The sequence below is a fragment of the Schistosoma haematobium genome, chromosome 2 (genome assembly GCF_000699445.3).
Source record: "Schistosoma haematobium chromosome 2, whole genome shotgun sequence".
Lineage (NCBI taxonomy): Eukaryota > Metazoa > Platyhelminthes > Trematoda > Strigeidida > Schistosomatidae > Schistosoma > Schistosoma haematobium.
The window spans coordinates 34,060,506-34,204,684 of record NC_067197.1 but is presented as its reverse complement, the minus strand read 5'-3'; the positions used below and the strand labels follow the sequence as shown (position 1 = coordinate 34,204,684).

The 144,179-nt window shown below is 36.6% G+C and overlaps 3 protein-coding genes across 4 annotated transcripts; 2 read left to right on the top strand and 1 right to left on the bottom strand.

Moving 5' to 3' along the window:
- Positions 1 to 41,921: 41,921 nt before the first annotated feature.
- MS3_00006786 (uncharacterized protein) lies at positions 41,922 to 82,937 on the top strand. Of its 2 annotated transcripts, XM_051215015.1 has the most exons (17): positions 41,922 to 42,154; positions 42,191 to 42,358; positions 42,434 to 42,492; positions 42,530 to 42,599; positions 42,633 to 42,715; positions 46,521 to 46,662; positions 46,792 to 46,926; positions 48,035 to 48,110; positions 51,464 to 51,595; positions 53,114 to 53,424; positions 55,715 to 55,915; positions 61,867 to 62,073; positions 65,669 to 65,785; positions 67,268 to 67,424; positions 75,756 to 75,995; positions 79,699 to 80,242; positions 81,510 to 82,937. In XM_051215015.1, the coding sequence occupies exons 1-17, from the start codon at positions 42,068 to 42,070 to the stop codon at positions 81,853 to 81,855; spliced, it is 3,075 nt and encodes a 1,024-aa protein (XP_051068198.1). In that variant the 5' UTR covers positions 41,922 to 42,067; the 3' UTR covers positions 81,856 to 82,937. The 2 variants fall into 2 exon arrangements, with proteins under 2 accessions (XP_051068198.1, XP_051068199.1); XM_051215016.1 differs by lacking the exons at positions 75,756 to 75,995; positions 79,699 to 80,242; positions 81,510 to 82,937 and having other exon boundaries at positions 42,191 to 42,492; positions 42,633 to 46,662; positions 46,792 to 51,595; positions 53,114 to 62,073; positions 67,268 to 68,776.
- Positions 82,938 to 83,037: 100 nt separating this feature from the next.
- On the top strand, positions 83,038 to 98,258 carry MS3_00006785 (uncharacterized protein). The gene is made up of 8 exons (XM_035734274.2): positions 83,038 to 83,318; positions 86,103 to 86,175; positions 91,975 to 92,125; positions 92,457 to 92,605; positions 93,877 to 93,965; positions 94,983 to 95,131; positions 95,667 to 96,057; positions 98,009 to 98,258. Exons 1-8 carry the CDS (start codon positions 83,082 to 83,084, stop codon positions 98,222 to 98,224), a joined length of 1,455 nt encoding a protein of 484 aa, XP_035589014.2. The 5' UTR covers positions 83,038 to 83,081; the 3' UTR covers positions 98,225 to 98,258.
- Positions 98,259 to 100,518: 2,260 nt separating this feature from the next.
- On the bottom strand, positions 100,519 to 107,183 carry HINT3 (Histidine triad nucleotide-binding protein 3). The gene is made up of 6 exons (XM_012944186.3): positions 106,326 to 107,183; positions 101,327 to 101,416; positions 101,156 to 101,273; positions 101,055 to 101,124; positions 100,901 to 101,021; positions 100,519 to 100,847 (listed from the first exon to the last, which is right to left on the bottom strand). Exons 1-6 carry the CDS (start codon positions 106,335 to 106,337, stop codon positions 100,794 to 100,796), a joined length of 465 nt encoding a protein of 154 aa, XP_012799640.3. The 5' UTR covers positions 106,338 to 107,183; the 3' UTR covers positions 100,519 to 100,793.
- Between the last annotated feature and the right edge of the window lie 36,996 nt (positions 107,184 to 144,179).

The following is a 144,179-nucleotide window of genomic DNA, read 5'->3' as shown; positions in this document are numbered from 1 at the left end:
AAGCAGTATTCATGCTTACCACAAACGTAAGTGAGCCTAACATCACAAAGGGAGGGAGGGTGGCGTTACTGACCAGCAAACATGATGGTGGAGAGATAAGTTCATTCCACTCATGTCTGTAGGGCAGAACATTTTGTTTAATTACGGCTCCTTATGGTCTCGTGGGATGTCACGAACTTAAGGTATCGACGCTGATTTGTCATACAAAATACCTCATTAAATCGTGTTCAGAACGTTGAATTGGTTTCATTTCCTACTCAGTAATCCTATTACAAGCAAACTAGACAATTCACTAAAATACGAAGCCTGCTCAAGACCCTATAAAATCTAGAAAAAATAAGATAAAAGATGAAAAGGCTCTAGTAGCTTCGACAGAAAAAGGGAGATAGCCAATTGTGGATCGTAATACTGTTTTTAGCACTATATTTTATAACTACACATAATCCCATACTCTCAGGTTCTTCCTGAACCACCTCCGTTTGTCAGCTGTTTATCCGCTCATACATTTTTCACAATTATTTTCTTTAACCTATAGAATGCTCTTGCTTAGTAAATACTCTAATAAAAGAAAATTAGACTGAGTAGTCATATCTTAAATAACCCTTCATGAACAATGGCTGCTCTCATCCCTTCTTTTACTTGCTCCCTTTTTCAGCCCCCTTGAGATATGGAACAAGTGACTCAATCCTGCGCCTTTACTACTGCGAGGAACTGTGTAAGACGTCCTCATAGAAGTCAGCATCTTCGTATCATAACCAGGTTTCGAGCCTTTTCCGTCAGAATGGCATTAGCTGGAATGAGGGTGATGTCATGGTCTTGATCTTAAGTACCTAATGTAACGAAAAAGAAACGATGGAAACCCTGTAGTGGCATTGGACAATAGCCACACAATCCACAAAGCTGTGAACACAAGACTACTCAGAAAATAGATATTCAATATTTAACTCGGGGAAATACCTAACAATGGGGAAGGCGCGGGGAATGAATTGGATGGACTGGAGTTGATCGAGTGGCATGGCTCGACCACGCAGGCGTGGTCCATCTGAATGTCACCTTATATCTTCTATTCATATTAAATATATTGTTCTTTCTCCAGCCTAACCTTGTTCTACATCATGTATTGGTAATTGATGCGATACAGTGAGTTGGTGTAGTCGATGGTGTGACTTCCACGTAAGATCTTATAGATTAGGCAGTTATATCATGACAAATCTACAAAATTTATTATTAGGTCTATTATTAGAGCAGTACTAATATCATAGTAGACCATAATTATACAAACCTCCTGACTCTTGATTTCATTGGGCGGAAACGATTCAATTACAGAAGACGTTGCTGATTAAAGTGTTTTCAAAATACAAATACTTGTGGTCTTTTCAATCTCCCAGCAATTCAAGATGTCTCAGAAATGGACATATAAACCATAATACAGATTCTTTAACTATCTGATTTGCTTGTGACATGGAACTAGTAGAGACAGTGTATTCCAACTATCGGCTTTGATTAAAGCAGTATTCATGCTTACCACAAACGTAAGTGAGCCTAACATCACAAAGGGAGGGAGGGTGGCGTTACTGACCAGCAAACATGATGGTGGAGAGATAAGTTCATTCCACTCATGTCTGTAGGGCAGAACATTTTGTTTAATTACGGCTCCTTATGGTCTCGTGGGATGTCACGAACTTAAGGTATCGACGCTGATTTGTCATACAAAATACCTCATTAAATCGTGTTCAGAACGTTGAATTGGTTTCATTTCCTACTCAGTAATCCTATTACAAGCAAACTAGACAATTCACTAAAATACGAAGCCTGCTCAAGACCCTATAAAATCTAGAAAAAATAAGATAAAAGATGAAAAGGCTCTAGTAGCTTCGACAGAAAAAGGGAGATAGCCAATTGTGGATCGTAATACTGTTTTTAGCACTATATTTTATAACTACACATAATCCCATACTCTCAGGTTCTTCCTGAACCACCTCCGTTTGTCAGCTGTTTATCCGCTCATACATTTTCACAATTATTTTCTTTAACCTATAGAATGCTCTTGCTTAGTAAATACTCTAATAAAAGAAAATTAGACTGAGTAGTCATATCTTAAATAACCCTTCATGAACAATGGCTGCTCTCATCCCTTCTTTTACTTGCTCCCTTTTTCAGCCCCCTTGAGATATGGAACAAGTGACTCAATCCTGCGCCTTTACTACTGCGAGGAACTGTGTAAGACGTCCTCATAGAAGTCAGCATCTTCGTATCATAACCAGGTTTCGAGCCTTTTCCGTCAGAATGGCATTAGCTGGAATGAGGGTGATGTCATGGTCTTGATCTTAAGTACCTAATGTAACGAAAAAGAAACGATGGAAACCCTGTAGTGGCATTGGACAATAGCCACACAATCCACAAAGCTGTGAACACAAGACTACTCAGAAAATAGATATTCAATATTTAACTCGGGGAAATACCTAACAATGGGGAAGGCGCGGGGAATGAATTGGATGGACTGGAGTTGATCGAGTGGCATGGCTCGACCACGCAGGCGTGGTCCATCTGAATGTCACCTTATATCTTCTATTCATATTAAATATATTGTTCTTTCTCCAGCCTAACCTTGTTCTACATCATGTATTGGTAATTGATGCGATACAGTGAGTTGGTGTAGTCGATGGTGTGACTTCCACGTAAGATCTTATAGATTAGGCAGTTATATCATGACAAATCTACAAAATTTATTATTAGGTCTATTATTAGAGCAGTACTAATATCATAGTAGACCATAATTATACAAACCTCCTGACTCTTGATTTCATTGGGCGGAAACGATTCAATTACAGAAGACGTTGCTGATTAAAGTGTTTTCAAAATACAAATACTTGTGGTCTTTTCAATCTCCCAGCAATTCAAGATGTCTCAGAAATGGACATATAAACCATAATACAGATTCTTTAACTATCTGATTTGCTTGTGACATGGAACTAGTAGAGACAGTGTATTCCAACTATCGGCTTTGATTAAAGCAGTATTCATGCTTACCACAAACGTAAGTGAGCCTAACATCACAAAGGGAGGGAGGGTGGCGTTACTGACCAGCAAACATGATGGTGGAGAGATAAGTTCATTCCACTCATGTCTGTAGGGCAGAACATTTTGTTTAATTACGGCTCCTTATGGTCTCGTGGGATGTCACGAACTTAAGGTATCGACGCTGATTTGTCATACAAAATACCTCATTAAATCGTGTTCAGAACGTTGAATTGGTTTCATTTCCTACTCAGTAATCCTATTACAAGCAAACTAGACAATTCACTAAAATACGAAGCCTGCTCAAGACCCTATAAAATCTAGAAAAAATAAGATAAAAGATGAAAAGGCTCTAGTAGCTTCGACAGAAAAAGGGAGATAGCCAATTGTGGATCGTAATACTGTTTTTAGCACTATATTTTATAACTACACATAATCCCATACTCTCAGGTTCTTCCTGAACCACCTCCGTTTGTCAGCTGTTTATCCGCTCATACATTTTCACAATTATTTTCTTTAACCTATAGAATGCTCTTGCTTAGTAAATACTCTAATAAAAGAAAATTAGACTGAGTAGTCATATCTTAAATAACCCTTCATGAACAATGGCTGCTCTCATCCCTTCTTTTACTTGCTCCCTTTTTCAGCCCCCTTGAGATATGGAACAAGTGACTCAATCCTGCGCCTTTACTACTGCGAGGAACTGTGTAAGACGTCCTCATAGAAGTCAGCATCTTCGTATCATAACCAGGTTTCGAGCCTTTTCCGTCAGAATGGCATTAGCTGGAATGAGGGTGATGTCATGGTCTTGATCTTAAGTACCTAATGTAACGAAAAAGAAACGATGGAAACCCTGTAGTGGCATTGGACAATAGCCACACAATCCACAAAGCTGTGAACACAAGACTACTCAGAAAATAGATATTCAATATTTAACTCGGGGAAATACCTAACAATGGGGAAGGCGCGGGGAATGAATTGGATGGACTGGAGTTGATCGAGTGGCATGGCTCGACCACGCAGGCGTGGTCCATCTGAATGTCACCTTATATCTTCTATTCATATTAAATATATTGTTCTTTCTCCAGCCTAACCTTGTTCTACATCATGTATTGGTAATTGATGCGATACAGTGAGTTGGTGTAGTCGATGGTGTGACTTCCACGTAAGATCTTATAGATTAGGCAGTTATATCATGACAAATCTACAAAATTTATTATTAGGTCTATTATTAGAGCAGTACTAATATCATAGTAGACCATAATTATACAAACCTCCTGACTCTTGATTTCATTGGGCGGAAACGATTCAATTACAGAAGACGTTGCTGATTAAAGTGTTTTCAAAATACAAATACTTGTGGTCTTTTCAATCTCCCAGCAATTCAAGATGTCTCAGAAATGGACATATAAACCATAATACAGATTCTTTAACTATCTGATTTGCTTGTGACATGGAACTAGTAGAGACAGTGTATTCCAACTATCGGCTTTGATTAAAGCAGTATTCATGCTTACCACAAACGTAAGTGAGCCTAACATCACAAAGGGAGGGAGGGTGGCGTTACTGACCAGCAAACATGATGGTGGAGAGATAAGTTCATTCCACTCATGTCTGTAGGGCAGAACATTTTGTTTAATTACGGCTCCTTATGGTCTCGTGGGATGTCACGAACTTAAGGTATCGACGCTGATTTGTCATACAAAATACCTCATTAAATCGTGTTCAGAACGTTGAATTGGTTTCATTTCCTACTCAGTAATCCTATTACAAGCAAACTAGACAATTCACTAAAATACGAAGCCTGCTCAAGACCCTATAAAATCTAGAAAAAATAAGATAAAAGATGAAAAGGCTCTAGTAGCTTCGACAGAAAAAGGGAGATAGCCAATTGTGGATCGTAATACTGTTTTTAGCACTATATTTTATAACTACACATAATCCCATACTCTCAGGTTCTTCCTGAACCACCTCCGTTTGTCAGCTGTTTATCCGCTCATACATTTTTCACAATTATTTTCTTTAACCTATAGAATGCTCTTGCTTAGTAAATACTCTAATAAAAGAAAATTAGACTGAGTAGTCATATCTTAAATAACCCTTCATGAACAATGGCTGCTCTCATCCCTTCTTTTACTTGCTCCCTTTTTCAGCCCCCTTGAGATATGGAACAAGTGACTCAATCCTGCGCCTTTACTACTGCGAGGAACTGTGTAAGACGTCCTCATAGAAGTCAGCATCTTCGTATCATAACCAGGTTTCGAGCCTTTTCCGTCAGAATGGCATTAGCTGGAATGAGGGTGATGTCATGGTCTTGATCTTAAGTACCTAATGTAACGAAAAAGAAACGATGGAAACCCTGTAGTGGCATTGGACAATAGCCACACAATCCACAAAGCTGTGAACACAAGACTACTCAGAAAATAGATATTCAATATTTAACTCGGGGAAATACCTAACAATGGGGAAGGCGCGGGGAATGAATTGGATGGACTGGAGTTGATCGAGTGGCATGGCTCGACCACGCAGGCGTGGTCCATCTGAATGTCACCTTATATCTTCTATTCATATTAAATATATTGTTCTTTCTCCAGCCTAACCTTGTTCTACATCATGTATTGGTAATTGATGCGATACAGTGAGTTGGTGTAGTCGATGGTGTGACTTCCACGTAAGATCTTATAGATTAGGCAGTTATATCATGACAAATCTACAAAATTTATTATTAGGTCTATTATTAGAGCAGTACTAATATCATAGTAGACCATAATTATACAAACCTCCTGACTCTTGATTTCATTGGGCGGAAACGATTCAATTACAGAAGACGTTGCTGATTAAAGTGTTTTCAAAATACAAATACTTGTGGTCTTTTCAATCTCCCAGCAATTCAAGATGTCTCAGAAATGGACATATAAACCATAATACAGATTCTTTAACTATCTGATTTGCTTGTGACATGGAACTAGTAGAGACAGTGTATTCCAACTATCGGCTTTGATTAAAGCAGTATTCATGCTTACCACAAACGTAAGTGAGCCTAACATCACAAAGGGAGGGAGGGTGGCGTTACTGACCAGCAAACATGATGGTGGAGAGATAAGTTCATTCCACTCATGTCTGTAGGGCAGAACATTTTGTTTAATTACGGCTCCTTATGGTCTCGTGGGATGTCACGAACTTAAGGTATCGACGCTGATTTGTCATACAAAATACCTCATTAAATCGTGTTCAGAACGTTGAATTGGTTTCATTTCCTACTCAGTAATCCTATTACAAGCAAACTAGACAATTCACTAAAATACGAAGCCTGCTCAAGACCCTATAAAATCTAGAAAAAATAAGATAAAAGATGAAAAGGCTCTAGTAGCTTCGACAGAAAAAGGGAGATAGCCAATTGTGGATCGTAATACTGTTTTTAGCACTATATTTTATAACTACACATAATCCCATACTCTCAGGTTCTTCCTGAACCACCTCCGTTTGTCAGCTGTTTATCCGCTCATACATTTTTCACAATTATTTTCTTTAACCTATAGAATGCTCTTGCTTAGTAAATACTCTAATAAAAGAAAATTAGACTGAGTAGTCATATCTTAAATAACCCTTCATGAACAATGGCTGCTCTCATCCCTTCTTTTACTTGCTCCCTTTTTCAGCCCCCTTGAGATATGGAACAAGTGACTCAATCCTGCGCCTTTACTACTGCGAGGAACTGTGTAAGACGTCCTCATAGAAGTCAGCATCTTCGTATCATAACCAGGTTTCGAGCCTTTTCCGTCAGAATGGCATTAGCTGGAATGAGGGTGATGTCATGGTCTTGATCTTAAGTACCTAATGTAACGAAAAAGAAACGATGGAAACCCTGTAGTGGCATTGGACAATAGCCACACAATCCACAAAGCTGTGAACACAAGACTACTCAGAAAATAGATATTCAATATTTAACTCGGGAAATACCTAACAATGGGGAAGGCGCGGGGAATGAATTGGATGGACTGGAGTTGATCGAGTGGCATGGCTCGACCACGCAGGCGTGGTCCATCTGAATGTCACCTTATATCTTCTATTCATATTAAATATATTGTTCTTTCTCCAGCCTAACCTTGTTCTACATCATGTATTGGTAATTGATGCGATACAGTGAGTTGGTGTAGTCGATGGTGTGACTTCCACGTAAGATCTTATAGATTAGGCAGTTATATCATGACAAATCTACAAAATTTATTATTAGGTCTATTATTAGAGCAGTACTAATATCATAGTAGACCATAATTATACAAACCTCCTGACTCTTGATTTCATTGGGCGGAAACGATTCAATTACAGAAGACGTTGCTGATTAAAGTGTTTTCAAAATACAAATACTTGTGGTCTTTTCAATCTCCCAGCAATTCAAGATGTCTCAGAAATGGACATATAAACCATAATACAGATTCTTTAACTATCTGATTTGCTTGTGACATGGAACTAGTAGAGACAGTGTATTCCAACTATCGGCTTTGATTAAAGCAGTATTCATGCTTACCACAAACGTAAGTGAGCCTAACATCACAAAGGGAGGGAGGGTGGCGTTACTGACCAGCAAACATGATGGTGGAGAGATAAGTTCATTCCACTCATGTCTGTAGGGCAGAACATTTTGTTTAATTACGGCTCCTTATGGTCTCGTGGGATGTCACGAACTTAAGGTATCGACGCTGATTTGTCATACAAAATACCTCATTAAATCGTGTTCAGAACGTTGAATTGGTTTCATTTCCTACTCAGTAATCCTATTACAAGCAAACTAGACAATTCACTAAAATACGAAGCCTGCTCAAGACCCTATAAAATCTAGAAAAAATAAGATAAAAGATGAAAAGGCTCTAGTAGCTTCGACAGAAAAAGGGAGATAGCCAATTGTGGATCGTAATACTGTTTTTAGTACTATATTTTATAACTACACATAATCCCATACTCTCAGGTTCTTCCTGAACCACCTCCGTTTGTCAGCTGTTTATCCGCTCATACATTTTTCACAATTATTTTCTTTAACCTATAGAATGCTCTTGCTTAGTAAATACTCTAATAAAAGAAAATTAGACTGAGTAGTCATATCTTAAATAACCCTTCATGAACAATGGCTGCTCTCATCCCTTCTTTTACTTGCTCCCTTTTTCAGCCCCCTTGAGATATGGAACAAGTGACTCAATCCTGCGCCTTTACTACTGCGAGGAACTGTGTAAGACGTCCTCATAGAAGTCAGCATCTTCGTATCATAACCAGGTTTCGAGCCTTTTCCGTCAGAATGGCATTAGCTGGAATGAGGGTGATGTCATGGTCTTGATCTTAAGTACCTAATGTAACGAAAAAGAAACGATGGAAACCCTGTAGTGGCATTGGACAATAGCCACACAATCCACAAAGCTGTGAACACAAGACTACTCAGAAAATAGATATTCAATATTTAACTCGGGGAAATACCTAACAATGGGGAAGGCGCGGGGAATGAATTGGATGGACTGGAGTTGATCGAGTGGCATGGCTCGACCACGCAGGCGTGGTCCATCTGAATGTCACCTTATATCTTCTATTCATATTAAATATATTGTTCTTTCTCCAGCCTAACCTTGTTCTACATCATGTATTGGTAATTGATGCGATACAGTGAGTTGGTGTAGTCGATGGTGTGACTTCCACGTAAGATCTTATAGATTAGGCAGTTATATCATGACAAATCTACAAAATTTATTATTAGGTCTATTATTAGAGCAGTACTAATATCATAGTAGACCATAATTATACAAACCTCCTGACTCTTGATTTCATTGGGCGGAAACGATTCAATTACAGAAGACGTTGCTGATTAAAGTGTTTTCAAAATACAAATACTTGTGGTCTTTTCAATCTCCCAGCAATTCAAGATGTCTCAGAAATGGACATATAAACCATAATACAGATTCTTTAACTATCTGATTTGCTTGTGACATGGAACTAGTAGAGACAGTGTATTCCAACTATCGGCTTTGATTAAAGCAGTATTCATGCTTACCACAAACGTAAGTGAGCCTAACATCACAAAGGGAGGGAGGGTGGCGTTACTGACCAGCAAACATGATGGTGGAGAGATAAGTTCATTCCACTCATGTCTGTAGGGCAGAACATTTTGTTTAATTACGGCTCCTTATGGTCTCGTGGGATGTCACGAACTTAAGGTATCGACGCTGATTTGTCATACAAAATACCTCATTAAATCGTGTTCAGAACGTTGAATTGGTTTCATTTCCTACTCAGTAATCCTATTACAAGCAAACTAGACAATTCACTAAAATACGAAGCCTGCTCAAGACCCTATAAAATCTAGAAAAAATAAGATAAAAGATGAAAAGGCTCTAGTAGCTTCGACAGAAAAAGGGAGATAGCCAATTGTGGATCGTAATACTGTTTTTAGCACTATATTTTATAACTACACATAATCCCATACTCTCAGGTTCTTCCTGAACCACCTCCGTTTGTCAGCTGTTTATCCGCTCATACATTTTTCACAATTATTTTCTTTAACCTATAGAATGCTCTTGCTTAGTAAATACTCTAATAAAAGAAAATTAGACTGAGTAGTCATATCTTAAATAACCCTTCATGAACAATGGCTGCTCTCATCCCTTCTTTTACTTGCTCCCTTTTTCAGCCCCCTTGAGATATGGAACAAGTGACTCAATCCTGCGCCTTTACTACTGCGAGGAACTGTGTAAGACGTCCTCATAGAAGTCAGCATCTTCGTATCATAACCAGGTTTCGAGCCTTTTCCGTCAGAATGGCATTAGCTGGAATGAGGGTGATGTCATGGTCTTGATCTTAAGTACCTAATGTAACGAAAAAGAAACGATGGAAACCCTGTAGTGGCATTGGACAATAGCCACACAATCCACAAAGCTGTGAACACAAGACTACTCAGAAAATAGATATTCAATATTTAACTCGGGGAAATACCTAACAATGGGGAAGGCGCGGGGAATGAATTGGATGGACTGGAGTTGATCGAGTGGCATGGCTCGACCACGCAGGCGTGGTCCATCTGAATGTCACCTTATATCTTCTATTCATATTAAATATATTGTTCTTTCTCCAGCCTAACCTTGTTCTACATCATGTATTGGTAATTGATGCGATACAGTGAGTTGGTGTAGTCGATGGTGTGACTTCCACGTAAGATCTTATAGATTAGGCAGTTATATCATGACAAATCTACAAAATTTATTATTAGGTCTATTATTAGAGCAGTACTAATATCATAGTAGACCATAATTATACAAACCTCCTGACTCTTGATTTCATTGGGCGGAAACGATTCAATTACAGAAGACGTTGCTGATTAAAGTGTTTTCAAAATACAAATACTTGTGGTCTTTTCAATCTCCCAGCAATTCAAGATGTCTCAGAAATGGACATATAAACCATAATACAGATTCTTTAACTATCTGATTTGCTTGTGACATGGAACTAGTAGAGACAGTGTATTCCAACTATCGGCTTTGATTAAAGCAGTATTCATGCTTACCACAAACGTAAGTGAGCCTAACATCACAAAGGGAGGGAGGGTGGCGTTACTGACCAGCAAACATGATGGTGGAGAGATAAGTTCATTCCACTCATGTCTGTAGGGCAGAACATTTTGTTTAATTACGGCTCCTTATGGTCTCGTGGGATGTCACGAACTTAAGGTATCGACGCTGATTTGTCATACAAAATACCTCATTAAATCGTGTTCAGAACGTTGAATTGGTTTCATTTCCTACTCAGTAATCCTATTACAAGCAAACTAGACAATTCACTAAAATACGAAGCCTGCTCAAGACCCTATAAAATCTAGAAAAAATAAGATAAAAGATGAAAAGGCTCTAGTAGCTTCGACAGAAAAAGGGAGATAGCCAATTGTGGATCGTAATACTGTTTTTAGCACTATATTTTATAACTACACATAATCCCATACTCTCAGGTTCTTCCTGAACCACCTCCGTTTGTCAGCTGTTTATCCGCTCATACATTTTTCACAATTATTTTCTTTAACCTATAGAATGCTCTTGCTTAGTAAATACTCTAATAAAAGAAAATTAGACTGAGTAGTCATATCTTAAATAACCCTTCATGAACAATGGCTGCTCTCATCCCTTCTTTTACTTGCTCCCTTTTTCAGCCCCCTTGAGATATGGAACAAGTGACTCAATCCTGCGCCTTTACTACTGCGAGGAACTGTGTAAGACGTCCTCATAGAAGTCAGCATCTTCGTATCATAACCAGGTTTCGAGCCTTTTCCGTCAGAATGGCATTAGCTGGAATGAGGGTGATGTCATGGTCTTGATCTTAAGTACCTAATGTAACGAAAAAGAAACGATGGAAACCCTGTAGTGGCATTGGACAATAGCCACACAATCCACAAAGCTGTGAACACAAGACTACTCAGAAAATAGATATTCAATATTTAACTCGGGAAATACCTAACAATGGGGAAGGCGCGGGGAATGAATTGGATGGACTGGAGTTGATCGAGTGGCATGGCTCGACCACGCAGGCGTGGTCCATCTGAATGTCACCTTATATCTTCTATTCATATTAAATATATTGTTCTTTCTCCAGCCTAACCTTGTTCTACATCATGTATTGGTAATTGATGCGATACAGTGAGTTGGTGTAGTCGATGGTGTGACTTCCACGTAAGATCTTATAGATTAGGCAGTTATATCATGACAAATCTACAAAATTTATTATTAGGTCTATTATTAGAGCAGTACTAATATCATAGTAGACCATAATTATACAAACCTCCTGACTCTTGATTTCATTGGGCGGAAACGATTCAATTACAGAAGACGTTGCTGATTAAAGTGTTTTCAAAATACAAATACTTGTGGTCTTTTCAATCTCCCAGCAATTCAAGATGTCTCAGAAATGGACATATAAACCATAATACAGATTCTTTAACTATCTGATTTGCTTGTGACATGGAACTAGTAGAGACAGTGTATTCCAACTATCGGCTTTGATTAAAGCAGTATTCATGCTTACCACAAACGTAAGTGAGCCTAACATCACAAAGGGAGGGAGGGTGGCGTTACTGACCAGCAAACATGATGGTGGAGAGATAAGTTCATTCCACTCATGTCTGTAGGGCAGAACATTTTGTTTAATTACGGCTCCTTATGGTCTCGTGGGATGTCACGAACTTAAGGTATCGACGCTGATTTGTCATACAAAATACCTCATTAAATCGTGTTCAGAACGTTGAATTGGTTTCATTTCCTACTCAGTAATCCTATTACAAGCAAACTAGACAATTCACTAAAATACGAAGCCTGCTCAAGACCCTATAAAATCTAGAAAAATAAGATAAAAGATGAAAAGGCTCTAGTAGCTTCGACAGAAAAAGGAGATAGCCAATTGTGGATCGTAATACTGTTTTTAGCACTATATTTTATAACTACACATAATCCCATACTCTCAGGTTCTTCCTGAACCACCTCCGTTTGTCAGCTGTTTATCCGCTCATACATTTTTCACAATTATTTTCTTTAACCTATAGAATGCTCTTGCTTAGTAAATACTCTAATAAAAGAAAATTAGACTGAGTAGTCATATCTTAAATAACCCTTCATGAACAATGGCTGCTCTCATCCCTTCTTTTACTTGCTCCCTTTTTCAGCCCCCTTGAGATATGGAACAAGTGACTCAATCCTGCGCCTTTACTACTGCGAGGAACTGTGTAAGACGTCCTCATAGAAGTCAGCATCTTCGTATCATAACCAGGTTTCGAGCCTTTTCCGTCAGAATGGCATTAGCTGGAATGAGGGTGATGTCATGGTCTTGATCTTAAGTACCTAATGTAACGAAAAAGAAACGATGGAAACCCTGTAGTGGCATTGGACAATAGCCACACAATCCACAAAGCTGTGAACACAAGACTACTCAGAAAATAGATATTCAATATTTAACTCGGGGAAATACCTAACAATGGGGAAGGCGCGGGGAATGAATTGGATGGACTGGAGTTGATCGAGTGGCATGGCTCGACCACGCAGGCGTGGTCCATCTGAATGTCACCTTATATCTTCTATTCATATTAAATATATTGTTCTTTCTCCAGCCTAACCTTGTTCTACATCATGTATTGGTAATTGATGCGATACAGTGAGTTGGTGTAGTCGATGGTGTGACTTCCACGTAAGATCTTATAGATTAGGCAGTTATATCATGACAAATCTACAAAATTTATTATTAGGTCTATTATTAGAGCAGTACTAATATCATAGTAGACCATAATTATACAAACCTCCTGACTCTTGATTTCATTGGGCGGAAACGATTCAATTACAGAAGACGTTGCTGATTAAAGTGTTTTCAAAATACAAATACTTGTGGTCTTTTCAATCTCCCAGCAATTCAAGATGTCTCAGAAATGGACATATAAACCATAATACAGATTCTTTAACTATCTGATTTGCTTGTGACATGGAACTAGTAGAGACAGTGTATTCCAACTATCGGCTTTGATTAAAGCAGTATTCATGCTTACCACAAACGTAAGTGAGCCTAACATCACAAAGGGAGGGAGGGTGGCGTTACTGACCAGCAAACATGATGGTGGAGAGATAAGTTCATTCCACTCATGTCTGTAGGGCAGAACATTTTGTTTAATTACGGCTCCTTATGGTCTCGTGGGATGTCACGAACTTAAGGTATCGACGCTGATTTGTCATACAAAATACCTCATTAAATCGTGTTCAGAACGTTGAATTGGTTTCATTTCCTACTCAGTAATCCTATTACAAGCAAACTAGACAATTCACTAAAATACGAAGCCTGCTCAAGACCCTATAAAATCTAGAAAAAATAAGATAAAAGATGAAAAGGCTCTAGTAGCTTCGACAGAAAAAGGGAGATAGCCAATTGTGGATCGTAATACTGTTTTTAGCACTATATTTTATAACTACACATAATCCCATACTCTCAGGTTCTTCCTGAACCACCTCCGTTTGTCAGCTGTTTATCCGCTCATACATTTTTCACAATTATTTTCTTTAACCTATAGAATGCTCTTGCTTAGTAAATACTCTAATAAAAGAAAATTAGACTGAGTAGTCATATCTTAAATAACCCTTCATGAACAATGGCTGCTCTCATCCCTTCTTTTACTTGCTCCCTTTTTCAGCCCCCTTGAGATATGGAACAAGTGACTCAATCCTGCGCCTTTACTACTGCGAGGAACTGTGTAAGACGTCCTCATAGAAGTCAGCATCTTCGTATCATAACCAGGTTTCGAGCCTTTTCCGTCAGAATGGCATTAGCTGGAATGAGGGTGATGTCATGGTCTTGATCTTAAGTACCTAATGTAACGAAAAAGAAACGATGGAAACCCTGTAGTGGCATTGGACAATAGCCACACAATCCACAAAGCTGTGAACACAAGACTACTCAGAAAATAGATATTCAATATTTAACTCGGGGAAATACCTAACAATGGGGAAGGCGCGGGGAATGAATTGGATGGACTGGAGTTGATCGAGTGGCATGGCTCGACCACGCAGGCGTGGTCCATCTGAATGTCACCTTATATCTTCTATTCATATTAAATATATTGTTCTTTCTCCAGCCTAACCTTGTTCTACATCATGTATTGGTAATTGATGCGATACAGTGAGTTGGTGTAGTCGATGGTGTGACTTCCACGTAAGATCTTATAGATTAGGCAGTTATATCATGACAAATCTACAAAATTTATTATTAGGTCTATTATTAGAGCAGTACTAATATCATAGTAGACCATAATTATACAAACCTCCTGACTCTTGATTTCATTGGGCGGAAACGATTCAATTACAGAAGACGTTGCTGATTAAAGTGTTTTCAAAATACAAATACTTGTGGTCTTTTCAATCTCCCAGCAATTCAAGATGTCTCAGAAATGGACATATAAACCATAATACAGATTCTTTAACTATCTGATTTGCTTGTGACATGGAACTAGTAGAGACAGTGTATTCCAACTATCGGCTTTGATTAAAGCAGTATTCATGCTTACCACAAACGTAAGTGAGCCTAACATCACAAAGGGAGGGAGGGTGGCGTTACTGACCAGCAAACATGATGGTGGAGAGATAAGTTCATTCCACTCATGTCTGTAGGGCAGAACATTTTGTTTAATTACGGCTCCTTATGGTCTCGTGGGATGTCACGAACTTAAGGTATCGACGCTGATTTGTCATACAAAATACCTCATTAAATCGTGTTCAGAACGTTGAATTGGTTTCATTTCCTACTCAGTAATCCTATTACAAGCAAACTAGACAATTCACTAAAATACGAAGCCTGCTCAAGACCCTATAAAATCTAGAAAAAATAAGATAAAAGATGAAAAGGCTCTAGTAGCTTCGACAGAAAAAGGGAGATAGCCAATTGTGGATCGTAATACTGTTTTTAGCACTATATTTTATAACTACACATAATCCCATACTCTCAGGTTCTTCCTGAACCACCTCCGTTTGTCAGCTGTTTATCCGCTCATACATTTTTCACAATTATTTTCTTTAACCTATAGAATGCTCTTGCTTAGTAAATACTCTAATAAAAGAAAATTAGACTGAGTAGTCATATCTTAAATAACCCTTCATGAACAATGGCTGCTCTCATCCCTTCTTTTACTTGCTCCCTTTTTCAGCCCCCTTGAGATATGGAACAAGTGACTCAATCCTGCGCCTTTACTACTGCGAGGAACTGTGTAAGACGTCCTCATAGAAGTCAGCATCTTCGTATCATAACCAGGTTTCGAGCCTTTTCCGTCAGAATGGCATTAGCTGGAATGAGGGTGATGTCATGGTCTTGATCTTAAGTACCTAATGTAACGAAAAAGAAACGATGGAAACCCTGTAGTGGCATTGGACAATAGCCACACAATCCACAAAGCTGTGAACACAAGACTACTCAGAAAATAGATATTCAATATTTAACTCGGGGAAATACCTAACAATGGGGAAGGCGCGGGGAATGAATTGGATGGACTGGAGTTGATCGAGTGGCATGGCTCGACCACGCAGGCGTGGTCCATCTGAATGTCACCTTATATCTTCTATTCATATTAAATATATTGTTCTTTCTCCAGCCTAACCTTGTTCTACATCATGTATTGGTAATTGATGCGATACAGTGAGTTGGTGTAGTCGATGGTGTGACTTCCACGTAAGATCTTATAGATTAGGCAGTTATATCATGACAAATCTACAAAATTTATTATTAGGTCTATTATTAGAGCAGTACTAATATCATAGTAGACCATAATTATACAAACCTCCTGACTCTTGATTTCATTGGGCGGAAACGATTCAATTACAGAAGACGTTGCTGATTAAAGTGTTTTCAAAATACAAATACTTGTGGTCTTTTCAATCTCCCAGCAATTCAAGATGTCTCAGAAATGGACATATAAACCATAATACAGATTCTTTAACTATCTGATTTGCTTGTGACATGGAACTAGTAGAGACAGTGTATTCCAACTATCGGCTTTGATTAAAGCAGTATTCATGCTTACCACAAACGTAAGTGAGCCTAACATCACAAAGGGAGGGAGGGTGGCGTTACTGACCAGCAAACATGATGGTGGAGAGATAAGTTCATTCCACTCATGTCTGTAGGGCAGAACATTTTGTTTAATTACGGCTCCTTATGGTCTCGTGGGATGTCACGAACTTAAGGTATCGACGCTGATTTGTCATACAAAATACCTCATTAAATCGTGTTCAGAACGTTGAATTGGTTTCATTTCCTACTCAGTAATCCTATTACAAGCAAACTAGACAATTCACTAAAATACGAAGCCTGCTCAAGACCCTATAAAATCTAGAAAAAATAAGATAAAAGATGAAAAGGCTCTAGTAGCTTCGACAGAAAAAGGGAGATAGCCAATTGTGGATCGTAATACTGTTTTTAGCACTATATTTTATAACTACACATAATCCCATACTCTCAGGTTCTTCCTGAACCACCTCCGTTTGTCAGCTGTTTATCCGCTCATACATTTTTCACAATTATTTTCTTTAACCTATAGAATGCTCTTGCTTAGTAAATACTCTAATAAAAGAAAATTAGACTGAGTAGTCATATCTTAAATAACCCTTCATGAACAATGGCTGCTCTCATCCCTTCTTTTACTTGCTCCCTTTTTCAGCCCCCTTGAGATATGGAACAAGTGACTCAATCCTGCGCCTTTACTACTGCGAGGAACTGTGTAAGACGTCCTCATAGAAGTCAGCATCTTCGTATCATAACCAGGTTTCGAGCCTTTTCCGTCAGAATGGCATTAGCTGGAATGAGGGTGATGTCATGGTCTTGATCTTAAGTACCTAATGTAACGAAAAAGAAACGATGGAAACCCTGTAGTGGCATTGGACAATAGCCACACAATCCACAAAGCTGTGAACACAAGACTACTCAGAAAATAGATATTCAATATTTAACTCGGGGAAATACCTAACAATGGGGAAGGCGCGGGGAATGAATTGGATGGACTGGAGTTGATCGAGTGGCATGGCTCGACCACGCAGGCGTGGTCCATCTGAATGTCACCTTATATCTTCTATTCATATTAAATATATTGTTCTTTCTCCAGCCTAACCTTGTTCTACATCATGTATTGGTAATTGATGCGATACAGTGAGTTGGTGTAGTCGATGGTGTGACTTCCACGTAAGATCTTATAGATTAGGCAGTTATATCATGACAAATCTACAAAATTTATTATTAGGTCTATTATTAGAGCAGTACTAATATCATAGTAGACCATAATTATACAAACCTCCTGACTCTTGATTTCATTGGGCGGAAACGATTCAATTACAGAAGACGTTGCTGATTAAAGTGTTTTCAAAATACAAATACTTGTGGTCTTTTCAATCTCCCAGCAATTCAAGATGTCTCAGAAATGGACATATAAACCATAATACAGATTCTTTAACTATCTGATTTGCTTGTGACATGGAACTAGTAGAGACAGTGTATTCCAACTATCGGCTTTGATTAAAGCAGTATTCATGCTTACCACAAACGTAAGTGAGCCTAACATCACAAAGGGAGGGAGGGTGGCGTTACTGACCAGCAAACATGATGGTGGAGAGATAAGTTCATTCCACTCATGTCTGTAGGGCAGAACATTTTGTTTAATTACGGCTCCTTATGGTCTCGTGGGATGTCACGAACTTAAGGTATCGACGCTGATTTGTCATACAAAATACCTCATTAAATCGTGTTCAGAACGTTGAATTGGTTTCATTTCCTACTCAGTAATCCTATTACAAGCAAACTAGACAATTCACTAAAATACGAAGCCTGCTCAAGACCCTATAAAATCTAGAAAAAATAAGATAAAAGATGAAAAGGCTCTAGTAGCTTCGACAGAAAAAGGGAGATAGCCAATTGTGGATCGTAATACTGTTTTTAGCACTATATTTTATAACTACACATAATCCCATACTCTCAGGTTCTTCCTGAACCACCTCCGTTTGTCAGCTGTTTATCCGCTCATACATTTTTCACAATTATTTTCTTTAACCTATAGAATGCTCTTGCTTAGTAAATACTCTAATAAAAGAAAATTAGACTGAGTAGTCATATCTTAAATAACCCTTCATGAACAATGGCTGCTCTCATCCCTTCTTTTACTTGCTCCCTTTTTCAGCCCCCTTGAGATATGGAACAAGTGACTCAATCCTGCGCCTTTACTACTGCGAGGAACTGTGTAAGACGTCCTCATAGAAGTCAGCATCTTCGTATCATAACCAGGTTTCGAGCCTTTTCCGTCAGAATGGCATTAGCTGGAATGAGGGTGATGTCATGGTCTTGATCTTAAGTACCTAATGTAACGAAAAAGAAACGATGGAAACCCTGTAGTGGCATTGGACAATAGCCACACAATCCACAAAGCTGTGAACACAAGACTACTCAGAAAATAGATATTCAATATTTAACTCGGGGAAATACCTAACAATGGGGAAGGCGCGGGGAATGAATTGGATGGACTGGAGTTGATCGAGTGGCATGGCTCGACCACGCAGGCGTGGTCCATCTGAATGTCACCTTATATCTTCTATTCATATTAAATATATTGTTCTTTCTCCAGCCTAACCTTGTTCTACATCATGTATTGGTAATTGATGCGATACAGTGAGTTGGTGTAGTCGATGGTGTGACTTCCACGTAAGATCTTATAGATTAGGCAGTTATATCATGACAAATCTACAAAATTTATTATTAGGTCTATTATTAGAGCAGTACTAATATCATAGTAGACCATAATTATACAAACCTCCTGACTCTTGATTTCATTGGGCGGAAACGATTCAATTACAGAAGACGTTGCTGATTAAAGTGTTTTCAAAATACAAATACTTGTGGTCTTTTCAATCTCCCAGCAATTCAAGATGTCTCAGAAATGGACATATAAACCATAATACAGATTCTTTAACTATCTGATTTGCTTGTGACATGGAACTAGTAGAGACAGTGTATTCCAACTATCGGCTTTGATTAAAGCAGTATTCATGCTTACCACAAACGTAAGTGAGCCTAACATCACAAAGGGAGGGAGGGTGGCGTTACTGACCAGCAAACATGATGGTGGAGAGATAAGTTCATTCCACTCATGTCTGTAGGGCAGAACATTTTGTTTAATTACGGCTCCTTATGGTCTCGTGGGATGTCACGAACTTAAGGTATCGACGCTGATTTGTCATACAAAATACCTCATTAAATCGTGTTCAGAACGTTGAATTGGTTTCATTTCCTACTCAGTAATCCTATTACAAGCAAACTAGACAATTCACTAAAATACGAAGCCTGCTCAAGACCCTATAAAATCTAGAAAAAATAAGATAAAAGATGAAAAGGCTCTAGTAGCTTCGACAGAAAAAGGGAGATAGCCAATTGTGGATCGTAATACTGTTTTTAGCACTATATTTTATAACTACACATAATCCCATACTCTCAGGTTCTTCCTGAACCACCTCCGTTTGTCAGCTGTTTATCCGCTCATACATTTTTCACAATTATTTTCTTTAACCTATAGAATGCTCTTGCTTAGTAAATACTCTAATAAAAGAAAATTAGACTGAGTAGTCATATCTTAAATAACCCTTCATGAACAATGGCTGCTCTCATCCCTTCTTTTACTTGCTCCCTTTTTCAGCCCCCTTGAGATATGGAACAAGTGACTCAATCCTGCGCCTTTACTACTGCGAGGAACTGTGTAAGACGTCCTCATAGAAGTCAGCATCTTCGTATCATAACCAGGTTTCGAGCCTTTTCCGTCAGAATGGCATTAGCTGGAATGAGGGTGATGTCATGGTCTTGATCTTAAGTACCTAATGTAACGAAAAAGAAACGATGGAAACCCTGTAGTGGCATTGGACAATAGCCACACAATCCACAAAGCTGTGAACACAAGACTACTCAGAAAATAGATATTCAATATTTAACTCGGGGAAATACCTAACAATGGGGAAGGCGCGGGGAATGAATTGGATGGACTGGAGTTGATCGAGTGGCATGGCTCGACCACGCAGGCGTGGTCCATCTGAATGTCACCTTATATCTTCTATTCATATTAAATATATTGTTCTTTCTCCAGCCTAACCTTGTTCTACATCATGTATTGGTAATTGATGCGATACAGTGAGTTGGTGTAGTCGATGGTGTGACTTCCACGTAAGATCTTATAGATTAGGCAGTTATATCATGACAAATCTACAAAATTTATTATTAGGTCTATTATTAGAGCAGTACTAATATCATAGTAGACCATAATTATACAAACCTCCTGACTCTTGATTTCATTGGGCGGAAACGATTCAATTACAGAAGACGTTGCTGATTAAAGTGTTTTCAAAATACAAATACTTGTGGTCTTTTCAATCTCCCAGCAATTCAAGATGTCTCAGAAATGGACATATAAACCATAATACAGATTCTTTAACTATCTGATTTGCTTGTGACATGGAACTAGTAGAGACAGTGTATTCCAACTATCGGCTTTGATTAAAGCAGTATTCATGCTTACCACAAACGTAAGTGAGCCTAACATCACAAAGGGAGGGAGGGTGGCGTTACTGACCAGCAAACATGATGGTGGAGAGATAAGTTCATTCCACTCATGTCTGTAGGGCAGAACATTTTGTTTAATTACGGCTCCTTATGGTCTCGTGGGATGTCACGAACTTAAGGTATCGACGCTGATTTGTCATACAAAATACCTCATTAAATCGTGTTCAGAACGTTGAATTGGTTTCATTTCCTACTCAGTAATCCTATTACAAGCAAACTAGACAATTCACTAAAATACGAAGCCTGCTCAAGACCCTATAAAATCTAGAAAAAATAAGATAAAAGATGAAAAGGCTCTAGTAGCTTCGACAGAAAAAGGGAGATAGCCAATTGTGGATCGTAATACTGTTTTTAGCACTATATTTTATAACTACACATAATCCCATACTCTCAGGTTCTTCCTGAACCACCTCCGTTTGTCAGCTGTTTATCCGCTCATACATTTTTCACAATTATTTTCTTTAACCTATAGAATGCTCTTGCTTAGTAAATACTCTAATAAAAGAAAATTAGACTGAGTAGTCATATCTTAAATAACCCTTCATGAACAATGGCTGCTCTCATCCCTTCTTTTACTTGCTCCCTTTTTCAGCCCCCTTGAGATATGGAACAAGTGACTCAATCCTGCGCCTTTACTACTGCGAGGAACTGTGTAAGACGTCCTCATAGAAGTCAGCATCTTCGTATCATAACCAGGTTTCGAGCCTTTTCCGTCAGAATGGCATTAGCTGGAATGAGGGTGATGTCATGGTCTTGATCTTAAGTACCTAATGTAACGAAAAAGAAACGATGGAAACCCTGTAGTGGCATTGGACAATAGCCACACAATCCACAAAGCTGTGAACACAAGACTACTCAGAAAATAGATATTCAATATTTAACTCGGGGAAATACCTAACAATGGGGAAGGCGCGGGGAATGAATTGGATGGACTGGAGTTGATCGAGTGGCATGGCTCGACCACGCAGGCGTGGTCCATCTGAATGTCACCTTATATCTTCTATTCATATTAAATATATTGTTCTTTCTCCAGCCTAACCTTGTTCTACATCATGTATTGGTAATTGATGCGATACAGTGAGTTGGTGTAGTCGATGGTGTGACTTCCACGTAAGATCTTATAGATTAGGCAGTTATATCATGACAAATCTACAAAATTTATTATTAGGTCTATTATTAGAGCAGTACTAATATCATAGTAGACCATAATTATACAAACCTCCTGACTCTTGATTTCATTGGGCGGAAACGATTCAATTACAGAAGACGTTGCTGATTAAAGTGTTTTCAAAATACAAATACTTGTGGTCTTTTCAATCTCCCAGCAATTCAAGATGTCTCAGAAATGGACATATAAACCATAATACAGATTCTTTAACTATCTGATTTGCTTGTGACATGGAACTAGTAGAGACAGTGTATTCCAACTATCGGCTTTGATTAAAGCAGTATTCATGCTTACCACAAACGTAAGTGAGCCTAACATCACAAAGGGAGGGAGGGTGGCGTTACTGACCAGCAAACATGATGGTGGAGAGATAAGTTCATTCCACTCATGTCTGTAGGGCAGAACATTTTGTTTAATTACGGCTCCTTATGGTCTCGTGGGATGTCACGAACTTAAGGTATCGACGCTGATTTGTCATACAAAATACCTCATTAAATCGTGTTCAGAACGTTGAATTGGTTTCATTTCCTACTCAGTAATCCTATTACAAGCAAACTAGACAATTCACTAAAATACGAAGCCTGCTCAAGACCCTATAAAATCTAGAAAAAATAAGATAAAAGATGAAAAGGCTCTAGTAGCTTCGACAGAAAAAGGGAGATAGCCAATTGTGGATCGTAATACTGTTTTTAGCACTATATTTTATAACTACACATAATCCCATACTCTCAGGTTCTTCCTGAACCACCTCCGTTTGTCAGCTGTTTATCCGCTCATACATTTTTCACAATTATTTTCTTTAACCTATAGAATGCTCTTGCTTAGTAAATACTCTAATAAAAGAAAATTAGACTGAGTAGTCATATCTTAAATAACCCTTCATGAACAATGGCTGCTCTCATCCCTTCTTTTACTTGCTCCCTTTTTCAGCCCCCTTGAGATATGGAACAAGTGACTCAATCCTGCGCCTTTACTACTGCGAGGAACTGTGTAAGACGTCCTCATAGAAGTCAGCATCTTCGTATCATAACCAGGTTTCGAGCCTTTTCCGTCAGAATGGCATTAGCTGGAATGAGGGTGATGTCATGGTCTTGATCTTAAGTACCTAATGTAACGAAAAAGAAACGATGGAAACCCTGTAGTGGCATTGGACAATAGCCACACAATCCACAAAGCTGTGAACACAAGACTACTCAGAAAATAGATATTCAATATTTAACTCGGGGAAATACCTAACAATGGGGAAGGCGCGGGGAATGAATTGGATGGACTGGAGTTGATCGAGTGGCATGGCTCGACCACGCAGGCGTGGTCCATCTGAATGTCACCTTATATCTTCTATTCATATTAAATATATTGTTCTTTCTCCAGCCTAACCTTGTTCTACATCATGTATTGGTAATTGATGCGATACAGTGAGTTGGTGTAGTCGATGGTGTGACTTCCACGTAAGATCTTATAGATTAGGCAGTTATATCATGACAAATCTACAAATTTATTATTAGGTCTATTATTAGAGCAGTACTAATATCGTAGTGGACCATAATTCTACATTGGTGAGCCCAACTAAATAAACGCAACCTATTGTTGTTAATCCTTATTTCCACCTTAACCTTCTCAATCGGTTTTTGTTTTTGTAAACCCAGTATTCTAATAGTCCTTTGACTAATGGTCACATATATTATCGTAATGTTATATCTATTAGTTCACATAACTTACTAGCTCAATCGATAACAAAAGTTGATCATCTATATCAACTAATTAGCTTTGATGGTTCGTTAACAAGCTTTAATAGCATTTACCTGCTTCAGCAACATAGACTTGTTTAAACATCAAGCTCTAGCAAATATAACCTGTAAATAGCGTAAATATGCATTGACTAGCGATGCAGTCAAGGACTAAATAGGTATCTGGATCTAACTCTCAGTTTCCTTCACATAACACCTCATCCTGTTTTAAACTGCACTATCCTGAATTATCTTTTCTTCCGACCACTGCCTGCCTAATTTCATATTCTCGAGTTCCATTGTCAAACAACAGGGACACTTCTCCAAAAACATACGGTGAGTTTCAGCTATAAGTTTTCTGCAATCATAAGGTCATTTTCAGATGGTTCGTTCAATGACAACAACACAATTATCTGGATTCATTCGATTGTTGTGATCCGAGCGAGTGGCAAAAACCTCAACAGCATCAAGCACCCTGGAATTAATTGCCATACTACATGTTTTATTCAGGATGCTTTTGGATCAATACTACTCACGAATGGCGTTATATATGTCGTCCACTGAATAATCTAATTTTCAAAAATAATCCAGGCGAGTTTAACTATTTTACTGGACGATTTTTTTGTACTTAACATGTATATGTTTTCCAGTTGCTTGTGCCATATATTTGTAAGTGTCATTAGGCTAAATGCAGGAATTTCTCATGGAAAGTTTATAATGCGTTACATTCCTGCCTGAAGTTTCATAAGCAGTCTTGACTTTAAAATTACTTTTCCTGGTCATGTTCATTATTTTTAAATTGTCATATACGTCAAGAACCTGCATGTTAACCTGACCCATACACGCATTGCACTATATCTTCATGTCTTCTAAATTTAGAAATCATCTGAATCGTCTTTAATATTTATCAGTAAACCAATCATAGTCGTTGTTGCTAATCATATTTGGGTTTATGGATTGGTTTATCATAGTAGCAGCCTAAAATGCAGACATAGTTTAGATAATTAGATTACAAATTTAGGTACTATCAACGGCACTAGTCATAAAACTAAATCCCCAGGTAGCTGTTGACTAAACAAACGTTTGAAATCAAAACTCCGTAGCCTACTAAAATTACCACTAAACGAATATTTCTAAATTGAAAATTATAATATAATTAGGTGTCTCGGATTCTGTAACATTACAAATTTCTGATAATTTTGAATCACCTAAAGCAAAAATACCTATTTTTCCACTGGCTAATCCTCAATCAACACTATAACTAGTTAAACATAATAGTTTCAGGATATCGTCATAAAGCATTGTCATGACAATCACGTAATATGATTGATAAAATTAATGAGACTATTAACAAAATCGGTCAGCAAATTGACTTATACTTATCACTAGTGTTGTTTTTCTTCTATCTTCATTCACTACAGATGATTACAGTATGTTTCTCTATCAGTTGCTCATTCAGTAAATATCTCAAAACCTTGTCAGCCTAATTGGAGGTTTAGCGACACAATAATGCATGCAAATAATCAGCATAAGCAGTCGAGCAAATCTCCTGCAAACTGAAAACATTAATGTCGAATTTACCCCAACACTGACTAAGGTTCAAGCCATTATCATAGACATGAGTTGGGAGTGTACTCCCCCTAGTTACAACTTATGTTCTCCCTGATAATCACATGAGCATCACTCACTATTAATCATCTTGTAAAAACTTATTTAGCTAAATACATCTTGCAGCACCACATCACTTCGTAATATGACACAGGCCTAACTGATTCTAATAACTTATAACCACTATATCTCAATTAAATCGTATTCCGCCTTATGATAAACTGCATACTTGCAACTAACTTGTATGCACCATCAACCGGTAGGTATAAATATAAATAAATATTCTATGGCAGATCGGAACATTGAGTCTGAGCCATGTCTCATACGAATACAATCATGTTTGACGAATCGCTCTTAGTTATCTGTCCAAAATTCATACAATTATCATTCACGTATTTAAATTTTGTTGTGATAACCATTCATGCGTATTAGTAGTATTACTAAATTCTATCACGGTCAAGTAAAAATGAGGTTGAGAAAATCTCCCCGTAACTAAATAAACCGTATCAAACTAACTGGAACACTAGTTGGAATTCTTCCCCACGGTATACTTTTGTTCCTTCAGTTAGCCTACTAATACAGATGCAATTGGAATTCAACTCTTATGGACAACTTACCGGCATAATCGTTATCTGATTTCATAATTTAAACCAAAACTAATACCAATATTAACATTTCTACAATATTCATTATTTTAATATTTCTAAACACAAAATAATTACTGCCTATAAGTTAAGTTATTAACACGCATCGTTTTATTATTATTATTATTATTATTATTATTATTATTATTGTAATCCCATTTTTTATAGTTCAAATAATCTTCAACCAAATTTTCATTTTAAGCGTGTTAATCATGAAAGCAGATATTTTAAGATTATTACATGTATTTCCCGACCAGATGCTGCCGTCTTTTTGATTTATCTTTCAGCTTATTAATACACGGAGGATCCTTATTATCCTTGGCAACCTCCGGAGCGCGACGATCCCATCCAATTTGGTATCGAACCAACATCACGTTGATTCTGGTGGGAGAGTAGTGTAGTGGCATTGGACAATAGCCACACAATCCACAAAGCTGTGAACACAAGACTACTCAGAAAATAGATATTCAATATTTAACTCGGGGAAATACCTAACAATGGGGAAGGCGCGGGGAATGAATTGGATGGACTGGAGTTGATCGAGTGGCATGGCTCGACCACGCAGGCGTGGTCCATCTGAATGTCACCTTATATCTTCTATTCATATTAAATATATTGTTCTTTCTCCAGCCTAACCTTGTTCTACATCATGTATTGGTAATTGATGCGATACAGTGAGTTGGTGTAGTCGATGGTGTGACTTCCACGTAAGATCTTATAGATTAGGCAGTTATATCATGACAAATCTACAAAATTTATTATTAGGTCTATTATTAGAGCAGTACTAATATCATAGTAGACCATAATTATACAAACCTCCTGACTCTTGATTTCATTGGGCGGAAACGATTCAATTACAGAAGACGTTGCTGATTAAAGTGTTTTCAAAATACAAATACTTGTGGTCTTTTCAATCTCCCAGCAATTCAAGATGTCTCAGAAATGGACATATAAACCATAATACAGATTCTTTAACTATCTGATTTGCTTGTGACATGGAACTAGTAGAGACAGTGTATTCCAACTATCGGCTTTGATTAAAGCAGTATTCATGCTTACCACAAACGTAAGTGAGCCTAACATCACAAAGGGAGGGAGGGTGGCGTTACTGACCAGCAAACATGATGGTGGAGAGATAAGTTCATTCCACTCATGTCTGTAGGGCAGAACATTTTGTTTAATTACGGCTCCTTATGGTCTCGTGGGATGTCACGAACTTAAGGTATCGACGCTGATTTGTCATACAAAATACCTCATTAAATCGTGTTCAGAACGTTGAATTGGTTTCATTTCCTACTCAGTAATCCTATTACAAGCAAACTAGACAATTCACTAAAATACGAAGCCTGCTCAAGACCCTATAAAATCTAGAAAAATAAGATAAAAGATGAAAAGGCTCTAGTAGCTTCGACAGAAAAAGGGAGATAGCCAATTGTGGATCGTAATACTGTTTTTAGCACTATAATTTATAACTACACATAATCCCATACTCTCAGGTTCTTCCTGAACCACCTCCGTTTGTCAGCTGTTTATCCGCTCATACATTTTTCACAATTATTTTCTTTAACCTATAGAATGCTCTTGCTTAGTAAATACTCTAATAAAAGAAAATTAGACTGAGTAGTCATATCTTAAATAACCCTTCATGAACAATGGCTGCTCTCATCCCTTCTTTTACTTGCTCCCTTTTTCAGCCCCCTTGAGATATGGAACAAGTGACTCAATCCTGCGCCTTTACTACTGCGAGGAACTGTGTAAGACGTCCTCATAGAAGTCAGCATCTTCGTATCATAACCAGGTTTCGAGCCTTTTCCGTCAGAATGGCATTAGCTGGAATGAGGGTGATGTCATGGTCTTGATCTTAAGTACCTAATGTAACGAAAAAGAAACGATGGAAACCCTGTAGTGGCATTGGACAATAGCCACACAATCCACAAAGCTGTGAACACAAGACTACTCAGAAAATAGATATTCAATATTTAACTCGGGGAAATACCTAACAATGGGGAAGGCGCGGGGAATGAATTGGATGGACTGGAGTTGATCGAGTGGCATGGCTCGACCACGCAGGCGTGGTCCATCTGAATGTCACCTTATATCTTCTATTCATATTAAATATATTGTTCTTTCTCCAGCCTAACCTTGTTCTACATCATGTATTGGTAATTGATGCGATACAGTGAGTTGGTGTAGTCGATGGTGTGACTTCCACGTAAGATCTTATAGATTAGGCAGTTATATCATGACAAATCTACAAAATTTATTATTAGGTCTATTATTAGCAACCTATTGTTGTTAATCCTTAGCGGTTTTTGTTTTTGTAAACCCAGTATTCTAATAGTACATATATTATCGTAATAATCTATTAGTTCATAGCTCAATCGATAACAAAAGTTGATCATCTATATCAACTAATTAGCTTTGATGGTTCGTTAACAAGCTTTAATAGCATTTACCTGCTTCAGCAACATAGACTTGTTTAAACATCAAGCTCTAGCAAATATAACCTGTAAATAGCGTAAATATGCATTGACTAGCGATGCAGTCAAGGACTAAATAGGTATCTGGATCTAACTCTCAGTTTCCTTCACATAACACCTCATCCTGTTTTAAACTGCACTATCCTGAATTATCTTTTCTTCCGACCACTGCCTGCCTAATTTCATATTCTCGAGTTCCATTGTCAAACAACAGGGACACTTCTCCAAAAACATACGGTGAGTTTCAGCTATAAGTTTTCTGCAATCATAAGGTCATTTTCAGATGGTTCGTTCAATGACAACAACACAATTATCTGGATTCATTCGATTGTTGTGATCCGAGCGAGTGGCAAAAACCTCAACAGCATCAAGCACCCTGGAATTAATTGCCATACTACATGTTTTATTCAGGATGCTTTTGGATCAATACTACTCACGAATGGCGTTATATATGTCGTCCACTGAATAATCTAATTTTCAAAAATAATCCAGGCGAGTTTAACTATTTTACTGGACGATTTTTTTGTACTTAACATGTATATGTTTTCCAGTTGCTTGTGCCATATATTTGTAAGTGTCTTTAGGCTAAATGCAGGAATTTCTCATGGAAAGTTTATAATGCGTTACATTCCTGCCTGAAGTTTCATAAGCAGTCTTGACTTTAAAATTACTTTTCCTGGTCATGTTCATTATTTTTAAATTGTCATATACGTCAAGAACCTGCATGTTAACCTGACCCATACACGCATTGCACTATATCTTCATGTCTTCTAAATTTAGAAATCATCTGAATCGTCTTTAATATTTATCAGTAAACCAATCATAGTCGTTGTTGCTAATCATATTTGGGTTTATGGATTGGTTTATCATAGTAGCAGCCTAAAATGCAGACATAGTTTAGATAATTAGATTACAAATTTAGGTACTATCAACGGCACTAGTCATAAAACTAAATCCCCAGGTAGCTGTTGACTAAACAAACGTTTGAAATCAAAACTCCGTAGCCTACTAAAATTACCACTAAACGAATATTTCTAAATTGAAAATTATAATATAATTAGGTGTCTCGGATTCTGTAACATTACAAATTTCTGATAATTTTGAATCACCTAAAGCAAAAATACCTATTTTTCCACTGGCTAATCCTCAATCAACACTATAACTAGTTAAACATAATAGTTTCAGGATATCGTCATAAAGCATTGTCATGACAATCACGTAATATGATTGATAAAATTAATGAGACTATTAACAAAATCGGTCAGCAAATTGACTTATACTTATCACTAGTGTTGTTTTTCTTCTATCTTCATTCACTACAGATGATTACAGTATGTTTCTCTATCAGTTGCTCATTCAGTAAATATCTCAAAACCTTGTCAGCCTAATTGGAGGTTTAGCGACACAATAATGCATGCAAATAATCAGCATAAGCAGTCGAGCAAATCTCCTGCAAACTGAAAACATTAATGTCGAATTTACCCCAACACTGACTAAGGTTCAAGCCATTATCATAGACATGAGTTGGGAGTGTACTCCCCTAGTTACAACTTATGTTCTCCCTGATAATCACATGAGCATCACTCACTATTAATCATCTTGTAAAAACTTATTTAGCTAAATACATCTTGCAGCACCACATCACTTCGTAATATGACACAGGCCTAACTGATTCTAATAACTTATAACCACTATATCTCAATTAAATCGTATTCCGCCTTATGATAACCTGCATACTTGCAACTAACTTGTATGCACCATCAACCGGTAGGTATAAATATAAATAAATATTCTATGGCAGATCGGAACATTGAGTCTGAGCCATGTCTCATACGAATACAATCATGTTTGACGAATCGCTCTTAGTTATCTGTCCAAAATTCATACAATTATCATTCACGTATTTAAATTTTGTTGTGATAACCATTCATGCGTATTAGTAGTATTACTAAATTCTATCACGGTCAAGTAAAAATGAGGTTGAGAAAATCTCCCCGTAACTAAATAAACCGTATCAAACTAACTGGAACACTAGTTGGAATTCTTCCCCACGGTATACTTTTGTTCCTTCAGTTAGCCTACTAATACAGATGCAATTGGAATTCAACTCTTATGGACAACTTACCGGCATAATCGTTATCTGATTTCATAATTTAAACCAAAACTAATACCAATATTAACATTTCTACAATATTCATTATTTTAATATTTCTAAACACAAAATAATTACTGCCTATAAGTTAAGTTATTAACACGCATCGTTTTATTATTATTATTATTATTATTATTATTATTATTATTATTATTGTAATCCCATTTTTTATAGTTCAAATAATCTTCAACCAAATTTTCATTTTAAGCGTGTTAATCATGAAAGCAGATATTTTAAGATTATTACATGTATTTCCCGACCAGATGCTGCCGTCTTTTTGATTTATCTTTCAGCTTATTAATACACGGAGGATCCTTATTATCCTTGGCAACCTCCGGAGCGCGACGATCCCATCCAATTTGGTATCGAACCAACATCACGTTGATTCTGGTGGGAGAGTAGTGTAGTGGCATTGGACAATAGCCACACAATCCACAAAGCTGTGAACACAAGACTACTCAGAAAATAGATATTCAATATTTAACTCGGGGAAATACCTAACAATGGGGAAGGCGCGGGGAATGAATTGGATGGACTGGAGTTGATCGAGTGGCATGGCTCGACCACGCAGGCGTGGTCCATCTGAATGTCACCTTATATCTTCTATTCATATTAAATATATTGTTCTTTCTCCAGCCTAACCTTGTTCTACATCATGTATTGGTAATTGATGCGATACAGTGAGTTGGTGTAGTCGATGGTGTGACTTCCACGTAAGATCTTATAGATTAGGCAGTTATATCATGACAAATCTACAAAATTTATTATTAGGTCTATTATTAGAGCAGTACTAATATCATAGTAGACCATAATTATACAAACCTCCTGACTCTTGATTTCATTGGGCGGAAACGATTCAATTACAGAAGACGTTGCTGATTAAAGTGTTTTCAAAATACAAATACTTGTGGTCTTTTCAATCTCCCAGCAATTCAAGATGTCTCAGAAATGGACATATAAACCATAATACAGATTCTTTAACTATCTGATTTGCTTGTGACATGGAACTAGTAGAGACAGTGTATTCCAACTATCGGCTTTGATTAAAGCAGTATTCATGCTTACCACAAACGTAAGTGAGCCTAACATCACAAAGGGAGGGAGGGTGGCGTTACTGACCAGCAAACATGATGGTGGAGAGATAAGTTCATTCCACTCATGTCTGTAGGGCAGAACATTTTGTTTAATTACGGCTCCTTATGGTCTCGTGGGATGTCACGAACTTAAGGTATCGACGCTGATTTGTCATACAAAATACCTCATTAAATCGTGTTCAGAACGTTGAATTGGTTTCATTTCCTACTCAGTAATCCTATTACAAGCAAACTAGACAATTCACTAAAATACGAAGCCTGCTCAAGACCCTATAAAATCTAGAAAAAATAAGATAAAAGATGAAAAGGCTCTAGTAGCTTCGACAGAAAAAGGGAGATAGCCAATTGTGGATCGTAATACTGTTTTTAGCACTATATTTTATAACTACACATAATCCCATACTCTCAGGTTCTTCCTGAACCACCTCCGTTTGTCAGCTGTTTATCCGCTCATACATTTTTCACAATTATTTTCTTTAACCTATAGAATGCTCTTGCTTAGTAAATACTCTAATAAAAGAAAATTAGACTGAGTAGTCATATCTTAAATAACCCTTCATGAACAATGGCTGCTCTCATCCCTTCTTTTACTTGCTCCCTTTTTCAGCCCCCTTGAGATATGGAACAAGTGACTCAATCCTGCGCCTTTACTACTGCGAGGAACTGTGTAAGACGTCCTCATAGAAGTCAGCATCTTCGTATCATAACCAGGTTTCGAGCCTTTTCCGTCAGAATGGCATTAGCTGGAATGAGGGTGATGTCATGGTCTTGATCTTAAGTACCTAATGTAACGAAAAAGAAACGATGGAAACCCTGTAGTGGCATTGGACAATAGCCACACAATCCACAAAGCTGTGAACACAAGACTACTCAGAAAATAGATATTCAATATTTAACTCGGGGAAATACCTAACAATGGGGAAGGCGCGGGGAATGAATTGGATGGACTGGAGTTGATCGAGTGGCATGGCTCGACCACGCAGGCGTGGTCCATCTGAATGTCACCTTATATCTTCTATTCATATTAAATATATTGTTCTTTCTCCAGCCTAACCTTGTTCTACATCATGTATTGGTAATTGATGCGATACAGTGAGTTGGTGTAGTCGATGGTGTGACTTCCACGTAAGATCTTATAGATTAGGCAGTTATATCATGACAAATCTACAAAATTTATTATTAGGTCTATTATTAGAGCAGTACTAATATCATAGTAGACCATAATTATACAAACCTCCTGACTCTTGATTTCATTGGGCGGAAACGATTCAATTACAGAAGACGTTGCTGATTAAAGTGTTTTCAAAATACAAATACTTGTGGTCTTTTCAATCTCCCAGCAATTCAAGATGTCTCAGAAATGGACATATAAACCATAATACAGATTCTTTAACTATCTGATTTGCTTGTGACATGGAACTAGTAGAGACAGTGTATTCCAACTATCGGCTTTGATTAAAGCAGTATTCATGCTTACCACAAACGTAAGTGAGCCTAACATCACAAAGGGAGGGAGGGTGGCGTTACTGACCAGCAAACATGATGGTGGAGAGATAAGTTCATTCCACTCATGTCTGTAGGGCAGAACATTTTGTTTAATTACGGCTCCTTATGGTCTCGTGGGATGTCACGAACTTAAGGTATCGACGCTGATTTGTCATACAAAATACCTCATTAAATCGTGTTCAGAACGTTGAATTGGTTTCATTTCCTACTCAGTAATCCTATTACAAGCAAACTAGACAATTCACTAAAATACGAAGCCTGCTCAAGACCCTATAAAATCTAGAAAAAATAAGATAAAAGATGAAGAGGCTCTAGTAGCTTCGACAGAAAAAGGGAGATAGCCAATTGTGGATCGTAATACTGTTTTTAGCACTATATTTTATAACTACACATAATCCCATACTCTCAGGTTCTTCCTGAACCACCTCCGTTTGTCAGCTGTTTATCCGCTCATACATTTTTCACAATTATTTTCTTTAACCTATAGAATGCTCTTGCTTAGTAAATACTCTAATAAAAGAAAATTAGACTGAGTAGTCATATCTTAAATAACCCTTCATGAACAATGGCTGCTCTCATCCCTTCTTTTACTTGCTCCCTTTTTCAGCCCCCTTGAGATATGGAACAAGTGACTCAATCCTGCGCCTTTACTACTGCGAGGAACTGTGTAAGACGTCCTCATAGAAGTCAGCATCTTCGTATCATAACCAGGTTTCGAGCCTTTTCCGTCAGAATGGCATTAGCTGGAATGAGGGTGATGTCATGGTCTTGATCTTAAGTACCTAATGTAACGAAAAAGAAACGATGGAAACCCTGTAGTGGCATTGGACAATAGCCACACAATCCACAAAGCTGTGAACACAAGACTACTCAGAAAATAGATATTCAATATTTAACTCGGGGAAATACCTAACAATGGGGAAGGCGCGGGGAATGAATTGGATGGACTGGAGTTGATCGAGTGGCATGGCTCGACCACGCAGGCGTGGTCCATCTGAATGTCACCTTATATCTTCTATTCATATTAAATATATTGTTCTTTCTCCAGCCTAACCTTGTTCTACATCATGTATTGGTAATTGATGCGATACAGTGAGTTGGTGTAGTCGATGGTGTGACTTCCACGTAAGATCTTATAGATTAGGCAGTTATATCATGACAAATCTACAAATTTAGGATTAGGTCTATTATTAGAGCAGTACTAATATCGTAGTGGACCATAATTCTACATTGGTGAGCCCAACTAAATAAACGCAACCTATTGTTGTTAATCCTTATTTCCACCTTAACCTTCTCAATCGGTTTTTGTTTTTGTAAACCCAGTATTCTAATAGTCCTTTGACTAATGGTCACATATATTATCGTAATGTTATATCTATTAGTTCACATAACTTACTAGCTCAATCGATAACAAAAGTTGATCATCTATATCAACTAATTAGCTTTGATGGTTCGTTAACAAGCTTTAATAGCATTTACCTGCTTCAGCAACATAGACTTGTTTAAACATCAAGCTCTAGCAAATATAACCTGTAAATAGCGTAAATATGCATTGACTAGCGATGCAGTCAAGGACTAAATAGGTATCTGGATCTAACTCTCAGTTTCCTTCACATAACACCTCATCCTGTTTTAAACTGCACTATCCTGAATTATCTTTTCTTCCGACCACTGCCTGCCTAATTTCATATTCTCGAGTTCCATTGTCAAACAACAGGGACACTTCTCCAAAAACATACGGTGAGTTTCAGCTATAAGTTTTCTGCAATCATAAGGTCATTTTCAGATGGTTCGTTCAATGACAACAACACAATTATCTGGATTCATTCGATTGTTGTGATCCGAGCGAGTGGCAAAACCTCAACAGCATCAAGCACCCTGGAATTAATTGCCATACTACATGTTTTATTCAGGATGCTTTTGGATCAATACTACTCACGAATGGCGTTATATATGTCGTCCACTGAATAATCTAATTTTCAAAAATAATCCAGGCGAGTTTAACTATTTTACTGGACGATTTTTTTGTACTTAACATGTATATGTTTTCCAGTTGCTTGTGCCATATATTTGTAAGTGTCATTAGGCTAAATGCAGGAATTTCTCATGGAAAGTTTATAATGCGTTACATTCCTGCCTGAAGTTTCATAAGCAGTCTTGACTTTAAAATTACTTTTCCTGGTCATGTTCATTATTTTTAAATTGTCATATACGTCAAGAACCTGCATGTTAACCTGACCCATACACGCATTGCACTATATCTTCATGTCTTCTAAATTTAGAAATCATCTGAATCGTCTTTAATATTTATCAGTAAACCAATCATAGTCGTTGTTGCTAATCATATTTGGGTTTATGGATTGGTTTATCATAGTAGCAGCCTAAAATGCAGACATAGTTTAGATAATTAGATTACAAATTTAGGTACTATCAACGGCACTAGTCATAAAACTAAATCCCCAGGTAGCTGTTGACTAAACAAACGTTTGAAATCAAAACTCCGTAGCCTACTAAAATTACCACTAAACGAATATTTCTAAATTGAAAATTATAATATAATTAGGTGTCTCGGATTCTGTAACATTACAAATTTCTGATAATTTTGAATCACCTAAAGCAAAAATACCTATTTTTCCACTGGCTAATCCTCAATCAACACTATAACTAGTTAAACATAATAGTTTCAGGATATCGTCATAAAGCATTGTCATGACAATCACGTAATATGATTGATAAAATTAATGAGACTATTAACAAAATCGGTCAGCAAATTGACTTATACTTATCACTAGTGTTGTTTTTCTTCTATCTTCATTCACTACAGATGATTACAGTATGTTTCTCTATCAGTTGCTCATTCAGTAAATATCTCAAAACCTTGTCAGCCTAATTGGAGGTTTAGCGACACAATAATGCATGCAAATAATCAGCATAAGCAGTCGAGCAAATCTCCTGCAAACTGAAAACATTAATGTCGAATTTACCCCAACACTGACTAAGGTTCAAGCCATTATCATAGACATGAGTTGGGAGTGTACTCCCCTAGTTACAACTTATGTTCTCCCTGATAATCACATGAGCATCACTCACTATTAATCATCTTGTAAAAACTTATTTAGCTAAATACATCTTGCAGCACCACATCACTTCGTAATATGACACAGGCCTAACTGATTCTAATAACTTATAACCACTATATCTCAATTAAATCGTATTCCGCCTTATGATAACCTGCATACTTGCAACTAACTTGTATGCACCATCAACCGGTAGGTATAAATATAAATAAATATTCTATGGCAGATCGGAACATTGAGTCTGAGCCATGTCTCATACGAATACAATCATGTTTGACGAATCGCTCTTAGTTATCTGTCCAAAATTCATACAATTATCATTCACGTATTTAAATTTTGTTGTGATAACCATTCATGCGTATTAGTAGTATTACTAAATTCTATCACGGTCAAGTAAAAATGAGGTTGAGAAAATCTCCCCGTAACTAAATAAACCGTATCAAACTAACTGGAACACTAGTTGGAATTCTTCCCCACGGTATACTTTTGTTCCTTCAGTTAGCCTACTAATACAGATGCAATTGGAATTCAACTCTTATGGACAACTTACCGGCATAATCGTTATCTGATTTCATAATTTAAACCAAAACTAATACCAATATTAACATTTCTACAATATTCATTATTTTAATATTTCTAAACACAAAATAATTACTGCCTATAAGTTAAGTTATTAACACGCATCGTTTTATTATTATTATTATTATTATTATTATTATTGTAATCCCATTTTTTATAGTTCAAATAATCTTCAACCAAATTTTCATTTTAAGCGTGTTAATCATGAAAGCAGATATTTTAAGATTATTACATGTATTTCCCGACCAGATGCTGCCGTCTTTTTGATTTATCTTTCAGCTTATTAATACACGGAGGATCCTTATTATCCTTGGCAACCTCCGGAGCGCGACGATCCCATCCAATTTGGTATCGAACCAACATCACGTTGATTCTGGTGGGAGAGTAGTGTAGTGGCATTGGACAATAGCCACACAATCCACAAAGCTGTGAACACAAGACTACTCAGAAAATAGATATTCAATATTTAACTCGGGGAAATACCTAACAATGGGGAAGGCGCGGGGAATGAATTGGATGGACTGGAGTTGATCGAGTGGCATGGCTCGACCACGCAGGCGTGGTCCATCTGAATGTCACCTTATATCTTCTATTCATATTAAATATATTGTTCTTTCTCCAGCCTAACCTTGTTCTACATCATGTATTGGTAATTGATGCGATACAGTGAGTTGGTGTAGTCGATGGTGTGACTTCCACGTAAGATCTTATAGATTAGGCAGTTATATCATGACAAATCTACAAATTTATTATTAGGTCTATTATTAGAGCAGTACTAATATCGTAGTGGACCATAATTCTGCAACCCCTCCGCAGCTTCTTTTTGGACAGTATTGTCATTCATTTGTCCCTTCTCCCTGTCATATATTTTAACCTTTGTTCAGTTCTCGTTTAACTACACTTTTTGTTCTTCAGTCTTCCTCGTTTGGGCCTTTATTATGTGATTTTGATTAAAGACTTATCCTTTGTCACCTAATTTTCTATTGCATGTTGCCAGACCATTGACAGTAAGGTCGTGTTTGACTAAGCTCAATGTCACGGCGTGGTTCAGCTTGTGACTGTTAACCTCCTGACTGTCTGCTTGAGAGAATTGCTGCAATCCCTGCAGATAGATATTTGATCCCATCTTGTTGGCGTATTTGTATTTATTCTCAGGTATCAAACCCTTTAGTATTAACCGTTTCCCTCATTGTTTAGTGCGCTACTTTGCGTTAGAGAAACTTCTGACTGTATAGCACAGGCTGTACCGTTTGAGGTATTTTGTACTTTTGATGTAATTTGTTCTATTTTCTAAATTAGAACCGTTTATATTGAGCACAGAGTTTGTGTTTTGATGTAATATTATACAAGTATCTCAAAAACGCGTTGTGAGCTATACAGAGGAACCTAGTCTGATCTAATCGAATAAATTTTGGTTCGTCAGTCCGTCGTTCCAACCGAATACTGGTTGTTAGGAGTCTGTTCTGTCATGGCGAATATAAAGCACAGGAATTAACGAGGGAAAATATTAAGAAGTACAGAAAAATAACAATATATAGCATCACAGTAAAGCAATGATATATGAGGTTCCAAAACGGAACAGACCTACAATTTACGAGTTTGTGTAGCTGATGTCATCGACCCACAATGAAAACAGCACAAGTATTTGTCGTTTGATAACACTTTAATCAGTAACGCCTTCTGTAACTGAATCGTGCCCACCTAGTGAAATCAAAAGTCAGGTGGTTTGGAGATATATTTGACAAGTTACCAATATATCGAGAAGTGGTTGGTCTAAACTGGATAGCGATTGCACAAGACGTTGAGCACCTCGTTCCTACTCGTGTTCTGGTGCAGATGCATGACCGAGCAACTTCAAATAGGTCAGTCTATTAAAATTAATGTGGTCAGCATCAAATGTCGAAGACTTACAGAGCTACTGATTTTGGCTATATGTTTACAGCTACAAGTTTTATGGCATTTTTTTCGTTGCTGGTGGGTCTACTGAGACTTAACAACTCTGAAACCCTAACTTTGACTTGTCGAAGAGAGGCTGTATGATGGAAGAAGCTTTTCGAATTGTAAGCAAGCTTACCGATTAGACTTATGTGTTACCTAATATCATCTTATATTATGAACTTTGAGTACTGGTCACTTGCCTGTCTATATATGCTGTCAGATCTCAGATCCCTAATGTTCAACAGGTGTATGACCACTGATTGTTGCCGAAATCATCCCAAAGACAGATCAATGAATATCTAACAGTTTACTGATTCTCATTGACATCGAGGGTAGTCAATGCGCACCAACTGGGTGTACGTTATTGACTGCCCCATCCAACAGCTGTCGAATCCCGTTTTGTTTTCAATCTATCAACAACGGTACATTTCTCCTGTGTATAAATGTATATGTTATCTTGTTCACTCCCCTGTTTCCACTCTCGTAAAGGCAGTTAAGTGTAAACTGAAGACTGATTTCTTTGAGTTTCAATACTTTAAACTCATTCTTTCAATTTACTGGACTTAATGATATACGATTACAAAGTGCCAAGTTATCATGTGGATTTTAAAAACTATTCGTAAATTATTCCAAACTGTATCACTGTCTGATAATCTGGAGAATCCTTTTCATTGTATCCACTTCCCAAGTAATTCTGTGTCTGTTACGTCCTCTACAACCAATCAGATCATATGACAATAGTGATATGATTTGAGTCCATTTCGTCGACTTATTCTTTTGAAACGATTAATTTAAGTCAGTTTAATCAATAGAGATCATGATGAATAGCTTCTGCCGACCAGATTTTAATAGTAAGACAAGATGAAAATGTACGACTTTACATGATGTGAAGCATATCATTTCAACCTTACTAATATATGTGGTCCATATTCAAATACCGTATTATCGACGTCAATAATATTATAAGTAGAAGGCATTGATTTTTAGTTGAGATTATGAACCGATCAATTTCGGACCGCCATTGAAAACATCTATGTACTGGATGGCTGTTTTGCATTATTACGAGGCTCCTCAGCGATGCGCATCCACAATCCTGCATGAAGAATTCAAAACTAAGTCCACCGATCATCCGACCGAGCATTTAGCCTCTAGACTGGCATTCATTGTTGCTAATGTCCAACTTTGACCAATCCACAACTCGACGAAATGGTCGTCCAGTACTTTGACGTTTTCAGTGATAGTCTACCTTCAATCGGCCAGTGATCCAAATAAAAAATCAATTATATTCCAACAGTTCGGAGATGCTGCTTGGGTAAAGGCACAATTATTATATGAGTATCTAAAATGACAGAGGATGACCAGAAAAAAACAGAGGCCATGACAATCTATTCCGGTGCAGTTTTCACTAAGGTGACTCTTATAGACGAAGAACAAGACTCAAATACAGTGTCAACAAACCGTCTGCTCACCATGGACTCTGATCGAGACGATTTACTCAAGGCTCTTAGCACCTTAGGCACGGAACTTTCAGCAAGAATGGATGAACCACGCCCCAAAATCCTGAGACAAATTGCACAACATATTGCAGCCCCAAGAATAGTTGAGTCCTCAATGTTACTATATGCTGATGATGTAAAAATCTGACGAGAAACAACATGAGACGCGGGTGCATTCACACTTCAGATAAATTTACGTGTTCCGATTAGCCGGTCTAAAGAGTGACTGATGTCTATCAACATGACAAAGTGCATGTAGATGCACTTTGGGGATACAAATGTAAACAGGTACAACATAGTGGAAGTGCCTGTACCCGTGGTTTTGTCTCACAAGAATCTTGGGGTGATGGTGAGTCATGATCTTATGATCATGGCCCACTAACGGGGGTTTGCAGCTTAGGTGTTTGAAAATGTATGAGCTTTAAAATGAACATTCACCAACTTAGATACTACTGTGTTCAATGCAGTATACACAAACTTAGTGAGGGGTAAGCTTGAAGGCTGAGTTCGGGCCGCAAGCTCCTGTTTAAAAGGTGACTCGAATATCCTGGGAAAAGTACAGAGGGGCAGCTAGGCATACTATTCAGGAACTCTGTGGTTTAGTATACAAAGAGCGGCTTGAGAAACTAGACCCCTGTACTCCGTTCTATCTCAGATTAATAGGTGGTCTGATTTTGGTGTATAGAGTACTAAGAAACGATTTTGAACCTGATATATCCGCTCTTTTTCTTCTCACTAGAGCGGGACATCTCAGAGGACATCGAAGACGAGTAGGAAAGTCAAGAACGAATAAGATACCCATGGAATACAGGTTTTCACAACGAGTCGTCAATTCTTGGAACTTGTTTCATGAAGCGGTGATGTCCGCACCTCCAATTGAGCCATTTAATAGAGTACTATGCACCCACAGAAGCACAATAGAAATGAAATAGTATAGGCTGTAGACCTTCTGTTCTTACTACACAAATCTGAATCTAAATCTAAATGGTAATTTCATATACCTATTCTCATAACTGCCTAGTGATACGATGGATCGTATTTACCCATTTATTAGGCTTCATCGTAATAAAATGATGAGTACCCAATGGAGTGAAATGAATGTATGTTATCTCATTCAATTCTATGTTGTTGCTCTTTCCGTTTACTTCCCAAATCGGTTAGCTTCATTGTCTTGGAAAGTGTATTGTTAGCATTATTCACAACTTTTATGATCAATTTGAGTTTGAAAGTATATTAGATATCTAAAAAGCTTTCATGAACACGTATGTTGAAACTAGATGGAATTGAACTTCAGGCAACTGTATATTGGACGCTTCTGGTGCTTATGGTTTGTATTAGTGCGCAACGTTGGGATTATCACATGAGTCTGTTCTCGCGGCTATTTCGCACTTGGTACTCTTCGAACCTCATGGTTTCTTAGCATAAAATCAATAAAAGTCGTCTGAATCAACTTTTGGATGCTTATGCCAGGCGAAAAAAAGGTGGAAAACTGGGTCCAGGGTGGTAAACGTCAAAAAATTGACGAACTTGACGATATTTTGGTGGTAGGTGTACATATCCTTCAATGTTCTTACGTCAAGGATATTACGGGTTATTCTTTCTCCCACTTGAGGACCACTTTTGTGTACACTGGGTTCGTTCTAACATGCGGACTGTTGAGACTAGTTTTTCACTGGTTTCCTCACTGGATGCTGATGTGTATGTATAATAAGTGTGCTTTGATGGAGGCTGAGAAGATTCTCGTTCAGGTAATTATCTTCAGTCCTTAAGGATGCACGATCCTGGGACTTAAGATATGAGACGTGGTTAAATTTCTCTTGTAGGATATTTACGGTGTTTACTACATACATGATGTGATCGTTGACGTTATTGAAGGAGTGAAGTAAGAAAAACTTGTGTGTTCTGACTCATTCTAACAGTTATACCAGGAGGTCTTACGTCCGTAAGCCTGTGTCATTCATGAAGTCACGAATGATGAGCCTTGAGAACGTTAGTAAAAATTTATAATAATCCTTTTTTTAGGATGGTAGGATGATGTGTTATTTCATTCACAAATGTTTAAAGTACGTATGGAATGGCGAGACTCACCATTTCGAGCTCATTAGGTAAAGTTAATTCTAACGTTATCTCACGTTCGTTTCGTATAACTTATGTATGGCTTACCGATTTGTATTATCTATTCACCCCAATGACCAGACGTTTAGTTGTTAAAGCGCTTTTCCTTCGAATAGTTCGTTGGTCTACACCCTGTTTCATTTGGCACGAATAACAGTGAGATGGTGAAACCTCATTCTTTGGGCTAGGTGGTTTACTTACCAGTCTTTTTTGTCTTGCTAGACATCAAACGAGGTTTCAAAAGTAATCGAGGCGTTCGAATCTTCAAATAAGTGAACAGTTGTCGGCATTTGTTTTGTCATGGTTTTCATATTTTTTGTAATTGTTTCTTTTAACACGAGTCATGATTTTACTGTTGACTACAATTTTCTCGGTTAATTGATGAATTTCAATTTCGACGTTTATTAGTTGCCTGATGACATGATATGTCAAAATTCCCTAAACTTCATTTTTCTTCTGTTCAGGATTTCGAATTTCATCTATCGGATCTGAATCTTTAATTGCCTGAGTACGTTTATTTAAGCTAAAATATTTAGTAACTTGAAAGCCAGTTAGTGTTAATAAATGGGAAGACTGCTTTGTCAGGCGTAATTCTCTTTACGTCTACATTTTAATTTTTAGGTAATATATGGCGTTTCTTGTTATTTTACGTTTTGACTTACACTAATTCAATCGGTTATTTTAGGGTATTTTTAAAATTCTGTGGTTAGTCATTCTTCCGAATGAATTGGCAGACTTATGGTGTTTATTATTACTTATCTGATTGGTCAAACAAACAATCCACAGCTTAGTTTTATTATGCAGGTTCCTAATATGTATTTGGGAAGTTAGATAGAGTTAATTCGGTGATTTAATCGTTGAATTGTACTTAGATAGGAATGTAACTGGACGAATTTTTAGAACGTTTTTACGTCAAGAAGACATTAACTTTGAATTATGCTAATACAAGCAAGACGATGTATATAACCGACTGATTACAGGTCTTATGTCATGCCCTTTTTATATTATCTCAGCGCTCTAGCCCATTCATGACTAACTTGTGGAGACATATTAATAGAAAAACTTCTCACCTCTCATTCTTAGATGCTAATGGAGTCGATTAATAGCGATTAGACACTGAGCAACAAATCTCACATCTTGTCTATTTCTATTTAAATTTGTTGTAGACATTTTTTGAGGTAACACTCATCTAACTTCTCAAAGGTTGATCTCTTATCATGAAATTGACTAATTAACTTGTAGGTGACATCGTTCCTTTTCGTGATGACACTAAATGCTAAGTCTTCTGATCTCCTTAAGAATCATTACAAGTATAATATTAGGTTCTCTCTCCAAATACAAAATATTGCTTCAGGACAGTTCTGCATCAACACGAGCTAATGATGGGAAGGGAAGTAGTAGAGCTTTTCAATCACTATGCTCATCTTGGGAGTTTTATCAACTCCGATGGGTTGTTATGAAGAAATATCGGCTTGGATTCAGAAAGCCTGGTTGGCTTTTGCTAACTTGCATCATTTGTGGGCTAGGAGAGATCTCTGTCTGCTATACAAATAGCGAGTATACTTCTGCTCTGGAACTTATTCTGATATTTTCACCTTGTTGTACGGATAACGCATGGGAACTCGAACCTATTTACGTACGCGCCAGGTTTTGTATTGTTTAAAATTGACTAACGATTTCATATCCAGCATTCACAGAGATGATGCATTCTTATTCTCTCAATCTTCAGTCCTCATAGCCAGTACTATTGCCTTGCTTCTCTTCCTCCAACATTTGTTTTGTTTATTTCATTTCGTTGTTACAATCTGGCATGCCAATTCGGACCAACCCACATTTGTGTCATCCAGTAAGTTGAGCATAACCTACTGGATCATGAAAGTTAAAAAAGTGGGTCCTAAAATGGCACACCATGTGCTGCACAGATTTTCAGCACCATAAATTTTTCAAAAAACGGCGCTAATGCTCCAAACTCGAAACGCCGAAGATTCCATGTGACCGGCTTTACGACGTTTCCTCGTGCAAACTCAAGGTCGACATGGTCATAAGTAGTGGTTGTGTTTCTCATTGAGATGGGTGTGAGCAGCGGGGGATTGTAAATTACCGACATTCGACTTCATCCCGGTTAACGTCAATCCCCTTTTCTATTTTTCGGATCCTCTTTTACTCACCAACTCTTCATTTTCATCATAATTTTCCTCCACATGGTAAGGATTCGAGCCTACAAGATGTTGTCCGCTGTCTTTTAAAACTCCACTCCAAGCTATGTGTTGAAACTTTCGGTTTCCAAACCATGTATCATACTGCACAACAGACTTCATTAGTTGTACTTACGATACTTATCAGCAGGTTACTAAGTACTTATGATAATGGCTAGTGGAAAAAGTTAGATTTACATGTAGAAGATACATACGTTTCCGATAGTTGTTTGTATATAGTAGGACGCTAACTGAGGAACGCTGGAGATAAACATAGAACACTTAGTAAAGTTAGTAGAATCGTTTAGGTTGTGAACTTTTATAAGCGTTGTTTGAGAGACGGTTCACGTGTCCCCAGCGATTCCCTACCTCGTACACTATTGACTGGTAAAGCAGTGGTTTCGAACGAGGCTACGGGCCACTCCAAAAACTACGACATTGGTCCGGATCTTGTCGGGAGTTTTAGGCTTCTCTATCTGGGTCCGTGTGAGAATAGTAATCTCTGGTCAAACAGCATTTGGTTAGGAGTCGGTCTCAACTGAATATACATTCTTTCCTTATCTTGATAGAAATACCTTGAATTGCCTAGCTTTTGTCAGTAAATGTTGAATTCTCTCATGTTACGGTAACCACAACGAAATTTCCTCTAATTTGTATTTCTACACGATCATTGTTGTTCTCTAACAAATTGCTACCACTCTAAGTTCACTTTCTTGCCTTAAGGTCATGTTTTGTTGTTATATTCATCACACTGTTCCAATTTAGATTTGAATTCGTTAAATGCCAGGCATTATCTTCACTCATGTGTTCTTTCTAGGTTTCCTCGTTTGAGGATAATTGTCGAGGCGTTATCGGTCGTACTGTCAAGTTCTCATTAGTTCCCGTTCATAATAGAATAGTCTATCGTTCGTACTTGGAAATTTCCGTAGCCCCGATTGTAAACAGAAGCATCTTCATGTAGATCTCTTAGATAAAATAATACAAACTGACTCATTCACTAGGTATTTGGATATGAGGCACATTCTAGATGGGAGGACTAATGATAATATCCGGGTAACAAAACCCCAAGTAATTGTGAATTGTGGCATCCTAAATCGATGCACATGTAAGGTAATTCCTATGTTTTTTTAGTTTATTTAACTTTCAGTTTTTCAATTTTAAATAGTGAACATTTCTTAGTGAAATGTTTAGTTCCTACATGAGCTTTTGGAAAATATCGTCATTTATTGGGTCTTAACCAAGTACTCCTTGTGGTTTCATTTCAGAAGATACTTCACTGCCTAGTATTAGCCCACTTACTCATTTTATCACATAATTTTCTGTCACGTGTTGAACATTATGGCAGTTGTTGACAACTCCTTACACTTCGTTTTGAACAGTCACAATTGTGCATAAGGACGAAATTTAGTCCCTGGAAATTTAACCTTTAAATTCGACTTACCTCTGTTAACTCTTCATAGGTACTGGCATAGAAAGAAGCTAGTAGGGATAATCTAATGTATAAACACAGTGTAAAAGTTGTCAAAGTATTTTCTGCTATATTGGGTTTATTAGGTGCAATGGAATTTGAAAAGAATATTTTGTCTCTTTCGAATTTTAGGGGCTGGCATGAAACTACATATGAAGAAATTCTGGACTCTAAGCCTTTGAATAACGAAACAGTCCTTATGAATCGTGCGTTGTATGGAATGAATGAAATAAGTATCAATCTTACTTCAATTGTCAGGCTACTACTTGATGAGGTATGTTGGTCAGATTACGCATTGAATAGTTTTGTACAATTTGAAGGTTGATTTGGTTATGGGTACTGGATATGTAGTTGTTATGCTTTGTATATCACATTTAGTTTTTCTATACTTTGTTTTATGTAGTGCTTGAATCCATTCTACTGTTTCCAAATATTCAGTTGTATTTTGTGGTATTCTGATGAGTACTGGATGTACGCTACTTGTATTGTTGTTATTTCAATTATGTCACTATCATGGCAGGTTTATGAACTACGTAGAGTAAGTAACTACTTTCTTATTCTAACGGTTTTTGATAAGTGATGGTCTTGTTTTGATGTACTGGTCCAATGATTTACAGAATGCTTTGATTATCAGGACGTTACTTGTTCACCGATCTTATCTACTATAGTTTAGATAGAAAAGCAGTATCATTAAATTATTTAATAAGTGTGGTTTGGGGCTGAGCATTTCGATTTTTCTTACTTATTGGGAAGTTTCGGCTGTTTGTTTGCATGATTTAATTGTCAAAGGAACGTAAAATAATGATGGATTGATAATGTCAAGCGGTGCGAATGAGATAGCTAGTCAGCTGCTTTGTTATCTCCATTTAAATTTTCAATTAACGTGCAGTCGAAAAGAAAGAACAGCTGATTAGTAGTAGTATAACCTATCCACATGAAATGATATCTGAGAGTCAGTAAGTGTCGAGTGAGTCAAAAACGTTAGGCATCGATCTATGTTAGGTTTGTTATTATAGTTTTATACTTGCCTAATGAATGTAAGTTTGATTTAATCTCAGCAGTTGTACTAATTCGTAAATGAGGTCGTCAATCCTTACCATTCCTTTCATTTTGTATTTATTCAAGGGCTAAACTGCGCCACATATTAAACTGTGTATATGTTTGACGATTTGTTCGTGGTGTTTTTCTAACTAGATTAAATGAGTTGCTTTACAAAGTGATAAATTAATTCATAACGGTTTCGCCATAAGATTCTGATAAAAGTGATGAGGATAGCTTGATCCTAATTATTCGGATAACATGGCATGTTGTTTCATGGGGTGATTTTAACTTTTATCTTTCAGCGTGTGAATCTGAAAAACACTGAAATGTTCTAATTCAAAGCAAGACCATTTATAGGACAGGACGTATGTGTTTATAGTAACTATCAAATAACAGTTTCTTCCTTCGTTTCCTTAGATCCAGTGAATTTTCTTAGTCAGTATCGTGTGACAAATCCACACATGGCACCATTGAATCGTGAATTAATAGAACGTTGTATAATTCCTCAGTGAAAATTTTGTATTTGAATGTTTTGAATCAATGCTAATAATGCTGTATTTGCATACTTGCGTTTCCCCATTTGTAACAAAACGCTTTTTTTGTAGAACGAAAAGACTCTTAAAGAAACTATGTGTATATCCTCTTCTGTAATCGTTTATCGAGAGGAAGATGGGGTTAAAGGTATGCACATATTTTATTCCTCTGTAATCCTTTTCATGACTTGTATAATGACTGCACTTGGATTCCATTCGTTTGGTTGTTGCGATCCATGATTTCTGATTGCTAACATTATTGTGCAGTAGCCGAATATAAGTCAACAAGAAAATAAGACAGAAACGAAGGGTGTTAATCTATTTTAGATTGGTAAGATAAATCTTGTTTGGATTTGAACTGTTGTGGCAGATTCTGAATCATACCATTTAACCTCCCAAATCTCATTGTACTAGTCCCAAGTATTCAATTTAAGGGAGTTTTTTTTAGCTCTCTACCGTCAATTGTGTATAATGGTTGTTGTAAGAGACGACTTAACTGTGAGGTGAAAACGTTTGGAGCTATTTTTCAATGATTTTACTTGTATTTATTTACTCCATGTTTATTCAGTATTATGGTTTTATTATTCTCGTATTTCCTAGTTCGAAGCTTTTATTTGAATCATGGATCCTTGCCATAGCATTTTTTACTCATAAACTAGACCGATTATTTGTGTATCAAATACTCCGTTTTTCCTATCATTAATGTCGTTGCTCCGCGCTAATACATATTGCAAAATTAGGTTAATACATGGGATTTAAATATAGTGTAACTCAACTCAGATTTCTTAATAAGTTGTGGTTGGTAAACTCGTTTACTAAAGTGAGATTTCCTAGACAATTTCTACCCACCTTCAAAGCAACTTATTTCTAGTTCCATGAGTAGTGCTACAAGAATATATACAGTCACAGATTCGTAATACTTGCGTGTCACTATTAACAGTAGTTTTAGATTTTTAGTATATAGTATGGAGAAGGCGGGATTATACTTACCCTTTAATGTAATTAGGTACCTAACGGATCTTAAAAGTTACATAAATCTGGCAAATGGTCAATGATGACTAATCTGTCAAAGCTGTTGTGGTTTCTAAAGTAAATGCAATGGTCGATATGCTTAACTTTTTCATTCCTTATTGTTAATGTTGGTATTAAGAAAAATGAGTTTTGGAATGTCTTACGCTTGGAAAGTGAGGAATACATACCGAAGGTTTCCAACTAACTCATTTAAAAGTTTCCTTTTTGTCAGTTCATTTATGTAGTAGAAGTGTATCAGAGGTTAATCAACTAGGAGTAGGAACTGACTAGGAATACTTGCACCATTATATTTACAACAGGTCAAACAAGGATAATGATAAGATGTGCTTGTACTCGATGTGACATTCTGACTGTCAATGTTCGTAAATTTGAATTATTAGCATTATCAATGAGATTTTTATCTATTTTTCACGTAAGGTAATCAAGAACTTACTCAATTTTTGTTAATGATTTTAAATCTTTATTAGTAACGGTAACCGGGAATACGTTATTTAAATCAAATCCTTTGCATGACCTTTGTTTTTCTCTGATTCGTTACCACTACTTTGAGTTCCATAATTTTATGTGTGCTTCAACTTTATGCTTTCCTTACTACTTACACTGGTGTTCCAGCCAGAAACAACTGATGAAGCTTTCTGGTGGATGTACTGGTCCTTCTGTAAAGGATTCCGTTTTTGGGGGCTCACAAACCCACCGCGTGAATGTGATTTAGTGGGGACCGCCACCCAACGGGTCTTTGCATGCATGATGGTATCGCACCAACAAAAAAAAACAAGTAAAGAAGTGTGCGATTTAACTTGCCCTGAATATGTTTAGTCTACTTGCATACTAGTTAACACATGGACTTCCAACGGTTTATCACAGCATACATGCGGATATACATTCCACGTGAGCAAATATACGTTGCATGCACACCGGTAACAGGTTTTACCCCATGCATCCCATAGCATGCACAAGTATATTTGCCCACCTGGGAAGCTAGATGTTCACCGCTTCCAAAGAAGACGTATTTACTACACCAAACTGAATTACATATTATATGCACATCATTCACACCTTGACTACCGCCCGATTATATCTTGACAAACACATAAGCATAAGCACTCTATCAGGGGAGGTTGTTGGTTTCCTCACCCTAGTATTTGCTAACGTCTATTTTTATTATATCTTCTACCTGATAGCTAGGCCGTTGATTTTACTAAACAGGGCAGACATTTTCGCAGCTCAACGTTTCCTTTGTACGACACCTTATGCGTACCTTTTGCATATACCTATATACTTGAACTATATAGGTCCAAGAACTTCTGCAATTCTCATACATAAGCATACACATCGTGTAGCCCGTTTGCTAAAGTGAGCCTAGAGTATAGAACCGAGGATTGATCAGATACAACAGAGTGAGTTATCTGCCCGATCTCTGTGACCGCCTAAGTTGGCTAGCGGGGCTGCCCCCACCGTCCAGCAGCTCCATCAGGAGGCCTTAGGTCGGATTTTGCTGTCGCTATTTACACTGAGTCGTACTATTTCTGTTTGTTCCTCTCGAATATCAAATTTTCCCCACACTTCATCTTTTTATGTTAGTGGCTAGTTGTTGAAGTGTTATATGTCAGCTGTGTTTAGTGGGTCCACAACAGAACTGTTCATATTCGAGAGTACCCTAATCGTTTCTTAATCCAAAAGTATTGTAGACCAACCGGAAACGTCAGAAATTAATCATTATTATCAAAATTTAACATAGAAAAAGAGCATTACTTATTTGTGTAGAATTGGAAAGTATATTTTGTTGTGTAATAAGAGCAAAGCGACTTCCCTCATTGTTAAATGTCCTCTTTGCCTAACCATAATACAGTCATTTGAATAATGCGTAGTTTGAAGATACACATTATCTAGTAGTATGACCTTATACGATGAACTCAGTCATGGGATTTGTGATATCTCTATTTCACGATTTAGCAAAACTTAATTAATTGTTTAGCAAAGATGGATAGTGGCTAGCAATGTAATCCAGGATGCGCTTTTCATCCTATTTGGGACTCTGTAGCTGGGTTCTAGTCCTGTAGTGAACATCAAATCTGGGATACAGTTGCATCCGGCTGAAGTGTCCAAAATAGGACGAAACGCGCGTATGGATTCCGCTGCTAGCCACTATCCGTCTTTGCTCGTGTGGCGTATATATATTTGGTGCGCTCTTGTACCAATATTTATGTGACTTAAGGCAATATCGAGACAATCCTCTCAGGATGCACGTATGACAATAAGAAACTGATCAATTGCAATGTTAAACATCAATGGGGAGTTTCAAACAAACAATAGAAAAATGAAATATTGATTGTATAGTTTCGATAAACCGTTCTTTTAATCCCTCAAAATGGTTATTTTAATTCCCTTAACAGTAGATATTCAGACATAATAATCCATTTGTTTATTAATATTTGAGAAGGAATGTCTCATAAATAATTATTTTCACAGAATTCAAAGAAGTGGATTCCATTTCATTAGTTCCCGGTGATATAATTGAAATTCCACAAAACGGGTGTCTGGTTCAATGTGATGCCATCTTACTAGCAGGAAACTGCATAGTAAATGAAAGTACATTGACCGGTGAGTCACATTAGTATGATGTTACTGTAGATATGGATTCATTAATATGTAAAGTAATGTCAACCATATTCTTAACTCAGTCTTTTGAGTCCTCCGATAAATTTTATGTGAATACACAAATACATATGAAGATTGCTGTAAAAAATTATGTTCTTTTATCCCTTTTAATCGTTTATTTCATATATTTTGGTTTTACATAATTCTCCTCAAACACTCCATAATAATAATTATAATGATCACAATGATAATAGTGTTCCTTATTTAGAAAGTACAGATTCACATACTACTCGACCTTAAATTTTGGTGTTTTTGTGAGGTTTATTGGTTTTTCGGGACTGGCCACACTGAAATGTGATTTAGACCTGTGACCTTATGATTACGAACCGAGTGCAGTAACCGCTTGTTCGTTGGTTCCCTATCGATCCCTTAAAGCACTCTCTGTTTGTGGGTCGTCACACTACAGATGTTGATAATGATACGATATGAATTATTTAGAGTACCAACGTGAAAATGTATAATCTGTATAGTGTTTCTTTATTTTTGTGGACTGGGAAATATTGTTACAGAACTAGGATACATCGTCATTAAAGTCGTTCGAGAGGAAATAGGTCTCACTGACCACTGACGATGTTTTTGTTTTACATGAACTACTATGTGACAAAATAAGCAGTGTAATCTATGCATGAACATGGAAAGATGAGTGTGGTTTTTTGCATGATGGCGAGATCGTTTTTGCTCTGCGTGTGGTTGGTGTGAAACTTTGGAGATGTTCATCAATAACTTTGTCTGGAAGTAGTCACCATTATTTTATCTTACAGTAATGTGGTGAATAACATTGTATTAGAAATTAATATGTCATTTGTAGACGATTTTTCCAATGATAAAATTTCTATTGTATAAGCTTAAGACAGTTTTGTAAAGGAGAACTCAAAGTGTGTAAAGTCTTCAAGAGATTTCACCGAAGTAAACAAAATTCAATGATATGGTTTCCTGTATTTGGGTGCGTGGAGTATCAATTGTATTGGATATTTTTGAGCTTGAGAAATACTTCATATTGTTAAATTAATTTCCGTGTCGGGTTTAAGAGCAACTGTATTTGGATTACACACATGTGTTTTGTGGTGCGAACTCAGTTTATTTCCGTTACTACAAATAAGCAGGAAGTACCCTCATCCGAGCAACAAATATGATCGAAAAGCCTAAACATGATTTCCTATTTGCACTCCACTTTCTCATCATTTAAACAGTTTAGTACAGTGAGCCACAGTGAAATAAGATACTGTGCTTGTTCACAGACTGTTTTCTTGTTTTTTGTGTTGTCTACACAAATAATGTTTCATGTTCAGAGAGTTGACACGAAGTGCTAATTTGAAAAACCGACTATATCAGTTGTTATGAATACTTTGCTGTTCTAATTACTCGAAATTCACTGGATCATATTGATTTTCACTTTGGACTTTGTATTTAAGACCATACTAACCCCGGTGTATTTCCAAATAATATTGTTTTCTATTAAAGGTGAAAGTGTTCCAGTTACCAAAATTCCCTTACCCGATTCACCATCAAAGGGTACGTTATTCGATATCAAAGTTCATGGTCGGCATATTTTATTTGCTGGTACTACTGTTATTCAAACAAGAAATTATGCAGATGAGCGAGTTCTGGCTGTTGTTGCACGCACTGGCTTTTACACTGTCAAGGGTGAGCTTGTACGGTCAATTCTGTTTCCGAAACCTCTAAAATTCAAATTCACTCAAGATTCCTTCCGGTTTATTTTTGCTTTGTCTATTCTTGCTGTGATTGGTTTGGGAGTTTCAATCTACTTAATGGTAAGTAGGGATGTTTTTATGCAGAATGTGTAGTTGTTTTCACCTGTCATTTGGTTACTGATGCTTTTCCACCATTCATTCCTTATCTCGTCCACCTTTTCAATACAATTTGCTCAGTTGGGGATTTAATTTCTGATTTAAATATATTTTCTATTGGATTGTGTAAAGTTTAACATATTGTGTATTGACTATGGTAGCCATGTAATTAAATCGCTTCTACGACACTATCCTTTGGATAACGTGGATAACCTATTATAATAAAGTCTCTAGTTTTATTGATTATATATTAAGATGATAAAGTCCTGTTTGGTGAATATGGTGGTGAAATTCGAAGTCATCTGACATTGTGTCTTTTTACCACTTCTACGTGGTAGGCCTCAATTTGGCTTTTTTTCTTTGTTTTGTCGTTTGATAATACCTATGATGACCTTAAATCAATACTTCCCCCATTGACGTTGGCTATTTCCTGATTGGATACTCCTTCTTTTTATGTTATCTTGTTTTGCACATCTTATGGTACTCAATCTACTACAAAGAACTTATTTGTGTAGTTCTTTTTTCCTTCCTTGGACACTCGCTTTCAAAAGATCTAATTCTCTCCTCTTATTACCTGCTTTGCATTCAAATGCGGTTGAAGCATTTTTGTCACACAGCAGCTGTAAATATTAGTTACGTGTAATAACGAATAATTGGATTCCATGTTTTAGGTGTCGTACTTTTATGTTCTTTAAAAGATTCCAAATGGTTATCACAGTATTTTTGAAAAGATCTGGTCAATTTCACCCAAAGGGTACTAAGAGATCATGATTTAAGATCTGGATGAATAAAGTCCTTCTGTTGACAAGCATTTTTATATCACAAATGTTCTTGTCACTCATTGTATCCAAAATGATTTAATATAACTGTGGGTTTACTTGGGATAAAGTACGAATGAACAAAATTCCCACGAATTAGCGTTGGAATAAAATGTACTTCAGATAAAGTACACTTATTGTGTACTTCTTCCACATCGTGTCATCACTGTAAGATTGGACAGTGAACTTTGTTTTATGAATTTTAAGAGATTTTAGTGTTGCTCACAGGCGGCTTTTACTAATATAGGTCCCTATTAGGTGAATTCTATCTGAATTTGAATTTCGTTCACTCGTGTCCATTTTATAAGCCCATCAACGTATTGCGTTGTTTTTGAACCATCTTATCCTACTGTTTTATACATGCGAATTCTGAAAATAATGTTTGTCAGAAATGATAGGAACAGCTAAAAATGACAACGAATGATGTTTATTGTAATCTTATTGATAAGTCTTCTAACTGAACACCAGATTCAGTTCCTAAGCTCTTCTAGTAACCCCCAGGTTAAATCTACACAGCAACTTGAACACGGGAGAAAAGGGGTGAATTCTGGAAGATTCACTTTACTCCAAAGATTCGTTTTATGTTCAGAAAATCTAGTGTTTTTATAGTATTTCAGATGGCCTTGGGTTTCCGGCAAATTATGGGACGCTACTAAACATAGTAGCAGTATAGGTAATCATCCAATCAGAAATTCGACATGTGACTTTTCACTTTACAGATGTTTCTGGCGAAACTTTTAATGAACACCTATTGGTTAAGATGCTTCTCAGTGTTTTCAGTCTTTTTTTTTGCCTTTTTTTCGAGGTTTTCTGGATCTCTCTAACACTTATGTGCAGGAATGGATGTCTACATGCTCACCATCTGATCAAAATCAGCCTTCAAATCAGTCATTCAGGAACAACGTAGAACTTTGTACGTACGTACGTACATCAATTCGAGTTGCCATATCACATTAGCACAGAAATACAATTGTTGATTCAAATTCCGTAGTGGTAGAGGTAGTAAAAGTATAAGCAGTAATCGGAAAGATTAGGGTTTGAAGATGTTATACAAGGAGTATAATCTAGTGAAATAAATTTGGAATGAGAAAAAAAAGGAAACATGAATTCAGAAGATTAGAATTCTGGAGAACACAAAGAGTGGATGTACCTGCGCCATTGCAAACGATTTTGAGCCATGTCATTCAAGGTCTCTAACTATCGGTTGCTATCGCTTTGAAATGGATTTTATTAATTGTTTTTACTGGATACTTTTAACCCTTTACTTTCAAATTTACTTCAAACAATATATGGGTGGCACGTATTTTCAGTTTAGTTCTGATTATTACCCAATTTGATGTCTCCACTATTACTCGCGTATTAGACACTATAAAATGTAACTGAATATAATGTGTTTATTATGAATTTTTTTCAAATGATTGAAATTGTTGTTTTAGATCAGAGTTAATGTTGGTGTTGGTGACATTATCCGTCGAGCGTTAGATTTAGTTACTGTAGTGGTACCACCAGCCTTACCTGTTGTAATGACAGTAGGAGTTGTTCTAGCTCAACGACGTTTGCTATCGCATGGGATTTTTTGTGTCAATCCAACCGTGATCAATGTCTGTGGAGTAATCAATGTAGCTTGTTTTGATAAAGTAAGACTTTTCTCGCTGCTTTCAGCTTATTATTTCTGACCTGCCTTTCTAGAGTTTAATATGAGTGACTATTTTGACCGTTTGTATGTACCTTTAAGAATGAATCCATTTAAGTTTGTGAATCCCCTTATGATAAAGGGTTTGTTGGATTGGAATGCCTCCAAATGCCCTGGTGAGGCCGAGGGCGAAGAGAGTCACCACTCCCTCTCGAAATGCTCCCAAGTGGCCATGTGCATACAACCACCACCAGGGAAGTCCTACTCACTGCCTTCTCGCGGCGCGGGTGCTGTTTACGAAATTGAGAGGACGAAAAGCAAATGTCCGGAGCCTTAACTTGGTTGGTGGACACTGAGAGTCTATCTAGAGGACTTAGAAAACCCTGATCCCAAACCAATGGTGCACATGGGCTAAAGTATCCTGATGGAACGAATGGCGTATGAGCCGGTGGTTGGCCACCGGCTACCATGGGACTGCATCTTTTGACGTTGCTCCACTACCTTGTGGATTAGACCTTTAGGTCAAAGACTCGGGATGTGCCCCCTCAAGAAAACCACCTGCACCCGGGCTGTATCCCGCCCCCACACGCAAATCAAATGATGATTTGTGGCGCATATCTGTTTGGTGCCTCCTTGTACCAATGTTTATATGTTTAAATAAATAAATAGATTGGAAACCACGAAGTGAATTTCGATTCAATTGTCTCCGGGGTCTTGAATTATGACCAGTTAAGCTAAATCTGTCTCATCGGTTAGAAAGTATTAGTACTACACATAAATAAGATTTTATTTCCTACCAAGCTTGGGAGTTTTGTTATTTCACTTTTATTGTACGAATTCCCCAATTATTTTCGAATCGTATTGTGTATACCTAATATTTTTTACTACCACTTCGGTATTCACCTTGATAATTTAATCTTTCTGTGTCGTTGTGGTGTGTAAAGTTGGGCCGATTCATATTTGTGCTTGATGTGCTACATTGCTTATGGTTGACTATTTAATGTAGTTATCTTAATGTCGTCAGCTAAATAAATTTTCTCCAAATAACGAAATTCAGACTTTTCTGGTAGGCTACTGATTACGGATGTTACTGATGGCAGATGATGTTATTTGGTTTTATGGGTCGGAGATAAGGGGGAGTGATGTAAAAGGTATAAGTCAGTAAATCACAGTTTACTATCAATATGATTGTGTCGTAACTGTACTCCTTGTAAACACCAATACTGTTCATATACTGTAAACAAGTTGTTCAGCTAGAATTTCAAACTATTGTGTTACAGGTTGAAACTCTGTGTGGCATAGCACAGTCTACTAGTATTTTTTAGTTGTCATAGAACTAGTTTACTCTGAAGTCTAATGTTTTTCTGAAAGATTTTTCTATATATCACTAGTAGTTTGACTGAGTGTTCTTGTAATTGGCAAACTAATAGGTAAAATTGATAATGTTCACTTAATGAGTTACACAGCTAACTTGACCAAAAATGATTTCAATTTGATATACATAGTTCCCTTTATAATCTTAAAGAGAGCAAGAACGAAGGTTGGTTCAGAATAATATGAATTCATTTTATTTTGTTAGATTCTCATCTTCTGTTTACAACCTATAATATTTTAAAATCGGAGTTAATACAGATATTGATGTACTCATAAATACGAAGGTGATTCGAAATGAATCCATTTGACCTTAGACTTTTCGGAATATGTTCTTTGAATCGGACGTAGACTCTACTAATCTACCAATGTAACTGCCTTGTAAACGCACGTAAATATGTATACACAGTTAGTGATAACATGAAAGGGATACCTATCGACCTTTGATTGTGTTGAAAAACATGTTTCTTTGGACAGGACAATCAGTCCAGCTGCAGCATAAGTATTTGTCAATGCAGTTTGTAGTTTCATATTGATTGACCCTGTGACATCAACACTTTTGATATCAAGTTGAATAAAAATAGGTTTTTCATTTACTGTAGTTTCTTGGAGTTTTTTATCTCTACATTTTGCATATTTCTCAATTATTTCAATGCTCATCGATAATAATTATCTAATGTTTCAATGGAAAGTATGAAATCAGAAGCCATGCAAATTATTAAAAATATATCCACATGATTATATATATATATATATTTCTTCAGTGTTTTTTCCAGTCTAATTTTTTCATTCATCTTAATGATGATGTTCTTTTATGTATTCTTAGGTTGTTCTATCCTTTATTTTGTAACGTAATTATTAGTTATTCTGTCCTATTTCTACTGTACCGTTCTGCTCTAGACGTTTTTCTCACATCGGACTCTGGATAGATTGTAAGTGACACAGTACAAATTAGACACTCGTGTTTTCTTTTTCTTTCAGACGCCTCAAAAATCTTTCATGCTTAATTATTCTGTGTATTTCGCCGCTTACTTATTCCCTATTTCTTTATTTTCCATTTATCTCCAAGATACGACTACCAATTCAACACTATGATCTTGTTATATTACCTTATTTTAACTAACTATCTTGAAATATAGTTTTTTTTACTTAACTCATTTTAATCCTAATACATGTATCAAGCTGCATACTAGAGCATAATTTCAGTAGTATCTTTGAACTTTCTAATGTGTATAAATGAGTAGTTACTACCTGAGTGTGCCATTAGTTGTTAATTATCTAACCTATCAGTATGGGGTTGTAGGGGTTGTTGAATTTCATTGAAATCATTAACGGATCTAAGTTAGACACTATTCAAAACCTGGAAGCACTAGATGGCCATTTCGTTCCACTATGGTACTCCTCATCAGTGCCTTTCCACAACAAAATGGTCGTCCAGTGCTTTCATTCTTTCAGTGGTGGTCTAACTAGGTTGGACTTGTGATTTCGATGAAACCAACTAAGCTATTCAATGTTGATTTTAACTTTGTTTTGTCTTGAGTTTGCTTTTCTTTTAAATATGCTTTTTAATAACATATGCTAGCTTTTTGTGTCATATTACGTAAAGTGTTATGTAAGGGTTGTTAGCTATATCAGCTACCATGACAATCACATTCAATTAGCTAGATTGATCAGAATCTTGGTGTTTATAATGTGAACACAAAATGAGAAAAATTAAGGACAATTTTTTGGTAAATGACTAAAATGAACTCAACTATATATGTCTATTATTAACCAAACTTAAACTTTCAAATCGATTATCAGATTATCTTAATCGTTTCATTAACGGGGTGCACTGTCCAATTGTACTTCACAAATGAAAATCATCAGCATCTGAAAAACTTCATCTACTAACAAACTAAAAAATAATGATCAGTTGAATCACCTCTTCACATTACCGAAACGACTAAGCTCCGGTTCACAAAAAAATACTCATGAAAATGTGCTAAAGTGAATTGGATAATTATTGGAAAAGATAGAAAATGGAAATTAACCCTAGTTTAATAAAAAAATTCAAGAATTCATCTCTGTTTCTAATGTTTGTGACTTGATAACAGTGTCGAGGTAATCTGCGCATATACGATAAGTGGCTGAACAATTACAATCCTAAGCGTCAATGCGAAGATTCAAACAACCAATACAAGGTGAATTCAACTTCACCTCATTGCACAAGCCCGTGGTTATTAGGACTCGGCAGCTAAGTGGATAATGCAAAGGCGCTTGAAGCGAACGGTACTGGGTTCGAGTCGCGAAATGTACATCAACTCTGGGATACAGGTACATCCATCTGACGAGTCCCGAATAGGACAAAGCGTGTGCCCTGAATTTCACTGCCAGCTACCATCCATCTCTGCTTATCAAGAATAAACGTACATGTATTATTGATTTTGCTTTTTAAAAAAACCTAGATAAACACTGCGAACATCGTGTTCTTGCCTACCTGCTGTGTTTAGCTTTGATAATCATACCGCCTTTACTAACCTTTCCCATACTTCTCATCATAAATTTGCTCAAAATACGAAATGTTGTTTTTCTCTATATTTCATTTTCGTTTTATTGAGCAAATATAGGCTATTCCGTAATTGAAACAGATACAAAGTCTGATTCAATAGTGATCAGCCATATATAATCCTCACTTAAGAAAACCTCATCTGTGGATTTAGATGTTTTTCTTGTTTTTAGCAGCAGTATTAAAGTAGACAGAGTTAATCTGAATAGGACTGAACGAAACCTAAATAAGTTTTGTGAAGTTCATATGGTAGTATTTCTTCATTCTTCGATATTGCCAACTAGCGTTTTGACCTGTATTAAACTATATAGACTACCACACATGTAGTTGTTATCCACTCAAATCAAAATAATCTGTAGTGTTGCATTCACATACACCTTATCCTGTTAGATATTTATAAGAAAATACATAATTTCTGCGGACTATTTCAATATCCTTTTTTACTTTAATAGTTGAGATCATGAGTCAATTGCAGCTAGACCACCATGGATACCTGGAAGCACTGGATAGCCTATTGTGGGACTGCTCAGCAGTGAGCATCCAAGATCCCGCCTCGCGAGATGCAAACTCAGGACCCTTCGGTCACTGGTACTAATGCTTAACCTCTAGACCACTGAGTCGGCATCCAACGATGTTAATGTCTAACTTCAACTGATCCATGAACTTAAGCGACACATCCACCCTGGTCTTCAGTGAGTTACTGTCTCACAACAGGCCCGGTTGAATTGAATAATTTCATATCATGATTTTAACAATTAAAGTGTGTCGACAAATTTATACCCGTTACTGCCGATAGTAAACAAAGTCAAGTAATTTGATATTAATCCAGTTACCCTAGGTCTTGGGGATTAAGTAATTATATATATCTTGGATATTTTTTGTGGTAAGGTGAATTATTTGATGAGTTGTACATCGTATAAATAAAATAGTTGAATAGTTACTTCTGTGTGCTTCATAATGGACTGAAAATCTACCAATTTTCTAAGTTTCCAGTGTATTGAATATTCAAATTATTGGGTGGCCAATAGTACAAACTGTGTATTGATTCCAACAATATTCATTTTCTTCCACACTTTTGTTTATAGATGAGCGGATAACGTGTAAATTAAAACAAGTTCCATTCGCTTAGTTCATTACTCAGACCTTCTGATTGTTTCTCGTATGATATCTTTGAGTGAATGTAAAATTATGGTGAATTCACTGTCATGGACAGTTAAAAATCAACGAAATTGAATAATTTCATATCATGATTTTAACAATCAAAGTGTGTCGACAAATTTATACCCGTTACTGCCGATAGTAAACAAAGTCAAGTAATTTGATATTAATCCAGTTACCCTAGGTCTTGGGGATTAAGTAATTATATATATCTTGAATATTTTTTGTGGCTTAGTGTTTCGTGAAAACAATTCATCTACTCATTTTGCATATTATCATTAGTGTTTTGTAAGTTGTTTTCATGTTGCTTACTAATAATGATTGTGTTTGTCTTTGGAATTTCGGATTGGATCAGAATAATGATTGATTTTCTACTTATCTCTGTTACATGTTGGATACCGTGTTATTCCTTTAGATGTTACAAGCTAATGTGATTTTTCTCGATTGTGTTTGTTGGTAAACCTCAGTAGTTCCTCGGAAACTCCCTTAAAAGCTGGTAAACGTCTCAACACACTTTGTCCTTCCGACGTTCAATAGAAACTTTCGCGAGGATTCCAGAACACGATTTGTGATGTGTTTTATCCTGCCTAAATAATTACTGATTATGTCACCACATTAAGCTAAACATGTTTTGAGAACGTCAAGGTCATCCATAAACCTGAAGATACATGAATTTTCTGTACCTGGACCAACCTTGAAACTAGAGGTTCTTTTGATACTTTCCGACTGTTGTTTTGTGTTTGGTGTTCAAGTGTAAGAAAATCTTGTGGAGTGGGTAGTGGTTAGAAAGTCAGTATGAAGTATTAAGTTATTCAGAAATAGGCTTTGAGATCTAAATGAACTATACATCTTTTCCGTTTTTTCATGATTTTTAATAGACGGGCACTTTAACGGAAGATGGTTTGGATATGTGGGGTATCATTCCTTATGAAGATGGTTTATTTGGAGATCCGGAATTAGAACCATCAGAGTTGGATAATGGTCCTCTAATGGAATGTTTAGCGACTTGTCACTCATTGACATTGATTGAAGGAGTTCTGTGTGGAGATCCTCTGGACTTAAAGATGTTCCAGTCAACTAAATGGGTAAGGATTGTAGATGGTTCTAGTTTTTTTCTACTCACAATTTTTCCTTCTCTGAAACCTAAATGTCGTAGTTACTTTGAGGTCGTTGTAAGATTCGCACATCCTAACATGTGAATTAACCTACTAGATATTTTTGGTACAGGCATGAAGGTTCTGATTGTGTGTTCCCGCCGACAGAATGAGGGTTTGAGAAATGATCGACTTTGAACGTAGTTGACTGTGACCCCACCGATGGTTTCAGCTATCTTTTGTGTTTACTACTTATTGAAAACCAGGATGTCATTCAAAATCAGTTTGACTGGGAAATTCTTGAAGCAAGGAGATTCCACAACTTTGACTTGTTAAGCCTTGTGGTAGATTCCCATACAACAGAATGATTCTCAAACTGTATGAGACTGGATTTCCGGATTTTATTTCTGCTAGTTATCAAATATATTTCGATAAAATACAAATTTAGGTACATTGAGGGGTATTTTCTAAAATATCACAAAATGCTTGTTTAAAGGGTATGTGTGTATAAGAAACTGAATTTCCGCATTTTATTTCTGACAGTTATCAAATGTACATCTATGTACGGCGGCCTGCTTGAATATCTGGGCTACGTGTTTCTGCCATCTGATTATTTCAACAAGTTATCTGTTTTTTCATTCGTTTTAACTTATCATTATGTCCATTAATCGCATAACCTATTTAGGCGATTTTATGAAAAGCTTACGACCTTTTGCTGCACAAGTTACAAAAAAGTACTATAAAAGACATCGTGGTGGGTGGCAATATGCGTTAAAGAGAATGAATATTAATCGTATGTCGATTCCCGAGCTTCTAAATTCTAACTGCCGATCACTAATCAACAAAGTGGACTATCTGTAGTTCCTACTTAGTCAAAATATGTATCGTAATTGTCGTGTCATCACAATTCAAGAATCTTGGTTAAGTGATTTACAGGATGACTGCCCAGTATCACTACGTGGTTTCATAATTTATCGTCAGGATCGATCAAACAATAAAAAGAGGTGTGGTGGCGGTGTAGCTACGTTTGTAAACATAAACTGGTGTCGATCTTCGTTTGTGTGTTTTAAGTTTTCAAATGACTTTATCGACTGTCTAACTCTAAAATGTCGTCCAAAACATCTGAATAAATGCAAATATGTTTATGTTACCAATATCTACGTGATTCCAGATTGCACATCATCTGCGCTATCTGTTTTCGCTGATGAATTCACTGAGTTCGCAGTTTCTGCCTTCAATGATTCACTTTCAGTTGTATGTGGTGATTTCAGTTCATGTGACTGTAGCTTCCTTTCGTCACTAGGTCACCAAAGCGTAGTAGATTTTCCTACTCGTTTGGACGCTCATTTAGACTTCGTTTTCATTAATGACGTGGGTATATATGCGACTCGTAAACGTGTTCAATTGTCTAGCTCGGACCACTGTATAATTCGTGTTCTATCTACAGTATATGGAAAACATGTGAAGAGTGCACTCTTACATCAAACTAAGAAAGTCAAATATAGGAATTACTCAGAAGAAAATATCCGAAATCTGAAAAAAACATGTTTCATACGACTAACTGGCAATTATTTACAGATGACTCACTGGAAAACACTACTGATGTTATCACTTGTTACCTTAAATTCTGTTCTGATATTTGTTGTCCCACTGAAACCATTTTTGTAAGTTTTGATCGACTTACATCTTCACAACTAAAACGACTACGGAGGGTGAAAGAATGTACGAGGATGAAAACTCTAGTGACGTTCGTAAGCTAAATGGTCTGATAAACCTAGAGATTAGACGTCTCAACTGTATGTTTACTCAAAAACTCTCCAAGTATGTGGAAACTGTTTAAAGAACTTACAGGTGACAGACAGTTTAGGAGCGATAACCAGCTGAATGTTTGTGACTTAAATAAGTTTTTGTACGTCAGTCATCTGATGTGATGCTCCCTTTATCCACGGGTTTAAAGAATAGCTGTGTTCCTAGTTTCACTGAGACTGATGTACGAAGATGTCTCCAGTCACTTAATTCATCCCGACGTTTGGGACCTGATGGTATCCCAAACATCCTTTTTAAAAAGTGTGCTCACGTCCTATGTTATCAATTCACAACTACCTTTAACAGATCAGTTTGCTTACAGACGCAGAGAAGCACTTTAGATGCTATTGCTGTTCTGCATCACAACATAGTGTTCAACTTAGAAAAGGGTCAGAAGTATGTTCGATGTGCTTTTCTGGACTATACTTCAGCTTTTGATTCTATACCAAGACAACGTTTACTTAACAAGTTAATCAGCGTCAACACTGACAGCTGGATAACCAACTGGCTATGTTCCTACCTCTCTGGAAGGGAACAGTACACTGTATTTGGAGGAAAGTGTTCAGAGTCTCTACTGTCTCATGAAGGTGTACCACAAGGAGTTGTTCTTTCACTTCTTCTCTTCTCTTTTTTTCTGCATCATCTGCCATCTTCCACAGAAAACACTCTTGTGAAATATGCGGATAGTCTCACTGTATGTATGCCTATCTCTTCCTCTTTACATTCCATAGAAATGAATGAGTTTTGTTTCGTATTGATTGTTGGTCTGTTGGTAGTGGTCTCATACTTAATGCGTCTAAATGTCAAGCTGTTAACTTTAGCATGAGACATGAACGGAATCTAAACACCATTTTGAGATCCCATAATGCTTGTACCATTGGAGACTCTTAGATAAACACAGTGTCGAAGGTCAATTATCTTGGTGTCACCTTTTCCTCTGATCTATCTTGGTCTTCCCACGTTTTATTGTTATCGAAGAAGGCTTTCCGTCTGACTTACTACATAAAGAGATTGCATGCTCTCGGGATTACTCGTCATTTACTCTTACAATTTGTCAATTCTTGCATATTACCTATTATTCTTTACTGTTCTCCATTATTCTTTCCCGGGCTTTTGAGAAAAGACTTTGCTGTATTGCGGAGAGTGCTGAAGGCAGTTAGCAAGATGTGTGGTGAATCTTTCGAGATCATAATTAATGTGGTTGTGGATAGACACCTAAAGTCATGCAAACTCCTGATAGGTGTTATTTTATCAGATACTAACCATCCCCTTCACTCTTATCTATCTCCTTGTATATCTCCTGGTAGAACGAGACGTAATTACATTAAAATCCATGCACTCAAGCAAAAGTATAAAAGCTGTATAATACCTTACCTAGCAAATATACTCTGTGACGAACAGGTTGTTGGAGTTAACCTAGTCAATAACCTGCATTCTAAACATGTCTCTTATTTGAAAAGTTGTACAGTTTTTCAGATCCTTTTTAAATCTTTTTCCCCTCTTTTTGTTTTTGTTTCTGTTTTTTTGTGTTAGGAACTTGTTGAAATACTCTGTATTGAGAATTCTATATTGTACGAAAATATAATATTCAATAAAGCCATTAAATAAATAAATAAATATATTTCGATAAAATACAAATTTAGGTATATTGAGGCGTATTTTCTAAAATATCACAAAAGCTTGTTTAAAGGATGTATGTGTATAGGTCTTCAACAACATGTTTATTGACGTAAACAAATTGCTTGTCGATCGCGTTTTCGTTTTGTGTTGTTTTTGTCAGGAACTCATTGAAGAAGCTGCTGATCACTGTAAATTTGAAATGGCTGTCCCTGCTATCGTACGTCCATCCAGTAAAACCAGTTTGACGGAAAAGACTTCTGAAAAATTCAATGGTGATGTAAGTTATGTTATGTAGTTAGGTTGGTGTCTTTACACTACCGTCTCTTGTACACTTGATATAAAATGCCGACTATTCCAACCTAAGAGAGAGAGTTGACATATGTTCTGATGATAAAATGTGGAGTAGTGTTGATTTTTGTGCTGGACATAGCAACTGCTCTGGTCCTTGTTGTCCTGTTCTACTTAACTGTCTTGTCGTTTATTATCAGTTAACTGTCGGCTTACATCAGTTATTCAGTTTCGCGATACGCCATCACCCTGTAGTAAGTTTTTGAAATTGCGCAAAGTCAGACTAAACCAAACTTGTACTCATGCTAGGAAAATTAACCATGAATATTCTTTTTGCAGTTAAGTCCCAAACCATGAAAATAAAGGTTTGAATGTGGAATACTTTTTTCGCAACGAGATGATAATGAATTCCTAGGATCGTTGTTTATGTATACTTTGAATGTTACTGCGAAACAAGACAGCTTAGTGTGTTAGAAATATCATCAGAATAAACTGGATTAATAAAACTCCATGAAAGTCTGTTGGGGATATGTACAAACTAAGGATTTCAACAGAGGAAAACTGTTAATCGCAATTCGTATGATATAACTTATAGATTAGTAACGGTGCTCAATTATGTTACATTTTTTGAGGAGGGATGTTGACGATAACTATTTTTCGCTGTCGTCCATTTAACTGATTGTCTTAAAAAGCCACCTACATTTACGTTCCTATATCAGCAGACATACATGTGGCACTATAGTTGTCTACAAAGTCAAAATACCTGTGGTTTGTTTTTGGATAATCTACACCGTAGGTAAATGTAGTTTTATCAATTTATAGAGATGTACTTGAAAAACACATCTATGGAGACATTGAATGTTGATGGCATCATTCACTATAATTTAAGCTGAATGTTGATTCCCATCGATTGAATCAGTGTAGTTGTAAGTAAAAGACCAATATGGGGCTTGACTTCTGTAGCGTTGTGGAAGCCTTCACCTCTATTTCCAACCATGTTTTATTTAACTATGTTAAGCTCTAAGTGAAGGTCAATTGTTGCTACTAAGGTATCTGGTTTGACATAGTTTGCCTAGGCATTGACAAAATGGTCGTTTATACGGTTTCATGGTTTAGCTCTTTAATGATCGAACTTATTTTCAAGTAATGTTGTTATGTTTCGGCATCCTAAAACTTGTTGGAATTGGGTATCATGGTCACTACTTGCCCTTATAGACTTACGGTATGAAATCACCTAAGGTAATGCTAAAACACAGTGAATATCTGAATACAACGCAGGTGATTTTGGTAAACAATATTTATAGTGTTCGGAAAGCATAGATGGATTATTAGCTTATTCCAATAGATTATAATATTTTTAGAGTTTGAGGTTGCTGCATGTCAGCTGAGTAAATTACGACTTCCTTCTTTTCTCTGTTCTATAAAAATGCTTTTTATTGAAATTGAAAATCCTGATTTCACACACTTGTAGGATATTCCATATGAAGTGGGTATTTTACGTCAATTTCCATTCAGTTCTTCATTACAACGTATGTCTGTGATTACTCGTGCTCTCAATCAAAATCATTTCAATATCTATACTAAAGGTGCACCTGAAACTATTGAATTATTGTGCAGATGTGATACTAGTAAGTAAAATGTGAATATTGTCAAGAATTATTTTTTAAAATGTTAATCCAACTGGTCAGTCATATTCAACGTTAAACCTAACACAAACATATATCAACACAATTTCCGACACCATTTTAACACTCTGAGACGAAATGATAAATATGTATACCAAAGTGGTATTAACATTATGTACAGTAAGATGATTTGGCGTGTACAATCTTGTTCAAGAAAGTTTCTTGAATTCGTGTGACAAAATGTATTTAATCCTTTTAAAAGTGAAGATGTTGACAGCCGCTGGTTATACTATCCAACATCTTACATCGAAGTAGTGAGTTGTTGGACAGCTTAAGATAGGTTATAAATATCTTACGTGATGAAAGTTCACACTTTCATCAACTAATTTGTTATCTCGTTGGTTACCTAGTACGTAACTATTGCATCGTTCACTCGCTTCCTGAGCTCTTCTAGTAACTTCCATGCTAAATCTACACACCGACTTGAACACAAGAGAAATTGCGCCAAATTTGGGAAGAACGCTTTACTCCAAGGTTCCTTTTATTACTCCAAATCTAGTGGATTTATAGCATTTCAAATCGATTTGAGTTCGAAAGTTCTGGAATACTTGTAAACATAGTAGCAGTATAGGTAGTCATCCAATCAGGAAAGTGAAATGTACCTTTTCACTTTGTAGATATTTCTGCCAAAACGTCTAAGTGAATGCAGATTGGATATGATGCTTCCCAACGTCTTAAGCTGCCGTTTTGGCTTTTTTCGATTAATTTTATCGGTCTCCTGAACATCATTACCACTAAACCTCTTAGTCAATGAAGTCGGATTGTATATCCAAGTTAAGAAACACTATTCTCGGGTGTTGGAATTAATCCCTATGTTCTAGAACCAGATAAAGGATGATTATTTGTTCTGAACATTCACATCCAAGTCAGAAACCAACCTGGTTTTCCCGCATCTCTTACTGAAGAGCCTTATTAAGCCTTGGATGATTTTGGTTGTTTTCACTTTAAATACTATAAATTCTTGACATTACGTTAATGTGTTTGTGTCAGTTGATAATTGTTTTTAATGAAGTATTGGTAGACCCGGTTAGTGTACATGATGTTAAGATTTCATTTTATTTTCTGAACCTAAATGAGGGTCATTTAAAACGTGTAAATTAATGTAATTATTGTCAATTTGAAACAGATCGCACAAGTAACTGATAACTGGAGATTTGTGGAAATTTTAGTATATATTTTATAATTACGAAACAGAGTCAGTAATAATAATAATAATAATAATAATAATAATAATAATAATAATAATAATAATAATAATAATTAGTCGTTCATTTATTATTGATGAAACATGGTAAACGCTATAGTTTTTTGTTAATTCATCATCTCGTATGTTTCAAGTGTCTATTAATGTTCGATTCAGAGTTTAATGTTTGTAGATTTATTTGTGATATTCACAAGCATCATATGTTTATATCAAATTTAGTTAAATGCTTAATTTTATGTCAAAGGTTATACATTATAAACTGAATCATGAAATATATATGTGACTTACATGAAATTTATTGTCACTTATTGTGTATATACTTATAATTTTTAATAAAAACTGTAGACAAATTTTCAATATTTGTTTTTAATAAAAATGTATTCACAAGACAAATGTGTCGAACTAGTAGCATGCTAGTTTACAAGTTACTTCGGTTAAAGCATACACACAGACATAAATTTTATGTTATTAAAATATGTTTTCATTGTGTTTGACGTCCTGTTTGATATTTCTATGTCATTCAGTATATATATATATATATATATATATATATATATATATATATATATTTAATGACCTATGATACCTACCTGGTTATGTATAAAATGATCATTTGCATTGCTGATTAAGAAATGTTAATTAGAGATTGGCAGGTAAATCCATGATTAGTGGTAGCTTTATAAAATCCACAAGCAAAATGACATATGTGTACATTGTTGTGCTTATATGTGTTCATAATGTATCCAGATGCACAATAAACAATAGACACCAATTTTTTTAAAAAATAAACTAGATTGAGTGATAGTGACTTAAATTTATTGCAGTTGAAATCAAAGGAATACATTGTAGAGATCTTAGAATTGACTGGAGATAAATCTATATTTGTATAATGTAAGTTTATATAAACGTGAGGATAACAGGTTATTCTATTGATAATCGATCAGGATGCTTGTATGGATTTTTTTCAATGCCACAACAGAAGAATAGAGTATTGAAAGTTACCTTAATTACTTACGCCTGTTACCCCTCGTGGAGGAACGCCCACCAGCATTCTCCATCCAACTCTGTCCTGAGCAATTCTTTCCAGATGCTATTCCTCCTTTTGATGTCTGCTTCCAATTCTCGATGTAGTATGTTCTTTGACCTTCCCCTTTTCCATTTCCCTTCATGATTCCAGATAAGCACTTACCTCGTGATGCAATTTGATGGTTTCCGAAATTTGTGTCCTATCTACCTCTAGTGACCTTTCCTGATTTCCTTTTCATCTGGAAGCTGGTTTGTTCTCTCCCACAGAAGGTTGTTGCTGATGGTATCTGGTCAACGGACATTTAGTGCTTTATGTAGAGAATTGTTTATAAATACCTGTACCTTTTTGATGGTGGTTGTAGTAGTTCTCCAAGTTTCAGCTCTGTACAGTAGAACTGTGTTGACGTTCGTATTAAAGATTATGACTTTGATATTGGTCGACAGTTGTTTTGCGTTCCCTATGTTCTTCAATTGTAGGAATGCGGCCCTTGCTTTACCAATCCTCTCCTTTACGTCTGTATTGGATCCTCCTTGTTCATCGATGATGCTGACCAGGTACGTGAAGGTTTCCACGTCTTCCAGAGCTTTTCCATCAAGTGTGATTTGGTTGGTGTTCTCCGTGTTGTATTTGAGGATCTTGCTTTTCCCTTTGTGTATGTTGAGTCCTGTTAATACAGAGGCTGCTGCTACACTAGTTTTCTTCATCTGCACTTGTTCGTGCGTATGGGATAGAGGAGCCAGGTCATCTGCGAAGTCCAAACCGTCTAGTTGCATGCAAGCTGTCCATTGTATTCCATGCTTCCCTTGATATGTGGTGGTCTTCGTAATCCAGTCAACCACCGGAAGAAAGAAAAAGGGCGAGGGTAGACAGTCGTGTCTGGCACCGGTCTTCACTTCGAAAGCATCTGTCAGCTGGTGTGCCTGAACGACTTTGCAGTGTAGTCCGTCGTATGAATTCCGGATGATATTGAAGATGTTGTCATGTCCACCGTGGTATCGAAGAAGATAGTATAAAGTCCTCCTATCCACACTGTCGAACGCTTTCTCATCGTCAAGGAAGTTGATGTAAAGTGACGAGTTCCATTCATTTGATTGTTCAACGATGATCCGTAGTATTGCGATTTAGTCTGTGCACGACTGATTTTTACGGAATTCAATGTTCTGATCTCGAAGTTGGGCGTCTACTGAGTATTTCATCCAGTTCGTCAACATTCTGTTGAAAACCTTTCCTGGTACCGATAGTAGTGTGATTTCTCTGTAGTTTTGACGTTTGCTCAGGTCTCCTTTGTTTGGTATCTTGATGAGGTATTCTTCTTCCCAGTCTTTCGGTACTTGCTTTCCCTCTCAAATGTTCCTGAATAGAACATTGAGTGTCTTTTCAGTGGTTTCTGTGTTTGACTTCAGTGCTTCAGCTAGTATGTTGTCTGGTCCTGCAGCTTTCCCACTCTTGGTTTGTCTGGTAACCATGCTGAATTCCTCGATGGTTGGTGTAGTGATATCTATAGGAAAGCCAGTGTGGGTTACTTCGATGTCTGGTCGTGTAGTGGGTTTGGTATATATTTGGATTAAATCATGTTCAGTGCAGGATTATTTTGCTGCACGTTGATTGTTTATTGTTAATCAATCAGCGCTAGCTGGTACTTGGTGCAGATTCTAGAATCTTCTCTTGTAAAAATTATAAATATACTTGTAAAGTGTGATCGATAAACGAACTCACCAATGATAAGGTGAAACGCCCACCACCACATTATCTTTGACCTTGTATGACTATATCTTGTTTATTCATCAATGTTCATTGTAAAACAATATTTGCCTTGTTGACTCATTTTTCCTATCTTGTAGTTACTGTTTGGTATGTTATTCATGTCTCTGTTATTCTCTGTGCTAATAGTTAACAGTTTGTTTTGTATCCTAACGGTGTTAATTTATGTTTTAGAAACAGATAAAGTTTATCAAGCCAAATAGCTTACTTGTTCTAACTTTGGCTACACCAAGACTGTACTCGACAGTCTAAAGAATAACTTAGAGTTACACCTGTAGGAAATTGCTTCTTACAATACTAACGTTTTTCTTACTGTGATTCCTACTAACATCCAACCTTGTTATTTGGTATATCATTAAGTTCCTAATCAACCGTGTTCTGGTTTGGAGATTTGTCGAATGAACTAGTGTTCAAAAGTACTCAGCAATAAGAGTCGCTGGGTCGTATATGAGAGAAATCATAACATATACCGTATTATTTATATCATGTGAATATGTTAAACATTAAACTAATCAACAGAATTTGTAGGTCAGTGATAATAGTGAAATACAGTTTCTTGACTAATCAACCTATTATTATTATTATTATTATTATTATTATTATTATTATTATTATTCAATACTTACTACTACTTCCAGTCACTATAATAACTGTGCTAATTTACTCGATATTTTTTAGTTTACACTGACATTCAGCAGTAAATATATAATTCTAGCCTACAATGTTTTTTTAACTAATTAATATTTGCAAATCATTCAATTAATTTTAATTTACATATTTAAAAGAGTGTAATTTTGCTACATCTTGTCTCTATCCAAGTATTTGTACCTTTCTGTGTTTGTTTGTTCGTAAATGGATTAGTGTTTGTATTGTTTTGTAAAGTTTTATATTTTTAACTTTTTTTTAAGAAAAAAATTCAAACACTGCGCTGTATTACATATTTTAACTGTTAGTGATATGAAAAACATGAGAAAACAAATTAATTTATCGGTTGATAATCACGTTTTTTGCTCATTGTTTTGGATGATCCATTTTAATGCATATATATAACATTCCTTTTTATCTTGTTTTGTCGCATACATGTGCCGCTTTTCAAAAAGATCACTAATTACCGTAACCATACGAATATAAAATTCTTACATTCATATTGTGAATTATTATTTATTGATTGTCAAATTATGATATAAGTTGATCGTGTATTTGTTCACATCTTGTTTTATTGGTAAATTTCAACTGTGATCTAGTTGGTTGTTATGTTAAAAAATGTATATTGAATTAATTTGCATACAATTAAATGATCACAAAGTGGTTGGATCTATTTTATGTTTTTCTAGTCTTTTAGAGCTGACCGAATTCTATCAAACGTACAATGTGGCGGGTAGTTTAAGTAACTAGACATTATATGAGCCACATTAGGATATTAGCTGACTGAAGATAGCCGACTATATTTAGCTTTTGTTTTAAGATTAATTTGTATGTTGAGTGACTTATGTTGATTTGATGGAAGTTTGATATCTTTTGATTTAACCAATAAGTCATAGTCTTCAAAATGAAATTACGTATGGATTACAATTATGAGCGAAACAACTTTCTAAGTTGTTTAATTTTATCAACTATTGCATAATTGTGAACCATAATCCAATTGATTGGAAACAGATATTGACAACATAATAGAATATATTGTTCACTGTTTCGAAACACGTTCATCATTTAATTATTGAGTATTGTATTTGTTCATGATTTGTGTATAGATAAAGAAGTAAGCATTAACATTTTGAATTCTATAGTATATACGATACGATGAGTAGAAATACATCCTCATAGTGTGCCTAATCAACATGCTATCATTCTATAGTATCTTTATTGAAAATTGTATACAGGTGACAATTCAGTTTTTCTCTAGTTAGTATCCGATTACTTGATCACTAAAGTTTTTCTCATGATAGATTTTGTAGGCAATTAATCTCTCAGTCATTCTTGTTGTGTAATCAATAACTCAGTAATTCTAGTATATAAACTGTTAAAAAAAGAAATAACAATCGATCTTTTTCATATGTTTTGGGCAAACTAATGTTAGAGTTCTCTAAGATGTCGTGATTATTTCGAGGATTGTTTGTTGTATTAACTCTTTTAAAGCAGTTAAATAATTATCATAATCAAGTTTCTTTTAAATTATAAAAGAACAGCAATATTTATCAGATTTTATAATATTTTGTGTTATGTCCTAAGCCCCATCAAATATCACGTGGCTAAATCGCCGATTAGAACATCGACTTATATGACCTTGTCCCTTTGCTAAACTAATGACGCATTAATCAACACTGTCAGCCTTGAATCAACTCTGAGTTCTTATTGGTCCTCTGTATAGTAGCTTCTAGTCCAACTCAGCCGGTTCAATCCAAAGTACAGTTATCAGCTTCTACTGTAAGAATCATGTATTTCAGACATACGCAGTTTATATACAAGCAAACCAGACAACATCATACCATAAAATAGAAAATAACAATTATACATGATCAAGCCAAGGGTGGCTTTGAATGTGAGAGACTGTAACGAATTAATGGAGAATAACTTAAGAATGGTAAATCGTATAATAGTCAATAGGTCAAATGAAAGGCAGTTAACATTTATTTATTTTTCGCTTGCATACAACAGTTTTTATTTGATAATTTAGTATGAATCGTTAAATTCTATCTGTTGGTTTAATAAATCAAAAGGGGTGTATCTAAGCTGATATTACCATTGATTTTTAAGATATGTTTTCGTCAACTAGCAAAGTGTTTGGTGCCATCTTTATGCTTAAATTTTAGATGTAAGTCATACAATTCATTTACAAATTGTTAGTTTATGTAATAAGTTTTGCTGTGTACTACATGTACAAGAGCTCGTGAAAATACAACAGTGTTCATAAAAGAATTTGTATAATATAGGTTCAGACCTGCAGCTTATTGAATAAAAGCTAATTGATTTTACTACTAAGTTAATACATAAAACTAACTCTAGTTAGTGTTTTTACTATATCGTAATTAAAAAGTAATATTCCCTAGCTTTTTTTTTCTTGCCTAATTACGTACACTTTAGTATTATGTTGGTCCTGTTGAGTAGAATCTAGCATTTACGCGTAAATTTCATAAACCAGTTTTTTTAATCACTGATAATAATAATAATAATCGTTTCATCATCGTAATAAAAGCATAGTAGCATATTAATTTGTTCATTATGTTCAATAAAATAATCCTATATGTTATATTTAATAAATTTCCGGACACCTCTTGTCCATAATAATGTCAAGGTTTTTAAAAATCAATATTTATTCTAGCTATTGCACTTTAAACATTTAATATGTATGCAAAGAAATTTTAGATGACACTTGTATTATTATTTTATAAATTTGGTATTCAATACCTTCTGGATGTAAATAAATCAGTATGATTTAAACATGATCCAACCAGCTCCTTGTATTATCGAATTTGTATCAGTTTACAATAAAATTCTATCATTCATTTTAATAATTAGAAGTTTATCAGTTAAATTAACTAAATTATTTAAGTCAATTTTATTTAACATTATGCCATTTGTATTTTCATCAGTACTGACTATAGTCTGTAGTTAATTGGGTCAATCAACTTAATCAGCCGGTTAATATTTTTACCACTTATCAAACGGACAGATTTTTTCATACACTTAGTTTCTTTAAAAACTAAGAATTGAACAGAATAATATGTAACTATTTCATTCTGTCAAATTTTTTGTTCTTGCTCTCTTTGGTATAGATTATTATTATTGTTATTATTATTATTGGTTTGTTATTTGATTTTCATTCATCTATTATATCGTTTATACGAATATTCGTCAAGATTAGAACGAATAGTTTGACAGTAATTGAGCGCCGAATGTAGAGAAGTCCTTATATGTGAAAATTATATTTGAAATATTCTGAGCGATTAAAATTTAACTAATTCCAACGTTTCGTCCAGCTAATATATCTGGAATTCTTCAGGGTAATAATCAGTTTATTTGTTCTAACCATGAAACAAACAACTTTATCACAATAAATATTTTTATACTTAGCTTCTCTGAGCATATCATATGCCAGTGTCCATTTTCAGATCAGATGAAATTCATATTGGATGTTTTCCAAAAAAATATTATTAAACATATATCAATATTTTATCGAAATTTCCCACAATTTATGCCGTCTTTTAATTGAACGTATAGATAAAACTACATATCAGTTGTGTTTGTTAGGGAACTTCAGTTATTGTTTTCTTCTATTCTTTAGTTCCTAGGGATTTCCATTCTACTCTGTTGGAATACACACGTGAAGGTTATCGAGTTTTAGCGTTAGCTTGGAAACCATTGAAAGCAACCTATACAAAAGTTTTACGTGTATCTAGGGAACGTGTTGAACAAGATCTACAATTTCTTGGTTTATTGATTATGGAGAACCGTTTGAAACCGGAAACAACTCAAGTGATTGAAACTTTAAGATATGCCAATATTCGACCCGTAATGGTAACTGGTATGTTTCGTTTTCATTGATGTGTTCATTTTCAATATGATTTTTTTTGGAAGTGCTCTTTTCTAGATTATTTTCTCGAACAGTTAGTAACTACAGCTTATATAGGTAAATATTAAATCTAAACTTGGTATACTCTGAATCTGTATATATACGGGTCATCATCATAGTATATTATTATTATCATTACTAATTTTGTTTATACTTTGTCTTCTGTTTCCCATGTTGGGCTATTCGGAAAAGCTACCAAACAACTTGGCTTCGACATTCTTCTTAAGCCCATCTACTTAGTGATCAGTGTTTATATGATGTGTTTCTATTTTTAGAATTTCCTTATCTAGGACAGTTTTATTTCCCACTTGTATTCGGTTGCACTGTCGTTGAATCGTCTATGTATGTTAGTTATTCGACTTATCTGATGTATTTAAATTGGTCTGCATATTGTTAGTGCCACTGGAACTGTTTCATTTTTACCAATAATCTTGTCGTGTATGCTACATTTGCTGACAAATGTAAGTAGCATGTAGTACTAACCGGAAGTGGAATGCTTGGTAGCAGAACATTGAAATGAAGAGATCAGAAAGCAATCAAAATAACAAGATAATTAGGGGAATAATGGAGTATGTAGATGGCAATGTAAAGAAGATATGCAAATGATGTATTTAAGATAAGATTTCCTTATTTTGGTTAGTCATTATGTGATGTTGAATTAAACACTAAGTTGATTTCCTCCACCTTCATTTTCGTTCACTACAACATAACTATTATCCTTTGACCATCTGTACGACCATTAGTAGTAATAGAACATCCAGTGTACGTTTCTGAATAAGTCACAACAGGTTCTATTAAACTGGTACCCGTAACTGATTTTTACGATGAATACTATGATACTGTTTAGTAATGAAGCAACTTTATAGACTGTAATTTGTATTTCTTAATGTAAATATCAATATTATGCAAGTGTGAAATCTAAATGAACTAAAATGGGATCTTATTGTGGACCGCGGGTGGCTACTCTAAATTCTACCGACTGACCAACTTCAGATATTCCAGTACGACCCCATTACTGTTCCCAATCTCCAATATATCAGAACACAAACCGTAGATGAAAATTGTTTATGGGGTCAGAAGAAGAATAAGAACTTACAGACAAATGTATATTTATACAGTTAGGACTACCGTGAATACTCACCAACAGGAAAATGATACATGAAATCAATATTGACCAATAAGAAACTGACACCATTTCACGTTCAAGGATAGCATTAGACCTAACAGGATAATTTTGGGATATTTTTCTGAATATCCCAACAGTTTTCAAATTTTATGGAATAATAAATATTTTCAGACGCATTATTCCATTTTTGGAGTTTCATATATGTTAAGATGTTAGATTAACCGAAAATAATCATCATAAATCATTTTCATCTTGTTTATCTCAGTTATCTATTTCGCAATAATTTCTTAACTGACAATAATATACAGGATATACATACCAGTAGCATTCTATAGATTCATTATTAAGTTTATTTAATTGTAAAATATTCGTAAACATGTGATTTAGAATGATTTATAATTTTGTTGAAAGTCATTAATCAATGTTTGCAGAAAATTATTATTATGAAGCCAAATTTTAAATCTTTTATGATGGTTCAGAAAGAAAGTGGCAATCTACTCAGCTGTTTATAACAGCTCCTCACGATGCTCCACTGCCTTGTGGATCAGACCTTATGGTCTTAGGCTCGGGGAGTGGCCCCCTAAAAAACCCACCTGCTTCGGTTTGGGCACCCGGGCAGTATCACATCCCTCACACATGTCAAATGAGATCTGTGTGGCGCATGTGTATTTGGTGCCTCCTTTTACCAATATCTATGTGTTAAAATAAATAATAACAGATTATAATTGTTATTTAAAAAAAATAAGATATATCTCGAAATTTAATTTCTTTTTGAGATTGTTCATCTTTTGAACAGTAAGAATTCTACTTCAATCCTTACAACGGATAGCGTTCTCTCTAACTTCATTTTCAACTGTTTGGCGTTAACTCATAGTTAGCCGAAAATCTTATATCTAGTTTCATTTGAATAATGTACAGAAACATTTTTTTGAAATAAATCACTCGACAGTATATCATTAGATATATATCTTATCTGTAGCTGGTGTAAATGCTATTTTTAATTTGTGCAACATCATTAACTAAATCTTGACGTTTGATCATTTTTCCTAGTATCAAAGTACTTTTTTGTTTCTTCAGTTTACAGTGTATGCTTTATCTTTAAATTATGAACCCTTTTATTTGAGGAATTATGAGGTTTTTTGTTTTGATGTACTAAGATTGTCAAACGTTCTATAAATAATGTATTCTATGTGTGAAGCGCTAAGCCGTACTTTTAAAACATCAACATTGGATAATTGAACAAGAAATCTATTTGAATTAATATTTAATATGATTTTGTCACTTTAATGTGGAATAAAACTCCAAACTAATGCTACCAATCTGATTAGTATGTGAAATATCACTGGATTCATTCGATGACAGATTAAACAGACAATTAGTTCGAATTTCTAGTAGTTCTATATGTTACTGGCAAAAAATCGTGAATTTTCACTGTCAGTCACTACTATTTTGTTAGATAATAATCTCAAATATGTTTATTGAATTACTGTGAACTAATGCATCTGGGACAACTGAACAGACAACCATTGACAAATCACGTTAACAATATCGCTAATTATTCCTTATCCCAATAACTAACAATTGAAAGAGGTGTAAAAATATTCTAGATTTTCTTCACTTCTCCTACTAATCATGATTCAATAGAATAGGCGCTTACATAATTATTTAGTATTTACTTTGATATCTGACCTTTAAGAATAAAATTTTAGTTTCGTATTAGGTCCAGTAATTAAAGAATAGTTTTATGGAATCTGTTAATCATTAATTTTAGCTTCATTAATATTTCGATTTCTCTTTCATCTTTAATTTATATTTTCTTAAATTTGACAATTCAATTCTTTTTTACCGGAGTTTATACCACTTACTATGAGCACATTGTATGACAGATAACATGGTTGACTAATGCGATTTGAATAATTTCTACTTTTTATTCTTATGAAAATTTTATGAAATCCCAAAAGAGTTATTTTTAAAATCTTGTACATTTATATCTCAGATGTTTTTCTTATAAAATCTGTATCCGTATTTTCACCCACTAATTTCTAAAACTTTGGAAGAACATAAAAATTGTTCTTTGTTATATGAATGTATCTCTCATTAAGTTGCCATATGATTTTAACAGTGTGAATATAATCATAAAGTGTTACGATTCATTTGAGGTTACTGCAAAATGTAATCGTTACTACGTCATTTTATTTAGAAATCACGTTCTCTTTAATCTCATAAACTAAAAAGCGTTTTATTGATCTAGGCTTAAGTTAATAAGTCAAGTGTATTGCATAACAGTTTCATAATTTTCTTTGAATAATCGTATTAGAGTTTTGCTTCTTTTTCTCGATAAATATCTCTCTGAAATTAGTTTTTTACATAATAAAAATTAAACTGAAATAGTTTACATGATTTTCTTTCAATTTTCGTGACTCAATGAAATTCCATAAATTAATAATTCTTGTCAATTATAATTTACGTTTGTTAGTAATATGAATTGACAAAATGCGTTGTTGCTCATCATTCAACCTTCTTACTTAGGTGATAATATGTTGACTGCATTGTCAGTAGCTCGAGATTGCGAGATGATCGATGAACTGGATCGTATTATTCTTGTGTCTGCAAAACCACCACCATTTCCTCGTCATGTTCAGTCATCTAGTCCGAATGATTCTGTAGCTTGTTCTACCAAAGTTGATCTACCCAGTGATCAACCACACAGTCATACTTCTTCAAATCATGTTAGTTTACCATTTGTTTCGTTGACACAATCACAAGGAACAAGAAACAACAATAGACCACGTACACACTCAAGTTTTAATGCAGCAAATTCTTTATTTGAGGAAAACTTCTTCAATCAACAATACGATTCATTAGTTGAATTTCATTATGCTGAAGATTTACACAAACCAGTCACTGAAGTGACAGCTACAACTGAAACAAGAACAACGAGAAAGTCTCATAGATCTCAACCTGTTAATAATACTTCGACTGAAACTGATGTTGATCCGCGCACATTCTCTGTAAGGAGTGGTAGGAAATCTCGAAAATTGATGCATCGCTTATGTGAAGATGTCCCATGTGTGTAAGTTCATATGAATTCATTTGTGAAAATCTCCTACTAAACCAATATTTATTTTTTCCGTTATGTAAATGTAATCGCTTTCATCTAGACTGTTTAGAAAACCCTCTAGGAAGCACGTCATCAGTGATCATTCTACTATGTATATCTTACCTATATATCCGCTTTATAATTGCCTCTTCATTAACATAGCCCTTGAACCATTTGCGTGGTATTTTTCTATCTTTCTATAGACCTATATATATTTACCAAACAACTACAAATTCGAATGTACAGCCTAAGTAAATGTTATTACTTTTGTTGACCAACATTGACTACCAGATCTTATCTCTACCTTACTTGTACCTTGAAATCTCTGAACTTCAAGTTGCATGCTAACAACTCAGCACCTGGATTATTCATGAATAACATCTTGAATCAGTTGGGATGTTCTACATTTTGATCTCTATTTAGTTTTTTGACTATTTGTATGGAGTACGTAGTCAACCATACGATTACTCACCTTCCTGTTTCAAGCCATATTTCGATATTTAAGTTCTCTGCATTGTACAATTGTGCGTTCACAGATACTGTTAAAAGTTAGTTGACAAACAGGGCAGTTCGCAAGTAACGATCATAATTCAATCACTAATTTCAGAAGTGTTCACTCAACCTTGAATTAAACTGGATCGTGTGACATCTGAAAACCCTGCATATGTTTCTACAACATAGTAGATAAGGATTTATGGTTTAGATGTTGCTGAAATTACTAGAAGTTGGGTGATCTGAAGTCATTGTAGGCATTGCGCAGATTTCCGTTCACCATTGTATGACAGTTCGAAATTATGTAACTAGATGCGAGACCTCATGATATAAACATCCTGACTATTGAGTACTATAAATCTGCATGAATGATGTCTCCTATGGAACGATGGATTCGTGATTAATAGATTCCTGTTTGACCTATTTGGTGGCCAGTTCTAATTCCGTTGCACATAACTTCGTTGACGTTTGCCACAAACTGTATGGATTGAAGCTGAGTATGTCAATCATTATTCGACTAACCAACTACTTGGATTACGTTTACTGAAGATATGTAAACCGAACTAATAATTCGTCGAATAACGTTCCCCTAGTGTTCTGATGTGACCGCAGTGATCTGAAGCTATTCACAACTCAAATGTCTCACTATCCATTAATTGTGTTTTTTTTGAAGAATACTTTTAAATCTATTAAATTCCACGATTATTATTTGTGTGTATTTGTTTGTTTTAATTTGATTTTCGCTCAGTTCACGGGGATGTGAACAGCATTCCTCACCGTCTTCAAGTCCACTGACAGATATAACTGCGGTGCCTAATGTTTCAGTGAATGGTCACCCTCGTGCTTCTTTATCCGATCATCAACAACATCACCACTATGAAGGAAGAAAGAGTGGATGTTATTCGAAAGATGATTTGCATTCAGTATCAAATCGTCGTTTGAATCCCACTCATTCTGTATCTATACGGATGCTCGATCGACCTGATTTCCACCTAGCTATGTCTGGCAAAACGTGGGCTATCATACGAGAATATTATCCCTGGCTTATACCAAAGGTGAGTAATAATGGGATTATCAATGTATATCGAAGGTGATTTTAAAATGGACATAGTCTTTCGACTAATTCACTGAGGTGAACTCGTAGTGCTTAATGATCGTTAGTTAGGTGTTAAGTTCAAACCTCCTATCATTTGTGTAGAGAAATGTATTATTCACACAGCAGACGTGTTTTATGTAACTAAAGTATTATGTGGATTGATATGCAGAGATATCAAAATAATGTATGACGTATATACATGTTCAGCTTTGTGTACTTGTCGCTAGACAATGTTTAGACTTTTACTGTTTGAAATACTTCATCATTGTAACAGGCTTGAGTGCTTAGTCTTTAATTTTGTGTACTTTCTTATGCAAAATACACTCAATGTACAACCAAAACAGTGTGATAACAAAGTGCATTGGCACAAACAAGTTTTGTGTTGTTTTACTGAAATGGAAAACACACCCAATTTTCAATTTGATATCCACAGATCTTACAGTGTGTACATAGTTGGATTTGCGTCAATGTTATACACAGTATTTTTTCAACAGTACTAACTCAGTAATTAGCATACGTTTATGGCGTGTTGACGTTTTGTTAACGCATCTAAAAGTAATTGTCCACTTGATGTTTGGTGGTTGGAGGTAGTCGATAAGAAAGTTTTGACCTGGGTTTCTTGCTAACACTTGTCTGCGAGGTGCACCTGAGAGTACTGGTTCCCTATGTAGGATTCGGATCGTCATGGATGGAATTTGGTCAACATTAAAAGGACTAGACAGACACGATATCGGTAACTAATCAATTATCAGCTAATTGTAATCTGTCCACTTGTAGTTATGAAACTACGGTATTTTTCACGGAAATTTGGGTCGGCGAAACGTCGTTGTATTTGATTAGTCTCACGATTTTCAGATCTATTTCATTTGTTCTAAACTGATCAGACCTCACCATGTCTCTCTGAATGATGATCTGGACTACCGAATGTTTGGTAAGGACAGCACAAGAAGTGAAATGATAGTCTTTTACTACACTTTTCTGTATACCTTTTCCTGTTTCTTTCGTGATTTATCCACCTTGCAATATATTTTTAGTTTCGAAGCGTGAATATTTCAATGTTAATAGCACTGTTGTGTTTAGATTTGTTTCTAATTGTTTTCTGTCTTTTTTCTTTCTGTGTGTGCGTTTCTCAGCTTGTAGTGAAGGGTACTGTGTTTGCTCGTTTTCGTCCGGAACAAAGCTCAACTGATCGAATCACTTCAATCAGTTGGTTATTTTGTTTCAATGTGTGGTGATGGCGCTAACGATTGTGGTGCATTGAAAGTAGCACATGCTGGAATTGCATTAAGCGAAGCTGAAGCCAGTGTTGCTAGTCCTTTCACATCGAAGCAACAAAATATTAGCTGTGTGCCTACACTTATTCGTGAAGGTCGTTGCGCGTTGGCTACTAGTTTTGGTGCATTTAAATTTATGGTCGGTTATTCAATGATTCAATTTTACTCTGTTGTACTTTTATATTATGTAAGTTTGGTTTTGGTATTCCTTTTTACCTTCTACTGTTTAAACGCATAAAACGAAGAATATTCCTTTTTTAATGAATGTTAGTCTGGTTCAACCATTGTTATTGGTATATAATATATATTACTGTTTTCTAATCCGCTTATGTGATTCCACGTCAAATACTTTTGTGTAGTAATTGCAATTACTTTCTAGTCAAGCGTGTTTCTTCGTGGTAGAAATAGTAGAATTTTTATGGCATTAGTCAGAGTGAATTGGACAATTATACAATGGAAGGAGTGGATACATAAAAGTTGCAAAACAAAATGTGTTTTTTCCTGGTAAAATCACATTATTAAGAGAAGTAAATAATAGGAAGAGCTCTATTATGTATTCCAGTTTCCTGCATTGATTATAATATGGAAGTATTTAAACTGAAACTCTACACACTTGATCTATGTTTAAAATCTCTATTTATTTATTTATTTCCATAACCACATTTGAGCATTATTTTCGTAGTTATAAATGAGCCAACAGATGATTGTTCATTTTCATTGATTATCTGCTTTGCTTCGATCATTACGTCAATATCACCATACTGTTTTGGCTGGAATGAAGTTTAGTTAGTAAATATGTGACTATACTGGGTAAATCGCTGATTGCTTACTAGGTGAATTCAGGTTGCCAGTTGTATATTGATTTGTTTTACACGTATTATATTGATTGGTATGTGAGTGACCTGCTGAAGTTATTCCTTCCAGTCGTATACGACTTGTAATTATGTTTTAAGTAGGAGCGATTTCATGACTTAGTGAATTAGTTCTATTTGTTAGTTACTGGTATTTGGTTTTCAGACATCATGTTGTTAGATTAATTAGTGCCAAGTAGAACTTTGACAGTTTTTATATCATTTTCACTTGTTTTGGTTTTATATCATAAATCCTTATCTACTGTTCTCGTGTTTTTACTTGTGTTGTGCGATTCACGGTTTCCTTGTATCTTCATTTGTATGCAAAAGACTCAATCTATTTTGTGTATATTTATAGTGGTAATCGCACTAAACAGTTAGCCATGGGAGGGGTTCACGTGCATTTTGAATTCTTAATTAAATTGTATATCAAGATTTCTGATCTGAGAGTTAAGATTATTTTTTGGTTGAAAATCATGAGCGTTTACGGAAAGTATTTTAAGTTCACTGTACACTTCATATCACATATATTGCAACGGAAAATTCAATGATGTATCTGAAACGTTTATCTTGCTGTGTTAATCAATCGCTCTAAAGGCCAGTTTCTGTAAGCAGCCATAAGAAATGTTTAATTAGAAATTACCTACAGATGATTGGGTAGAGGTGTCAAACTCTATTATCATTTATATCAAATGAATTATTTTAGGACCATGAACCGGCATTTCGTATGGTTTTAAATCAGTCGTTGTGACCTACTTTCATAATTATAAACTTTAGTAGATGCTTTCTGTACTGATATATTGTATTATAATGTCAAATGACATGATAAATGGATTATAAAGAACGAATTCTTCACGTTGTCAACTTTCAAACTCTTTCTCTGTTATGTATCTTCAATACATCATGTCGTGTTCCATATTTCAAGCACAAATTTTTGTACTGTTTGTGTAAGAGACGGTGATGCTACCAGGGTTCTTAATTTAACGTGATTGAGTAGGATTCGAGCGAGCTATTAATTGCTTGTAAGCCAAATGCTCTAACCGATAAACTGCTGTCTACACATCACTGGAATTCGAAAAAGTGTGAGTGCGGGTGTAAGATCAATTGTTCTTATCTGGGAGTTGAATCAACGGTTGTTTTGAATACAATCGTAGTAGTAATAATAGTATTGATAGTGCTTACTGGGGAGAGTTCTCAACCATCAGTCAGATTCATTCGTTTTGTTATCTGTTGATTCCTTCGTGAACACATTTCGAATCCGTTTGACGAATTCAAATAGATTGACGCTGATGGCAAACAGCAAGAATACTTGGGTTTCATTGCTGTATGATTATACACTTTCCTTCCAACTCAGTATTTGACTGGTACATACCATGATTAATGTGTTGAATGAACTCATCAACCGTGTGCCTGAATTATACCTAAATATACCTTGTATTTTATTATTATTATTATCATCATCAGCTTTATTCAATGTTATATTTTTGGTACAATATAGAATTCTCAGCGCAAAGTATTTCAACAAGTTTCCGTTTCTTTCTTCTTGGTCGGTCCTGGCGATAAATATTGAGTGATCGCCAGTTAGATGTTAGCAGTTCAATAAATGAACATCTGAATAATGTACATTATTTTCGTTGTATATTGCCAGCAACCACATTGTCTCTTATTGAGTTTTTTGTAACTTTGACAACGAAAGGTTGTACACTTTTCAGAAACGCAGCAGAATAGGTTATGCGATTAATAAACATAATGATATATTAAAGCAAACAAAAATAGATAACTTGTTGAAATATCTAGATGACAGGAACAGGTAGCCCAGATGCTCAAGCAGGTCGCCCTTTATTTGCATATTTATACTCATTTCAGATTGTAAATCAAGACAAATAATTTAGGTAGGTATTAATAGTGTTCATTAGAATATTCACTCCTTTAGACGAATTATAATTGTAGACGTATTGTTTCATAAATCGAAAAATAATGTAATTTGTAGACGAAGCAAAATAATAAATTTCGATTACAATTTAAGCACTTGTTTTCTTTAATCATTTTGTTGTGGTTGGTAGTTGTAGTGGTACTTTTTTTTACATTTTTTTTTGTTTTTTTTCCATCTTTCTCACTAGATTGGCAGTAATATTTCTGACCTGCAATTTTTATTCATCGACCTTTTCCTTATCACAACTCTGGGTCTCACGTGTAAGTTGAGAAATTATTTCTTTATTTAGTGATTTTATTTTGGAAACTCTATTATTGAAAAGAATGATGAGATGGTCAAGTGGTATGTGTTTCTATTTTGGCTCGTTTATTTTTATGCCACTTTGTTGTATGTATTGAGTTATTATTATTGTTTTGGTTTGGCAGTTTATATATTGGGATTGTCCTGTTCTCAGAAAAATAGTGTAATCATTTAAAAAGTCACTCACCATATTATTATTGTGCTTCCAAGTGTTTTCTACTCTCTCCTTATGTTTGTTTATGGATAATATGGTTGGATTCAAAAATGTAATTTAATTATTTACCAAATATTTTCGTAGAATATATCGCGAATTGGTCTTAGTCAATGACTGGCAATTATCCACTGCAGGTAATGTAAAATAGTCTCGAGATATCGCGAATTGATACAAGTCAGGCTTATAGGTTAAGCGCTCTCAGCTTACACGAATGTCCTGGGTTCGGTCCTCCGTGGAGAGGAGTCATGGATGTTCACTATTGATGGGTCTTATATTAGGACGAAAAAGCACCTCAATACCTCCTGGCTTTTAATGGTTGTCGAACTTAGATCAGAAAGTGATGAAAATTCAACACTCCTCACAATGAGTGATTACTAAATATGTTTTCATGCATTGTTTGTTAGATTGCATGAATATGCGCACATATATGCGTTGAAATAAAGCTAAGAAACAGTCAAACCACAACGTGACATCAGTTCCTGAAGCCGTTGTTGGGCTGAGTTGTGTATTTAGGCGTGGATTGCCTCATTGAGTTCCTCGTGATCACCGTAATCATTTATTTGGAGACGTTTGATGTGTATGAGAATGTTACACTTACATTCACTATTTATATTGCCTCAGATCTTAGGTTTTTAAATTATTTTTACTTTATTCCACAAATTTACTGTTCTTGAACCATATTTTTTAATAATTCGATTGAGACCGTTACTACTTCTTTTTCTTCTATGGGATTTCGTACTGTTGTAGTTCGGCAGCTTGATCCAGTGTACATATATCTCAGGTTCTACGTTTCATATGACTGATGAACAATCAATTTAAACTCTCTTAAGTATGATGACCTTTTCTACTTACATATGATATGCAGTAAATAAGTCAATCGTTTGGAACGAAGAGGTCACTTTGATAGCATAATATCCGACGTGCATATTTCACATAATATTTTACCCATTCTAAACGTTACCGTCACATAACCTAGAAACGTGTATTCACTTTATGATCAGAAATTTGTTGTAACCCTCTGATTTCGGTCTCATTGTAGACCAGCAAATTGTTTTTGGGTATTCATTTGGAAGTTTGGACTACAAAAATGGTGGCCGTTACATATAAACAATGGGCATACGTTGTTTTAAAAAACTTTTTCTACAGTATTATTTTCCTATTTCATTTTGGCTAGCTGATTAAGTAACACAAAGTCTGATTATATCGTCTAAAAAGTTTTGTTTTATGTATTTTTCTAAAATGAGTGAGTTAGATGGTCGGAGTTAGTCTACAGGAATCCGCCGACCCGAGTTTCGTCCTACTTGGCACTCGTTAGAAAAGTGTATATGTGGTTTTGAGGGAACTAGTGCTATGTGGCAGATCCGACCTTGTCTCGGCCTACTTCACAGTCTAAGTCGTTACCACTAAAGTATTCAGGCCTCTAATGAAAACCTGTAAGACCGAGATAATAACAATTAAGTGATCATTGGGTGACAGTAGGAGCACCAGTTCCCTCATGTTTGTACATACACCTTTCTTAATAGCATCAAGTAGCACTGAACGTAGGTTCAAGGTTTTCTGTTGACTACCTTCAACCACCTAAAATCTCAACATTGCCCATGCAATTCCAAGTTACTCAAATTATTTGGTACATCGTAACTTGATCGACAGAATTTGGTCAAAACGAAGAAACCAAATCAATATGATATCGGTCCTTTCCCAGTCATCTTTTATGAAAAGATCATTTTTCTAATGGTAAACATATTGTATGGTGTTGCTGAATAATTGCTCGGTGCTCACTTCTATGTCGTATTTTGCTTTCATAAAGTTTACTCTCATTCTCCTGGATTACTTGACTTGGATTTAGTTTTTTCGACTGAACTCATTTCTTTAGTGACGTTTTTGACATGTTTCATATTTGTGTGTCTCTGTTTTTGAAAGTACTTTTAATAATCTGTAATGCTGAATCTAAACTTCTTAGTCATATGTATTTATGCATATTTCTCCCTCAACACATACACCTAGTGTCATAATGACCTCGGTTAATTAATATTTACATTGTTACACTATTATTGATCAGTACTTTAGAATTCCGGTGTCCATTCCGTGAATGAACAGTTCCAACCCACTTCACATTAATAACATACTAATAATTACCTACATTGTTTGGATGATGATGTACAGCTTGATGCTACATACTGTTATTTTTTTTCAAGTACTTTATCATGGGAGCTATTTCTATCTATTATGCATCTTTTGTTTTGATTAGTCTGAAATTCTCATCTTTAACCTAATGTACATGTGCAATTGTAAATTTCAGTCATTATGCTTTTTTGCCGCCAATTTTAATCACATTATTATCTTTCTTTTGTAACTACTAATCCACTCAACATGTGGCATCTCGTGATATTCACGCGAAGTATGTTTTCTAATTAGCATTCAAATTCTGATTTTCCATCTCTCAACATCTTTTTCAGGTTAATTTTTAGGATAAAGTGTTGTTTAGTGTCATTTATGTTTCATTCCTGCATTTAATATTTCATTACCACATTGTCTAAAAATGGTAGTGTTTCATCTTATTTCCTTCCTTATTTGGATTAGAGAATTTTCACCATTCAAAACTGGTAAGTTGACCTTCATCTACTTGTGGGTGGCCTTTGTCACTTACACATATCAGTTTAGACAGCTATGTGTACCAAGAAGAACCGAATAACTCTTCGTAATGTGGGACTCTTCATTAGTGCACACGCACAATTCTGTCTAGAATCAAACCTCACGACGTTCGGTTCTCTCGACAAACATTTAACCCTTATACCATTTGGATGGAACGGCTCAAATGTCCTGTTTACAACTTTTGTTGTTGTCGTTAGTGAGCGCTGCTAAGTAGTTCTGTACTAAAATAGCAACTGTTCAATAACTCTTGATTTTAGTGATGCCTCAACCTGTGTAAATTCATGATGTTCACCACTCGAAAACGAAAGTCATCTTCATAGAACCTCTTAATCAAAAATACAAAATTTTTCTGTTAGATATCATCATTTTTCGAAGCCAATGAGACAATTCTAAATTGAGAACAAGTCTGCACTTTAAAATTGTATGTCGACAATACTTACTTTTGTTTGCCTATAAAATCTATCTTTGTAAATATATTAAAAGATTACTATCTCTATACATCTGTATCATCGAATTGCAATAGAATTTTGTACCAATTTGTGTGACTTGTCATAATGTTTTACTCTGACTGAAAAAGTGAAGATAACTACATTATAGCTTAACATGAATTCGGATCCGTTTATTTTCTATACCTTGGAATGGCACAGTAGATTGGGGCTAATTCAAATGTAAGGATTTTGCAATAAACTAAATAGACTTAGTTAAAATGGTAATATGTTGACTGAACGGGAAGAAATTTTCAAGATTATCAATTAGAAGTCGATATAGATAATGTCACTAGACATCACTGTTTTTACTTTCATTTTTGGGTAGTATCTATAAGCTTCTAAATAATTGTCTGATTTTGATCATGGTGTCTTCTGTAACATTTTGTAGTGTGCTTTTGAAGTCAGATACTGTCACAGCATTATTTTGTTGGAACATCTGCTGAGGTTAAATGGGAAAAAAGTCAATGACGAATCCTAGTGTAAATCATAATTTTCACAGATGTCAGTAATCTTGGAAGTTGTGTTGTCACACGATCGAACCTTTAAGATATCTAATTATCCTTTATTTGGTATTCTAGAAACACATCCCTTACCTAATAATACAGTCTAGTTTGATGGTCCATGTATACTATTACTGAAATATTAGGACTGTTTTAGTTTATCACTGCTACCCAGAGAAGAATCAGTGTAGCTGGTAAAGAAGTGACGTGTTACCTATCGTCATTTATCAGGCAAAAACAATCGTACAATAATAATCTTTATAAGTGTAACAATCGTTGTTTGAAAACAGTTATCAGCGTTGTATTGAACATAACTTTTTAGTATATTGGTGCTCACTGTACGCACATATCTTACAAAACAGCTTTCCCCTGCTAATGTCATCATTCACTTTTGTCTCCTTGCAATCCTTATTTTCATCATTTTATTGATTTCCACAAAATATTGCTAAATTCTGTGTCACTGTATGTTGTTTTTTTTCCAAATCCTGCATTGAGAGTTATCACTTTGAGTATTTCTACTTATTTATCAAAAAGCTGTGGAAGTTTCTATAAACGAAAACATGATATTTTGTTTATAGTTTTTCCATGCTTTAATTTCCCTTATTTTATGGTACAAATCTCAATATTCTGATCGCTTTTTTCATATTAGGCTTTCAATATTTGTATGAGGTATTTGTAATACATATAATTAAAATAACTTGATGTAGCTCGATTATGAGGGGGATGTTAGTTTATTCAAGTTTGAGCTGGAGTACATATTGTGATTGGCAATGCTTACTAAAGTGTTCGAACCAAAACTGGTGATGTAGGAACTGTGGTTATTTCTTCAACATAATGGTAGTTGAACTGCTTCGATACCTCAAACACTTCATTATTATGGGCTCTTTCGAAGAAACCGCTATTTATGGATTGTATATTTACTCACGCCTTTTAATCGAAACGGTTTCGTTGACTGTTGATGCCATTGCTTACCGATGTAAATAGTATGGTTTAATTTCCTAATGTGTTCAAGTAATCTTAGATTGCTGGGTGATAATCTACAATGATTTATGTACTATTCCGGTTGTCTCCGTGTTTTTACATATTTTTCCAATGCGATACTTTATTCTGATCTACAATTAGATATTTCACATAAAGCCTCATGAATAGATGACCTTACTCGAACTATCGTACCTTATGTGAATAAGCAGATTGATTTATGTTTCCTTAATTTCACCTTAGTTTCTCTCTATCGATTCGGAAATCATTGAGATTTCACGACTAACACTAGGTTTCTTCAACAGAATTTCCCTCTTATCGAAAATAATCCCTGCAATGTCTTCATGTTCTCAATAGCAGACATTATTTACTTATTGCGGTTGGGTTCATTTTATTTTTGAAATACAAGCTACATTAATATCTTTCATCGATACGTCACTAAATTCAATTCGATTTGAACGTGATTGTTAGTGTTCAGGTTGAACAACTACTCTGTTGTGATAGATCTCCTTGGAGTTCGTGTGGTAAATACAAATGTAATCACTTTCAACGGCATAATTTCTCTATACCCCAATACTGTTGAATGCTGTTCATGTTGGATTGTCGATTGTCCCGAGAAGTCGATTAAACACGTACAGCAGATATATTTTTACATGACTACCAGGTAACAGTAGCACGAATAAGACTGAAAGAGAACCGTGTCAAGTTAAGACATAGTTGCAAAACGAGAAAATCATTTATGTGACCTGATTGGTGTAGAACGTTTGTTTGTATGCAGAACGTCACGTTTCATGAAGCAAAGTGTTTTTCATGCAAGTGGTCTAGCCTAAATTATTTAAATAATAGAATGGTCATTCTCCGTAATTTCACGAATATTGTTTATTGGTTATTTTTTCTTTAAAAAGATGTATTGGTTTTTTTTATTAGTTGGTTATACTCCGGCGTATCCTCGTCTCTCGGTGGAACCTCCTGCGATGCGACTAGTGTCAACTGTGACCTTGTTATCATTGGGTTTGCAGTTACTCACTTGTGGTCTTGTACAATTTTCAGTCTTCGTGTTTACCCGACTACAACCATGGTTAGTGAATATGTTTCTCATGTTGTGATGTTTATCTGTAGCATCCGTTTGTATTGGTTGTTGCGTTGATATCTGTTTTAAGCACCTGTTAGTGCATTAACTTGATAATTGTAATCAAATCGATGTATTATATTGTTTCAAAAATTACTTAAGGAACATATAGACTGCTATTGTTTACTTATAATATCTTGTTAGCGATGATCCGCTAGGTAGTGTTAATGTGTGGACAGACTTTTATGGGTTGGTTGAGCGGTCCTTTCATTCTAAAGCACGTTATCCCTTCATGCAACTCCTTTGATTGCTATCATCATTATCCTTTATTTCATTGAAGGTATTTACCACTGTTTACTTATCATGAAGATTATGAATTAAGAAATTATGAAAGTACGGCCATATTCTCCGTATCTGTCTATCAATATATCATATTGGCTATTGTATTCTCTAAATCTGCACCATATCGTCGGTCAATTCTTTCTAATCGTAAGTTGTTTCTTTCTAATTATTGTCTTATATTGTCCAAATTATTATTATTATTATTTGTTTGACCTCTCATGATTGGATTGGTATTTTAACAATGAATTCGTTTTCTGACGACTGCCACCAGCTAATACGAAACCTAGGTTTAGTGTTTCCGGTTGATTGTTTGTAATACCAGAAGACAGTTTATGCAATGACAATTCATTTAGACTAGATGCAAGTTTCCAACTTAGTCGATGTTAATCATTGCACCGCAACAATCACTGTTAATGGGAGTTCAGTTGTTTACGACAATCTTCTTGAGGATCATAAGAAAAAAATTGAGAGATGATAATTGGCTAAGACTATTGTATTTTCGTATAGACGATATGTTCATTTCGTTGTGATCTGATGTGTCAATCAGGACAGTCGTACTGGAATTGAAATGTGTGAAACTTTTGAATTGTAACTGTCTTGACTCATTAGCTCAGTGCATATCGGATTGAGCGTTTGAAGCGTAGGCATTGTGTTCGAGTCACAATGTGAATATCAACACTGGGATGCAGGTATATACAGCTGATGAGTGCCATGGAGGACGGAATGCGTGCTCTAAATTCCACTTTCAGCCACAATCCTCCTATTGTTTACAACCTTCATAAGTTCTCCTTGTCTTTACTATTGATCAAGACAGACAACAGTATGGATTTCTCTTTTAATCACAATCAGAATATGCGTAATGTTGCATGTAATACATGGTTATATTATGCATAAACTTCAAGAATCTCGCAGGGAGCGGGATCGTGGATGCGCACTGCTGAAGAGTCCCATACTAGGACGAAACGACCGTCCAGTGCTTCCAGGTTTCCAATGGTGGTCTAACATCAATTGATCCATGATTTCAATCAAAAACTTAACAATCTCCACAACCCCTATACTGATAAATATTTTTTAATTGTTGAGATCATGAATCAATTGAAGCTAAACCACCATGGAAAACCTGGACGGCCGTTTCGTCCTATTGTGTGACTCCTCACCAGTGCGCACCCACGATCCCGCCTCACGGGACTCGAACCTGTGATTGTGGATGCGTACTGCTGAGGAGTCATACAATAGGACGAAACGGCCGTCCAGTGCTTCCAGGTTTTCCATGGTGGTTTAGCATCAATTGATTCATGATCTCAACAATTAAAATTGCTAAAATCTCCACAAAACCCCTTTCTGATATTAAATATTTTTTACCTTGGTTGTAACTAATGCGCAATCGTCATTTTCTCTATGACTTTCCAATTCCATAGATTTATTCGTTGTCAACCTTATTGCATGTATTGCCGGATCATTATACTTAACATCTCATCCAGCCCGTGTGGTTCGCAAATTATTCGAAGTAAGATTTCGGTGGAGGACGAAACACTGTGTTGGTTTTTATTGAATAACAATTTATTGACCATTCTACTTTTTAAACTATATGCATTCGCCGCGAGAACTGAAGTAAGGGTCGTGGGTTAGATCCCTGGAGTGTTTTTGGGTACGCACTTTTGAGATATCTTCTACGTGGCTGAAACGACTGTCCTGTGCTTCCTAGTTTTTAATGAGACTCTAACCAAAATCGATCTAAGACGAATGCAATCTATAAAAGAAGTGATTTTTCTGTTTCATTGTTTTCATATATTTTTAGGTTACCACAGTTTTTTTTTGTTATCCCTTTGTTTATTATTATAAAGTTTTGTTTGTGTGTGTAGTGGTAGTTGTATTATTAATAGTAGCAACCACCACTTGGACATATTCATTTGGTACATATACATACTGAGTAGAGAGATACACATTGTTTCTATAGGAGAACAACTCTCCTTAATCTAGATTTCTACATTGTCCTTTGTATTGTACCAAAAATATAATTTTGAATAAAGCTGATGATAATAATAATAATTTTCTGCATACATTGTTTCCGTCACAATACATTTATGTATTGTCATTAACATGACTATTATTATTATAACCACGTCGTATTTGTTCAGTTTAGTCCGGTGGATGTTTAGTGTAATTAGCCTGTATGAAAGGAAGTTTGACTGTGGTCTCCTCAAGAACTGGTACCACCTTTACTTGATTATATTAGTGTGTTTCTGCGAAAGCAGCACTATGATATGGTGTTCGTCTTCTAATTTGAATGTAAACGTTGTACCGGCTAATATGATCTTTTTGTGATGTTGGATAGTAATTCTTTTTGAAGTTTTCGTCACTTCAAGATACCTGTTGGAAATAGCTGACAAACGTTCTTCTGCAGTAGACTCTTCTGAAAAACATTTCATAAAAGAGTTGGACAATTTTCTGAATGTTTATTTACATTTCTGACAGACTCTTTAGATTGTATGTGATGTTATTGGTTTTTATATTTTATTTCCAGCTATGTCGTTTCCCTTCAGTTTATTTTGTAATAATTCTTCATGGAATAGTATTGGGGAATTTACTATTTGGATATATTTTGGAATCGATCGTTGATGGCGTTTCATTTCGACAACGAATACGTCATATTCAACATGCTTTATTTCCCAGGTATGTCTGTCTTGAATACATTCCATTTTGTTCAGTACTGGTTGATTTCTTCCATACATTTAATGAAATGCTTTAACTACTGAAATGCAGATTATTTTATCGGTAATTAGTAGTATGATATTTATTAAGTCAACAATACGACTTGAAGCAATTGGTCCCGTTTATCAATTTCAGTAGAACGCTAAGAAGACAGAGTTCGAAATAATATAGTGCAAATACATCACATTGTTTCACCCTCAAGCGCCTGCCCTGGAGGCCAATTTGACGGCGATTGGTCTCACAACCATACAATGTTTTACCTATTATTGCTCGTCTAATTAGCCGAATGTTCATATCATTCACTTTTCACACTTCAAAGTCGGTAACAGTTGCCATATAATAAACATTTTCAGCAAAATGATATGTTCTGTCAACTAGTTGGATAGTACAAGAATTGTACCAGTTGTTTAATTAGTTAAACCTTTTGAAAATCCTTGTTTGTTTTGTGTGTTAAACAAATACTTGGGATTGTTCTTCTCTAATTGTTATCCAATAGACATGTTTCACGTAAAGACTATGAACACATTCGTGATGAAATAGATAGATTAGCTGGAGTGTGGCCACCAATTATACGATCTGCTAGTGTACAAGCGTTACCAAGTGAGTTGTTCAATGAAAGTGATGTTGTTGGACAAACTGTACAAACATCAAGAAAACGCTATAATTCAAGACTTTCAACTGACAGTGAATCTGATGAGGATTGTATTCCAGTTACTTCTGAGGAGAAGGCTGTCCTGTGTAATAGTTTACGTGATAATAATATTATTCATCAACAAGTACAATTACATTACAATACTCAATCTCCATTTCAACCGTCTTGTGTTTTTGATACTATGCCGAAAAGTGCGATCGGAAATTCATTTAACAAGAAACGGACACGTTCTACTGTAAGTTTACTACGTTACATTGCCTATTTTCTTCATATAGTATAAACTGTAATTTTGTTGTATGGTGGATAAGTGGTTCAGGTGTTCAACTTTCAATCACTATGTTTTATGTCTGAGTCTCGCTCCATGTGGGTAAGGTTGAGGAGCCGGGTGATGTCGTTAGTCTCCACACAGAATGTGACTCAAAACTGAGTACACGAATGTATTCTTTGGTGAGTTACACCGTCAATAAACTAATTGGTTGTTGATTCATTCAATATCAGTCCTTGTTCCGACTTCGCTGTTTTTCACTGTGAATAGATACCTTTAGAATTGTACCTTCTGATTAAGAATATTGTTGGTGAGTCACACAGATATCATGTTTTGTATTACAAACAATCACCAACATCTTTAATGCTCTTAAGAATAATTTCTCAACTAGTGTATGAGAATCAAGAGTTCCTCGACTTGTCTTCTCTTTTCTAGTTGGCCTTTTGAAGATATTGACATTTCCATCCAGAAAAACACAAGCTTATTGACACCACAATTCATAGGTATTTTGACAATTCCTTTAATACAACTGTATGGTTGGTCTATGAATACTCTGTTAGGTTTATGGTTTGCTATAGTCAGATTATCCGTGTACAATCTGCGGCCGTCTTTTGTATGCTACTCCGTTGAAACATTTTACATTTTATGTTCTCAATGTGGTAGTTACTTCTTTGTGCCAGAAATTATTTATGTGTAGAAAACTGGGGGAAATCTTAATGCAGCAAAATCAGCTTTTAAGAAATATCCCAAATTATCACGTAATTAGAAACTAGATAAGTAAGATGTCAGTTAACGCTTGTGACCGAAGAGATTTAGTTGTGTAAGTGAATTAAAGGCAACCCAACATGAATATGAACTATGCGGTTTGGAATTGATGCGCTATTTGTACTCAAAACTGTATTTCCACTTGCTGTCACTGATGGTGTTTTCACACCTGATCGCGACAATTTGGATCTGATATGCTTGAATGCTATTACGAGTTCACCTGACTCGGTAAACCGAACGAAAGTCAAAGATACATTTAGACGATAAGCTATTTTAATCCGTTTTCCCCGGCCCTGCTAACTAGATCAAGAAGTCTTGATGAGACGTAGAGAATGTATTCTGCATGCAATCAGAAAATACGAGGTCACTAAGCACACAAACCAAGCTTATTTATACAATGATAGGAATGCCCTTGGAGAGCCACAAAATAGCCTACTAAAAAGATCCGTCAACCAATGACAGTCAAGGATTTCCGAGTGGGAAATGTGAGCTGTAGATCAACTAAATGTCTCTTGGCGCGAAAACAGATTCAAATGTTCAGAATAAAATTACAAAATTAGGACTTTTTCCAAGTGAGTTCTAGGGATCTAACGTCCTCAACAGGATCATTGGTGAACATCCGGTTTTGCAAAACTCGTCACTTCATATCAAATTCCTTGAACATGAGAGAGCGTTTGACAGTGTAGATAGGAGAAACTTATTCTTCACTATAGTGTGCCTGAGATCAAGGAGCACATTGTGTGGGGAATTGGAGACAGACATCAAAAAAATGAATAGGACGTGAAAACCATTGGAAAGAAGAGCCGAGGAATATCGTGGTCGGCGGTATGTCACTATGAGGATTAACATGTGTAAGACCATCAAAGTCATGGATTTGTCACTACAAAATTATTGGAAAAGTAAGTACGTACAGTGGTTTTGATCTACCTAAGCAGAATGTTTTATCAACAGTCAACTTCGATTGGGTTCTTTGTCAGTTCTCCTAGGAAGGCCTCAAATTGTCTATTATCATACTAATCGTGTGTATTTTCGGAATGTATACTTGTAAATTCAATGGATTGTGTGACATTTGTATTTCTGTCGAATGGCCATGTGATTTACTTTTATTCATGATAAAATATAGTTTTGTGATTTCCTTTCACTTGTCTCATTTTAGAGCACCCATAATCGCCATTCATTTAACACTACGAGAAGCCTTGAAAGGAAAGGTATCAAACGCAATACTTCTAAGGAAAACAGTCCTAGACAACAAACGCCTGTAGTTCGGACTCCGACTCGACGAGCTGAACGTATTCGATCACAGAGTGGACCAAAACCACTTAGTCCTGTCAACCTTCAGTCGGACCCGTTCCAATCAGCTACCTACCACTGATAGGATAGGTTTGTCGGGGAGTTTTACGTTGTTAGTCTTTCGATGTATATTATGTACTGTTATCATCAGCAGACGATTTCAAATCAATAACTGTATTTTCTCCTAAATCGCTGTACACAATATGAATTGCTTTTTTCTCCTGTCCCTAATTCGGATGGTTCATTTTCTCTTGACTCTTACGTTAACCTGTGAAAATCTTTCTGTCATGTCACGCTTTTTCTCTCTCTGTTATATTAGCAAGAATAGTAACCAGAAACATATATAATTCATCCATCTGAATTTTCATTCTTATTCATTATCGTTTTACTGAATAGAGCAGAACTATCAGTTTTAGACAGAAAACAAAAGATCTTTCATTATCGATAATCTTCTCGTTTACGAATGTTGTTTTCATTTTGTTTCTCGACACATGCAGTCTATCAGTAATCCCATTACTATATTATTCGCTCACTCTAGAGAAATTCTTGCTTACATAAAGTAACACTAACAGAAAACCAACTGTCTAATTGAGTAGACCGTACTATCGCGTATTTTGTGGTTTATGACTCGGATAGGTAAGAATTATCTCAATTCTGTCTGACTCATGATTCCTATGAATTACCATTTTGTGTATTTCGTAAGCATCAAGTGAACTAAAAGTGGAACAGACTGACTGACGAGAGGGTTCAAGGAATTCATAGTTTTCCCCCCTTACTATGTGATCTTGCAAATTATCTAATGTGTTTTATGCCATTTTATTTTTTATTTCCATGTGTATGTTACGTTCAGTTGTTAAAGATTTTTCTTTCGTTTTTCTCTTTGTCTATAAAATCGAAGTGATATTTTTCTTTGAGCACGAATGTGATGATACATTGTTCATAATCATAAACAATATTTAGTTTGATTGTTTTAGTATAATTAGTAGTGCTATTATTTTGCTAGGTGATGAGTTGTAGGATTCAGTAGTATTTCTGATTCGAAAGAAACAGATAATGATAATCCGAGTGTGTTTCAATGAATTGTGCATGCAACTCACATTTATTGCTAATAGTTAAGTCTTAACGAAATTCTCGTCACACCTGACCCCTACCGACTACTTAGTCGTTTCAAAGGCATTGTATTTTCGTGGGACTTTTCGACCTTTTAAATAAACAAATGCACCGTCGTAAACTAGAAGTCGTGGTTTAGCCTTCATGCTAATATTTATTTAGGTACAACACGGCTCCGAAAAATGCACCACACAAAGGAAGCGATATTGTGTAGGAATAAACGAAGTTGAGGTTGTACAATCAATAAATAATTATGGATAACGCGGTCAGAGTACAAAGGTTATCAGAATTAGGTCCCTGCAATACATTTCGAACAACCTGACCATATATATACTTGTTAATTCAGTCCGCTACAACGTAGGACCAGGCACACATATGCATCGGTTCAAGTTGCCACACCTCATTAGCGCTTGTTAAGACATTGTACGAAAAAATCAAAGCGACTAATTGTTTCCATTAATAGATTAACAGAAACAGTATTCAGTAAGGGATACAGTTCAGTTGAAAATTGACAAAGCGACCAAAGATTAAGCCTGACAGTCAGGGCTGCACATCTCAAACCACTGCATTGCACAATCTCTAGAGCTCTAACTGGAGAGTAATGATGAGACGACTGATCCCAGTCTCATTCGGCCATTACTTCTTCGTCTACAACCTCACAACTTCGTTTTTCTTAAGTACGAATGAACAAGAAACAACAGTCACGCAGGATAGAATCTTCGATACCGTCATTGCTCAGTAGGGTTGAAAAATGCATCTTTTTTCTCGTACTATAGTCCAACATTTCATATTGCAATAGTAGCCGTCTTTATTCCCAAAAATCTGGTGAAATGCTTGTGTATAGCAGGGTATGAGCAAACTCGTGTTAATGGATACGGAGCATCCATCTGGGGATTTGGGGAACCCTGATTCCAAACCTGTGGTGCATATAGACTCAAGGATCCCGGGACGGAAACTGGCGTATGAGACTGTTGTTGATCACCGGCGACCGTGGGACTGCATGTCTTAACGTTTCCCCACTGCTTTGTGGATTAGACCTCTAGGTCAAAGGCTGGGGAAGTGACCTGAGAAAACCACCTGCTTCAGTTTAAACAATATTCAAGCCCTTACACAAGTCGAATGACGAAGTGCGGCACATAAACGTTTGGTGCCTCCCTGTACCAATGTTCATGTGTTTGCTTAAATAAATAAAAATAATTTCTTATGGGTTTCCGACCTGCAGAATATTAAATGAAAATCGTACCTGAACACACTATGAAAAAGTTATGATAAAGATATCATAGAAAATATAATTCATTGAGAATCGCATCTGATAAAATAATGAAGACATACTTTTTGTCGAAACAATATCACAACGGCTTTTAAGATTGTTCTGAGAAATAGTAGACTGTATATCAATTTACATGATTCGAAAGCACGGTAAAAAAGAACTATCTACATTGATTTGATGATCAGCAAAATAGAAAAGAAAATATGAAAGCACGTAAACGAAGCCAACTAAATATTGAGTTATTCATTGGACTGCTTGAGGTCGACCTATTTCACTTCTTCCTTTCAATTTTGAGCTTTTTTAAATCGTCCAAAACTCTTTCAACCTAGCAAAGAATTGATAGAAAAAGCGTCAAAATAAGTATGATCGCACACTTACCTTTCGGAAAATATGAAACCGCGGATCAAACATTAGATTAAAACTCATAAGTTGTTTAGGTCCAAGGATGTGCATGTGTAGATGATGGACACTATTGAATGGTGGCCAATGAAATCCAAACCTACAACTTATTTGATATTAAATGATAATTTACAAAAAATCGTCTGGGTCCAATTTCAATTGACTAGTGAGATAATTCTTTCCGCAAGTCATCATATCCATAACTGATTTACATGAAGCAAAGCCAGAGTTTACCTAGTGGTATATCTTCATGAGTCAAATATTTAGCGTTCCTTATGTGCTTTTTAGGAACACATTGAAAGTGATACTGAGCTTTCGGTAAGTGATCATGAAATATCACTAAATCATTGGTCTTTCATAAGTGTTCGGAAAAATTATTGATTAACAAGAATAATCAAAACTTACTTCGAAACAGACTGTTTGATTTGTCTTTCCGTAAGCAATGGAGCAAAAAATACAACCATCTTTTGGTGTTAGCATAGATTTTCCTTCCGTCTATGAAAGTTTCAAGGCGAAATGTTTTTATATCTCAATATATTTAGTAGAAAGAAACAGTGTCCTAATAAAATATTGTCCAGAGAATTGTGCATTAACTGACGATTGAATGGAAAGGATATTACAGGTAACGGATCTATATCCTACTTCCACTAGTTCTCTTTGAACAGTTTAGTAGAGTAGGCTATCATACAAAAAGTACGGCTCAAAGACGAACGAATAAACCTATACCTATTGCTGAATAGATAACAGTAAGAAATCATAAAATATTTTCGGTTTGACATTTCTAAACGTGTCAATCTGTTTTAAATAAAATGACTAGTCACTACGAGTATTATGTATTATTTATTTATTTGAACACATAAATATTGGTACAAAAGGGCACCAAATATATATGCGCCACACAAAACCATGGGAATTTGAAGAGGAGAAGGAAAAAGGTGTGGAGTGTTTAAAAAAAGAGCAATAACGAACAGAATAAGGTAAGGTAGCGTAATAATAATGGGGGAAACGAAAAGGTACAATCAGAAGAAATCTTTCAGTTAAGGAAGATACAACCACGTTTTATGAAGAAAGTAAAAGAAGGTTACAGCAGGATCGCCACTGGCTTCTATTCTGAGCCATATCTGATAACGTCTCTAGCCACTGTGTTGCACCATCTCTCGGACCCCAGCCAGGGAGTCCTGAAGAACCAACAAAAGCCAGCCCTTTGCAGCTTTCTTTCATACCACGACACCATGTCATGCACTGACCACCTCTCCGCTTCTTCCAACTAGTCCCAGAGTCGGCAAATAATGCACGACGTGGAATTCTCTGGGACGACATTCGGGGAACATGTCCAAGCCACCGAAGTCGGTGTTTCAAGATGGTGACACCAATTGGATTATCGTCTCTGTGCCCGAACACACGATACCAAACCTCTGCATTACTAACATGGTGTTGCCACTGAATGTCAGCAATCCTTCGGAGACAGCGATGATCGAACACAGAGATTCGTCTAACGTCATCAACTCGGAGAGGCCAGGTTTCACAAGCATAGAGCAAGACTGCTCTCACCGACGCGTTGTAAATCCGACCTTTTACAGCCAGACTAACATCATGAAGGCGCCAAAGGTGGCCCAGATTGGCATAAGCCGCTCTGGCTTTCACTATACGTGCATTGATCTCATCACTCACACCACCACCAGCACTTATGCAGCTACCCAGATACACGAACTTCTCGACTATTTCTATCTGCTCACCATCCAGGGTGAGTACAGGATTGGAATCCTGCCAGTCTTGTAGAAGTACTTTGCACTTCGAAGGTGCAAAGCACATACCATACCTACAAACACTGATTGCCAACTGATTAAGTGCGGATTGCATGGCTTGGGCATTATCGCACAGTAAGACAATATCGTCCGCATACTCAAGGTTGAAAAGTCGTTCTCTAGGCAACAGATCCACACCGCCATTACTAACATCCATCAGAGCTGTTTCCAGAATGTCATCGATGGCAAAGTTGAGGAGGAATGGTGAGATTGGGCAACCCTGCCTAACCCCACTGCTCGAATGGAACAATGGAGAGAGGTGGTTGTATGCGCTCACTCTGCCTGAGGTGTTTGTATATAGGGCTTTTAGGATGTTAATAAACTTCTCAGGCACACCCTTCTTCAATGGATAATCCCAGAGAACAGTCATGTCCAACGAATCGAAGGCAGCCCTAATGTCAAGAAACACTACGATTGTTGGCCTTTGATAAGTATGACGGTGTTCTAACATTTGGCGGAGGGTGAAGATATGATCAATACATCCTCGACCAGAACGAAACCCAGCCTGCTCCTCGCGAGCCAATCTTTCTCGGGTTTTGAACGACCTACGAAGTATGACGGAAGCCAATAGTTTGGACGCAATCGGAAGTAGACTTATCCCCCGATAGTTGTTACAGGAACGACGTGAACCCTTTTTAAAGATAGGGACAACTATCGACTCATTCCATGATGTTGGTACACTCTCTAGTTCCCAGACCTTTGTAAACAACGTCGTCAGTTCCTTAGTCAGAAAGTCACCACCATCTTTAAAAAGAGCCAGAGGTAAGTCATTTGGGCCAGGCGATTTGTAACGCTTCAAGAGTTGGAGTTCCTTGCGGACTTCCTCCTCATTTGGTGGATCAGTCTTCGGCCATGGAGGGCAGGACAGTCTGACCAATGTTGCCGGAGCAGCAGGCCAGTTGAACTGCCCTTCGAAGAATTCCGCCCATCGTCAAAGACGTCGATGGATGTTAGTAATTGGCATCCCATCATCTTCGCAGATTGTTTCGCTCACACCAGACTTCTTGCTGCCAGTGGCTCGGATGAGTTGGAAGAGCTTCCGGTAGTTACCAGATGCAGCTGCTGCTTCCAGTTCATTAGCACGCTCCGACCACCAGGCTTCTCAGTCCTTACGCAAGCTTTGCCCAATTTCCTTACGTAACATCCTTCGTTTTTGGTCAAACTCACGGTCACCCGGAGTAGACCGACGGGCTTCAATGAGTTGTAAGGAACCTGCAGAAACCCAGTGCTTATAAGAGGGACGTTTCGCGAACCCACAACTGGCTGTACCCGCCATTTTCATGGCGTCATGCAATTGCAACCAATGCTCATCTATACTTTTCGGTGGAGTGGTAGTTAGCCTAGAAACTAGCTCGGTTCGATACTTACTAGCAACAGAAGTTGCAACCAGCTTGCTAACATCAATCCGTCGGTGGCGGTCACTTCGTTGGCCACTGAAAAGTAAAGTAAGATTGGCGCAGACCAGGGCATGGTCAGAATCCAGATAGGTACTCCAAAATGAGCGGTAGTCTTGTACACAACCACGCCAGCGGTAGCTGATCGCGATGTGATCAATCTGAGGCCAGGCTTGAGATGCAGAGGGAGGACGCCAGGTGGCACATCGGCGATGACTGTGCCGAACGTTAGTGCTAGCCAGAAACAGGTTGTGGTCTGTACATAGTTGCACTAGACGGTCCCCGTTATCTGTCCTGCGACCAACAAGTCCCCATCGGCCACCTAAACGATTCCCTTCTGTGCCTAGACGCCCGACCTGAGCATTCAAGTCTCCGGCTAGTACTACAATATCTGTCGAACGCACTTTCTGGAGAACAGATAATTGGTGGTAGAATTCATCCTTGATTGCATCCGGGCTGCAATCTGTCGGAGCATAGGCGGAGATGACGAAAAGACATCGTTTCTCACGCCGATTTCTTCTCACATTGATGGAACTTTCTAATCTAACAGTACATAACCGACTGTTAATGGGGATCGAATCGATTAGTGCTGCCTCAGCTCTAGCGCTTAGTACGACACCAACGCCAGCAAGACCAGACGAAGATGCCACAGGGTCCTCAGATAAACGCACGTAAAACAGGCTTTTTGAAGCGACAGATGGAGAGCGAATTTGTAGTACTTCACCAGAGTCTTGAATACGGGTCTCGGATAGACAACAAACATCGATATTAAGGATTTCCAAAGACATAGCCAGCCCTATCTGTTGTCCGATCTACATAAGTGTGCGAACGTTGAAGGCAGCCAGTTTGAATGGTGCATGTGGTTTCAGAAAAACTGTTTGAGTATTCGTATTTGGTGGTAGCATACAATTTTCAATCAGGCAGTAACTCGAGAACGTTTAGATAGAGCCGAATTTCCACCACAGGCGAGCTGCTGTATAAGTCGAAAAATAAGTATACACAGAGTGGGAATAAAAGAGGGTGAATAAATGGCGTAGTAAATAATAGTAACAATAGTAATAATAATAATAATAATAATAATAATAATAATAATAATGTGAGTCATTTTATTGTTATTCAGAGCAAGAAGAATATTTTCCATAAATAGACAGTTAATTTTTTGTGTGTGGGCTGTGATACTGCCCGGGTGCCCAAACCGAAGCAGGTGGTTTTCTAAGGGGATCACACTCCGAGCCTTTGATCTAAAGGTCTGATCCACAAGGCAGTGGAGCATCGTGAGGAGATGCAGTCCCATGGTAGCCGGTGACCAAGAAATTGGTTCACACGCCGTTTGTTCCCACAGGATAATGGAACCCATGTGCACCATTGGTTTGGGATCCGGTTAAAGTGCCGGACATTCGCTTTTCGTCCTCTCATTTTCGTAAACAACACCCTCGTCACGAGAAGGCAGTGAGTAGGACTTCCCTGGCAGAGGCTGTATACGCGTGGCCGTGTGAGAGTATTTCGAGAGGGAGGGCGAGCCCACCCTGCTCTCGGCTATACCAGGGCATTTGAGGAGATCTATCCGCCATGAGATGTTAAAACTGAACAATATTTAATTTATCTATTACCGTAATTCCAAACAAGTCATCACACAATAACTAGTTTTCAGACTAGGACACTAGTGACAAAATTATCGTGCATACATTTTACTTGTACAGGATTTTTAATCATAGAGGCTGTGAACCTAAAATCCACGTTGGCATAAGCATTTTGGTACGCTTATCTAGCCGAAATACATCACAATATGATCAGGAAGAAGCAGAAACGTAACTCACTAGTTTACCATATTTTTCAGTTAAAGCAAAGATTCTAATGGTATTGTAGAATTTATGCATACACCAAATCATCGATTGGTGAATGTCATCTACTATGGTTCAAATTTTAAGTTCGACGACAGCTGTTAAATGAACCCTGCATAACACTATAATTTTGATAGTTTTTGGATCAGTGGCAGACCAGTACTTGTATCAGCTGCGTAGTTATTTCGTAGTGCTAACAAAACCTTATCCATAGTCTTGCCTTCTAAGATCAAGCTATATCACTAATTGTTCAGCTATTCAGAAATAAGTGACTTTGAGTCCGCAGTTATAACAAGTACTCATAACAGTGTTTCATTAAAATACAAAACTATACATACAATTGATACGACACATTTATTCTTACATTATTTTCCATGGTTCATTATCCCACTTTCACGATAAGAACGATCTGACCACACTACCAAAAGTGACCGTGAACTTTTTACATTTGGAGCCATGTATAGCAAACGAATGTTGATTTGGCATATATATTGTCCTGTCAAATGACAGGAACAGTTACTTCTTGAGGCACTGTGGTGTTTGTATGAACTGACGATTCCTTTGTACTTGTTGAATGCTTGGTTTTGAATTCCAAATATAGTACATTCGTTTGTGCTTATCTAGTACTTCATTATTCAATGGCGTTATTTCTGTGATTCCTAGTTTGTACTATGATTCAGATACCCCTAATTATCATAGGCACCCGACAGTTTGTAATTCATTTCAATACGCAACAACCGCCAAGCAACTAATATAGGAGAGATTAGGGCGAACTTTGTAGGAGTTTCTTAAAAACAGCAGTGCGAATTAAGCGACAAAGCGTTCAATTGTGGGTTTTCTTCTTGCCACTGAGAGGAGAGAGTCTGAAGACTAGTACCTGAACATTTCCTAAAATTGCCACTAAAGTTATTCCCGCCCATTAAAGATTCCATCAGATATGACTTACGAAGCTCCTCGTCTCTCTTGAATCTAATCTTCACACATGGTAATGATGTCAGTCAAATAACTTTCCTCCCATCTCTGGGGATAGGTGATCATGCAGTCGTTAAACCCAAGTTCGTGGCTGAGACGGTCTGTCAAACAGTTACGTCAACCCGTCCCAACATATGGAAGGCAGATACGAAGGCAATCAACTCTGCAGCATAGACTGGAGATTGGATAATTGACTCAGGGGTATCAGTAGAAGAGGCATGGACTCATTTCTGGCAGTTATACAATCAGGTGGCTCAACCATTTATACCCTGGACAGTCGCAAAGAAGAAGAGTAACGGCCATTCCTGGATGGGGATATTCAACGATTTCCAAGACAAAACAAATGTTAGAACGTTACTACCAGCCGTGGCAAAACAAGTACAATGGGACGCCACAGGTCAGTTAGAAATAAGTGTATGATTACAATTCAGAAAGCAGCAAAAAAGTACATTCAGCCCAGTTTGTAATCAAGCAGCCTATGAGACTATACTTGTACACAATTTACAGAACAAGAAAGCAGCATCGGATACCCAACCTAATTTCAGAAGTGAGTGAATCAGAAGTTATAGAGGGTAATCAGGAAAAAGCAGAGGCCATGGCAAACTATTCTGGTGCAGTTTTTACTCAGGTGCTGCTTATAGACGAAGAACAAGACTTAAATACAATGTCAACAAATCGTCTGCTCACCGTGGACTCTGATCGAGACGATGTACTCAAGGCTCTTAGCACCTTAGGCACGGAAAGGTCAGCAAGACTGGATGAATCACACCCTAAAATCCTGAGACAAATTGCACAACATATTGCAGCCCCACTAACTATGATATTCAATATGTTACTTGACCAAGGTGTGTTATCTACGAACTGAAAGGATGCAATCGTCACTCTCATACATAAAACAGGATCAAGACAACTTCCATCGAATTACAAACTTGTCAGCCTCAGCAGTGTCGTAGTTAAAACACTGGAAAGAATAGTCAAGAAAACCATAATAACATTTGTGGAAACCAGCAATTTGTTAAACAGTGAACATCACCATTTCAGAAAACGTTTGTCTTGCACAACAAATCTCCATATTGCAAGGGAGCAATGGATAGAGACTCTAGACAATGGAAACTCAGTGGATGTTGTCTACATAGGCTTCGGCAAAACATTTGATAAAGTGTCAACAAATGGGCTGCTTTTGAAGCTGGAAAATCCAGGCATTTCCGGATCTCTCCTAAAATGATTTAAGGATTTCCTGATGGGTCGTAGACAGAAAATAAGAGCGAATTCCAAGTGCTCCACCTGTAGACCAGTACTTAGTGGAGTGCCGCGTGGTTCTGTCCTAGGTCCCTATCTTTTTATACAGTATGTAAATGAACTCCCAAGAATAGTTGAGTCCTCAATGTTACTATATGCTGATGATGTAAAAATCTGACGAGAAACAACATGAGACGCGGGTGCATTCACACTTCAGATAAATTTACGTGTTCTGATTAGCCGGTCTAAAGAGTGACTGATGTCTATCAACATGACAAAGTGCATCTACATGCACTTTGGGGATACGAATGAAAATAGGTACAACATAGAGGAAGTGCCTGTACCTGAACGAATAAGATACCCGTGGAATACAGGTTTTCACGACGAGTCGTCAATTATTGAAACTCGTTTCATGAAGCGGTGATGTCCACACCTTCAATTAAGCCATTTAAGAAAGTACTATGCACTCACAGAAGCATGCTAGAAATGGAATAGTATAGACTGTAGACCTTCTGTTCTTACTACACAAATCCGAGTCTGAAGTTGTCCACTTCTCTCAAAATTAACACTGTTATTCAAAGGAACGCGATAAATTTTTTGACGTATTCCCAATGGTCTCTAAAAATAAGTATGTGGAAGTATGGTTTTTGTGATTGTCTTGATATAATCCTTAACCTCGTTTGGAAGCCATTAAAAAATGCAAACGTAGAATCTTGAGCCGTGTTGTATTCCACAACGTTTGTAATACGGTAAATAGTTTAAAGCTAATGAACAACTAATGAACAAATATGATATCATTCCACAAACGGTGGACCACCCTGTAAATCCAGATCAGAAACCTTGGAACAAAACACGGATTCCAACTGTCCTAAAAGTACTCCTTAATAAGACTTGAATGAACTTGAATTCATCTGACAGAGAGAAAGAAACTCTCCATCTCTGACGAAAGGGTATGGGAAGACAGAATCCACGATGCCGCAACGGGAAATATTTAAGACTGTACTCAACTGTTCCATGGGTATCCCAACGACAGTGAACAGGTTTTCCCCGCTGATATTATATAACTTGCCGTCATTGCCTCTAAGTATCAAAACTGGTGTTAGGGTTCAGCGTAACGCTTCAAATGGTTGGGGACGGAATAGAAGAAGTTTTCTCTTAACGGGCTTCCGTGTCTAGTAGCAGTGGATCACAAACACACTCGGGCAGGAGCCTAGGTATATTAACAATAATACAGAAAAAAATAAAAGAAATTTGTAAATCACAACAAGATGTTATCCTCAGCCCTTAATAATAGGTCAAGTTTCCTCTTAAAAGACTCCTAGGAAGTCGCTTGGACTAGTTCAGTAGACAGAGAATCCCAGTATTTGACAACTCTTAAGGAGTAGAAGTTGTGTCTACAGTCCGTTCTGCTGCGTTGTGTCTTCAATTTATGGGTGTTACCCCTCAGGTTTGTATTGGGACTAAGCCTAAGTAGGTGTTTAATGGGATGTCCAGAAGTGTTAAGGATACGGTAAGCCATTAGAAGGTCACCTCTAAGACCCCTATACTCTAATGGGTATAGGTTAATTGATTGAAGGCGCTCTTCATAAGGATTGAATTTGAGTCACCGTTGGATACGTTCATGAGTGTCTTTATCCTTTTGGAGTGAGGGAGGAAATACTATGTTTCCGTACTCTAAATAGGGATGGATAAAACTGTTGAAGATTATATGGAAAGATCTACCGTCAAACTGGCCAAAAATGCGTTTCAGTGTTGCCAGTGCAAGGTTTGCTCGAAAGACATTTTTGTCACAGTCAGCGTAAGACTTTAGTTCGTGTGGCACCAGGACTCCTAAATCTTTTTCGACTCGGGATACAACTGAAGAGGAGCTTTCTAAGTTGTAACTGTAGTCTGTGACATTTCGCAGGTGGAGTACGTTACACTTTGAAGTGTTAAAGGTAGGTCCATTATCGTCTGCCCAACTTTGAAGTCGAGTCAGATCCTCCTGAAGTGCCTGTATATCCTCACGGTTGCGCATCGCTCTCCAAAGTTTCACGTCATCAGCAAAAAGTAATAAGCCTAACGTTACCTGTTGTGGAAGACCATCTGTACAAACCAAGAAGAGAGGAGGTCCTAGTACTGAGCTCTGGGGGGATCCCCACCAGGTCATTCCATAGCCTGGCCTTAAAATATCGATTTTTTAGACACCAAGTGAGCCAGTCAATTAGAGTTGATTTGATATCCAATCGTTTGAGCTTACTGATAAGACATTTTGGTTTACCCTATAAAAAGATTTTGAGAAATCAAGGCAAATGATATGAATTTCCCTCTTGCGATCGAGGATGCCTGTCCATCTGTCCACCGCAGTCAGCAGGTTGGTTATACAAGAGTAACCCTTCCTGAAACCATGCTGTTGGGGGGAGAAGAAATTTAAGGACAGTCAATAGTCACTAATACCATAGCATATCAGGAACTCCATAATTTTTGTAGGTATAGAGAGAAGAGCCACCGGTCGGTAACTTGAAGGTTCTCTGTGTCAATCTCCTTTAAAAATTGGTGTGATGTGAGCCAGCTTCAAAATTTCCGGTAGTTTGCCTCGGCTTAGAGAGTGTGAGAATACCACGCTAAGCGGTGTTACCAGGATTGAAGCTGCTTCACTCAGTATAGCAAAATGAACCGCATCTGGGCCAGGAGAAGCGTCTCTTCTTAGGTGCTGCAGTTTCCGGAACACCAAGTTAGCGCTCAGGTTCACTTCGGAAAGTCCTGTGCAGTTGCAGATGAAGCTGTCATCAATATAATTGATGTGGGTCGGTTCAAGTGTCCGAGAGTATTTTTCAGCCAAAAGGTTAGCGGCGTCACCATCGTTATTGATCGGGCCATTAAGACCTAGCAGTTAGGAATCTCCAGTTTTGGCTTGTCGAAGAGAGGCCGCATGACGAAATAAGCTTTTCGGATTAGAGACAAATGTATCCACAAGCTTTATCTGGTACTGAAGCCTGTCTTCTCTTATGGCCTTCGTGAATATGTTCCACGTATGTTTATATTGCCTGTACGCACCGTTGTTGCCAGTTTGTTCGTATTTTGCCCAACAGTGCCTTTTGTGGCCTAGCAAAGGAAGACTGCGGTTCTTGATAACTGTAGGTTGCTTGTAGCTATTGGGAACTGTTTGAGGGACTGACTGCTCTGTAGCACGTCAGAGCGTGTGCAGTAAGAAATCCTAATGAGCACCCACATCAAGTTGTTGGTGAACATCTCAATCCACCTGTTGTAGATAGTCTTGTAGAGCTGACACACTCAACCGTTTGAAATTCCAGCGCATGTTGCTGGTGGGATATCTTAGCTCACTTTCGTTGATAAAACTGGGAGCTACAACGGCGTGATCGCTTTTTCCTACGGAAGCCAGGACTGAGAGGTTGTCAACCAGAAATTCTTCGTTTGTAACTACCCAGTTCAAGCGCGACAACGTCTGACTGTTTCTCCAACGAGTCGCCGACTTCACATTTTCGTATAATCCCAGATCCTCAGTGAGGTTGAAGAACCGAGCTTTAGTTGAGTTTTCACCTCCAATATGCGTGTGTTCCGCGAAATTGACTTTAGGAAGATTGAATTCCCCTAGAATCAGGATATGATTGAATTCGAGACGAGTAGAGCGGGATAGTTCTTCCAGCATACGACTGTCATACTCGATATCGGCAGTGGGCTTCCTATAGATGACCTCGACCAGGCACCTCGAAGTAGTAGACAATCTTAAAGAGTACCATACGGATTCATCAAGATTGTTAAACTGATGGTTGTGAACTTGTTGTACCTCCAAGCAAGATGGTATGTATACGGCTACTCCACTCCTGATTTCTGTTTTCTGTCGTTACGACACAAAGACATCCCAGGTATTGCTAGCTCCTGGTCCATAAACTGAGAAGTTATCCAAGCTGCAGATATTCCTATCAGGTGAGCCTTATTAGCATTGTTAATTTCACGTAGCTCATTCATTTTATTCGGCAGACTCGCAGCGTTCATGTACAAGCAGTTTATGCTTATAATTTGAGCCGCGTGGGCTTCTTCCTGTCGGTCTGTATGAGCCTTACGTGAATGGACAGGTAGCATACCTATATATGGTTTGCCGAGTTGGTAGGCCCTATCCTTTACACGTTTTTTTATCGTCTAGACAGTTCACATGTGGAATGGTCAGCTCCAACATGCCTTTGTGCCTGATCCTGGCGTCCTGTGGCCCATCCGGGTGCACGTGGATTCCAGTTGGCAACCGACGTTTGTTGGCACGGAATGCTTCCAGGGTTGGAGCCGCCATATGGGAGGATGGGAAGGTTAGCCTCATTAGCTGGGGTCTAGAATCAACGTTCTTCTTGGCTAGTCTCATCACATGTTGAGTCAGTATGTTTTTGGGCCTCAAGGACTGCTTGATGAGTTTCCATTCCTTAATACCAGAATTTGTTTGACTGGGGTTCGTGTTTTCCGATGCACCTTCCACAATGATATTTCTTCCTCGGTAAAACTCCTCGCGAAATTTTTTAGGGATATTCCGGATGAGATTGCGCCCAGAATACGGTGTGTCGGGCAGTATTCTTACGTTCCATCGGATTTCAGTAATGACTAGCTAGCAGGTCATCATCTACGTCGACATCCTGTTATTTTTGTGATGCAAACTATGAGGAAGGTCAGGGTTGTCTTTTTGGTTCATGATTATGAGAGTGTCATCACGGACTATTATTGTTTTCCCAGGTTTTCTGGTGCGTTCTGGTTCAGCGACTTGTTGTTTGGAGGTCGAAAACGTTTCTAAATCCTAGGCTCTTTGATGGCCGGACGGACATTATTGGGGTAGACTGTGCGGTCAAATCACCACAACACTTGGGATGTTCAGCTTGGACGGTGACGCGTGGTTCTTTTTAGCTCTGTTAACGTGGGTCCAATCACCTACAGAGTTTTTAGGAACCACTGGTGCATTCAGGGACCCTGAACTGTGAGACCCAAGTTCGCTGAGGTAGTCTATTACCGCCGACGTTTTGATGGTGCTGAGTTTCAGCACGTCATCACTAGTGCTAATGCACGCTCCGTCGATAATAGACCTGTCGACATCCCTCTTCTTGTTTTCGTTGCGCGTCCTTGTTTGTCTACCCGTTTTATGACTGTCTTTTTCCAAGTTTGCTGACAACTTATTCCACAGACCTGTCAGTAGGACACTGACGTTACCCAGCAAAACTACAGCATCCGTGTTGCACGTAACACATACCCACTTATGATCCGACTTGCTGAGTCTATTGCAAGCAGTTGCTGTGAGATCTGTGCACACTTCATGGAACCAACCTTTGCAGTTGTCACACCGCATGCCAGATGTAACAGCAATGGATACAGCATCTAGTGTTAACACTGTTAAAGCGTACAGCTCAAGCCATTTCAAACCACATGCAGAACAATAAGGATGCTTTTCCCGTTCAGTTTCGATCAGAGGGTTTTCCCAACGTTTCCTCCTCAGTAAACTCTACAAGCAACTTCACTAGCTCGCTCAATATATCCTTTAACTGTAGCTATCAAGAACAACCAATATCTCACTTTAGACCCATGTCACATCCTTGAGGGTTTTGACAATTTTAATCGACATACTCTAACCCATTTTAACTTAGTAGGCCATCTGTTTAATATGTGTTTTATTAGCGCTAGATCGATCTGTAATAAAAAGACAGATTTAGCCGTGTTTGTATCCATTTACCAACCATCACTTATAATGGTACCCGAAGCATGGACTCACAGTAATAGTTCCGACCTAAGTATATCTCCTGATGACTTTCCTACATTGGAGTAATAGGTTGTAAGTGAGATGCGGAGGATGCCTTAATTACGCTCACTATATGTGATATGCCTGAACTAAACAAACTGCAGGATTCAATGCGGGTTATTTTAAAGCTGTCGAATTCCGTTTCCCTACTGTTATTATTATTCACAAACATCTTATGGGTACATAAGTGTTGTGAAGAAACCATTTCGGGTTTCTTCAAAAAATGCAATGATACACAGTTTTCAATAATGTTATCATTATACTTGCCATATTTTAAAAAAATTTAGAGTAATAATAGTAGAATAATAATAATAAATCAGGTTCTGTGTAACTGAGAAGAATATTGAATTGAATTTAAAGAAGGAAAGGAAGAAAATAACGGAATAGAAATAAAGGAGACATGAAGTACGTAAATAGTTTAATTGGCGTGTTTATGAACATAAAACAAGAACAAACGACTATGTATATATCGTCAAATTGGCAACAAAAAATAATTAAGAAAAAAAACTTGTTATCGCAGTAAGATATGACGCTAGAATAAATGTTTATGCAGTTATAGTTTGGAGCGATGCTATGAAAGTCGCAATTAAGTGAAAAGGATAACGAAATACCAATATGTATGAGTCATATATGTATAGTGAAGATAAAACGGGTCTGAGAAGTTAATTTGAGTGTAACACAAGTTATTGTCTTACTTACAAACTTTGTAATCTTAAGAGTAATATTTATTTAGAAGGAAAGAAGAGAGAGAAAAGAAGTGAACACCTAGTAAAAAGTTTCATCCATGATAAGAATAATAATTGCGTAATGAATATCGACCTCAGAAGGAAACCAACAATTTAGAAAAATAAAATAAAAATCCTTTAATGCACTCGGATGAATACATTTAGATTTATGTAATAGTATACAGAGTGAAACCGGATATTAGTATGAATATTTGTGCAATAATAATTAAGAATGATGCTATGAAAGTCATAATTGATTTTAAAGGACAATCTGGAGTTAAATATGTTTAGAAGGATAAGAAGATACAAAAAGAATATCTAATGTGTCGGGGAACTAATAATGATATTAATAACGGTAATAATGATAAACACGAACGTAAGCAGACTTCATATATTAAGATAAATAGAAATGAAATAAAATAGACGTGAAAAGATCTAAAGGTTTTATTTTGCTTTTCAGGCAATTAAATGGATGACGGACCTTGTTTGTATAAATCATTATTGAATACATTGATGTTCAATAGGTGACATAATCCACTTTCGGAAAGAAAATCATCAAGGAGACTTTTGAACCGGGTTGTAGTTTCACTGCAACGGAGGTTCACTGGCAGTCTGTTCCACATGGTTGAGTAGCGAATAAGGAAAAAATTCTGACGTAAGTTTGTGTGGGTTCTTGGAATCGCTAGAATATTCTCCTTATTGCGTAGATTGTGGGATGGTATCATAAGGTATGAAGGGGTGGATACCGAAGAGTAGGAAATACCGTTAATAAGCCGGTAGATAAAGACAAGATTTAATTTGATACGTCTGATACAAAGAGGTTCTAAGTTGAGTTGTTGACATCTTTGGTGATAGTCTTTGTTATCGGAATACCCTAGAACAGCTTTGGTGAACTTTCTTTGAACACCTTCAATTCTAATCAGGTCATTATGTCTGCAATTACTGTAAACTAAAATACCATATTCAAGAATGGGTAAGATACATTTTCTGTGTAATAATAATCTCGATTCGATATTATTAAAGTTTATCATTATCAATCCGACCAGCTTTCTAGCTTTGGATACTTGAGATATAATGTGCTCAGAAAAGTTCAGACTGTTGTTATATCTTAAACCTAGCTCACGAACAGTGTTGAGAGGTTTGAGTGTATGTGTGTGTACAGTCAGATTTAAGTTAAGGCAGCGACCAATGTGAATAAATCCACTTTTGTCAACATTAAGTGGCGTATTCCACGAAACAGTCCATTCGTACAACTTGTTTATTTCCTCTTGGATTACCGCTGAAATATAGCTTTCTTTCGTGGGAGAAGAGAATGAATAAACTACTTTCAGGTCATCAGCAAAAAGGAAAGGCTTACCATACTGAAAGAAGGAATACACGTCATTGATAAAAAGGAGAAAGAGTAATGGACCAACCACTCTTCCTTGTATAACTCCACTGGTTACATTCACAGGTTTAGAGTAGCAAGATCCAAAGCGAACGATTTGGCTACGTTCTTCTAAAAAAGATTTGAGCCAAGATAAAAGGGGATTCTGTATGCCAAATGAAGAGAGTTTTAAAAGAAGAAGTTTGTGTAAGACACTGTCGAAAGCCTTACTAAAGTCGAAGTAAAGAATTATCACTGACTGACCAACATCTCTTCTCTGGGTAATTTGATCAAAAAACTCCCGGTGCGATGTGAAACATGAGCGTTTAGTCATAAACCCGTGTTGGGATGGGCTGATCAGACTAGCTGAAAGTAAAAATGATAATAGTTGTTTGTAGATGATTTTTTCCATGGTTCTTGAGAGCATGGATGTCAAATTAATTGGCCCATAGTTAATAATATCACTACGTGGTCTTGTTTTGAATCTAGGGGTGATAAGGGGTGTTTTCCATACAGATGGGTAGGTCCCATATTCCACAGATAGATTGAAAAGTTTCAAACAAAATAGTGGAAATTCTCTACTTCCATATTTCACAAATGATGAAGGTATCCCCGTCAGGTCCACCATCATAAGACTTTTTCAGGGCAGCTATGGCCTGCTTGATGTTGGAGGGTGTAAAATCAATTTTCGACAGATGTCTGGATGTCAGCGTTGGAAATGCAATGATGGAGCTTTCAGTTCCAATTTTGTAACACTGCGAGAAGTGCTTGCTGAATTGTTCACATACAGTATTCGGGTCGCTAACAATGCTTCCGTTAACTATGAAGAATTTAGTCGTGCCAAGGGAATTTGACTTTACACGAGATTTAAAAAGCCGAAGTATTGATAATTCTGGGCTTTTACTACGTAGAGCTTTATTTTCCATATTCATATAATACTAACGTTTAGATGAAGCATTTCTGTCGATTAATTTAAGTATACTCTGAAGTGCATACACATCATTCTGCTCGTAGTAGCGGCATTTTAATTTCCTCAGCTTTCTTTTAAAAGTATTTTGGCCCCTATTAGCATTATAAGCCACACGGCCAATAACTGGAGCAGTGCAGTCAAGGCAATATATCAGGTTGTGATATAGATTGGAAAGCGCAATATCAACATTATTTGTGATAAAATAAGTTTCCCATGGTAAACATTGAATGAAAGTTTCAGTCCGTTTCCATGTTTGTTGACCAAAATGTCTGCTCTGGTACATTACCGAGGCTTTAGAGTTCAATTGTATGGCGTTTAAAGAGCGAATAATACTCAATACAACTCTATGATCACTCATAAAAAACTCATGACTGGTATGCACTGAGATAGTCTATGTTGATTGTGAACATTAAATCAAGTGTATTATTGCCCCTGGTCGGTTTTCGGACCTGTTGAACCCATCCACAAATTTCTAGTGTTTCAACTAGCTTGTTATTTCGACCTGGTACCGGAGTTGAACCCCATGTAACTTTTGGCAGATTAAAATCACCTCCGACGATTTTAAAAGTATGTGGTTGGTGTGAAGCAATGGAAAAGATGTTTGTTGGTAATTTGTCAAACTTAGTATCTGTATGAGGTGGTCTGTATATATATCCCACCAGTAGATAATTTTGAGGTCCACAGTTTACAGTAACCCAAGTGAAGTCGTCTATAGCATCAAGAGATTTATCCTCAAATTTGCACGCCTGAATGTCTGAACGGACATAGATAATTGTACCGCCTCCTAATCCATAACATCTATCGGTTCTAAAGAACACGTAGTTATCTACATTTAAGGAGTGATCGGATATAGATGAATTGCACCACGTTTCCGTATTGAGTACAATGGTTGGATTTACAAGGAATAAAAGGGTTTTAAGATGAATAATTTTATCGGATGGAGAGCGGGCATCGAACGAAAGAATAAGAAACTCAGAGTTATCATAGTGAAGCAGGTTAGAGTATAAATCGCAATTGGCAGTTCCATGAATACTCATAGGATTAGCTAAGGTAAGAGTCGTGTTGCGAGGGGAAATAGATTCAACCACTTTGTCATCATGTGAAATGTTTACCGTTGCCGGCAGGAAAGCTGGCGGAATCACAAAAAAAGTTTTCTCATTGCTATTGGATATAACATCTGATAAAGGCATAGTGTACATATTGGGAGCCGGACCAAGAAGGCTGTCAGGTCTATGTGTGCGACCAAGTGGCCAATTACAATTCAGATAACTATTTATACCTGACGTATGGGTAACGTGTTTAGGATGCTTATTTCCAAGGTTTGTGGTTGATTTTGGCTTCTTCATAAGTTGGAGAGGATTGTGTGCTGTTAAACATACTTGCGATGGTTTGCGAGGTTCGAATATATCAACGTTAAGTGCGTGGTCAGTTATATGAATGCCATGATTAGTTTTCCTGTTATCCGTTGCACAGTTACTGCAACTGCGTGTTGCACTAACAGGGGTTTGGACTGTGTTATCCCATTCGTCATCAGCACAACTACTTCGGGTTGAATCTAAGTCAACATTCTTAAAAGGATGGACACCACCTACATCGGGATTACTTTCTTCTGGGTTTTGAACATTAGGAGATTCAGAAGAGTTTTTCGGTGGCAGCATACTTTTAAAGCTAGACGTCCTCTTAGAATCGGACTTAACTTTACGACCATTAGGATTATGATGCGTTTGAGAGTTTGACGCTGGTGGTCTGTAGCTATCTCTTCTTGCTTTTCACTGGCATGGTATTCTATCTGGAAGGATCTTAATATCCTTGAAAATCTGTTTTTGTCTCAATGAATTGGAGAAATTTAAAAACTCACTGGCGTCTACAGATGAGTTGAATTTGAACAAGATCGGTGAGTGCATACCAGGATGACTTCTTTTTAATCTTGTGCATACACATGGTACGTGTGTCATATTGCTGGCTCTAAGCAGACTAGATTTGATATTTTTAAGGGCATATGTGTCCGGTATATTAAACACAATTGCATTGCTAGATCGTTTTATTCTTTCAAATACCTCTGATGCAACACGATCTAGAAAATTATTTATGTCGCTCATTTGATCTGGAGTCTCTGTGAGGTTGGGGTTGATGAGATATTTAAGCGGATTGAGAATGTTCATGTCTAATTGCAGCTTTTTTATAGCATCCATATGGTTGCAGTTGCGATTGTCATCGCTGTTTACTAGCAGAGTTTTCAACATGTCTGGAATGGAGACAACTGGTAAAAGCTTGTCTGCTTCCGGATGAACGAAGTGGCTCGTCTCGTTGAAACTGTCGGAAATCGTGTCAGTAGTGTGTTAAATTGTGTCGTTTTCCTACGTTTGGCTGGACGCCTAGAAGCAGGGGTCTTCATTTTCTTTTGTGGCATGATAAGAAAGTGACGTATAGCAAGTGGATTGAACAGAATGTTGGAAATAGGAGTGAAAAAAATCAAATCCGAGGGCTCAAGTTAGTCTAAAAATCAAAATCTATGTTTTAACCAAGAGTGTGTGTCTGACGCCAACAGTATTGTCAGAGGTATTCACAACTGCATCGTTCCTTCCATTCACGAGCAAGCTCATTTATGGTGACTCCAACATGTGTAAAATTTCTTGGTTTCCAGTCAAGATGCAAAACCGTTATGAATTATTCGTTGAGTGCCCAGAGCTTTACGGTGGACTCAGTATGTCAGTAGCCCTACCAGAAACCAAAATATCTTAGACTTAGTCGTTACCAGTGATCTCATCCCCAATACTTCTTATATTGTTAAAATGTTTTCAGGTAGCAATCGCAATATTGTCATCTATAGCTTGAATATCTAAACCATAACCGGTAGATGTAAAACTGCAACACTTCATGAAAACTGCTGCACGGTCGATTCTAAAAACTTCCAAATTACCTAGGAAACGCTGATCATGAAACCTTCTTTACTGTAAACAGTACCGACACACTAATTAATATATTCTATCACAACATCAGAAATATCTTCAACAATGTCTCACCTTTGAAATACTGAAAACCTAAGTTTTCTAAAGATCTGTATATACCGGTCTGTACGAGAGAGCATCTTCAAAGGCATTGTACTGGATTCCAAAACCTTGATGACATTTCTCCTGTAGTTACGATGACAGAAATATTTGTCCCGGTAGAGGCACTACGTGCACGAAACAGTCGCATGAGACAAAGTGCTCTGGAACTTAGTAATGACTTCTACGCACTTATCCAACCCCTTCAAGATAACCTTAGACGTCCTAAATTCAAGGGAGGAGAAATATATATTGGAGAGAAACAAGTATATGATCACAAACTCGTTACGGAACTACTTGGTGAACACTTTGTTTCCTTATTAACTGACGAAAATCTACTAAATGAATCAGACCCAAGGCCAGTACCTTCCTGTAAAATTACTAATGCAGACTTCAGTGTACAGAATATTTGTAAGGTGATAAGCACACTGAGACGCTATTACATTGATGGTCCAGATGGTATTCCAGCTAACATACTAAAACGTGGTGATGATCTGTGTTTTACTTTGCGAAATATTTACGATATCACTCTCTACAGTAAGTTATCCGACTGCCTGGAAAACTACACATATCATTTCTGAAATGAAGACAGGACCTGAAGCAAAATTTGAAAACTACCGGCCCATAAACGTAGCCTTAGTGATATCTAGAGTGATGGAAAAAGTAGTTAAGGAGGTGGCAGTCCAACGTCTGCTTACTAATAATCTCATCCTGACCTCCTAGCATGGGTTTCTTAGGTCTAGACCATGTGAAACGTGCCTGGTTAACTACCTGAATGATATAACTCTGAAACGAAATGATGGACTCTTTGTATGAGTCCTATCCTTAGACTTTAAGAACGCTTTGGATAAGATCCCATACAAAAGTCTTCCCGTCAGATTAAATTCCTTCAGAATCAACAACCCACCATATTCATGATTTTATTTGTTCTTAGCAGAACGTAAACAAACTATGAAGTACAATGATTCTCTCTTATCACCTAAACCAATAACTATTTGAGTTATCCATGGAGGTGTATTAAGTCCATATATATGTATATTAATGTGCAAATATGATATGTTTCTGCAAGGGCTGGTACACGTCATTTTTACAGGCATGATCTACAAATTACAACATTTATTGTTTCACAGTACGCATGTTAAATAAATATAGTCTATAAAAGTGAATACCAGTTCATTCGTTCACATATACTGAGTAAACTTCAAAATATTCTCCAAAGTGGCATCGCGTCCACGCTACACACCAGATCCAATCTTAGCATAATTGTGTTAGGATTTTGGTCGTGCTAGGTATTCATGCAATGCAACTTTTTAAATTTATAGTTGTTATAAAGTAGACTTTTAGAGCTCTTAATGTGAACATTGACCTTGCGAAAACACGTACGTCTAGTTCGTTCAACCTATCAGAAGTTCTGTAGCTCCGCCTTCAGAGCATGATTCTGGGAAAAAAAGAAGAGGAACCGAGAAGCAGCAAGGCACTTGGACATGAACTACAAACAATGCTTAACATTTTGTAGTGGAACAGACAGAGGTATGATAAATTACTGGGATGAATTCATACTAGCTCTAGTTGCTAATTAAATGTGATCAGAGGCTCCAGTTGAAAGAATGCAGTAATAATGAACAATGGATTGTGATATTTATCAAGGTAGAGTAAGTTTCAATGAAGCAAGGGAAGTCAGGGTTGGGGCAAGGAAGGCTGTTTATTAGAACAGAAAGTGCATACACAGAGTAAAATGTTAAGAAAACTAATGACCATATCTTTTATCGTCTGATTTTTTCTCATCCGACGCCTGCCACACAGTCTTAATGCAAAAGTCCGAGTTAGCATTTTATACTGCCTCTGGTGTCAACTCGAATACAACATCGACAGGTCGCTCTCCCTCGAGAGTTATCTACCTGTTCACATGTTTTCATGCGAGTAGGTTCGGTACGCAAACCATTGCAACAGCCTTATGAAGGACCTTTTCACGTGATTTCTCGTCACGAAAAGACCTTCAAGGTTGATCGGCATGGCCGCGTCGAGATCTTCAGCATTGATCATCTCAAACCAGCACATGTCGATAACCTGATAAGTTGAGACCCAATGCTAGACCCATCAAACCTGCTAGCGGGATCCTTACATCTACTTCGGATCCCACGTTAGATACATCGAAGACCTCATCCTCACGTCCCGGTCGATAGCACGTGTCACCTGCACCATTTACGGACGAGACTTCAGTTTCACGTCCGGATCAGAACACACCGCCCTTGATTTCGGATGAGATTGCAGTCTCACGAGTACGAACGAGACTACTTTCTCACATTCCGGTCTCGAAGTACGCCTACCCGTACGCTTTCGGTGATAACCTCTCAACCAAGAGAAGGCACGATATTGGACCCTACCCCTATACTTCACGCATGCTATACCTTTTCTCTTTTTCTTTGATTTTTTTGTATCCTGAGCCCACGCCTCCGACCATCGCCCTGTTGGTACCGTCGACTGCAGCCATTTTTGGCGAAAGCCAGCCTGGCCACCCACGCTCTTGTCAACGCACTCAGTCGATGTTCTGGTTTCAAATCTGTCTGGCATGCGTTTGGTCTCGCAATTGGTTGTTGTTTTCGCTTCTGGTTTCTTAGCTCAAAATGGTTTCGTCCCACGTCTGCAGCGTTTTCTGGTCAGGGCCCCTACGAAGCCAATACTCAGATTCTGGATAAAAACTACTCTGGTGTGGTGCGCTAACTCGAGCAACCGATACAGCATGTTACTCCTGGTACCGTCCTACATAAAAGACCATCGGTGATAACCTGAGAATCAACGATCACTTCCTGATCTGCCAACCCTTTCGTCCTACAATCTCACGTTTGCTGATCAGTCCCACGAATCAAACCGCTACTTATCGAAAGTGTACACCCTTTCTAGCGAGGGGCTCCTGTAGTGACCTACTTTTATCAAGAGAATACGATGGGTTTAATGGAAACAATCATTATTATAACCAATTGTACCAGTGATTGTTTTACTGTGCTCGTTTGTTTGACTGTGCTAAAGACAGCCATATTATTACTGCTCCATTATCCTTTCATTAATTGTGACCTTGTACGGATTCGGTTACGCTCAGTAACCACGCTTGTACTTTTATGGCACGATCTCTGTATCCTTTCGATACCACAAGATCGCCAACAAATACATCTCGACTACAACTATCAACTGCCTCCTGATATTTGGCTTACGGGGGATTTTATCGGTTAACTGGCACGTAGTCTTCATGTACTGGTGTTCATAGTCAATCGCGACTCAACTCTACGCTACAAGATACTGGACACAATTGATTTACAGGTCGGTTTGAATTTGAATACTGTTTAAACGATAGTTATTGATCTTCTTTTGAGATGACACATTGAACTTGTTGTTGAATGCAATTATAAGCTGAGTAAAGATAGATGAGGATATTTGATGTGTCTTAGGCACTGACGGTACCCAGCTGATCAGCGTTCAGTCTGAATTGTCATATGAATGATGGGCTACAGTACCATTGACTATTTTTCTTCTCGTATTTGCAAAAATACGAAAACGTAAACCTGTATTTCCAAGGAGTCCATGTGCTTATAATAGTTTTATCACAAGACACCTTCAGTATCATACTTTAAGCCTACGTTTTTAATCGTTTTATTGTAAAAAGTGTTCACAGGTTTTCTCTTGGGACATAGTCACCCGTTTATCAAGTTACCTTATGTGATAATTTGTTTGTGTATCCTCAAAATACAACAGTACGCCAATTTTAATTACATTACTTTTAGTTACACTTGTTCGTAATTTCCTAACAATAGAATTGCGGTCCATCACCCGTATGAAGTATCATATGGATGATGGAGTTTCAGAATTCCTGATAGGAGTTACCAATAGAAAGCCTAGTGCTGAAACCCAGTATGACAGCAGAATATGTAAGGCATTAAATAGCTCGTGTTCTTTCGGGATAAACACATGTTCTAATCTCAAGTGACGTCACTGTTCTTAAAGTCAACATAGCTGAGCACACTTACAATATGTGTGATGGCTCAACTAAAGCTAGATTTTTCAACTTCCCTGAGTGACTAAGACTTTTAGAAAATGGTAATTTAGGAATTCAGTGAAGAATCAACCAGATCCCTTAATGGTTAAACGAAGAATTCTTTATTGACGATCAGTTGATCCATATACAACTAGAGAAAGTAGTAACGCCGTCGTTGGGCTTGATTTCATTTATAAAACTAAACTAAAACATTTTACTGGCACCAGACGTTTAGATGTGCCGAGATTGGAGGACGGCCTACAACAAATATACAGGATTGTCTTTCTTTAATTCGTTGTGAATGCCTGCGAGACTTGCTTACTAGCAATGATCTTCCTTGTTGCAAACACGTCTGTCCCACAAATGAATCTCAAAAGTTACGGGTAACCTAAAGCCATTAGCAACCGTAACAACTTAAGAATATTACTAGAAAAACAAACAAATCAACATCGAGAACACGTCCAGGAAGTTCTAGCAGACAAAGAACCAGTGCACAAAGACCATTAAAAAGGCAATACTTAACATCAGAATAGGTTGATCGACAAATTTGTCTCCCGTCCCGAAAGCTCATTCTGTGATGCGGCCACTTCGACAAGCTCTAGGTCACAGCACATACCGGGTTTCCTTTATGTGTATTTTATTACAATTATAAATTTATTAAACAGTTGTGTTGCATAGACACTAAACAGCACCACATTTCCAACAGAAGAGTGCCAAGTTTGGACATAATGTGCCTTTCCCAAAGTCACAACGTGGAAACCGTGCCACTCTGAAACAGATAGTAAGACGAGTACTCAAAATACAAAGCACACGCACTAACCTAATTGGTAACTTTCTAGTGCATGTACAAGATACTGTCATTTATTTTCATTAATTCTGTCTACATATCAACAGTACTTGGAAAGCATTTTACCCGGAAACCAAACTAGATGAGCACAAAATCAGGTAGACATCACGTACAAAACAATCATTAGTTCATACAAATACCACAACCACTACATCTTAAATTGGAATCTGAGTTTTGGTAATCGATCGAACATCTCCCTAGTTTTATTGTATGTCTGTCAAACTATGTATTAAATGTGGTCTTTGTATGATCTAGAATATTTTCATTAGTATTGGAATTAACAACTGAAATTGGAACGAACTTACCTGCGTCCAGGGATTGTTTATGTTCAACATTTCGGTTGTGTACTGAAATCATTTATATCTAGAATTCGAATCGCAGATTTTCCAACATGACTAACATGGCGTTCCCAATTCGCATTGTCTCCTCATATTTCACACTTCGATTATTATTGATAAATCTTCTAAATGAACGCTTGATTCGGTTTTCCAAGCTCTTTTGTAATCCCCGGGCTAAGTCTACACGGCAACTTGAACACTAGAGGAAAGGCGAGAAACATAGAAAGAACGCTATACTCCAAGTTTCGTTTATGTACAGAAAACCTGAGGTATTTATAGCATTTAGATGGCCTTGAGTTTCTGGAAAATTCTGGAACGCTACTGAACTTAGTAGCAGTGTATGTGACTACCCAATCAGAAAAGTGACGTGTGACTCTTCACTCTCTAGATATTTCTGGTAAGACATCTAGTGAACGCTGACTGGATAAGGTGCTTCCCAGCGTTTTCAGGGCGCGTTTTGGCTCTTTTGAGGAATTTTCTGGGTCTTCCCAAAATTATATGTGAGTATTTGGGGATACAAGTGACATATAATTTTAGGCATTCAATAATGTGACTTTAACTTGCATAAGAAATATGGTACATATTCCTTTTGCTTTTCGCGTTAGAATACACAAGGCCATTGTCCCAGTTTTGTGATAAATATACATTGATATGTGTAATTAACACATCTGCAAAACAATCAGATGGAAAATATACATCTGCCTCACACTCATTACACTACGGCGTGCCTCAGAAGATAGTCAATATCATACGGAATTCATATGATGGATTACGCTGCAAAGTCGTGAATGGTGGACAGCTGACACATTCGTTCGAGGTAAAAACCGGTGTCAGGCAAGGTTGTTTACTCTCACCCTTTCTTTTTCTCCTGTCGATCGACTTGATCATGAGGGCGTCAACATCTGAAGGGAAGCACAGGAGACAGTGGACATCTAGGATTCATTTGAACGATCTAGACTTCGCAGATGATCTGACTCTTCTATCGCAAACGAAAAAACAAATGCAGGAGAAGACGACCGGTGTAGCAGCAGTCTCAGCAGCAGTAGGTCTCAATATACACAAAGGGAAAAGCAAGATTCTCCGACACAACACAGCATGCACCAATCCAGTCGCAATTGACGGAGAAGATTTGGAAGATGTTAAAACCTTTACAAATTTGGGCAGCATCATTGATGAATATGGTGGGTCTAATGCAGATGTGAAGGCGCGGATCGGTAAAGCAAGAGCAGCATATTTACAACTGAAGAACATCTGGAACTCAAAGCAACTGTCAACCAACACCAAGGTCAGAATTTTCAATACAAATGTCAAGACAGTTCTATTGTATGGGGCAGAAACCTGGAGAACTATGAAAGCCATCATCCAGAAAATACAGGTGTTTATTAACAGTTAGCAACAACCTACTATGGGAAAGAACAAACCAGAGTCCAGCGGGGGAAGAAGCGCTGGAAGTGGATAGGACACACATTGAGGAAAGCACCCAGCTGCGTCACAAGACAAACCCTCACTTGGAATCCTCAAGGCCAAAGGAAAAGAGGAAGGCCAAAGAACACATTACGCCGAGAAATGGAAATAGACATGAGAAAAATGAACAAGAATTGGATGGAACTAGAAAAGAAGGCCCAGGACAGAGTGGGTTGGAGAATGCTGGTCGGCGGCCTATGCTCCATTGGGAGTAACAGGCGTAAGTAAGTCAGTCATACTCATTAGGATAATCTTGGACTCGATTTGGATTCTCTGCCTGTACAAACTTCGTATCTAGGCAAACTTTTTTTGTGATTGCTTCAGGAAATCTTGCTATTCCCACTGATTTATCATACCATGAATTAAGGATTCTATTCGACATACATTAGTTGTAAGAATATCCAACGTATGATGCAATAACATCAGAAATGTGACTAGAATTCGACTTATTAGGAACATATTTGTCACATTCCTTAGAAATATCATCAGAGGTAAATCCCTTGTGAGCACAAATAACATCTGGTGCGACACTATCAGGACTATATTCAGATTTTAATCCATCTAGAACTTGTTCCTCACATTTAATTAAAATTTCACTGGAAATAAATGAATCATTAGGACAAACTACATTCGATAAAATAACATCAGAGTACTGATCAGGATTTGATGCACTCCATATATCTTTCACATATTTGTAAATAGTTTCATTAAAAATGCATGAATCATGAGGGCAATGCATATCTGGTAAAATAATATCATGAATCTGATCAGAGTATGATTCTTTGGAAACATTCAACTTAATAGAGTCAGAATCACAAAGCTTAGCAATACTTGCAGCGAAGTGATTAGTAGCATTAAAAACTGCCTCTGTGTGTCCAATTTTACCACATTTAAAGCATTTAGCATTACGAAATACACATGAATTACATGAGGGAAATTTACCATAGGACAAACGTTTAACAGACTTGTGACACTCTTCGCAACTCATTAATGAATTGTCATCTTGTAGTGTTTGAACGAACTAATGATACCTTTGTACTTGTTGGATGCTGGATTTTGAATTCCAGATACAATACATTCGTTTATGCTTGTGTCTTACTTTTTAATTCAGTCGCGTTAATTCTGGGATTCCTAGTTTATACGATAATTCAAATACGTGTGAATATTGTACTGCGTCGCGATGGAGCCTGCGATGGAAAAGTTAGATATTCATTCAACTTCGGAAGCTTTTGAGGATTATTTGGAAAGGTTTAAAATCTGGAGCATGACAAAGAAAGATGTTAAAAGTGATAAAATTGTGGCACATATCCTGACATTCATTGGGAGAGAAGCGTACAGCTTATTAAAAACTTTGGCATATCCAGAAAAACCTATCTCACTCCCTTATGCAACTCTTAAGGAGCTATTATTAAATCATGTTAAGTGCACCAGTTTCGAATGCTGTGAAAGGGCAAAATTTCATAAGATGGTTCGTCAAAATGACCAAAACGTTCGGGAATTCATCTTTGAATTGCAGAAACAAGCTGCCAAGTGTAATTTGGGTGATAAACTTCATGTGCAACTGAGAGATCGATTAATTGCAGGAATTTACATACCGGGTTCGGAAAGAGAACTGTTAAGAATGCCAAACTGTTCCTTTCAAGATGCTAGAACTGCGTGTATTAACTACGAGGCAGTGAATGAACTTGATATCCAGTCGATGAATATTTCTAATACTTTGCTTAGTCGTCATGATGAACTACAATCTCAGGGTCAATCAAACTTGGGTTCGTTTAACAGTGATCCCTATTCTCTTGTAAATGTGAAAGCAGTTTCAACGAGGAATTACAAAGCAAATCACAAAGGTGAGATCAAGTTTGGTAAATGTTTATCATGTGGACAGTTTCATTCTCGTAATTCATGTGCATTACGTAATGCTAAATGTTTTGTAGTGGCTCACCTTTATCACGAGAACACGATTGATTTATTGAAAACAACTATTATTATAACCAATTGTACCAGTGACTGTTTTAATGTGCTTTTGTTTAACTGTGCTATAAAGCATCCATTATTCTTACACTTTGATCGTGACTTCGCGCAAATTCGGTTACGTTTTGTAACCAAGCTTCTATCCTGGCACGATCTCAGTATCCTTTCGATACCACGAGATCGCCAGCAAATATATATCGACTTGGTCCATTAACTGCCTTCTGATATTTGGCTTCCGGGGGATTTTGTGGATTTATTTGGCACGTATTTCTTGATAGTGGTGTTCATAGTCAGTTGGGACTCGACGCAACTCTACAGTCTTAAACGTGGTAAGATAGGACACATTCAGTCAGTATGCAAAGCTACTTTCCATTTTGCTTCAAGTAGTAATTCGGATGTTTCTAGTGATCATTTGTCTTTGTCCACTATTTCGAAAGGTAATGCTCATATTCAGAAGCGACTATATACATCGCTTGGTTCATTTCATGACTTTATTGTGGACACAGGCAGTATAGAGTCCATTATTTCATTCAAGAACTTGAAAGCTTTAGATCCTAACGTTGTAAAATGACCCACTGAAGTATCAATATTGGGGATTACTGGACTGTCAATACTGGGTTTAAAGAATCTGAAAAGGCTTAAGGTGCAGTTGTCTTCCCTAGTTTCTAAAGAAACTTCTGATACTTTACTTAAAGATTTGATAGCTATGTGTGCCAAGTGCAGTCGAGGTATGAAAATTTAGCCTATAAAACTTCAAGTACAGGGTGATCCAGTCGTTCTTAAAAGACGAATAATTCCTTATGGTCTTCGAGAAGTAGTACGTAAGACATTAAACGATTTGTGTGTGAAAGGCATAATTGAACCAATTCAGTCTTCAGTATGGGGTACTCCTATCGTTACGCCACTGAAGTCGGACGGCAAGACCCCTAGAATTTGTGGTGACTATAGATTATATCTGAACTCCCGTTTGTTGAAGCAAACGTGCACGACGATTGAGGTTGAAGATATTCTAAATCGACTTCATGGTTCTAAAGTGTTCTCGAAAGTCGACCTAAAAGATGCTTATCTTCAAATTCCTTTAGATCAATCTTCGTCTATTTTGACGACAATTAACACTCCTTTTGGTCTGTTCAGATACAATTTCCTTCCATTTGGTCTAGGTTGTTCTCCAGCCATATTTCAGGAAGTTATGAATAAAGTAGTTAGTGGTCTTGAAGGTGTTGAAGTTTATCAAGATGATCTCATTGTTCATGGTTTTAATAACAAGGTAGTTCATGACCAGAGACTTATTGCTTTATTGCGTCGTTTAATTGGGAGGAATATTACAGTGAATCCAAATAAGTGTTCATTTTTTGTATCTAGTTTTGAATGCCTTGGATACCTAGTTGATGGTAATGGTTTAAGACCAGATATGAAACGAATAGCTCCACTGACAAATGCACCGTCTCCAAAAAATTCAAATGGAGTGAGGAACAAGAGTCATGCTTACGAAGTATACTGAAGTTTCCTCAAAGTGATGTTGTTCTTCGAGTCTACTCCCCTAGTGTACATTCTGCGCCTACTACTGATGCATCACCTGTGGGTATTGACGCAGTTTTGGAGCAGGAAGGTAGACCAGTTATTTGTGTTTCACGCAAACTTACTGTTACTCAACAAGGTTATTCACAGACTCAGCGAGAAGCATTAGCTGTGTTTCGGGCTGTTAAAAGACTTCACAAATATTCATTCGGAAAGAAATTCACTATTGTTACTGATCATGAAGCTTTAAAGTTTATTTATCATCTTGAAAAATCCTTAGCACGTTCCTCAGCTGCTATGGTACAACGATAGAGTATTGCTTAGAGTGCATATGACTATACGGTTCAGCACAGAAGTGTCAAACAAATTCAACACGTTGACTACAGTTATTGACAATCATTACAAGATAGACCTGTTAATACTTCAGACTGTTTGTTGGTTCAGCCTTTAACAGTGAGACGTTCAGATCTTATGAGAGAAACTCGCAGATATTTTGGATGTATACTCAGTGCTATACGGAAAGGCTGGAATACTAATTTGAAACGTAGATTATCTGTTTATTTTTCAAAGCGGGATGAGCTATCTACTACTCCTGATGATATTCTGTGTTTAAATGATCGTGTTGTCATTCCTCCTTCATGGCGTAAATCTGTTCTTGAAGATCTTCATAGTGGTCATTCATGTGTTGAGAAAATGAAGTCCTTGGCAAGGCTCACATGTTGGTGGCCAGAGATAAATGCGGATATATGTCGTACGGGAAACAATTGTGAGAAATGTCGTCAGTTGAAAAATCATCCTTGGAAGTGGACGCCATGGCCAGTATCGTCTGAGGCCTGGAAGAGAATTCATGCTGACTATTGTGGTCCGTTTCTTGGTAAATACTATGCACTAGTAGTCATTGATTCTTTTTCAAAGTGGCCTGAAGTTTTTTTTACAACTTCACCAAATTCTGATTTCACAATACAAGCATTAAGAAAGGTGTTTAGTTGAGAAGGGGTTCCTATAGTGTTAGTGACTGAGAATGGCTCTCACTTTGCTGCAGATGCAGTCACTACCTGTTTGAACGGTATAGGGTGCAAATATTTGTTTACTGCTCCCAGACATCCGTGTTCTAATGGTCAGGCAGAGAACTTTGTCAGGACATTAAAGACTGCTATTGATTCTATAGCCGCCTCAACATTTAATGAGCTGGAGAGGGGAGTAGATACCTTTCTATTGCAATATAGAAATGCCAGACATTCGGTGACGAAGGAGACTCCAGCGAAACTATTGAAAGGAAGAATTCTTCGGTCGAATATGAGATGTTTGGAGTCTGCAGAAGTTACATACTATCGAGGAAATGATCTTTGATCATCTACGGGTATTGTTCTGAAGAATGTCGGAAAATCGATGGTGCGAGCTCTAGACATCAACGACTTAAGTACACACAGTCAACATGTTGATCAAATACAATTTCAGGAACCAGGTGAGTCAGTTCCAATTTCGGTTGTTAATTCTAATGCTAATGAGCACATTCTAGATAATACAGAATCCTTATCCAATACAATGTCGGACAGACTCAGGATGAATTTGAGGAGAAGACGTACGATTAATTACAAACACCTAAACTCCGATTTAAACTGTGACGGATGTGGTGTTTGAACGAACTAATGATACCTTTGTACTTGTTGGATGCTGGATTTTGAATCCCAAATACATTCGTTTGTGCTTGTGTCGTAGTTCTTGATTCAATTGCGTTATTTCTGGGACTGTTAGTTCGTACTATAATTCAAATTCTTTCCAAATATTATACATCTACATAACCTTAAATACTCAGTGGATTGGGATGACGTGGTAATGTAGTGGAATTCTTAATATCCTGATGAATCATTTTGTGGAATTTTCCTCCTTCACCGCATTTGAAATTTGTACACTTTACATGGTCTGGAAGTATTTCCTTAAGAGGTGCATAAGGAAGTGAAATAGGCTTTTCTGGAATTGCAAAAGTTTTCAATAAGCTGTAGACTTCATTTCTAATGAATGTGAAGAAATGAGCCACAATACTAACATCCTCAACATATTCGTTGGTTACAGTTCAGATTTCGAACAGTTTCATATAATTCTCATAAGCATCAATGTTTGAATGTGTGTCTAACTGTCCCATCACAGGCTCCATTGTGACGCCAATGTGATGACTAGAAGTGTTTGAATTAGTATACGAACTGGGAATCTCTGAAATAATGCGACTTAAGTCAAGCAGAGCTAGATGAGCACAAACGAACGTATTGTGTTTAGAATTCAAAATCAGGTATACATCACGTACAAAACAATCATTAGTTCACACAAACACCACAATAACACACACGAAAGATAATCAGGATATAATTGCATCTATCTGAGTCTATATTCTGGAAGTTCTGTTGAGTTCGCCTATTATATTTCAGTTACCAACTCAGCTCGCGGTAGAAAAACGTGTCCCACAAGAGTAGTAGAAATAGACTGGATTCATCTGGGATAAAAATGTGGAGCAATGTATTTTTCTAGGATGAGCAAGTGCAACATGAGGTGGACTTTGTGTCGGAAGAACGCAACTGCAGAATCTTCCATACGTGCGTTATGAACGCCACCGTATGTCATCTGCGAATTCGAGGAGATAATATTTGACAGATGAGTGCTCTAACTAATTGAAATTTCAAATTAATTGTGACTGTGTGCTTCGTACTTGAAGAAAATGGCAGTCGGATTTGTATGGAAACGTGTCTGCACATAATTTCTTTCATTTTCTAAGTGATATGAGATGTGCTAGAGTAGACAGCAGAAGACTAATATAAGCACATGCAGACAGCCGAGCGAAAGAATGAACATCTGACAAGATTTCGGTGACCAGTTTATTTTACATAGTTTTAACACAACACATAAACTCGGCCTAACGTCAGGTTCAAACTTGGCATTCGTTTGTCGGAAATGTGGCGATGTGAAATATTTATGCAATACAACTGTTTAGTAAGTTTATGATTGTTATAACGTATATCTGTAGTGTGGCGTCGAGTTGCAGTTGACTATGATCAACACTACAGGAAAACTACGTGCCAATTAACCGATAAAATCCCTCGTAAGCCAAATATCAGAAGGCAGTTGATGGCTGTGGTCGAGATGTATTTGTTGGCGATCTGGTGGTATCGAAAGAATACCGAGGTCGTGCCAGGCTACAAATGTGGTTACTGAGCGTAACCGCATTCGTGCAAGGTCACAATCAACGGAAGAGAGAATGTCTTTAGTACAGTTAAACAAACAAGTACAGTAAAACAATCACTGGTACGACTGATTAAATAATAACTGTTTCCATTACACCAATCGCGTTATCTTGATAGAAGTAGGTCACTACGTATCTAAAGGACGCATGGAATATCGTTAATCTTCGAAGACTGGCATTTCGTTAATTGAATCATCAAGTGATGCGTTTTCTGTGCATCGTGAAGAATAATTTACCTTGCTCAAGGATAGTCTCGCCAAATTTTTTCTAGGTATCTCAGATGAGATTGTTGTCTGAGTGAGAAATATCTAGGTTTTGACAGGTCACTAGCAAGTAGAACATCTGTAGAATTATGGTCTACAATGATATTAGTACTGCTCTAATAATAGACCTAATCCTAAATTTGTAGATTTGTCATGATATAACTGCCTAATCTATAAGATCTTACGTGGAAGTCACACCATCGACTACACCAACTCACTGTATCGTGTCAATTACCAATACATGATGTAGAACAAGGTTAGGCTAGAGAAAGAACAATATATTTAGTATGAATAGAAGATATAAGGTAACATTCAGCGGGGACCACGCCTGCATGGCCGAGCCATGTTACTCGATCAACTCCAGTCCATTCAAATTCATTGTTCGCGCCTTCTCCATTGTTAGGTATTTCTCCGTGTTGAATATTGAATATCTATTTTCTGAGTAGTCTTGTGTTCAGCTTTGAAGATTGTGTGGTTATGGTCCAATGCCACTACACATCCTCCAAATCGTCAGAACTGGTGAGTGCAATACGAATGCGTGAGTCTGACTGAGAGCATAAGTGCACGTCAATCTTTATCTGTTCTCCCACTGGTTGTAAACACAGACAATCAATAATAACTTATCCGCTTATGTAGGATTATGAATTATTGTATTTACTACTATATAAACTCTATAATTGGCAAGTCTTGCTTACTGAACGCTATATTCGGTTCCTAAGCTATTCTCGTAACCCCCAAGCACGAACTAAACAGCGACCTGAACACGAGAGAAAAGACGCAAAATATGAGAGAAGCACTTTACTCCAGAGGTTCGTTTTAGTACAGAAAATATAGGGTTTTTATAGTATTTTAGATGTCCTTGGGTTTCCCGAAGATTCTGGAATGCTACTAAACATAGTAGCAGTATAATAATCAGCCAATCAAAAACTCTACGTGTGACTTTTCACTTACTTGATGTTCCTGGCCAAAACTTCAAGTGAACGCTGATTGGATGAAATAATTCTTAGTGTTTCCTGAGCTTTCTTGTCTTTTGCGAGAAGTCTTCTGGATCACCCCAACGATAATATGATAACCTTTACAAAGTAATCAACTCAATAATAGTTGTAGATCCATTTGTAATTAGTTTCAAGAGATTTTTGTAGAATTGAATGATTTAGAATTAAACGTTGGTGATATTGAGTAATGTTTATTCCATGGCACTAATTAACCGACGGCATGTACTTTAACCTTAAATTTTCATTTGGTAATTGAATGGAAATCGTACTCAGCTCAGGACACAGATTAAAGTCAAGGTTTAGCATTTCTGAATTTTAGTCTATATATACAGTTTACGCTCCCACTAATATACATTCCTTAAGATTCAGATTTTAGTGGTAGTGTAGTAAACGAGAACTTGGGTGGGGAAAATCCATTTTTTAAAACTATTCACTGTAAAATTACACAGTGCCTTTGTAAAATATGAAAATCGCACATTAAGAATACATAATTTGCACAGCTTATTGCGTTTTGCTTTACATACTCCATTATTCCTCTAATTCTGTTCCTATTATGACTGCTCTCCATTCTCCTTTCTATTCTCTTCAGTTCAATCTTCTGATGGTAGGTATTTCACTTTCGATTGCTGCTACATACTACTAATACCTGTCAGGATAAGTAGCATATACCACAGTCGGACTTTCTAGGTTTTACTGAACTTTCGAATCATTGTATTCAATTCTTTACTATCTATTCGCTTAACTAATTTTCCAGGAAATAAATGTTCATGTTTTCAAATTCGAAATTATATCTTCTTTTTACATAGATTAATACTGTCTATTCATATACTGTTGGGCTTGTCACATATTTAGTGGAAAACGAAAAATCGCAAGTTCTGTTGTATATATAAGAGATCAAAAAACAAGATGCTTCCTCTACGGTTACTTATATTGATACAACCATACAATCTATCTCAATTTCAAGATGATCATATTCATTAAGAAAACTCAACCAAAATTATTAAAGGGTTCGTTTGTATCATCTATACAAACAGCTTAGATAAAATTCATAATTCACACTGTGTATATTAATACTTACTTTAATTATAGTAATTCATGATGCTTAATCTTTGTAAATCATGAGTGGAAACCACTGTTCATTAGTATTATTAAAAGATAATAATTATTGAAGAGAAAGGATAACGAATTATACTAATTACTAGATCTAATTATATTTGATTCATTAAGAGGTAGATTTCCACATAAATCTCCAGGATTCGTTTTATGACAAGTCACAAGTGTACAATTATTAGAATTTACAAACTAAACTTTCCCTTTACTAATCAACAATTACAACTGACTTATTTAGTGAAAGAAAAATATGTTCACTATTTCATATTCATCAGTTAAGATGTAAAAGAATACGTAAACCAATGATTTGTGTTATTTTTCATTATTATATTTCAATTTAATAGCTAAGATCATGAGTCGATTGAAGTTAGACCACCATGGAAAACCTGGAAGCACTGCACGGCCAGTTCGTCACATTGTGGGACACCTCAACAGTGCGCATCCACGATTCCGTCTCACGGGATTCGAACCCAGGACCTATTTTAACTATAATTCCACTATATAACAGAATACTGATAAATATAACGTTGTGTTGAAGTGTTGTCTATGTTCAAGATAGCCTTGAAATACTTTTAATTATTTACTGAATCTACTGTTTGTTTGATACAAACTTTTTTCATTTATAAACTTGAATAAGAAGAAGGAACAAATATTGTAACACAATAATATGAATCCAATTATCCTCTGGATTCTCCACGGCTACTTACAACCTAAAAACCATCGTATTGATCATTAAAAATAAACAAATGTGCATCCTTTATATCGGAAACATTTAGAATAAATTGAGTCAACATGTGGACAACAATGTAAATTCCTGTGTATTATTATTCCTGAATATTATTCTATTTCCAAATAATTGACTCAATTTGTTCTAGACGTCTCCAACATAAAGTATTTATACTTGTTTATTTTTAATGATCGATACGATGGGTTTTCGGTTGTAAGCAGTTGTGGAGAATCCATAGAATATTTTTTGCTCATTCGATGTTATTGTGAAAGTTTTATTGTTCGTCAACTAGAAGTAAACATCAATGATAACGTACAGAATGGCAAATAGTAACTTCATAATTAAATCTTTTAATTCGGATAATCTAACAACATCAAATGAATTCATTTTTGAATTACTGTTGTGTTCGTATGAACTAATGATTCCTTTGTACGTGTTGACTGCTTGATTCTGAATTCCGAATACAATACGTTCGTTCGTGCCCATCTAATACTTCTTGGTTAAATTGCATTATTTCTGGGATTCTTAATTTGTACTATAATTCAAATGCTTATAATCATCACAATTACATAATATATCTATCATTTCAAAGTGTTTATTGATATCGACAAAGAAATTTTCGATTATGTGTTAATATTACTTTTAAGGTTAAGATCAACTGTTTAGAACTATGTTTAGAATAAAACAGTACTAATGAACTTAAATTATGATCCTGTTTGTCAGATAAACTGAGCAGACTGAAATAAAAGGAAATTATAATGATTAGAATTACTCAAATTATTGTACCAACTAGGAATTCCTGAAATAGTGTCATCTACTGTATGTAGAACTAGACGTACACAAATGAATGTATTGTACTTAGAATTCGTAATCAACAGACATTCCACTACGAAAGAATCATTAATTTGTACAAATACCATAGAATTATAACAAATTTGAAAAGAGGAAGGCATCCTCATTTTGGAATCAGTTTATATCCAACTTTGATTTTACTTACTAATATTCAGTTGCATAGTTTATCATGTTATTAAAAAGATTAATTGGTGTTTACTAACAAAATCACATTTTGTTTATATTAAATCTTGATATGTGTAACTTCGTAATACAACTGTATGTTAAAAGAGATGTGTAAAACTAATAAATGCAGAATCTCTATTTCTGTTAGGTTATTATGAAAACAATAATGATGGTTTCATCTATGTTTTTAGTTATTTGGCGTTTAAACATGCCTATTAGGTATAGCTTGTAGCGTGGCGTCAAGTCGAGATTAACTATGAACACCGCTACAAAGAATCGCGTGCCAAATGAATCAGAAGGCGAAGGTTGAACGTAACCAATGAAATCCATAAAATCCCCGAGAAGCCAAATATCAGAAGGCAGTTAATGGACCAAGTCGATATATATTTGCTGGCGAACTCGTGGTATCGAAAGGATACCGAGATCGTGTCAGGATACAAGCTTGGTTACAGAACGTAACCAAATTCGCGCGAAGTCATAATCAAAGTGTAAGAATAAGAATGGAAGCACAATATAGCTGTCATTAGCACAGTCAAACAAAAGCACATTAAAACAAACACTAGTAGAGTTGGTCATAATAATAATTGTTTTTATTAAACCAGTCGTGTTCTCGTGATAAATGTGAGTCACTACAAGCTAATGAGTGGGAAGATAACAGTTATTCATATTGATTTTCCAAGTTAACAGTCTTTGATTTAAAAAGCAGACTAAGAGTTTAGGAAACCTTGCTCCATGGACACATGAATTTGTAAACCAAATGGAACTCTTATCAATAAGCGCTTCGGTGCCAGATTATTTCTTCTATTACAATCAGAAAATATTAACTATTCAGAAATGTGATGAAAGATTATTAGTTCAATATTAAGATCAAGCTAAACATTCTATTGACAGTCTATTTTTTTTATATGATATAATGGACAGTACATCTACTTTATCAACTTCATTAACTTCCAAATATTTTTTTAATTTTTCTCATATGCCCTACAATTGGATTATAATAAAAAATGTAGCTGCAGTAATCGACTATGTATTGCTCCACTGAAATTTATTATGCACACATTTTCAGATTGTGCATGTATATGTCAACCGAATGATAAACGATGTTTTGAATTGTTGGAAGGGAAACGTCAATTCACAACTGAAGAGTAAGTATTCTTTTGCAGTAAATTGTTTTTAGTCATCAATGAGTTTGAACGTATCAATTAAAGTGAACTCTCCTTATTATTGTTCTATAGCCTATTATGTCATGTATTTAAAGATGGGATGTGGCTCGAATAGCTTAGTGGTAATAATTGTAAATCAATTTCTTTAAGACTGTAGGTATTCCTTGTTTGTGAGAATCAACTATCATGAAAACTAGACCGATCTCATCGTACCAATTTCCTCTGATCATCTTTAATTAAAACAAAGAACACTCCCAAACTGGTGATAAAATTACAGATTGGTCTGTAAAATTTAATCAGAGCTATAGATCTGACAAACGTGATATTGACTACAATTTTGGATTTATTTAATGTATTGGTAGAAATCATATGGCTAACTGTCCGGTTTAGGAAGTAGTAGCATTTCTTCAACATTTTATGTACAAATTCACGATTAGTTGTGAGTTATATATATTTGAGCATATGTATGCTTCCATAAATGCTAAACAAACTGATTAAACTCTGTAGAACTTGACAAAGAATCGAATGACGTGGGTGTTTTTGTCAATGATGTTTAACCATTGAATAGCAAACAAGGTCACCTTAGAATATGACTTGGTTTGACGATAGTCTTGTGATGCTACTTACAATTTTAATATGGAGCCTGTAAAATAATAACAATAATGATAATAAAGGTGTCTAATTTCTTTAAACAGAAACATAGTTACATAACTTTTTAGAAAAATACATCAAGTTTATGCTGTTCATGTGCTGTGATATTCACTATTTTCTTTGTTTTACAGAATTCCATTACCACTGAATGGTTCTTACATCTTACCACCTTGTCGTTATGGTGTAATGGATGATTTACACTTATATCGTAGACATTGCCCCGGACCAACTAGAAATACGCTTCCAATCAAATAATATGACGACATAAAATGAAACTAATGGGAAAATTATTTCTCTCACCTACCACTAGCCAGGTGTCAAATAGTTTAACAATTATATATGGTTTTTAGTAAATAAGCCACGGAAATGGAGTATAACTAGGCAAAATCGTGCAATCTATCATATTCTTTTTCAGTTGTCTTGTGTATTTTCATTGATCTTACAGTTACCACTCTGATTTATACATGCATACATACAAATTAGACATCAATACAAACATACGATATCCGTCATTGTCTCTATTGTAAATCGAAAACTTTGCTTAACCATAAAAATCTCAATCACTTTTTAAATGTATATAGTATCAATTATCTATATTCTATTGAATGAATTTCTGATAACTAAATTTATTTCTAGTATACTCTCGTTGGGACTATCCGCAATAATGTTTGATATTAAAGATAAAGAGTTATTTATACTGTCTTATCTGTGTAATTGTTACAAAACTCATGATATGAGAATGAAGTTGTAGAATGTGACTAGTTCAATGGGTCGTCTTGACAATACTAGGTTCATTATATTTTATTACTTAGTATCAATTAGATATTTGGGACTGAAGTCAACGAAATCTACTCATTCACTAAGTTATATAATAAACCGGAAACATTAAACATGTGGATTAAATAGTATCTGTCCCAGTCACTAAATTACATAAGTTTATTGACAGTCTAATGATGGATGAAGAGAACTACAATGACGTAGATATCGAAGCGCATATTTTGGGGACTCTTTATCATCACTATGAGTTAATATACTTCCCATAAAAAACTCTTCGTGAGATGATATAATTAATAATGTTGCAGCACAATAGTTATAATTAAGTATATTTTTATGAGTAGATGAACGAGGCTTAGAAACAACAAAGTTATGTGAGTAATCTCAATAATCATAGAAATATAACATAAATCACTTGTAATAAAGTATAGTTTTCGACCGAGTCTGGTACATACCTAAAATTGCTGTAATCCCATCAAGTTTACATGTGTATCTTTCTGGCATGAAGCTACTATATAACAGAAAATATTTCAAAGTTTTCATTATCATTTTCACCTCAGTAACATGTTAGTTCAGCCTTTAAATTTATTCTTCTCTAGATGAGCCAAAATGAGACTGAGATGTTTCATCTAACAATGAACCACAAAACAGCGTTTAATTGTTCATCTCAATATGATTGATTAATTGTTCTTCTTACTTACTGAAAGCTTGATTTGTGTGTTCGACTATCAGCCATACTTTTTGTGACTAAAGACTGATGAAATTATCTGGTTTTCTAAAGCGAAATAGATGAGATCGAGTTTCAATTTGAAACTTGAGAATCGAATATAGAGCCCTTCATTTGATGCCTGACTGCTCCATCACATTTGCATTATAGGTAGTGAAAGCAACCATAAAGTGTTAATTAAAGTACCTACAATATTTGATATGAGAAAAGACACCTGTATATCAAATAAACATGTAGGTGTGCACTTAACCTCTAAAGAATCGAGAAAGGTAGATTCGCATAAAACTTGGAGATCCTAATGGACTTCTCAAATACCATGTTAAATTATTCTTTTCAGTCAACTCAATGAAAGAGGTTAATCATGTATATACAACCATCATAATTTATCTACAATTCATCGAGTCAAAATAGGTAAAAATATTTGTACTTTCTCAACCACAAAGTCAAATATGTAACCCAAAGAAATTAATCCGAACCAAAACAGTTATTGAAGTATGGGTTTATCAAGTTTAATGACCGAAATGACATTGGATAACTCATTGTATAGTCAAATCTGTAAACGAATAATATACAGATTACTATGGTGAAGACAATCAGGACTTTCGGAACTCACCATACCATGTATATAACATTTCTCTGTCATTTTACTTAGTGGTGTGGCGACACAATTTGTCATTACTTATCAGTTCCTTTAAATCTCAGAGTAAAGTAACTTCCTTGTGATAAACCGATATCGCGGCACTTATCACATTTTGACTTTGATGAAGTTTTATGCGCTTCCCGTCAAATTAACGTTCTTTGTTGCCTTGGTAGATTGATGTGGGTGGTGACTAACCATTCCGTTTTATTCCCAGCCTATGTTCATGTGGAAACCCTATTTATCAACGTACACACGAACACAGACTAGCAATTAAGCGACATGATATATTACTTTATGGGCAGTAAATAATACTGAACACTAACAAAGTAGTATTTTTCATTCTCAACATTGCTCAGACACCGAAGATTAATAATCGAACAGAGAGTTGTTAGTACAATCTCGAGGTCAATTATAGTCAACATGGATTTCTTGGTGGATTGAGTAGGGTTGACACATCAAACTTGCTGGCTGTGTTGCGCTTGTGTTATTCTTCGTCCTGCTTGTCTGACTTCACATGTTGTTTTGTTAAAACTTAAGCAGGATAACCTGGACACCAGATTATGGTGGACCAGGCTGGAGAATTGTTGGATTTGTGGTGGTCGTTATTCAATATAATCCTTAGACTTCGTATACAGTTCGTCTTGGTAACCGTCACTAGATAACACACCAACGGTGTATTGATCAGAAGGCGAATACGAAGTGTTTACTACGTTTATTATTGCACCACACACAGATATCCTAATTTACAAGTACGCTAAGCAAGCATGAAAGAGTAGTGCGTACGATTCGAATGAGCGAGTATGTGAGCGAGTTCGTTGAATAAGTTAAAAAAGGGCTTAACCAAATTAAATGTGAACAAACTAAATTGCATGTGAGCTGTTATAGATTGACTGGCGTAAAGTCGATTTTTATCCAATTCTATTACTTTGCTTGCATCAGCGGACACAAACAACCACTGATATGCATTTGTTAAGGGAAACGTCGGAAACCTACACAAAAAAGGTCTATGGAACCCTAAAGAATCGCCAGGAGTATAACTTCCAGACCAATCTGCTTTTAAGTATTTGATGAGCAGATAAAGTGAAATGAAGGCCGAAAAATTACGATAAAAAACACAGAAATAGGAAGGAGTCACTATGTTCTGTAGTCTGGTGGGTTCATTTAGATTCAGAGTTGTATAAGCTGGCTAATCTGTTTAATTTATTCACATATTGAGTCAGACTGGTGTGTTGACTGCAACAGGAGCATATGAACATTCACTTATTGACTCTGAAGATCAGATTTATTTGAGTGAATCTTATATCCATATAGTCGGCTACAACAAGGTTAATATTTCATACTTTCGAAACATATAACTGCGTTATGTTTCTCTTCAGTTTAAAAATGCTACATTTGAATGGATAGGACTTAATTAACTGACTGACAGGTTATTGTATTACATTTATTACCTTGTATGTAGATCACTTGTTGAAGCCTTATCACATTGCATCCGCAAATATGTAAATGAACTGTTGATATAGAAACACCATGAGTTTTGCCTTTCAGTATGCTGAGTGATGACTTACTTACAAGGTAGCTTGCACTCCACTTCTCTGATTCTCTGATTTAGGCGAGGCACCATAATGCACAAATCAATCCAATCACATACTTTTAGGCTATATTTAATCAACTTTTCATAAAAATCAGGTCAATAAATCTAGGGGGCTCAAAGGATTTCCGTCACACGGATGCACGGTTTCTAATTGGTACTGATCCCTCAAAATATCCTGACCTTGAGCGAAACTGTTCCTTCTTGTCACCCTGTTTGGAAGCATGAGGTATATATATACATATCAAATGACTACCTGACATTGTGTGGACTATCGTGACAATGTTGTTTCTCGATGTGATATATGTTGGAGGAAAACGTCTGTTACAATGGGGACTTTTATTCGCTCGATCGCGATTGATATCAAGACAGATTGTGATAATCATTGCAAACTTGATAATAAAATACCAGTAAAACTGGCTGCAATCTTTGTAGGTGTAACTGAAGCCTCGGCATTTGAATGGTATGAATGCTATCAAGATATGTGTGATGAAAATGACAAGCTTGCATCAGTTGTTTGAAAGAATCAGGAGAATAGTAGAAATCGACGAAACAGTCGTTAAAAAACGCAAATTCAATAGAGGAAGAAGTGCTAGAGAAGACCGTGTGTGTAGAACTTCCTCAAATATACTAAATAGACCCCTAATATGCATGCTAGATCATCTCAAAGGAGGCACTTCAAACTCATGAGAAACCAGTAATCCACAAATATGGTATTAACCACACGAGAGTACGCGCTGTCGGGCAACACAATACACACGGATGACGGGAGAGCAGGTCGTTGTCTATCTAGACTTGGTTACGTGCATCGTATCGTCGTTCACAAGTGACGATTCGCCGACGCAACCAAAATATACTATTGAATAAAGCCATCAATAAGAAATCCGAAACAGACACCAAAAAGACAGAAGCAATACGTTGAGGCTGAAAGAATGTTTGTTACCTTACCATGGCCCCAGAATTCGACTTTTGGGGAGTCACATGGACATGTCCCTGTGTTGTGGGTTTAATGGAGTGTCCAGTATGCAACACGTGTTAGAAAATCTGGGAAGAGCAATAGCTAGAAGAAGTGAACTTACGACA

Bases quoted from the DNA above. Each gene is read 5' to 3' on its own strand.
- MS3_00006786 (XM_051215015.1), top strand. From the start codon at position 42,068: ATGCTTATGCCAGGCGAAAAAAAGGTGGAAAACTGGGTCCAGGGTGGT. The intron at 65,786-67,267 runs GTAAGTTATGTT...ACACACTTGTAG, and splicing joins CTGAAAAATTCAATGGTGAT to GATATTCCATATGAAGTGGG. The intron at 75,996-79,698 runs GTATGTTTCGTT...CTTCTTACTTAG, and splicing joins TCGACCCGTAATGGTAACTG to GTGATAATATGTTGACTGCA.
- HINT3 (XM_012944186.3), bottom strand. The intron at 101,274-101,326 runs GTAAGTTTTGAT...CACTTATGAAAG, and splicing joins ATCAAACAGTCTGTTTCGAA to ACCAATGATTTAGTGATATT. The intron at 101,125-101,155 runs GTAAACTCTGGC...CATGTAAATCAG, and splicing joins TCATGAAGATATACCACTAG to TTATGGATATGATGACTTGC.
- MS3_00006785 (XM_035734274.2), top strand. From the start codon at position 83,082: ATGTGTGGTGATGGCGCTAACGATTGTGGTGCATTGAAAGTAGCACAT. The intron at 92,606-93,876 runs GTAAGTTGTTTC...CCAATTCCATAG, and splicing joins TCGGTCAATTCTTTCTAATC to ATTTATTCGTTGTCAACCTT. The intron at 93,966-94,982 runs GTAAGATTTCGG...TTTTATTTCCAG, and splicing joins TGGTTCGCAAATTATTCGAA to CTATGTCGTTTCCCTTCAGT.